At 38.6% G+C, this 144,179-nt stretch overlaps 1 pseudogene across 1 annotated transcript; it reads right to left on the bottom strand.

Moving 5' to 3' along the window:
• Positions 1 to 39,160: 39,160 nt before the first annotated feature.
• Positions 39,161 to 41,773, bottom strand: LOC311588143 (dolichyl-diphosphooligosaccharide--protein glycosyltransferase subunit TMEM258-like; annotated as a pseudogene). The gene is made up of 2 exons: positions 41,541 to 41,773; positions 39,161 to 39,267 (listed from the first exon to the last, which is right to left on the bottom strand). The product of its transcript is annotated as a dolichyl-diphosphooligosaccharide--protein glycosyltransferase subunit TMEM258-like (transcript).
• Positions 41,774 to 144,179: the final 102,406 nt, after the last annotated feature.

Below are 144,179 nucleotides of genomic sequence, written 5' to 3'. Positions count from 1 at the left end.
TCGAAAGTCTTAAAAACTGAAGAGTAAAGTATTGATATGGCCCAGAGATAAGTGGACCTTCCTCTCAGTAATGACTTGGACAGAGGATGAATGTTATCAATAATGCTATATGTTCGCTCTACTCTAGGCTCTTAGTTATGTGCTTTGCCCTTATTCAGTTCTTACAATCAAGGCAAGTGACATAGTCCAGAGTTTCAGTTATGTCACCCAGCTGATATAATATCGAAAAGCAAAACTGGACTCCTCCATTACAGATTTTCCCAGGATATCCAAACTAGTACCTAACTACTAAATCACTCTGCTGAGAATCCTCATCATCTTAATATGAGAACCTTTTGACTAGACAACTCTAAGACTATGCAGACATATCCCTGACTCCCTAGAGTAAAGATGATTAAACATCTATAATATACCTCCTAATATCACCCTAAAACCAATTTGGCAAAATAGTTCAGTTTCCAGCTGTACAAAAGGTTCTGAATATCAAGCAATTTTATTAGAATGCTTCAAATTGGATTAGGCAGAAAATACCCTTGAGAAACATCTTCCTGCAAAGCAGTAACATGTCTCTAGTTTGATTCTGTATTATTTTATTTTGCCCATCAATTTTCAATTACAGTAGGAATATCTGACAGTCATGGGGAAAAGAGGTGAACAATCCTAGGAGCTAATTAATCTAAGACTCCCAGAGGCTTGTGACAAATATTTCTTTCAGGTTTCCTTTGTAAGCTTAAAAATGAATCTAGACTTGGGTAGAAAAATGTTACTCAAAACTATTGAAAGAGGATGGATGAGATGAACACAAGAGCAACAAGGGCTTCAATTGCTGTCCTCACAATCCTGCAAAGGCTCGTGTGTTGCAGCTGTGGTCTGTAGATTGGAGCAATCAGAGATAGTGGTACCATTGGGATGTGGAGATTAACGAAGAGCTTCAGGCTTGACAGTTTGCCCTCAAGGAGGATAGTGACAATGGCTTCCTCTTTCTCCTTTCCACTTTGAGGCCAGGAAGTGAACAGCTTTTCTTTGACAAGATTTCAGGCATGAGGAATTGACCCTACCACAGGCACAAGGCCGGAGATGTAATGCTCACAAAAACAGTAAGGCAAATAAGCCCTTTATTAAATTAACCAACTCCTGTCTTTGTTGTATGATCCGGAGCTGGCTGACACAGAAGCTTTCTGAAAAGGTGAGATACATTTTTTTGAAGGAAACAAAGATATATAGATATGTTCAAGTGTGACGAGTCGAGGTTTGGTGGTTGCAGAGAGTAGAGAGAACATGTTTTTCTCAGTTGTCACTCAGAACCCTAGAAGTGCTGGTGAAGAGCAGACATGTGTCCACTTGTGTCCACTGGGGCAGTGGATTGCACTCACAAGAATATGACCCTAGTTTGACAAATAATTGTTTTGTTTCATAGTAATGTGGCCAGGACAGCTCAGCCTGTTATTCAGAGGTCAGAGAATGGAAATGCAAAGGTCTGTGTTATAGATAAGCAAGGACAGGCCATGTGTCTTGGTTCTTTTCTCCTGTGGAAATGTGTTGTTGTTTTTTTTTTTTCCAGTAAGTTGGTCCCTCTCCCAGTATATGAAGGGTCACATAGGAAGTGTGAATTTGAGTAAGTACTAATCTGTATTATTTACCAAATGTGGTCCCAAAGTCCCAAAGTCTTCAAGTCATCCATTTTATTTAATTCTACAATTCAGTAATATTGATGAATGGCACTCATCTCCTTTGGATAGTAACAGACACAAAAGAATAATTTCTATCTACTGAGTTGTTTGTGCACACCATCATCAATGCTTCTCATCTTTACTCTCTAATCTTCAGAGCCTCTTACAATTTCAGTTGCTGTAATCAGGACAACTTTCAGATACAAAAAACTTAAACCTAAAGAGGCTAAAGTTCTCACAGATGGTTTTGTAGCACAGACCCTTTGGTGTTAATAATACAGCACTGACTTACTTCTATTCTATGCACAGAAGGTGGGTAATCTTTATCTTATGATCTTCTTGTACTATAAAACTGCCTTTATTGGCTAGGGTTTCTACAACCTAGAATGCCACAGATTGGGTGGCTTAAACAAGAGAGATGTATTTCCTTTGTTTATGGAGTTTGGTTAGTCTGAGATAAAAGGACCTTATGATTAGTAGCTGTTGAGTTTAATGAGTTTTAGTAAACTCCCTTCTTTTTCAGATCCACACATATCAGAGGCAGGGTGAAAGCAAACATTCCCGACAATTTTGTGTATCTTTGGATTTTAGCAATAATTCTGCTTCATATCTATGCCTGGAACAGAGTTCTGTTTCTATGTGATGAGAGGTAATGGGGGATAAATATCCAGCATGCTCTGAAGCAACTGTGCTTTGCTTTCTCATTTCAAATAGTCTCGTATGGTGTGAGAGATACTAGTTAGCTGGGCATGGGGGCTCACACTTATAAGCCAAGCACTTATGATCCCAAGGCAAGATGATGGCATGGACTACAGTTTGAGACCCTGTTAAAAAAACAGAGAGACAGGAAGAGGAGGTGGGTAAGAAGGGAAGGATAAAGGGAAAGAAAGGTTATTCTAAGTGGAAAGTCAAGTTATGAAAAGTAAACTAGCAGATGAAATCCAAGCACTCGCAAATTAATTGTGGTACATGATCAAGCTGAGGAGCTAGATGGAAACCATATCTGCCTGCAGAAAGAAATGGAGATGGAAATAGTTGGCCAACTGGTTCCAAATTACAAAGGTAAAGAACAAAACTGATGGTCAAAGCAACTTCCAAACATTTAAGTTGAGAATGATAGGAAAAGAAAAATAAGACTTATTCCAGATAAAACAGGTGAAGCAATGAAAATATGAGCTGACTTTACACTTGTGAACCAGACAAGGAAGTCTCTCTCTGCCCTCTGCATGACTTCCATTTTCACATCATGGAAAGTTCAACAGGACCAGATGTCTCTTTGTTCTCATAATGAAGATCTGCTGCTTTCTCAGAAAAATGGGAATAGTGTTACCTCAAGACCCAGCTATTCCAATCCTTGGCATATACCCGAAAGATGCTCCATCATACAACAAGGATATTTGCTCTGCTATGTTCATAGCAGCTTTATTCGTAACAGCCAGAATATGGAAACAACCTAGATGTTCCTCAGTCGAAGACTGGATAAAGAAACTGTGGTAGATTTACAGTGTGGAATACTTACTATTCAGCTATTAAAAACAATTAAATCTTGAAATTTTCAGGCAAGTGGATGGAACTAGAAATGATCATCCTGAGTGAGATAACCCAGATCCAGAAAGACAAGCATGGTATATACTCACTTATAACTGGATTTTAGCCCAACATGGATGTCCTCTGAGAGTCTTACTCAGCTGGGGATCAGGACAGATGCTGGGACTCACTGTTGCACTCCAGGTTAGAGTGGTATAAAAGAATGGGGAGATAAAAGCACCCAGAAGATCCAGGAGCCCCACAAGGAGACCATCAAGGCTGGTGGATGTGGACTCAGGAGGGCCTGCACAAACTGCTGTACCTGCTAAAGACAATGCGTGCAGTAAACCTAGACCCACTATTCTGATCCAGCCAATGGATAGCTTATTTTTTACAGTTGTGGGGAGAGGAAGGACTTCCCCTCACAGGAATTCTGGTGCCTCCTATTTGATCACTTCCCCTTGGTGGGGAGGCCTGGTGGAACTCAGAGGAAGGGGAAGCAGGCTACTGGGATGAGACTTGATAGGCTATGGTCATATGGTAGGGGAGGAGGTTCCCATCTGTCAGATGTCTAGGGGAGGGGAATAGGGACAGAGAGGGAGGGAAGAATGGGAAGATACAAGTGAGGGGATAACAATCGGGATGTAATCTGCATAAATTATTTTTTTAAGATAACAAAATAAAAACTAATTGTTATATATGTCTATGACAGGAAATGGATTAATGTTGGCCATAATCAGATCTCCTTAGCCTATTCCTATTGACCATTTTGTTCTGCCTTCTCCTCACTGCAATTTGGTGAGTATACAGTTGTAGATGATCCCACACAAAGGTTGAAGTTTGCTTCTATTACCAAGGGAGCTGAATGCCTTCTCTTCTATGATATTTTATTTTATCCTGGTACTTAGGTAGGATCCAGAAGATTGGTCATTGCTCTAAATCTTGTGTCTATCATTACCCAAGTCCCTTTGGGCTCAGAAGTTTTTATGTAGCTAATAGTTTTTCCTGCCTCTTGAGATTTCACAGTTGTCTTCAGCTGCACAAAGCAACTGTAGTGAAGACTGCTTCTCGAGGCTCTCCACTCTATGCCAGATGTGTGTCCTTTAAAGGCCTTTCATCATTCAGAACCCACATCATTGGAGGCTTGTCCTGATGGATTAGATTTGGCAGCTATCAGCTGGAGAAAATGATGACCCTTACAAATGTACTTAACATGTCTCTCTATGCAGTTGAGCTAAGAATTTAATTTAATTTGAGGAGGGAAAGATGATGCAGTTAGAATCATGTGTTGTTCATTATTCCCTCCCTAAAACAAGCAATTATAAAATTCCACATTTATGCTAAGTCACGAGCAATGTTGTAACATAATATAATACAAGGTACATTACATTGAAGCAATGTGCACTTAAAGTAAGCTGACAAATATTACTGCAAATTTATTATTTGTAATATGTTGTGACAATAATGTAAGCAGGGCTAGATACTTAAGCCTTCCAACATGTAATAACTACAGACTTTTATAAGCAGTATGCTGTTTTCATAAAGTACTGTAAAACAAAGCTACAACAGCTTAGATATTGTCTTTGATCGTTTTCATATTTTCACACTAGCTGAAAGGAGATGTGAAAGAGAGTGTGAACAGCAAACTCTAAAATATTTACTGTCGAGCACTTTGCAGGAAAAGTTTTCTGACCTTAGTTCTGTATGATCAACCTCAATAAAACAGCATCAGCTTTTTGTGGTTCTGAAATCCTAAATGACTCCCAAGGGAAAATAAAAATTAGTCTACAGTGAAAGAAAAATGCTCACAGTGTTAAGCCACAATCATCTCCCTGATGGCAATTAAAGACACTGATTGCAGGGCAAATTGTAAATACGGAAGTTTATTCAAAACAACAAAACAATAAACCGACTGTGTCTGCAACTGCTAAGGGTGCGATATGGTAAATGTGAGGGAGAGTTCACTTGTGTGAAGCATTCTAACGTGTATCTGTGACTTGACCAGAGAGATAGAAGACTTTGCATCTGTGTCTGTGTCTGTGTCTGTGTGTGTGTGTGTGTACATGTGTGTGTGTCCACAAGCACACACATACCAATGTATATGTGGTGCTTCTATTTCTGTAATGAAAGGAATACAAGTTAATATTTAGCTTAGATAGCTTTTTCCATAAAGCCATTATGTTACATTTATCCTTAAAGATGAAAAATGTTTTCACAGTAATAAAATTTTTAAAACTGGTGTTAGTTAAGCTACATTATCGAGTGACTGTGTTAAGTGCTCTGTCCTTGGGCTAGGGAATCTTGAAAATAAAGTCGATTTTATTCTCTGTGCTCACCTTTTCTTGTTTGCAATGTGAGGCACGGGTTAGGGGTAGTCTTTTAAATGACAAGATGTCTTTGAGGATGCCATGGATGGGCGAAGGCCCATGTGTTAGTTCACTTCAGGGATGTACTCAGTGGAGAAAGCTGATTGAGGTATCATAGTTCTCCTGAGGACAGAATCAAAATGCTTCTTCCGAGATACTAAAGCAGGAGGTATATGATTCCTTTCTTCCTGGCTCCCAGATCTTTCACTCTGTCTCAAGACTTGTCTTTCCTCTGTGGTTTGAGGGAACAGAAAATAAAACTGAACAACCAGACGCCACTGTGTCCCTGTAGTCTGCCTTCCTTTTCATGATTTCTCTTTAAAGTATCTCTCTCTCTTTTTTCTTTTTCTTCTGTTCTGATGTTTGGAATTTCATTTTTATGAGTATTTAAGAACAAAAGTGACCTTACTTAAGTATACATATTTATATTCTTTTTGCACTTTTATTTTTATTACAAGCATGATGATGGCAGTTTGAATGGGTTCTGGAAGATTTGTGAGAGATTACACAATGATCTGGATAATAGGAGGGATTTTCCTGCCATATCCTTGTATAGTTCTTTCTAATCTTTTAGTGTTTGTGTGATGTATGTGTACGTGTGTGTGTGTGTGTGTGTGTGTGTGTGTGTGATCATTCCAATAGAGAACTTAAGACAACATGGCAGACAGCCTATAATAACCAAACCAAACCAAACAAACAAACAAAAAAACAAACAAAACAACAAAAAAACTCACTTCCTGCTGTATTGATGCCCTAGTATGCCTTCTTCTCTTGAGTATGGCCTAAAATTGGAGATTTGCAATAGTTTCTCAGAAAGAGAGAAGACCTCACTTCTGACATTAGATTATAGTGTCTGTGACTTCAATTTTGGGAGACTTTTCAAGTCCTCTTCAGATCATGCTGTTTGGTGAACCTAATGGCCCTGGTGATTAGGCCTTGAGGGAATGGGATCTGGAGGCCACCCCTGGCTAACTTCCAGCAAGTCATCAAAACTGTCAGATCAACAACATTCCAACAGGTAGGGTTGGCTAATATTATTCTGATCCCCCAAGTGAGTTCTTTCCCAAGTGAGCCATGAGATGGTATGGCATTTGGCTCAATCACCATAGTTTGTCATAGACCATGAAACATGGGTCTAAGAAAAACCATGTCTGTAGTTCTTATCCACAGAAACTTTGACTTATTACCTGGTTATTTAACATCATGATAAGGTAATAGTAACATACTGCTCAGCTTAAATAGCTAGGATAGCTAGGTTTTTCTTAAGGATGTACTAACATACACATCAGATAGCTAGACATGCTCACCTTGAAACCCCACTCTGAATTTGCTGCAAAACTAACGTATCTGTCAATTTTCATTCTTTATAATTTACTGCTTTATTATGGCAAAATTGCCAGCTGGGACTTCTATTTCTTCTCTCTTCCTTTCACACTTACGATATTGCTGAATATATGACTGCTCAGAAGAAAGTGTTGCTGTAATTTCTAGCTTCCTGCGTAGTTTGTCTTTGTTCTTCCTGTGCACTTTTAGGTAACAGGTTTAAGTGAACATTATATGTTTGACTTCTGAGACCCACCACACTCTATTTCCCATGTAATGAGGCTATAACAGGGGCAACAGCTCTATGTTGGTCTCTGCTGATGGGGCTTTCATGTGAGAGCAGTAGATCAGAGAATGGCATGTAACTGGGCTTCACGAATCTGAGTAAACAAACCATCTGTGAAGCAACTACCTAGAATCAGACAAAAAAAAAAAAAAAAAAGAAACTGTCTTAACACACTATGATTATGCATTTCTGGTGTGTGAATTCAAGCCTACATACATTTAACTAAGTTTATATTTACTAGAGTCCGCTTGCTTCCTATTCAGTTATTCCTTTTCCTGCTTTGATCACTCCAACAACGTAAGCACATAGTACTGAGCGCTTTATCCTCTCTAGTTTTACGAGTTCATCTCCTATAAATACAAGTCCTTGGCATATTATAGGTACCTCATAAATGCTTTAAAAATAAGTGTGTATATATTTTTTATTGATCCTGATATTTTTCTAATTCAAAGTCTATGAACATAAAATCTATTATATGCACCTGCTCATGCTGTGGTCCATGCATGCTCCAAGATGATAACCAGAGACAAATTTGTTGCATAGAATAATGCCTATAATAAAATCCTTTAAATTCCTTTCCAAAAATTTTCAGCAACTTTCATCAGCAGTTTGTCTAAGGGATCATTTGCACTAGGTATATGCTGAGTGGATATTTTAAATCATTTTAGGTTTCACTAATGTGCTATATGACAAGTCTCCTCAAGATTCCTGTTTCTACATAAAAAGGTGACCACATTTGGGCATAGGGACATGGTTTGAAATAACTTGCTACATGAGGATGAGGATCTGAATCCATATACCCCACACTCAATAAAAACTGCATGTGTCAGTCTGCACTGTCCTATCGGTCGCCAGGTCTAGGAGAACCAGCAAGCTTTAGGTTCAATGAAAGAGCCTAAGTGGCTGAGGAAGACAGTCAAAGTCAACCTCTGGTCTTCACAAGTACATACACAAATGAATACTTGTCATATATATATATATATATATATCTTTCATGTATATGTGGGCAACACAGGCATAAACTACCACACATATAAACAGTGATTAATCTCTGTAAGGAATACATAATATGAAGTGTGTTCAAAGCTAATTCCACTGCCCTCCACTCCTGTTCCTTATGAAAATTTCTCAAAACAAAATTTCAGGGTATTGCTGTATAGGAATTGTCAGCCTCGGCTAAGGTTTGATCAGGAAGACTTTAAGTTGCAGTGCTCTCCCAAGGAAGAATTGAAAAGACCAGAAGTGATCTATAAGAAGCTGATTCTGTTCTGTAGAAATGGATGTCACTGTCATCATCAAAGCTATCAGTCCTTTAACAGGGGGTTTCAGAAGTATGGCCTTGCCATGGGTATCAAATACTGTGTGTCACTCATATATGTTTGCCCATGACCAGGTACCTTAAAGGACAGCAGTAAATTATAGTTACTGTCACACACATGATATGATACTCAGTCAAGGTGTCTTCACACATAAACATCAGGTGCAATACTAGCTAGGTTTTAAGTATACACAAATGTGGATATATCTATGAAGAGGGAATCCCACTTGAGGAATTGCCTCCATCAGACTGGCCTGTAGACAAGTCTGTGGGAACATGCTGTTGATTGCTAATTGATATAGGAGGGTCTAGCCCACTGTGGGTAGTGCCATCCCAGGGCAGACAAGTCTGGGATGTATGAAAAATAGAAAGCAGAATAAGATAGTAAACAGTGTTCTTCATAGTCTCTGCTTCAGTTCCTGCATCTGGGTTCCTGCTGTGAGTTCTGGCACCTAATTTCCTAGATGATAGGAAGTAACCTTTAAGCCACATGTACCTTTTCTTTCCCAGGATACATTGACCAGGGTGCTCATCACAGCATCATCCTGCAAGCTGGAACCTTGGGTCAGAATGAGGAATATTCCTTTAGCATGCATGTAAAACCTTTTATGATGATGGCTTCTAGCTGTTATGGCTTCTGACCAACGCTTTCACAGATGTGGTGGGGGTGAGGTGGGGGACAGACTGTGTGCCATGTATGAGTCATAAGCTCCATGGATGTGTGTGGCTTTGTATTAAAAGTTATACAAAGTCACAGCCGAAATACTCCATAGGTCTTCATGTCTGTCCAAGTTAAAGAATGAGGTGTAGCCACCATTGTTGGGGAGAAGATAGTAAAGTGTTTGCAGTCATGCTTTGAAAAAGCCACAGTGGCCTATGTTCATTCATATTTCAGCCATCACATACTGAAATACAGTTTTACTGTATCTCAGAAGGAATTTATTTTAAACATTCAAGAGCCCATTCACTGAAATCAGGTGTGGTATTACCTTAAAGTAGTTGTCTATCACTTTGTTATAAACACCTAAATAAAATGAAAATAAAAATACCTAGCATACCAAGTTGTGTGAAAAGTAAAAGAGACGATCTGTGCAAAATCCCTGACATAGACTCATGCTCAGTGAGAGTTTGGTGCCACATAGGTGTATTTCCTTATTTATTCTGTAATGCTAATGTCCCATTTATGAGGTCAAATAAACTTGGGGTTTTCTTGCTGCTGGAAGACTGTGTGAATAGAATTTATTTGTTCTATCGCGGCTCCATAGGCTTTTGATACTGTTGAATACAAGAGTCAAGTGAACGCTTATTGAACCCTTACTGGGCAACTATTCCTGAATTTCATTAGTTGTTAATTATAACTCCAGATGATAAAAGAGGTAGTAAGTTACAATGATTTACATTTTGTTTTTTTATAACTTATAAGACTTGGCAAATGAAGCCCACATGTCTCTTCTCTTTTGCTGCCTCCTATTCAGTATCATGAACCTCTTGTCAGTAGTAGGCAAAGAGTGCTTAGTAGGCCCAGATGTGCCAGACTGTTTGACAGCGGAAACTCTGTGCATGTCTCTTGCTCAGGTTCCCCGTGGATGAGGGCCAGGAGCTTCACACACTCTGCTGATTGCAGCTGAGCACCTTAAATGGGTAGTTACGCCAGCTTTTACAGAGAAAGACCTGGCTAGGCCCTGATACCAGATGGCTGGCCATCGGCCCAGCTCCAGTTTTATCTATCCAATTTCTGTTCTGAATGCTATTGCTCCCAATGGCAACTGGGGACTGTAAATTTTGAAGCTCGTTGATGAGCTCTAAAGATGTGTTTTACGAGTGTAAATATATATTTTATAACATGTATCAAGCTTGAAACTTTCAGATATTGTACTGTGTTTTAATAGCATTATCTCATTTAGTTCTCACATTACATTTCTGAGTATGATACTGTTATAGTTACATAGGCAGAAGTTGAGGCTTGGAGGTATGAAAAGGAGTCATGTCATAACTCACAGTTTCTGGGAGCAACCTTATTTGTGAAACCAGATACCACCATTCAGACTATGTTTTTTAACAGTTAGTTTAATTGTTACTATTTTTTTATTATGAGCTGGATGATTTATGTCAATTTGACACAAGCTAAAGTCATCTGAGATCTTTAGTTCCTTAAGATCTGTCTGTAGGCTTGACTGTGGGCCATTTTCTTAATAAGTGATTAATGGAGCAAGAACCAGCCAATTGTGGGTTGTGCCATCTTTGGCCCTGTGGTCCTGGGTTCTATACGAAAGAATGCTGAACAAGGATGCTGAAAGGATGCAGCACCCATCCATAGCCTTTGCATCAGCTCCTATCTCCAAATTCCTACCCTGTGTAAGTTCCTGCCATTACCACTTTTAGTGATGAACCGTTATGTGAGAAAACTAAGCCCATTCCTCCCCAGTTTGCTTTGGTAATAACTTTTCATCATAGCACTAGCAACCCTACCTAAGGCAAATTATAGCGCAAAGCATGATTTAATTTTGAGTTTTTCATATACTGTTAGTTTTTCTTGCTGTTGTCCTTGACACTTCCTTCCCAATCTCCTTGCCTCCCTGACCTTAAACAGTTCATACCCAGTATTTACTTTTCTCCTTTCTTACCATATGAATTCTTCAAGGATTGGTTACCAACTGTAAGTTCTTGGTCAGTGAGACCCCAGTGCTCTCTGACCAGTAGAAGTAATTGCCAATGAAGTTTGTTAATTGCCCATCAGAACTAGTTGGTAAGAGCCTGTTGCCAAAGCTGCCACTTTCCACAGTTGACAATGAAAATCCAAGCTGGGACAGTGATGCAAACTTTCTTCCTCATGGCTAACCTTCATTGTACCAGAACGTAATCAGCCAGGCTGCTGGAGGAGAATGATTTTCAACAGACATACCCAGCTCTGTACCTTAGCAAAAATACTGGTCTTCTAGGTAATCTGAAATCACTGGTATATAATGGCAAGTCTGTTATAGTGGAAACCAACTGCTTTATGATTGAATTTGATGCCCACACTCCATGGGAGAGTGTTTACATTGGGCACCATAAATCAAGTCAAAATCCCATGGCTAACTAGTCCCTCATAGGAAACCTACTGCTGTGTTTTGCTAAATGGATATGATTCCCCTATCAAATTCCCTTTTAAGTAACTGTGTTAATGCCTATAGAATAGCAATGCTGCAATCTTTGCTCACAGATATTTCTTCTGTGGTTGTCACTAATAATGGCAGAGACTTTAGTGTTTAGAAATAACAGAAAAATACAGGTGTACAATAAACACTTTATTAAAAGTGTTCGACATCCTTACCCACCAGGGAAATAAAATTTCAAACTGATTTGTGATTCTATCTTAGTCAATCAGAAGGACGATCAAGAAGAAAACAAATCACAACAAATTCTGGTGAGGATGTGGGGAAAGAAAGACCTTTATTTATATTGTTGGAAATGTAAACTGTGAATCCATGTGGAAACTGCCCAAACAAAACAAAGGAAAAACCCTAACAACAGAGCCATCCAGTGACCCAGCTCTAGTACTCCAGGGCATATACACAAAGGTCTATGAATTCTGCCCCAGAGATACCGTGTTCAGCTTATATTTGTCCCCACTGGGAAATGTAATGAGGCTAAGTGCCCATCAGTTGATTGATAGATATTGAAAATATAGTATATATACACAATGGACTTTTATTTTGCCACAAAGAAAAATCAAATCATTAATGTATAATTTGTAGTCAAAGGAACAGAACTGGAAAATGCATTTTGTGAGATAACCAAGGCTCAAAAAGACAAAGAACACACATTCTCTCTCCACTTGTATCCCGTTTTTTAAAATTCTATTTGTTTATTGCTATTTGTTTATCTGAGACTTAAAGCTTATGTGCATCAAAGAAAGAATAAGCAGGCTACCAAGATGAGACTTGATAGCCTATGACCATATAGTTGGGAGAGGAGGTCCCCTCGGTCTTGACCTAGGGTAGGGGAATAGGGTGAAAGCGGGAGGGAGGAAGGAATGGGAGGATACAAGTGATGGGATAACAATCGAGTTGTAATCTGAATAAAAATTAAATTAAAAAAAAGAAGTTATATAAAAAAGGCTTATGTGCACATAAGTCACCAGGTGAAACAAAGGTCAAAAGGTCACTTACTGGCCACCAGTTTATAAAAGAGTGGGACTACATAATACCCCACCCTTTATCAGTTGTTTGTTTATTTTGTTTTTCTTGTTGTTGTTTAAGGTAGCGTCTTTTGTAGACTCCTGCTTGGCCTGCCACCCGTCATCTCATGCTGGCCTTAAAGGGACATCAGTCCTCCTGCATCAGCCTCCCGAGCACTGAGACCGGCATGCAGCTCCACACCCAGCAGCACACTATTTGTACTTAGAAGAATATTTCTTCCTATGAATTTCATCATGCTATTTCAAACTTTTCATCATTGATTTGTGCTACGGCATCCATTTGCTGTTAGTCCCACGCCCGAATGGCTTGCAGAAACAAATGAAGCCATTTCTACAATGAGAACAACGCAAATTTTCAAAAGGAAAATTACTAAACACCAAAGCATATGCCACACATGTGGCTTAATTTATTTATAAATATGGAACATGCTTTCTCTGTATTAAGGCCAGTCCTTAGAATACGTTTTAGTGACAGAAATGTTTACTATGGACCTTTTCTCCTTTTGTACATTTGTTCATTGATTATATGATCATTTTATCAACATATTCTATTACTACATTTCTCAAGCTACTTCTAGCTTTTGAACATTCTAGTACAACTAAGAAGCTGCATTTTAAATTAACTTCCAATTATATCTGAACTGAACATAAACATTTTCTACTCATTATTTCCCCAGTATTGTATTTTTGTATTCTCTGCCTGTATTAGAAACAATGAAAAGCTAGTTGAAGTATAGCGCAGTAGCCACATGAGGCTGCATTTATCATGGTGACACTGTGCCTGTCTTAGATTTGCTCCTCCTTTCTTAGCCACAAGGATCATCAAACACAGGGCTAACACATGTGACTTGTATTTGAGAGATTGTAAATCCCAGAAATGAATGGTAACCCTGGGAGATTTCCTCTTAATTCAATTAGAAGAGACATATGGATAAATGTATATATGTTCTCCACGTTTGTAGATGTAGCTTTCCTTTCAGCTTAGGTTAGTTTGAAACACATTTATGTTTGATAAAAATCAGAAAGCAAATGCTTCACAATCAGAATGTAAATGACTTTGTTTGCTAAATGTCACAAAAAAATCTATGAAAATACCCACATTCTTACCAATGCTTATAAAAATGAACTCAGGAAAAAACCTCACAAATATGCAAAGTAATACAAATATAAAATCAGATTGGCCAGTGACTCGGGTGATATGAAAAGGAAAGATCATGATAAATCTTTCAGGACTGAAGAAAGTCATCTATTCATAATTTATCATTTGACATGATCAGCTTTCCAACACTGGGGACCCTTTACCATCTTGTAAATTCTATCACCAAACTTTGCAGTTCATTAATTCTGTAGACCACTGCCTACCCCAATTGACATCATAATCTTCAGTTCCACATAGGTGTTATATGAAATTTATGTAATAGAAATAGTCAATTGACATTTGTAATATAGCAAAATTAGAATAGTACCAATCAACATGTAAACTGCATCACTTGAACCACTTTAATATAGGGTTTTAGTGTGTCAGTATGGCATTTAACATGTCTACTTCTAACAATACTATTTCACATATGCATTTCTTGGTGAATATTTTTCTTTTTCTTTTTTTTTCTTTTTTTTTCTTTTTTTTTTTTTTTTGGTTTTTCGAGACAGGGTTTCTCTGTGTAGCCTTGGCCATCCTGGACTCACTTTGTAGACCTGGCTGGCCTCGAACTCACAGCGATCTGCCTGCCTCTGCCTCCCGAGTGCTGGGATTAAAGGCGTGCGCCACCACGCCCGGCTAGGTGAATATTTTTCACAGTGTGAATTGGTCAACTTTCTCCTGAACATACAATACCATTCATTTACTGTCTTATCTCATTATAATTTAAAGAGGACTAGGGGAAGGAAATAGGGCAGAACATAGAGGGTGGATGGGAACAGGAAGATAAGAGTGAGAGGAGTGCTATGGCATGGTTGGATGCTTTTTATTTAATTGTTAATGATTTTGTTCCCCAAGGTCTCCTTGCTTTCTTTTATGAGCAGATTGTCACATACCTGAAAATCACATTTGTGAATTTTGCCTCCCAAATCATCCCTTATTGGCTAAGTAAACTTGCCTCCACACCTGGGTTAGGCAGACTGTGAGGTAGTCAGAGCTAAGGTTCATGGGCCTGGAGGACAGAGGATCTTTGAGGGTTAATAGAGGAAGGAGGAGGTGTGGGAGAGAAGAAAAAAGGAAGAGAGACCACTATGAGTTAGAAAAAAACCCAAACAGACAAAACAAAACAAAACAAAACAAAACAAAACAAAACAAAAACCATAGGGCCCAGAGGAGCTTGCCCTGAGTATCGTGATGGAAAGAACAGCTCAGTTGAAAAGTATGGGCAAGTACTTATGGGGACTATGGATGGGAATTAGCCCATTTATGAATAATTAAAGCACGTAGCATGGAATATTGGGCTGGGAGGTAGAAGGTAGATTAAGGGGCTAGTTTCTGCTCAGTTTCAGTGTGTAAGTATATTTTTTAAAAATCTAACAGGTGTCTGTTATTGATACGATAGTGGGTTAAGTAATAATGACAGTAATAATTATAAGCATTAATAGTAGATATTAATAGCCAGTCTCTACAACAAATAACAACATATGTGGTATTGGGGAGAGATGGGTGCAAGAAGATAAAGGGGACTGACAAGGACCCTTCTCTATGTAATTCTGCTGTTACTTCCCACATTAGTCATTTTCATGACTAATGATTCGCGTTAGTATTTAAAGCTATCGTATATTGGAAATTTTATAGTTCTGGTAAAATCCATCATGAAATATTGAGTATTGGAATTTTATAATCTCCTTTATCTGTTGACTATCTATTCAGTTCAGTTGATTTTACTCACTTATTATCTGCCAATTAATAAACCACTTATGTTCAGTATTCCCTCTTAGGGAATTTTCAAAGAACAAATATTCATCATCAAAGGGGCCAGTATTGGTAATCACAACATGAATGTGGCCCTGCGCTCTGCATCAAAGTGGAATGAAATTAAATGACTGACTAGATCGCACTATGTTCCATAAAACTGATGAAGATGGGGGAATTGGAAGTGTGATTTGATTTACAAATCAGTGGTTTTCATAAAAGAGGCTAGCAGAAGAGTGCACTTTCCTCAAGAGATATCCACAAACCTTTGGATGAAAGTCTCTTGTTACTAGTTGTCTGCATAGAATCAAAACATTTTGCTTTAATCTGGCAGCATTATCCTGGTCCTGCCTCTGAACTTCATGCTATTCTTGGCATACAAATAAGTGAACTTGATTTAGTTTTACAGTGTTTCTATCCACCCAACACTTAAAGTGTTTAATAAAAGTTTACATAATGGGCTGCATATTTTCAGTAGATATTACATTGGGATAAAATTTGTCTGTCTAGCTTGGTGAATTTATTGTTTTTTCAGTGCTATGTTGTGTAACTGTATGCATTCACAGTTCCAGATAAGCTGTATGTAGCATTTAATCCCAACATTTTGGAGGGAGAGTGAAGAAGGTCATAACTTCAAGGTCATTCTTCAATACGTTGAGGTTTGACACAAATGTGATACTCCCTCTCCAAAAGGACATTAAAGTCACTAAACAGAACAGCTTATATCCCAAGGAACTTAGTAGTAAGCTACAGTGTGAAATGATATTAAGATGAAAGCACGCTTTTGAGAAGGTGTTAGTCTTTTCCAGTCTCCTTGAGCCTCCTTTTGCCATAGCCTCTTCATATCTCTTACAAATACAAGTTTGTATTTCTTATAAACATTTTTATAAAATTCCATGGATCCTTTGGGTTCTTATTGTTAGTAAAATTGTTAAAGAGGGCCTTTAAAAGCCCAACTGATTACAGTAATAATTCTGACACAGTTCAGACCATCTCCTTGTTAAATCAAGGTTTTTCCTACTTTTCTCAGCTGCTTCCTTAGTTCTGCCATGCGCATATTTCTATTAATAAAATTCTTGACTGCGTATATATGTATGGTGATTATACTTTGCAAGATAAAGACATGCTGAAATGACTTCATAGTATGTGACCCCTACAACAACTTATATTAATTTTCTAGCAACATTTTGCTACCTAACTAGTTTTATATAGATCTAGAAAACTCTTTTGAATTGCTATGTGAGATTTAGAAGTCTGCCTTCCTCTCTTCCTTCCTTTCTTTGTATTCAATTAAGAATATCTACATAAGATTGGATACTAGCCCAACATGGATGCTCTTTGAGAGTCTTCACTCAGCAGGGGATTGGGACAGATGCTGGGACTTGCTATTGGGACTGCAGGTGAGAGAGGTATGGGAAAATGGGGAGCTAGAAGGATCCAGAGGGTCCTGGAACCCTACAAGAAAACCACCAAGAAGGATCTGCACCCAGGGGGACCTGGACAAACTACTGTACCAAACAAGGACAATGCATGCAGTAAACCTATTCAGGTCTAGTCAATGGATAGCACATTCTTCATAGTTGTGTGGAGAGTGGGGATTGACTCTGACATGAACTCTGGTGCTCCCCTTGGTGGGGAGGCCTGGTGACACTCAGAGGAAAGAGAAACAGGCAATCTGGATGAGACTTGATAGGCCGTGATCATATTGTGGGGGAGGAGGTCTCCCTCTGTCACAGGCCTAGGGGCGAGGAATAGCGTGAAAAAGAGAGAGATGGCGGGAATGAGAAGATACAAGTAAAGGGATAACAATCAAGATGTAATCTAACTAAATTATTTAAATAAATAAAAATTATTTTTAAAAAGATTATCTATATCATGCCTGATTTAGATTTAGATTTAAACCTTGAACTTATGACCTTTTCTGCTTCTATATCCAAACTGATGGAAATAAAAGATGCCCACAGTTTATTCAGGGCTGGGGATAGAGCTTTTGGCTTTGCATGCTAGTTACAAAGGATTCTACTGACTGAGCTAAATCTGGAACCCTAGGACTTAGTTTTATGACTGTATCATATATCATGTATTTGTTTATAGATGAATATTGAAATGATTTAAATGTAAACACAATATTTGTGTTGATGTGTGCTGAGGGGAATTGAATGTCATGGTGTGTTACGGAGATCTGAACACAACATTGGGTATTGAATTTCACCTTCATCTTGTTTCAGGCAGAGAGTCTCATGAGTTACTGTCTAGCAAGCTTCTGTCACTTCTCCTTTCCTTCTGTAGGAATGGTGAAATTACTTGCAAGTTTCACCAAGCCCAGCTTTTAACTGGGGGCTGGGCTATCAACTAATGTCTTCACGCTTGTGTTGCAAGCATTTTCCTAACTGAGCCATTGCCTTTGCATTTTTCTTTTCAATTCTATTATTTAAAAATACATATCGATGAACACATGTATACTTTTATTGTTTAATATGCAGAGATAATTCATTTATAAATCTGGATTTGGAATTGTTGCAATGGGGTATACACACGTTAACACTTTCCATGTACAAGCACATTTTTTAACATGGGAACATTGAAAATAACTGCCTGTGGAGTATGAGAACTAACCTTACCTATTCGTACTCCGCATTGTTAGACAGTTTAACTTTTAATTTATCAAATTGAGTGTTTGAGTATCCACTTTTATTGTGATAAGAACAAACATCTTTTCATATGTTAATTGGAATCTTTTCAGTTTCTCTGATGCTTCATGTACTGTATTATAAAGGAGGTTATTTTTAAAAATCAGAATTGATGGAGTTAATTGGGATCTGGTTCAGTCTGTTGCACAGAATGGAATCAATTTTTTTCATACTCACATGAGAACCATCATCCACCATCTACTTAAATACTTTCAATTAAGTAATTTCTGCTAGCGCCCCATGAATGTCCTTTAATACTGAAGAATTCTAAGCTATGAAGAAATAGCCCTGAAAATTGTGTCTCTCTATTTAGTAATTCCCCATGTTTAAAGCCCCTCTATTCATTTTCATAATTACACTCTAGTAAGCTTTTCCAAGCAATTTGTTTTCTTCATATAGTTTAATATATTTTTCAGTGTACTTTCAATTTGAACATTTAATACGCCGATTGTAACTAGGAAACCTCCAAAGACTCCTGTTTAGGAAGCAGCTCTTTGTTCACACGCTCCAGTCTAAAAAGAAAATCATTCTACCCTTCCTACCTGTTCTTCCCATTGACTCTTCTCATTTTTCTTCCTTTTGGTAGCCGGACATTCTATATTTAGAGTACAGTCTCAGTTCTCCTGCTAATACTCCAACTATATGGATAGTAACCAGATTGGTTTTTTGCTGTTGTTGTTGTTTTGTTTTGTTTCATCTTTCAGCTCCTAAGGAAGAGATGTCATGAGCTCATTTTGAGTCACCTGCCCACTCCAAGTGAAGACAGTGCACCTGATAGGGTAGAAATGAGTTGGATACACACAATTGCTTCAGCTGTACCAACACTGTGTAACGGAGACAGGTCACAGAGCACAATAGGGACTGTAAAGTGGAATTGTTAACCGGATAATAGATGTTTTCTGTAGCTGGTGGATATGAAGCACTATGTACTAAGCATAGGATGGTGTCACTTACATTTCAAATGGTTCTTCTTAGTTCAATAGCTACACTTCTCTGGAAACATCCTTGCAGACATGCCCAGAACTCTGTTGTGCAAGTGCTTCTCAATCCATCCAAGGTGACAGCGAACATTTATCACTGCAGATTGAAAGCCGATAATTTGTCTCATGTGCCAGGGTATACGCATGCTCATAACACATCAGGAAGTAAGTCAAAGGGTAGTTTTGTGTCTTTCACAGTGCTCGTGTTTCCTTGACACTGAATTATGCCATGCTAGCTGTTTCTTAAAGGATAAAAGCTGACGTATTTCCATTTTGTAGGTCGGAAACTGGTCTATAGAGAAACTAAATAACTTAACTTTCCCTAGGTTACTTTCATATTGCAAATAAATGGCAAATGCCTGATTGTGCATAGATTTTTTCTAACTTCAAGCCTATGGTTTTTTTATAGTACATCATGAATCCTTTTGATAGACATCAAGTTTTTATAAGAGTAGAATAACAAATTGAGTGTAGAGAGATTTAGAATAATGCATAAAACTTTAAATATTGCTCAAAAGTTATTATTCCTCAGATTTTTGCCATCATTGATAAATTATAAGAAATTCAGGAAGTAACTCAGCACCATGGTATCTAGTAAACCTGTGCACTGTTATAAACAGCACTAATTTCTTCTTCTCCCAACATTACGTATTTGCAGTATCACACTGCTTGGTTTTTTCATTGAGAAGCACAATTCAGGGTTGGGGAGAAAGCTCATTTGATGAAATATTTTGCATATAAATGTGAATATTTGAGTTTAGATATCCAATATTTACATAAAGCTGGACAACTTTGTATATACTTGTAATGTCAGAACTCCTAAAGTGAAAGGGAGGCAGAGACAGGAGACTTCCTGAAAGCTGGATGGTCAGCTTGTCCGGTACACACAGTGTGAACAACAGGGGAACTTCTCTCAATAGCAAGGCAGAAGGACAGAGCTGACATTTAAAGGTGTCTTCTGACGTACACACACACACACACACACACACACACACACACACACACACACACATAAACACACACACTGTGAGCACCCTCCTTGACTTATGCTTGTCTGCACTTACACACTCATACACATACACAGAGAGAGAGAGACAGACAAACAGACAGACAGACAGAGAGACAGAGACAGAGAGACAGAGAGAGAGACAGACAGATATAAAGAGAGAAATGGAAAACAACAAAGAGAGAAAGATCATACAAAGATTTTGAAAAATAAAGAAAATGAAGTCTGTCTTTTTACTTACTTAGTCATTTAACAAACATGATGGAAATAGAGCTGTAAAACTATTTTCATGTTAGAAATTAACTTCTTTAGCTCAAGAAACCATCCCATCACCTTGTTAGGCAGGTTCTACCAGCTTTCTTGGAGACAAAAAAAGAAAATAAACTAGAACAAAAATCATCTTTCTAGCCCAGGATCTCCTAAACCAATCAGTTCCCAACTTAGTGAAAATATTCCCGAAATACATGTGAAGATTGCCATGGCAAGCTAAAATTTTAATTCAGCTGAAATATCTGAATTCAGCTGAAATATCTGACTTAAAATGTCAAGAGCTAAACACACACTATTTTAATCCTCTATGTTTTCAAGTATGTAGTTATGCTGATAAAGTAAACTGCTTTACTAACTACTCTTATAGAAAACAATGTATGTTTCTCATCCTTATATGCCTAATTTTGGTATGTGTGGAATATATACATGTTTGTGTTGGTGTGTGCATATGTGTGTGAGTGCACATGCATATGAGTGTTCAAGTGTTTGGATACCAGAGGTCAACATCAGGAGCCTTCCCATTTCTCTCTAACTTATTTCTGAGATCTTTTTGTCTTCATTCCTTTCTCTGAGTATACTAGTGTCCCAGAAGTGTGATTTTTCTACCTGGCTTTTATGTAGGTGCTGGAGAGCTAAACTCAGGTCCTCATGTTTTCATAGAAGGTCATTATCAACTGTGATGATTTGAATAAAAATGGCTTCCCTAGGTCCATAGGAGTGCCAGTATTAGGAAGTGTGGCCTTGTAGGAGTAGGTATTAGAGGAAGAGTGAGGCTTTGAGGTCTCAGAAGCTCAAACCAGGCCTAGCAGCTCACAGTTCTTTTCTCGATGTCTGTGGATCCAGATGCAGAACTTCCAGCTACCTCTCCAGCATCGTGTCTGCCTGTGTGCCGCCATGCTTGTTTTGGTGATGACAATGGACTAAACCTCTGAACTGTGTGCCAGCCCCTTTATTTATGGGTTGGTATGCTTATGGTGTCTTTTCATAGCAATGGGAAACTTAACTAAGACACCAACTAAGACACCTCACACTCTATTGGTTGCCTATTTGATGACTATTCCTTTTCTCTTTCTTGTTATCAATATTTCACAATATTGTAATAGTTTTCAGAAAGGTACCTGTAGCTTTACAAAGTTCTCACTAGTATCTAAAGATATGCTAATTGTTTTAAGCCAACAACAGTGATATTATTATTTGTTACTATTATTATTATTACTTATTGGTAATAGCTAGATATCAGATATAATACTGACAAATAAGTCACCTGGGAATTATCATAGTAGAAATTAAATATTAACCTTATTCTTAAAGAAGGATGCAAGACAGAACCACCATGTCTCATCTTTCAATGTTGTGAGATGATGTGGTGCCTAGAGCTTTGGAAGGCATGAAGATGTTGTAAGGTAAAATCTGAATGAATTACAGAAACATTGACATAGATAACATCACTAAATGCTAGAATTAACTCTTCTTTACCTACTCAAGAACTTTGTATGTATAATAATTAATGTCTAACTACATGAGACACAGTTCATGTTTTTCTATGCTACAGTTAAAGTTGTCCTTTTTAGACATAATTAAGTTTAAGTTACTTCAACATTCAACAATAGTTTTAGAAAATAAACATGAATAGTGTGCTAGAGATTGATGTTCAACCATGAACCAACTTCAGCTTCCAATTTTCACATTTCATTTTCTCCTATTCCTAAAACTACACAAAGTTTTATACAGATGCTAAGCAAAGAAGTAGTTTAGCTTTGTCTCCCCATTATGCTTCCCATTTTTCCAATTAATTCTGTATCCTTCTCTTTTAGAAATGCAAACTATTCCTTCAACAGGAGTATCTTTGAGCTGGAGGCTGTAATACCATAAATACAGAGTATGGAAAGTGAAACTCATGTAAGCATGGCTTTGAGCTCAGAGAAAAGGAGCTGGTTTTAAAACTGTCCTTTGCAAAATATGCTGATTACCCAACTGAACATATACCAATAATGTGCATCCTTTTTAAATACCCAGGCAGAGTTCTACCCAGTAGAACTCATTATTTTCTAATAGGTTGCTGAGTTTGAGTGTGACATGTCCCACATCAGTTTATGTGTTTATATTCTTGGTCCTTAGTGGTTGGTACAGTTTCAGGATGCTGTGAGCCTTTTCAGAGGAAATGGGTCACTGGGGATGGACCCTGAGATTTGATAGGTGAGCCCCACTATCTGTTTTCTCTTTGCTCTTGAGTGTTGATGCTATGTTATCTTCCCTTTGAAGTTCCTGCCATCATGCCTTCTCTACCACTAAATCGCCTTGAACTCTGATCCCTACCAGGCACTTCCTTCAAGTTGTTCCTTCTCGGGTATTTGTCACAGGACCAAGGAGGGTAGGCAATAGAGATATCTCTAATAAAATCCCTGTTTACAAAGTTTCCACATGAATTCTTCCTGCTGGGTTAGGAATGGCTCAGCAGACTGTGTCCAAACAAGCATCTGTGCTGCTTTGTTATTTTATTTCACCACTCTATCTTAATATAACATAAAAACAGCTGACATGTGACATCTGTGATAGGCATCCTCACATTTGATGAGAGCAGTAAAGCAGTGCCCTGACAAACCATTTACAACCTTAAAGAGACATGATTTCCAAAATGGTATTCACCTTCCCAGGTGTCAGTGAGTTACAGAACTATTCCTATATTTGAAGCATATCTGTCTGTGCTTTATGAGATCTGTATCCTGTCAGACACTGACTTGAGGCATTTAGACATGTGAAGCTGCCTTCCAGGTGATGACTAGACCAATTATGGGCCCCTCGGGTAATCTCATTTGGCAGCAGAGATGAGTTGCAGTCCACGGGAGAGGATGCTGATTCAGAAGAGAGACAGCTCATGCGTGCCTCAGCAAGTGATCATACTGCACTCCCAGTGTGTCACCAAGGCAGAATCGGAATCTTTATCACCTCTGTCAGTGTGGATCAGGCAAAGGTTTTGATGGGGCTACATAAGGGGCTTCCTTTACACACCTACATATAACATAGTGTCACTTATTAATGTTAAAAAACATTAATGTAAGCTTGGGTGCCCCTCTTTAATTAAGTGAATTAAATTAAACCTAGTTGTTACTAATGATTCAGTGATGAAAACGCTGGCATAAAGTTATTCCTCAGGAAAATGAGAAAATTCTGAAGAAGATCTTCCTTTATGGTTATAGCACTGATCATGTAGGCCTGCTCTCTGTAATGTAATTATCTTCTATACCTTTTTCTCAGCCACATTTCCTAGGACTAGCTCTAGGACACATGATTTTGCTTTATGTAATACTCATGAAGCAAGTCCACACACATGCATGAGCAAGTGCACATACATACTCATATATTCATATATGCACATAAAAATAGCATACACACATGTAATTGTATCTTGCCATGTAAGCTTCTTTCTAAAACCTTATAATTTAATATTTTATGATGTTTGTCAGTTTGGAAAGAATGTCCCCATTCACCCAATCTACTTAAACTTTAAATTAAATTCCTCTTATGAAACAGGGTTCCCTTCACAAAAATCCTACTGATATTGAAATCATTTTTATTTTCTAGAGTTTCATATAATAAAACTGATGTACAGTTATTTTCTAGAAAAATGAATACTAATAAATACCATATTTTTGTTTTCTTTCATATTTTACAGTAGATTTTGTACATTTTCATCCTGTGCTCTATGGCAGTTTGTTTGGAGAGAGAGATGACAAGATTTCCTCTCATTCCTGAATGTCTGGCTATTCCTCTCTCAAGCTGTAAAGTCTGTTTTTCATTCCTTACATCTGTGCATGTACTTTGAACATCACAATGCTGCCGTAGTAGTGTTGTGTGGCCTGTAATCCAAGCATAGTTCTTTCCCTTTTATTTAAAATTGATTCTTTTCTCATCCAATATATCTTGATTACAATTTCTCCTCCTTCTATTCCTCCCAGTTACTCCCTACCTAATCTTCCCCTCTGAATCCACTCCCTTTCTGCCTCTTATTAGCAAAAGATGGAATTCTAAGAGATAACCCGACTTGACAAAATACATTATAAGATAGCACAAAAATTATCACATTAAGACTACACGAAGTAACCCAACAGAAGGAAAAGAGTCCAAAGAACAGGTAAAAGAATCAGAGACTCCTGGAATACTACTCAGCTATTAAAAACAAGGAATTTCCAAAATTTGTAGACAAATGGATTGAACTAGAAATGATCATAATGAGTGAGCTAATCCAGAAGCAGAGAGACTCAAATAGTACATACTCACTTATATCTGGACATTAGGCCAAGGGGTATGTCTCATGAAAGTCTTCACTTACCAGGAAAATGGGATAGTGGTAAGGACACTGTAAGGTGGGAGAAATATAGGAGATAGGGAAATAGATGGATCCAGAGGGTCCTAGAAACCTACAAGAAGAACACTATGAAGGGCAGATCTGGGCCCAGGGGTTCTGCTCAATCTCTGGCACCAATCAAGGACAATATGTGCAGTCATCATCAAACCCCTACCCAGACCTAGCTAAGGGACCAGACATTCTCCACAGTTAAGTGGAGACTGGGGACTGACTTTCACATGAACTCTGGTGCACCATATTTGGCCATGTCCCCTTCATGGGGAGGCCCAGTGGCATTCGGAGGATGGATAGCAGACTACCAAGAAGAAACTTGATACCCTAGCATCATAATCAAGGGGAGGAAGTCCCCCTCAATCACAGTCATAAGGAAGGGGAATGGGGTGAAAGCAGAGGGAGGAAGGAATGGAAGGATGCACGGGATGGGATAGCAATTGAGATGTAATATGAATGATTTTTCTCAATTAAAAAAAAAAGAATCAGAGACCCACTTGTTCACATACTCAGGAGTGCCATAAAATACTAAACTGAAAGCTATAATATGTATATAGAGGACATGGAGCAGACACTTGTAGGCCCTCTCTTTCTCTGTCTCTCCCCTGCCCCGCCCCCATAATGTCTGGCTGTTGGTCTCTGCATCTTTTCCTATCTACTGCATGAGGAAACTTCTCTGATGATGACTGCAAAAGTCACTTATCTATGAGTATAGGTGTGGTCTCCTCTTCTCTGAGGAGCTCATGGCTACCAGCTCACCAAGACAAGAAGAGCAGAAGACCAAATGCAGGGCCCTCAAGGCCAAAAGCATGACAGAGATCAAACACTCTGGACACCAGCTGAGGAGATAGTTCAACTTTCATCAGGGAGAACAAAGGCCATATAGTCCCTGGGGAGTGGGTAGAGGGACTTCCAAGATAGGCGTTTATAATTGGTTGAAATCAAGGATGTTTGTTTTGTATTTGGCAGCATGCTCCTATCATATGAATGGGAGCACATTACCTAATTATCCTATAGGCGCAGGGAGGGGAGCGCTAGCAGAGACTTGTATCAAATGTGGTTAGGAGCATCTATGTCTAAAGACACAGCTGATAGAGTCAGCAAGAGAGCCAAGGGCCCTGCTCAGAAGAGGGAGTCCTACACTTCATGCTGAACCTCAGAGTGCTTATCTAGAGCAGGAAGACAGCAACCACAAAGAGTGGGCTCTTCCAAAATATAGAAGAATATACTTAGAAGTCATTTTATTGATACTTTTCTTTCAGACAATTAGTGTAGTGATTGGTTTTGCCCTATGTCTCTGAGCTATTGAGTGTCTGGTTATTGGTCACCCAAGTAGTAGCTGGTTTTCATTCTGTGTTGTGGAGCGGGCTTTAAGTCAAATCAGAGATTGGTTGGCTACTCCCGCAAATTCTCTGCCACCATTGCCCTAGCACATGTTGTAGGCAGGACAGACTGTAGATCAAGGCTTTTGTGACTGGGTTGATGTTTACATTTCTCTTTCTGTGGCTTGCAGAGTGTTTCCTATGTGAAAGAAACTAAAATGTCCGGGTAAAGGCTCCATATAGGCACCAGATCAAATTCTCTATAAGTTGTGTGGGTCTTGTCCTCTGCAATGGGGTCTCTACTCTCAATTTTGGAAAGAAACTCATTGCCTAACTAACAGCCTGGGTTGTTTGGGACCCATGAATGCAGCCCAGTCCTGATACTAGAGGCCTTGTATGGTGACAAGAGATGGCCAGCTCAAACATAGGTTTTAAACAGCTATGGGGTTTTGATTTCTTGGGGGTCCAGCCACCATGAGATGTGCAGAGAATTATTTTAAACAGAGAGAGGGAGGGAAGAAGAAGAAGGACATGGAGGAAAGGAGAGAGAAAAGAGCAAAAATAAACATGAATCAAAGAGAGCCCAGAAGTCCAGAAGAGCCCCTCCCCCCAGTCACTTCAACTGAGGTGCCCAGGTATGTGCACACCGAGAACCATTTTATGAGGTCCAGCCTAAGTCATCACCCTTCCAGGTAAAAGACATCACCTAATTCAGATCCACGATTCACAGAGATGACCCCTCCCCTGCCAGCGTGACACAAATTCTGGAATTATAAACCAACATGGAGTAATGATGTTAAAGTCAACAAGTCCTGGGCTGCCTAGGTATGCAATAACAGGCAATCAAACATCCACAATTCATAACATGCAATCTCTTTGAGGAAATAGAGCCTGGGTTGTCCATTGCTCAGTCTGATAATGCCTAGACAAACATGATGACAGTTGATTTCAATAGTGTCCTGAGAATAGCATCTTAAAATGAGCTGGGTATGTTCACTGGCTTCATACAGTTTCTGATCACCACCTGCCACTGAGGTTTTCACTGTTTCTGTGTCTAATGTGTGTGTGTGTGTGTGTGTGTGTGTGTGTGTGTGTGTGTGTGTGTGTGTGTGTATGTGTGTGTGAGTGTGTGTGTGTGTGTGATTACTGGCTGTCTTTCTTAATTGCTCTTTGCCTTACTGAGTTGAGGTAGGATAGTCTCACTGAAACAGAGGTTGGATTTGTCAGTTAAGATAGTGGGTCAGTAAGTTCTAGACTTCTGCCTGTCTTTGGTCCAGCAACCCTAGGATATAGGCTCTCACAGCTTTTTGTGTTGGTGCTGAGGATTCAAATGCAAATCCTTATGATTGCAGAGCCAGCACCCATATTCACTGAGTTATCTTCCCAACCTATGGCTCATCACTTTAAATCAGAAGGATACATTTTGTGGTTCTGATAAGCAAGCACCACCCAATGTGTCTGCTGATGTTTGCTCTGTGAATCTCATGTGAAGCCAGGGGTTTGTTATTTGGTTCCATGGGTGTTCTGCTAGATACCAGCCTGATGGGCTCTAGTCTTTAACATTTGACTAATGCATCTCATCTATAGATCATCATCTATAGCTATGCACCCTCTCAATAACCACTAACAAAAGAGAGAGAGCTATCAATATATGCCTACTGCAGATGAGACACCTGCTAAAGAAACACTGCTTTCTCTTAGGATTCATGATTTCCTCCTGGCTTCTTTTGTCCCCCACAATGCTGTAAGTATTAGAATTTTGAGAAAAAATATTTCCATGGCTTGGTGTTACATTCTATACCACCTGTCCTCAGTGAATATCCCCATAGCCAACAGTTTGAGCCTGGCTTTAGACTTTATATTGAAATGCCAGTATCAGTAACATCCATTAGCTTCAATATGAGCTATGTATCTTATTTTTAAAAAGAATGTGATTTGATCAATTTTATAATCTAAGGGGTCATCTTCAAGCAATGTAATATAAATTACATTGCAATTTCATATCACTATAGTTTCCCCCAGAAGTTAATCTGAAAAGTTTGAGTTTGTAAAACTATTATATCTTCTTTAGCAAGTTTTACTTTTCCAAAAATGAGTTTACAGTTTGGAAGTGATGTACTTAAGCAGCTTGTTCAAATCTTTGGATTCAACTACTAACACTGAATAAAATGAAAGGTTTTCTTCTTCATTGTTTTTGGGATGGTGGTACCTAGAACAATTTTTCTAACTGTACATGTTAAATAAAATTCTTGGGTGTTTTTGTTTGTTTGTTATTGTTTTGTTTTGTTTTGTTGTCCTTTTTATCTTTTCAAGTATGGATCTTATTCTGCTACTAGGGTTGGCTTCAAATTAGGGAGCTCAGCCTCCCTAATGATGAGGATTCTTGCCTGTGTCCTCTTTCTCTTAACAGAAATAATGGGGCAACAGCCTATAGCCACTATGCTGTGAGTACCACAGCAGCCTCACACACATCCTGCTAGAACTCCCCCATTTATCTGTCCAGCAGGAGAAGCCCTTGTCTTCCTGAAAGAGGGATGCTTCCCTCCCTTTTCAAGTGAGTTTTACTTAAAACCAAAGATGTTTTTCACCTTGATCCATAAAGGAGACTAAAATATGAGTGCAGTTTCTAGTTGTTACCTCCTGAATATAGCATGAGCATTATGGAAATTTATATAATGTAGCCCCAGTGCCATAGTGATAGCATAACATCCCAGAGGAAGTGAGAGAGTATGGGAAGATGGTTTATGGAAAAGAAAACAAGGAGCTGTGGCTTTATTTGCACAATAAGGGTATTACTAAGAGTTTATGAGAAAATTGGAAGCTTGCAAATGGGTGAATGTATTCCTATGTTCATGCATGACTTTTCTGAGTACATAGAAGCCTGCTTTACATATTCTCTATTGGATTCCATTTATGGAAAAAAAAAAAGAGTATTTTCCTTAGGTTCCTTAAACAAGTCTGTGATTTTGAAAACCAAAATTATTAAATGGGCACTACATTTTTGTGAAGATGTATTTTATTATATATTTATATGTCTATGCCCGTGTTTGTGTGAGTGCATATACAGGTGTATATGTAACAATGGGGCTAGAATGGAGCATTGGATCCCCTGGAGCTGGAGTTACAGGTTGTTATAAGCTACTTTATGTGGGTGTGAGGAACTGAACTTGGATTCTCTGGAAGATCAGGAAGCACTCTTGGCTACGGAGCTATCTCTCCAGCTCCAATCAATCAATGTTTTGGAAAAAATATAAAGTATGAAAACACAGAAGAAAATTTCAGAAATTGAAAGGGAGATAGGTCCTCCTGGAGGTGATAAAACTGAATCTCAAATACTATAAATAATTAGGTAGAAAGGAATTTATTTGGAGGCTGAAGTAAACAGAACAGAGTAGAAGCAAAGTGTGGACAATAAGAAAGGCTGATGCCATGATTTGAAGCAATTTAGGATGGGGTGAAAATGTTCTAAAGAATGAGCTAAAAATGGGTATGCCTATGTGCATCTTTTCCTCTGACAGACTCTTCAATTATAACATTCTTTTACCTTCTTAAAAAAATAATTGAAAAAAAATGGTTTTTTGCAGCATATTTGGTATTAACCTTTCCTAATTAAAATCTGAACTGTTGTTTTATTTATAAGAGATACTTAAAATGTTATTGCTACAGTGTACACTATTTCCCCACTTTAATAATTTGCTAGTAACACAGTTCTGTAATGTTTTTTATGGAAAGGTCAGTGGGGCCACAAAACACATTTAGCTGACAATACTCCAGTTTCTGCCTCTGAAAACATGTTCAGCAGTTTATAAGTCCACCTATTTCTTGTTTGTTTAGAGCATTTGTGAACTGTGTGTGTTACTGTTTCTCTCAGCCTGCTTCTCCTCTACTTCATTATTTTAAATTCTCCTTTCTGCTCCCCCTTCTCCATCCTCCTACAGAACACCACCATCACCCCTCAGACACACACATGTCTACTTCTTTCTCTTCCTCCATGCACCCTTCCCCTCCCTCTTGTTCTTCCTCTGGTGATAGTGGGAATTCACTAAGACTTCCCCACCCTGAACCAAAGTTTGATAATGATTGTGTTTTTGCAACACTGTAGTTTCCACCAGAAGTTATTCTGGAATGTTTGAGTTTGTAAAAAATATTATATCCCCTTCAGCATTTTTTGTGTTTCCAAAAATGGGTTTTGGAGTTCAGAAGTGCTATACTTAAGAAGCTTGTTCAAATCTTTGGGTTCAACTACTAACACTGAATAAAATGAAAGTTTTTGTTTTCTTTATTGTTGAGACATAATATTTGACCATCTTTAATATGTAAATTGTGGTTCGTCAGTATCTATGGAATGTATGGTAGTCACATTGCAGTAATGTGCATTTCTAGTTCTCAAATAAGAATATTTTTAAGAACTGAGAAGTTCAAAGCCTTCCAATAATTTTGAAATACATTATAAAAACATAATACATAGTTGCTCATCTGTGTTATAGAAAACTAGGCTAGATTTCCCTCTATGACTGCATTGTGATGTTTCCTATATTGCTCAGGAGTACAGGTTCCTTTTGGGCATGGTATTTTCATTGCTCTCAGATTGACATGCCATCGTGGAACTGCCATAACACCTATGATGACTCAAATCAGTTTTTAGAATTTTCTGTGATTTCCCAGTATGTCTATGGCAGTTTTTATTGAAAACATTACTGTACCTGGGTTCCATCTTGGCCACATTTCATGCCAGCATCAAGGATTTTTGTCCCTTTGGTGACAGCAATTCTAACTGGAGTGAGGTGTTGTCTCATAGTGGTTCTCATTTGCATTTCCCTGCTTCCTAGTAACGCTGAACATGGCATCCTACTTGGCCATTTGTACTTCTTCTTTAAAGAAGTGTCTATTTAGTTTTTTTTATCCCCTTCATATCTGGATAATGTATTTATCTGGTATTTAACTTTTTGAGATCCTTATATATTCTGCTTATTAATCCCAAATTGTCCTACAAACTCTTTATTCTGTGCTGTTGAATTAAGATACACTAGTAGTTTATTGAGCGTATTATTATATGTGCTCAACATGGAGATTAGCCATTAGTTTCCTTTTCTTGTTGGATTGTCATCTGGTTTTGCTATCAGATTTACACTGCATTTATAGAATAAATTTTAGAGAATTTCCCAAATGACTGTTGTGACTAATGCCAGTATTGGGGCCCAGTAATCACAGTCCCAGGGCTACGTGTTTAGTAGAAAAGTGTTCTTTGTTGTGAACTGACTACTTGCAGAGCTGGGGGTTTAAGTCACTAAGAAGGATGTGTTTGGAATATCTGGTTCAATAAGTACCTTTTCTAGCTACAGATGTTCTCAAAAGGTGGAAGCTGACACTTTGTTCCAGCAACTGCAGTTTCAACAATATGAGCTGAGAAGGGGATGTCCTCCAGTTCCCGTTGAGGAAAGTGTGGATGGGACACAAGCTGCTGTCTGTGGCAGGTGCAGTTCCTAAGGTTGAAGTGGAGGGAGCTGCCCTTTGCCCTGTGATTCACATACTGCCTCAAGGCTCCTGGCAGTAGCAGGGACCAGCTGCTGGCCCTAGAGGCAATATCTATCATTGCAGCTAAGGTTTTGAAGGTAAGAGGATGCCCAATTGGAGTGCATTTTTTTGGAGTAGAACAGTCTCTATTCAATTAGCCACTTCCTTAAACTGATGTGTGTGTGGTCCATAGCTAGTGGTCAGCTACCTTGAAGGCAGTTGCTGGCATTTTCTTCCTTAGTTTTTTCTGGTAGTTTGAAATGCTTTCCTTACCCATGGCTGGAGAGCAGGAATTGAAGTAGAGTTTTTGGGTTTTGGGGGGGAGGGGAATTTATTGTTGTTGGTGGTTGTTTCCTTTATTATTTTTTGTTCTTTTAGAGTTCTGGTTAATTCCTTGGTTGTGTAGAGTCTTCCCTCAGTGATTTCTTTCAAAATCCAGCTTTTCCATTGTGATCTTGTTATTATTTGTGATAAGGTACTGCACAGAGTATCTTTGTTCAGCCTTCTTGCCTGGGAAACTTCTAGAATGTTGGCATTAGTATTAATCTTGCAAAAAAAAATCTCACTGTTTTCCCATGAGGCATGTTTAGGTGATCTGGAACAGAAGGTACTTCAAAATAAATCACCAACTGTAAATCTTCTGACCATAACACCAAGGTAGGCTAACTGCCACCAAGCATCGCAGGTGCCCTACTCAGTTTTTGTTGTTGTTGTTTTGTTGCTGTTTTTTGTTGCTGTTGTTGTTTTGTAATGTGGGAGCATATTGAGGCTTTTTAAAAGCAAACACACAAATGAACATGGCCCAGCTTTGTTTCCAACACTCACATAAAACTCAAAACCAACTTGCCTCAGCCTCCCAACTGCTGAGATTATAGGCACAAGCCACTGCTCAGTGCTACTACATTGTTTGTTGTATACCTAAATGTTGATTCCCTTTGCATGCCCCTGCTGTCCTTTCCTTCACTTCTCTCAGTTCAGGACAGGAAAGGCAGAGAAAGCCAGTCTGTTCTTTTTTTGTCTTTTCCTGTGACAGTCCTGGTCACCAAGCATAAGCTCTCCCATTGACTCTGTTTACCAATGTTTCTTCCACTCTAATGGAGATCTCTGGCATGGTTGGTGACCTATGACCCCCAGGTGTGCCTCAGAAAATGAGTTGTGTCTTTCTGGGTGGTTCTGAGTAATCCACTTAATACCTCTTGACACACACCATGTGCAGGTATATTCAGCAATGAAACTTTTATTATTTTCATTACAATTGCAGTAAACTCTTACAGAGCACTTTCTTTCCTCAAGGCACTGTAGAAGCTACCTTGACACTTAAGCCTCCATACACCCCACAGAAAGTTCTAGTAGTATCATTTGATTTTAGAGGCAAAGCAAAACTGAGACCAATAGGAGTTAAGTGTCTTTCCTGCTGTCTTACTTCTAAGTAGTGCATGTTGAACTAGAGACCTGGTTCCACAGCCCTTGTTCATACTTTCAGTCCCTACGCACAGCACCCTCCTGCACACAGCCATACCCACCACCACTACCACCACCACCACCACCACCACAGCCACCACCACCACCACCACCACCACCACAGCCACCACCACCACCACCACCACCACAGCCACCACCACAGCCACCACCACCATCACCACCACAGCCACCATCATGCTTCTTTGTGGCAGAGTAGATATATAAGCTCAAGAATCCTTTCTCTGTCCCCTCTCACTATATCAGCATGTGGGGTATGGCATAGTTGCTCATGCTATCAGAAAAGCTTCCAAATGATTTAGATCTACAGTCTTGTTTAGAGAAACTAGCTTTAATTGAAAGCTCCTGAGGCTGCCAAAGTGTGAGGTGCAACTGAGGAAACCGTGACAGAGAGGATTTTTCTAAATCCACCCTCTTTCTTCTTTCCTGTTTTGCCAGAGGCCAGCATGATATAGAATTATCTTTAATTCCAAAGGATCTTTCTGGGCTGCTGTAGTTCTTGCTATTATTCACTTTTACTCTGGAAAATAATCTGTCACTTCTTGCATTCTTGCCCTGTTTTTTTACTCAATATAGTTTATTTTCTTCCTTGGTATCTAGGTAGAAACTGCAATTTTTCTTGTTGAAATGTGTGTGTGTGTGTGTGTGTGTGTGTGTGTGTAAAATGCTTTAAAAACCATTTTCTATTTTATAGAATTTAATATAAGTATGTATTTTACAGAATAGGGTTTTTTTTTTGAAGAGGCATCTGGTGTTTATTTTATTTTATTTTTTACATTTTTTAATTAATTTATTCATATTACATCTCGATTGTTAGCCCTTCCCTGTTTCCTCCCATTCCTCTCCCCCTTCTCTCCTCCCCTATGTCTGTGATTGAGGGAGACCTCCTCCCCCTATATATGCTCTTAGAATATCGAGTCTCTTCTTGGTAACTTGCTATCCTTCCTCTGAGTGCCGCCAGGCCTCCCCATGCAGGGGATGTGTCAGAAAAGGGGCACCAGAGTTTGTGTGAGAGTCAGATCTCACTCTCCACTCAACGGTGGAGAATATCCTGTTCATCGGCTAGGTCTTGGTAGGGGTTCGAAGTTTACTGCCTATATTCTCCTTGGCTGGTGCCTTAGTTTGAGGAGGACCCCAGGACCCAGATCTGCCTGTCATAAAGTTCTTCTTGTAGGTTTCCAGGACCCTATGGATCCTACTATTTCCCCATTCTTCCATGCTACTCTTGCCATCTATCCGACTCCTTGGAATATACCCAGAAAATGCCCTACCACACAACAGGGACATATGCTCAACCATGTTCATAGCTGCTTTATACATAATAGCCAGAACATGGAAACAGCCTAAGTGTCCCTCAGTAGAAGAATGGATAGAGAAACTGTGGTACATTTACACTATGGAATATTACTCAGCTATTAAAAACAAGGAATTCCCGAAATTTGTGGACAAATGGATTGATCTAGAAATTATCATAATGAGTGAGTTCACCCAGAAGCAAAAAGAGACAAATGGTATATACTCACTTATATCAAAACACTAGTCCAAGGGATACGTCCCATGAAAAACTTTACTTACCAAGAAAGTGGGTTAGAGGAGAAGACATCCTACAGAATAGGTTTATAAATAGTTACCCCCATCTCTTCTCTCTTCTCTTTCTCCAGTATCTTATTTTTTGTAGCTGACAAAGTGTACTTGGTGCTCTTTGTGTGTACATGGAGGGTAATTCCACTTCAACTTTTATTTTATTGTGTGTGTGTGGGGGGGGAGGGACTACAAGTTAGTCCAGCCATTGGAGGTTTCTCCAGAAACTAAAAATAGAACCGCGTGTCCTATCTATTTTATTTTGGGGCATGTATCCTGCTATGGTGATACATAGCATGGGTGTCCATGTTCATGGCTTCCCTGTGAAATGGAATTCACCTAAGTACCCATCAATATAGAAATTGATAAGAAAAAAGTGGTATTCTTATACAATGGGATATTGCTCACTTATAAGAAAACAATAGAACTGGATGGAACTGTAAAACAATTATACTGACCAGGGTAGCTCAGGCCTAGAATTGCAAATATTGCACCATCTCTGTCTTATGAAGTTGTAGTTACTAATCATTTGTTTTGTGAAGAAACAGTTCTACTGTAGTACGGGAGAAGACATGTTAAGGAATGGATAATCCTAGATTATAGGTAAATAAGGTGAAATACTAGACATGGAAAGGCTTAAGCAGGGAGGGGTGTTGGAGTACAAGGATAATCAGAGGGCAAAAGTACAAGCTAACCTCAAAAGAAGGGGGTATGGCATGCTATATAGAAGCCTACTATCTTATATTATGGCTTTTGAAAATGTGTAGAGATAGTAAAGCAAATGTGAAATGAAAGACGATGATAGGAAGTATCGGGAGGGAAAAGATTAAGTAGGTATACGAGGTATGAGATGGGAGAGAAGAATGGGAGTGGGTGGGTTGAGTAAAATTAAGAACTATGAAAAAGCTTTACAGAAACCTATTAGTTAATAAGCTACTGATTAATAGTTCTATTATCAAAATAGAATTCTGCAAACACATATATATGCATACATATGTGTAAGTGCGTGTATGTTTTTAAAGAGAAACTTAGGTTAATTTAGGACTGATTAGCCTAGGCTATTAATGTTGACGCAATATCATTAGTATGGAGGAGGGAGGCATGAAGGATTTGTGGAATCTGTTATTTCTATAGTCCAATTAATGCAGAGTGGGTGCAGGAAAATAAAATATTCTTTTATGTATTCCTCAGATAGTAAGTGTTCTAGAAATAGAGAGTCAAAATATAGAAAACAAATGTAGGCAGAATTTTTACCCATATACTAAGGAAAACTTTTAACAAGGGAGTAAAACATGGTATTTGATTCTGGCCTTTCCATGCCTTTTAAGGACTCAGGTTCCTTTACCAAGTACATTGAGACTCAGAGTCTGTTATAATGAGAAGTCACATGTTATGATGAAAAAATAACACCAAAGTAAGATCATTTCAGAGAAGCAATAAACTTGATTACCCTTCCACTTTCCTCTCAATCAGGCAATTTCCTGCGCTCTAAACCTGGGGTCATAACAATGTCACTTGCATTGTTAGTAGTAATGAGTTCATAGATATGTAATAATCAGAGTTGTGCTAGCTTCCCAGATATTAGCTGTTAGAAGCAGTATTATGTTTTCAGTTCTAACGTATAATTTCTGACCTAAGACAGTTTTTTTTTAAATGGTGTGTGAATTGCATATTAAGTATGAATAGCTTAAGAGACTAACATAGCATGTTTTTATCTGTAAAGTTAGCTGCTGTGTCCTGTTCCCATTAAGATATAATGAGATGCTCAGATGCCATTATGGTAACAGTTTATATTTGAGAAATCCAAGTTAGACTCCTGCTTTGGGCACATAAGTATCAAAGTATGTCCAGAGCCCACACCTCAGACCTTCAGACAAAAAAGGGTAAAAGAGAAGAGCCTGTGACTGTGACGGCATCCTGGGAGAGAAGGGATGTTAGCTCTACAGAGATGTTCTACTTCAGATGAAGAGAGTCGTCACAGTAAAGCTGAGACAGGGAACACATCTGGAGAGAGCTCCTTCATCCCCAGTAGACATCCTGTAAGGTATGTCTCCAGACTCCTGTGTCGGAGCTTTACTGTGCTGAGGTCTTACATGATCACAAAGCCGTTGCCTCCTCATTCAGTTAGAATTAGCTTCACCCTCTCCCCTTACACGATAAATCAAGACCAGGCTCTTCGCTCTGTTTGGAAAAAGGTTGGACCTCGGTCCCAGCTCAGTACAAGACCATCTGCACCACATTCAGGCCATCCAACTGCAATAGGCTCTGCCCTGGCTGCCAGACTAATTATGGAAATATTTCAGAGTATAACTGATGGAGCTTAAAATCCACTTTCACCCCAGTTTTATTTTATTAGACTCTTATTGCCTTCTCTTTGGAACCAGGAGGCCTTATGTTGAAGGCAAAGTGATATGTGCGTGGCCATTTAAAGATTACTGTTTCTCTGAGTGTCTTCTGCCACATGCGAGCCTTGAACAGTTTAGGGAGAAAATAAAAATCAGTGACCAAGCTGGTTAGTAAAATGATGCAGGCTTGTTTATTTATAATGAATGTTACAGGAACAGGGCCAGAGTGAGGCAGGTAAGGCCCTTACCTCAGGCTCAAAATATAATGGCATTCTAAAAACTTCAGTAATTAAAACAAAATATTTAATAAAATAGTAATTAAAAATTTAGTGAAAAGTCTGTGGTGACTATCATATAAATTTTATCATTTTTTAAAATAAATTTTTACTGTAATGGACTCTGAAATAAAAAAATATAACATAGTTATATAAGAAAGCCACACAAACAAACATTTGCCAGTCACAACCTGTGTATACCTCAGTGACTGTCTATATGATCAGATGGGCTTTTTTGCAGACATGAAGCTTTGATTAAAATTTTACACTTTTACTAACAATTGAATTTTTATGGACTTATCCAAGATAAAAACTACAACACTGTTAAAACAAGAAAGAGAATTAACCTTACATCCTTTTTCACTGCTTGTGTTCCTTTTTCCTATATTCTAACCGTCTTCAAATAATTCTTTATAAATGTTGTATTATACTCACAGTTATAGTTGTTTCATATAAACACATATAATCTATAGGTTATTATCTGCCTATGAGGGTTAACATGTAGATTTACTTTCTGAGTCTGAGTGATCTTGCTTAATATTTTACATTCTCAGCAGGGCCATTTTCCTGCAAGGTTCATGATTTCATTTTTCTTTGCAGATGAATAATATTTCATTTTTCAAATGTACTTCATTTGCCATATTCATTTTTCTGTTGATAGACAGCTATATGTGTTCCATTTCCTTGCTGTAGGGAAAATAGCAGCAGTAAATACCAATGTGCAAATATCTCCATGGTAGGATATGGGGTCCTTTGCGTATGCTCCCAGGAATGGAATAGCTGTGCCATAGGACAGTTATGTTTTCCATTTTTTGAGGAATTTTCAAATCTATTCTCATAATGACTATATTAATTTTCACTCCCATCAAAAGTGAATGAATTCCTTTTCCATACCTCCTACCTCCTCTGCAACTTTTGTTGCCGTACTTCTGAGTGGCAGCTCTCTAATGAGTGGAGATGATGTCTCAAAGTAGTTTTTAATTTACATTTCCTTTAAGACTAGAGATGTTGAATCCTTAAAAAATAATTATTACATATTTGTGTTTCTCTTGAAGACTTTTCATTTCAATAGTCTGTTTCCTCGCCTTCACATTTAATTAATGTAAGTATTTGTAAGTTATGGATCTTAGCCCCTCTTGAAATATATAGAGCTGGTAAAGTTTTTCTTCCACTAATAGACCCTAGGTTTGACCAACTGGTAGTTTCTTTTTTTTTGTACAGAAGCTTTTAAATTGCATGCAGTCCCGTCTGTTGCTACCTGGGCTAGTCCTATTGCTATTGGTGTTCTATAGCCAATAGATAGCTCATTCTCCACAGTTGTGGGGAGGGTGGGGACAGCCTCTGACATGAACTCTGGTGCCCCCAATTTGATCATTTCCCCTTGGTGGGGAGGCCCAGCAGCACACAGGGGAAGGGAAAGTAGGTTATCCAGATGAGACCTGATAGGCTGTAGTCATATGGTGGGGGAGGTCGTCCCTTCTATCAGAGGTCTAGGGGAGGGGGATAGGGTGAAAGAGTGGGGGAGAGACAGGAAGATACAAATGAGGCAATAACAATCAGGATGTAATCTGAATAAATTATAATAAAAAATAAAGTTAAAAAAAGAATGTTCTTACCTACCCCATAATTTGAAGCATATTCCTATATTTTCTTCTAGTAGTTTCATCATTTCAAATTTTGAATTAAGGTTTTTGATACATTTTGAATTGGTTTTGTTCAAGAGAAACATTATGTCTCAATTTAAATCTTCTGTGGTTGAATGTACAGGTTTGCCAGCATTATTTATTGAGATGATCATCCTTAGAATGATACAGTAAGGAATCAAGTTGGTCTAGCAAAGCGGTGGTAGTAGATTCTTTTCTAAGGCTCATGACATCACATGCACCTGAAAGCAAATTAGATTTCTAGTACAGGTATAAGCTTAGATTTTTCAAAACCTACTTTATTTAGGATTCTTAAATACTTCAACCTCACTTCTAACCCACCAACCAGAGGAAGGGAAAAAAGAATATTAGTAGGAAAAAGGGGTCATGGACATGTTTAGATGTAGTTCCTTATGCTAGTTCCCCTCTGCACTGTCAGGATACCAGCAGTCCAGTCGAGTAGCCAATAACAAACAGCAACACAAATCTATAGCAGTGGCATGATCCGGCAGAAACCGCAAGGCTCTGCTTAATGGATCTGACTCAGTGGAAGTAGCCAGAATCATATAGAGTACCATGGAAAATTCTCTGGAATGTTGCTCTCTGTGAAGCCAAGACCAGTAAAGACCAGAGAAGGCCAGCAAAGTGTTCCAGGACATAGCAACACACACACAAAAAAAACCTCATTCTACTGCCTCTGGGTCCTTTAATACTCCTTTCACTATATGCCTTCTCCCATGTCTGTTCCTGGCAAAATACCACATTCCCTCTCACAAGACATCTTGCAGAAAAGCATTGAAGCATAAGATCGCTTTCAGCCAAACACCACTTGACACAACTGAGTCTTCAAAGAAACCAGAAATTTCCACTTCAACCAGGCATGAGTTCCTTCTTACTTATTGGGCATTAAGGCCAACTTGAAAGCTATTGGTTGCCATTGACATGTGAATTCCACTTTTCTTACTTTTATGTTTATCTTGCCATATGATTCATAGGTATTGCAGCTGGGTAGAACTATTTAAATGCTTTGCTTCCTTGGAAGCTTCATAGGCATAAACAAGAACATAAATAATTGCAATATCAACATACATGTTAATGTGCATGGGGGAAATTTTGTGGCCTCCACCCATAGACAAAGAGCTACAGGTAAATATTAACAGCTGAGAAGAGGAGCAATAGTTTCTCCCAGGGAATGAGCCACCCACTGGATGTCCTAGGCAGACTTGTTAGTCTTCAAATCGTATACACATAAACAACAAGAACAGACTTAATATATAAGTATGATAAATATGCATGTATATACATTATATACCTGCAACTTGATACACATATTTGCATACACACATATGCATATAATTAAAGAAAATGAGATTTTCACAGGGAATGTGAGGGAGAATGTTGGAAAGGTTCAAGTAGAGTTGCTGGGAAGTGTTGGAGGGAGGAAAGAAAGGGGGAAACTATCTAATGGTAAATTCGTTAAAAATATTAACAAATAAATAAAAATAAGATATTTGGATTGTGGTACTCTACATGGGTAGGCAATACATCTCTCAGAAGACATGGGTTATTAAATTAAAATCCAAGTGCCAGGTTGGAGATATTGCCATATGAATTATTCATCTCAGAGGCCTCTGAGGCTCTCAAAGTAACAAGTTAATGTCCTTGCTTTTGACTGTCTTACCATAGGCAGATGGTAAGACCCTATTATGAAGACAAGCTACATTTGGGTGGGAGGGCATAGAGAAAGTCAGCTAGACGTGCCTTGGAAATGCTAACTTTCATAGTATCTGAAGACCTTGCCAGCAATATTTCACCTGTGCCAGAGAAGATGTGTGACTTATGCAACAACTCTTATGGGATTAAATGCTTTCTGATTGGATTTAAGGCTTGGTCCACAGTAGGATATTCATGCCTGGGACTGTAAACATGGTCAAAAGCCTATGGCTGAACAAGTAATAGGCCCTTAGGGAAGGATTACAGTTGTTATTTTGCTTATTGGACCTGTTACCAAGCTGCCGTCTAAATATCTGTGTTTACATCATAGATCAATGCTTTCCTCATGGTTAGGGAAACTTGTGTCAATGGGAAGCAAAATTAAAACTCATGACTGGTCAAGCACTGAGAATAAGTTGACTATTGAGAGATCAGCCCCGAATGTGACATTTATATCAGATGCTGCTCACTCCTAAGGTACAGGAAACATGTTGAAAGAGCAATGGAAAGATTATAATATCTATATGGTAGGAAGCAGGGCTATAAAGTTCCTTCTGTGCATACAGGTTGAGGTAATTGATCTTAGTGGAGTGCTAACATAAAGTTCATTAACTTAGGAGTGGTAAACATTGGTGGAGTGGTAAGGAGGGTGGAAAAAGATTGCTGAGAGTGCCTATGAAGCAGATAAATTACAAATATGTATGGAATTACGAAAGAATGAATGCAAAATATTCTTTTTTCCCATATGTCTGCCTTCATTGGAAACAGCAGGCAGACAAATGTAGCAATGGTAAAAAATTACCGTTGGGGACTCCTACATAGATACTGACCCAGAGCAGGAGGAACAGGAATGCAAAGTCCATGAAGGGTGAGGCCACCAAGGAGTTGAGGAGCTCTTTGTAGATATTGCATATACACTTGGTGGAGGTGACCTCATAAATGAAGAACCAGGTGGTAAAAATCATACCAATGGTTAGAAGCATCATAATCAGGTGGGAAGACAGGCAGGTTCACCGGGCTAGTATACCTACTCATGGCCTCAAGCTCTATTTTGCCACGCACAGGATTGCAAAATATTCTTTAAAAGTAAAGAGATATTCTTTGTTGGAATTCGCTGGTTTTTTACTCCCTTGTTAAAAATTTGGTGGCCATTGCTTGGTCAACTTTATTTATAGGTCCTCAATTCTGCTTCACTGATTTTTGTTTTTATGTCAATACCATGTTGTCTTTATTGTTATATTTATATAGCAGAATAACAGGTTGGTTATTATAACACAGCTAGCTGCCTTCTTACTCCTTGGAATTGCTTTGGCTATTTGTAGTTCCTTATTCATTTGAGGATTTTTTTTTCTAGATCTGTGAAGTATCACATGGGCATTTCCCATAGATATTTCATTAAATCTGTAGATTAGTTTGAGTAGTAGAGTCACTTTTAAAGTATCGATTTTGCAAATCCAGGATATTAGAAGTCCTTTCTGTCACTCAGTATCTACTTTGATTTGCTCTTTCAACACTTGGAGATGTTCACTGTAGAAATATTTTATTTTTATGGTCAAGTGTATTCCTAAGCACTTAATTTGTGGGGAAAGCTTTTTCTTCCCTGAGAGAACATTGTTGAAATCTCTGAAAGATACTTTTTTGTATTGATTTTATTGGCTTTATTGTCTGCAACTTTACTGTATTTATTAGATCTAAGAGTTTTTCTAGTCAATTCTACAGGGCCTTTTAAGTACAGAATTGTGTCATCTACAAAGGGACAATTTGATTATTTTTTCTATTTTTATCCCTTTAATGTCTTTCTCTCATCTTATTGTCATACTAAAGACTTGTAGCACTTTATCAAATAAGATAGGGAAGTGTAGTCATTTTCATCTTTTGATTGGAATGCTTTCAGGTTTTTTTTCCATTTAATATGATGATATTGGCAATGTGTTTGTTGTATGGAGCCTTTGTTATTTTGAGATATGATTTATTCCTATTGTCATCAGGGCTTTTATTGTAAAGTTGAACTTAGCCAAATTTCTTTTTGGCATCAGTAGAGATGCTTATGTAGTATCCAACCTTAAATTTATTGATTTGCATATTTTGAACTAAACTTGCATTTCTAGGATGGAGCCCACTTAGTCATAATATATGAAATTTTAAATTTAATCTTGTATTTACTTTGCAACTGTTTGGGTAATTTTTTTGTTTGCATTTATGTTGGGCAAAGAAATTGTCTGCAGTTTTCTATTTTCTTGTGTCTTTTTCTTTTTCTATTAAATGAACAATTGCTGAGAGAATTAATTTCTAGAGTTAAATATAAATACAATCAGTTGGATACTCCTGGCTATCGCCAACAAAATTCTAAGAGGAAAGTTTATAGTGATGAACTCTCACATTATAAAGAAATTCTGAGAAACACCAAATAAACAACTCAATCATGTGCCTCAGTTCTCTCAAAGACAACAAGCAGCTAATTGCAAACTCAGAAGATGTAATGATGTAAAAAAATCAACCTAAGTGTTGGTTCTTTGAGCAAGTTAGTAAGAGTGACAGACTCCTAGTCAACATAACAAAAAGAAACAGAAGATTCAAATTAATAAAATTAGAAAAAATAAGGATGTTGTTACAATGGGCTTCAGAGAAATACAGAACATTATTAAAAAAATATTTTAAAAGTGCATACTCTAAACAGCTGAGAGCCTAGAAGTATGTAAGATTCTAAATGTATATAACCCAAGAGAATCAAAACCAGAACATAAAAGTAACTTGGATCTATTACAGGCAATGAGATTAAAGCTGTCAATAGTATCTCTTCGAAGAAAAGAACAGGATGGTATGAGTTCACGGATAAACTCTGTTGTATCTCCGAGGAAGATTTAATACCATTTCCATTTTTTTAAAACCTGTTCACAAAATAGAGTGGGAAAAAACACTATGAACAATTTTATCTGAAGAGAGGTTCCAGTAGTTCAAAGCCCATTATCTTGTCTCTCACCCTAATCCTGGCCCTAGTTCCAAGAAAACTCAGTTTATTGAAAAAAATGTAGCCACATATGTAGAAGATGTGCACCTTGTTATTCATGTGGATCCCCTAACAATTGGAGTCGGGTTCTCTCTTAGTCTGTTGCCTGCCTTTGGATCCCTTTCCCATAGCTGGGCTGTCTTATCTGGCCTCAGTGGGAGAGGATGCCTTGATGTGCCTGGGCAGGTTGATAGCCATGGGGGCCTCCTCTCTGAGGAGAAGGGGAGAGGGGGGAGGAAGGAAGGTTGAGACTAGGAGGAGAGGTAGGAGGTGACTGCAGTCAGGCTGTAAATGATTAAATAATTAATGAAAAAATAGATAGCCATTCAGGCTATGATTTGCCTGCTTAATTTTTATTTTCAAGATTGCATGATTACCCAGTTAGGGGTGTCTATTTAAGTAATGCTTCCAAGGAAAAATGCTTTGTTAGTTTTATCATAATATCAAATTATGAGTAGATGAACACTTGAGATTACTGATTTATGAATTGGGCTTAGCACATGCTCTACCACATTTGCTCACATTATACATGCTGCACAAGGTTGTGATGAGGAAGATTCGATGGAATAAGCTTAATGATGCTTATTCATTGCATGTCCCCTACAGTACCACCAAGGAGGTGCCTCTGTTGTTAACCAAAGTGAGAAACAAGGAAGCCGAGGAAGCTCCCACGTAACTTCCCTGGGAAAGATCAGCGATAGAGAAGATCTCAAACTCTGGTGGCTGACTCAACAGCTTTTAACTTTTGCCTCTTCACTAACACCATCCTGTTTAGAAGTGGTGGGAAATGAGAGCCATGGTACTGTGGAAGGGAAAGAAACGAGAGCCGGTGTTGGAGAAGAGCATTTTTGTGGGCTCCTTGTTCTGGCTCTTAGTTCAGGTGGTTCCCTGGATTTATGTTCTTTGTTTCCATGACATCTTTTGGTATCCTTCTAGAGACGATCATCAGTAAGGTGATTTCACAGAAATATATTACTGCTGAGCCCCAAATATCTTTGGTTTGCAAATTCTAATACTGCTTCCTTTTCTCCAAATTATTATCAGATATTACCCAAGTATTACATAAACTCAACCATTATTACATATCAGAAACAACATATAATTTTCTATATGGACTGTTATAAAGTTATTATTACTTAAAATATGAATCACATGTACATATATATTGTTTTAAAATATGGAATTGTATGTATATAGTGTGTTTTTCAATTGAATTCAAATTATGGTATACTGTATTTCTGTTTATATCTGGAATCTAGGTGAGTTGTGGCTAACTGTGAAATAATAAATGCTTAAAAATAAACTCTATCTAATGACATTTCTGTATATTTTAAAATATATATTTCATGCTTAAAACTTATACATACATATTTACATATGTATATGCAAATATGCATGCATATAAATATATATTTCACTTTTAAATATATATGTATATATACATATGTGTACATATACATGCATATATACATACATACATATATATGCTTCATAGGGCATGTGCACATGACGCATCAGCTCTCTTGGAACTGGAGTAGTAGAGGATTGTTAACAGTTAAGATGAGTTCAGAGAATTGAACTCAAGTTCCCTACAAAAGCCATGCAGCCTTTTTTTCTCACCCAAAATAAAACCAAATGCCATCTTCAACATTTTTAATATAGTTCTATATATTTCTAAACATAAAGTGCATTTACTTTCAGTGCTTTTAACCTTGGAACAAACAAATCTGAATTATACAAAGCTATAATTTTTCAGTGAGCTGCCAATGACAAGAACCACAAATGTGAGCTAAGTGTTTCTTTTATGCAAAGACTATTCAAATTATGACTCAAGATGGAAAACCAAGATGGTAGCTCCCAGGTTGCACTGTTTCTGAGTAGCAGGTCTTTAGTTACTCCAGAACAAATGAGAGGCTGGATTGAAAACTCTAAAATGTCAGAGCTTTTGGTTCCCAGGTGAGAAGAGAGCCCATGGGTGCCAGGATAGAATGGTTCCAGCCTCTGGCCACCAGGCTTTTCCTGCCATCCTAGAGAAAGCTCCTGGATTTCTAGGGCACAAGGTTCCAGCTTCTGGCTGCCCAACTCCCAAGATGCAGGGAAACAGTCATAGCATCTGGTCAACCATTTTACCTATCTCCCCAGTGGAGACTACCCAGAGCTCAGGGGCATACAGGATCTCACTTCACAATGGTGGCATACATTGTGCATGCTGCTTAAACACAGAGACTACTGAGTAAGGGAATAGCAAGACTGAAGACTGTGGAGGTTCATCCATGAGAAGAGGGCTCCTGGATTCCTGAAGAGACCTGCTATACCCCCAGTCCAATCCCCTGCCTGTGGGTCTAACTTGGACACAACCACCCGAGGAGAAAGGTTGGCTATTCCTAAAGTTCCAACAGTCCACAAGCATCCACATTATCCTGAGAATTCTGTTTCAGGAACATCTAGCCTCCTGCCTAGGATGCTTCCAGTACCCTCTAGAGCTCCAGAAAATACCAAAAACAATGAGCAAATGCCAGAGGCATTCCAATGACTAAAGGCTAGTATGAGAACACAATCAACAAAAGCTAGGACAATATGGCATCTCCAGAACTCATTTATCCCATGGCATGTAGCCTTCGATACCCTAAGACAAATGAAACACAAGAAAATGACCTTAAAGCTATGGTTTTGAAGATTAGGGAGGCTTTTAAAGAGGAAACAAGTAAACCTCTTAATGAAATATAAGAAACTATAATCAGATAGAGACCTTGAGAGAGGAAATGAATAAATCACTTGAGAAAATACTGAAAAATATAAACAAGCAGGTGAAGAAAATTAATAAATCAGTTCAAGACCTGAAAATGGAAAGAGAAATGATAAAGAAAATACAAACTGGGCAAATCTTAGAGATGGAAAACTTAGGGAAGAAGATAGGAACTGCAGAAGTAAACATCACCAACAGAATACAAGAGATGGAGAAAAGAATCTCAGATGTAGAAGACATAATCAAAGAAATGGATATATCTGTCAAAGAAAATATTAAATATAAAAAATTATTGACATAAAACACCCAAGAAATCAAGGATACTAGGAGAAGATGAAATCTAAGAATAATAGGAATAGAAGAAAGAAAAGATTCCCATCTTCAAGGTGAGAAAATATTTCAACAAAATCATAGAAGAAAACCTCCCCAACCTAAAGAAAGAGATGCCTATAAACATAGAAAAGGCCTACAGAACACCAAACAGATTAGACCAGAAGAGAAAATCATCCCTCCACATAATAAGCAAAACACTAAATGTACAGAACAAAGGAAGAATATTAAAAGCTGCAAAGGAAAAGGGCCAAGTCACATATAATGGCAAACCTATAATAATTATACCTGAATTCTCAACAGAGAATATGAAACCCAGAAGGACCTGGGCAGATGTCACACAGGCACTAAGACACCACAGATATCAGCCCAGTGTACTATACCCAGCAAAACTCTCAATTATCATAGGTGGAGAAAACAAGATATCTCAAGACAAAATGAAATTTAAACAATATCTATGTACAAACCCAGGCCTATAGAAGATACTAGAATGAAAACTCTAGCCAAAGAAAGTAAACTACACACAAGAAAACACAGGGAATAAAAAACTCTACTGTACCACAACCAAAATAAGAAAAACAAAAACAAACAAACAAAAAAACACACTATAACCACAAACATCAAAATAAGAGGAATGGACAATCCTTGGTGATTAATATCTCTCAAAATCAATGGGCTTAAAAGTCAACTGGAAAACAGAATGGATGCATGAACAGGAACCCATCATTCTGGTACATAAAAGAAACACACCTTGGCAACAAAGATAAACATCAACTCAGAGTGAAGGGCTGAAAAAATGTTTTACAAACAAATGGAAAAAGGAAGCAAACTGAAATAGCTATTTTAATAACTAATAAAATATACTTTCAGCCAAAATTAATTAAAAGATATGAGAAAGGATACAAAATACTAGTAAAGGAAAAATCCACTAAGATAACATCTCAAATCTGAACATCTATGCCCCAAATACAAGGTTGCTAACATTTTTAAGAGAAATATTACTAAAGCTTAAATTGCACATCAGTCCCACACATTAATAGTAGGAGACTTCAACACCCCACTAGCACTAAAGGACATGTCACTGAGACAGAAACTAAACAGAGAAATAATTAAAAATTTAAAATGCCATGAATCAAATGGACCTAACAGATAACTACAGAAAAATTCATCCAAATACAAAGGAATATATATTCTTCTCAGCACTTCACAGAACATTCTCCAAATTGAATTTGGTTGCAGAACAAACCTCAATAGATACAAGAAAATTGAAGTAACCTCTTTCATCTTATCAGAGCACCATGGACTGAAGCTAGATTTCAACAACAAAAACAAGAGAAAACTTATAAACTCATAGAAAGTGAAGAACTCTCTATTTAATGACAACTAGGTCAGGGAAGAAAGAAAGAAAGAAAGAAAGAAAGAAAGAATTAAAGGCTTTCTAGAATTCAATGAAAATGAAGGAAAAACATACCCAATTTATGGGATACAATGAAAACCGTGCTAAAGGGAATATTCACAGCACTAAGTGCCTTCATAAATAAATTAGAGAGTTCTCAGGTAAGCAATTTAAAAGCACACCTAAAAGCTTTAGAAAAAAGGGAAGCACAGACACCCAAAAGAAAAAGACTGCAGGAAATAAACTGTGGACTAAAACCAGTAACTTAGAAACAAAGAGAACAATACAAAGACTCAATGAATTCAAAAGCTGGTCCTTTGGCTGAGAAGCTTCTGTAAGGCAGGAGACACTATCAACAGAACAAAGCGACAGCCTACAGACTAGGAAAAGATCTTCACCACCCTACATCTGACAAAGGTCTAATATCCAAAATATATAAAAAAACTCAAGAAATTAAACACCACCAAACCAAATAATCCAATTGAGAAATGGGGCTCAGAACTAAATAGAGAATTCTCAACAGTAGAGTATCAAATGGCTGAGAAACACTTAAAGAGATGCTCAACCTCCTTAGTCATCAGGGAAATGCAAATCAAAATGACTCTGAGATTCCATCTTCCACCCATCAGAATGGCTAAGATCAAAAACTTAAGTGACACCACATGCTGATGAGGATGTGGAGAAAGAGGAACACTCCTCCATCGCTGATGGGAATGCAAACTAGTACAGCCACTTTAGAAATCTATCTGGCACTATCTCAGAAAACTGGGAATAGGGCTTCCTCAAGACCCAGCTATTCCACTCCTTGGAATATACCCAGAAGATGCTCCAGCACACAACAAGAACATTTGCTCAACCATGTTCATAGTGACCTTATTCATAATAGCCAGAACATAGAAACAGAGGCATGACACAGCTGATGCAAACATGGTATCACAACAGAAGCAGGAACCGGTTGCTTGCACTGGCCTGAGAGATTGGGCCTATCAACAGCCAATTATTGATCAGAGTAGGCTCATAGGGCCCTAGCTAATCATACTGAACTATTGGTAACTGATAGTTTAGAGGCAGGGCAAGGACAGTCATTGTCTTCTTACGTGTATCAAATGGTGGGCTACAAGGCTCTCAGGGATAATTCCAATCCTCTGGCCAACTGGACAGTCCTACATAAGTTCAGTGGACCTTGAAATAAAACAAAAAGGCATGGATGTGGGAAGTAATTTATGGACCTAATTTTCTCATTTATTCATTGTCAATGACATTAACTATATCAAAAATTACTGAGAATTTAATCAATAAATGTATTAAGTATTTATTGGCTGTTATAAATATGCAAATTTGTTGTTTTTATTATTTGTTCAGATTTTATTTTTAGAATCTCTCTTCCTGCCATTGATTTAACTAATTTTTATTTGGTACTATAAAAGTACAATTTACCCCTCCTAACATTTTTTAGGTTAGCCAAAATATCCTTGATATTTTCACTGATTTAGTAATATGTGTTCAGTTCCAAAATGAGAGTTTCAGTTTTTAGATGTACATTTTACTTACTGGAAACTCCGATTTATCAAAATATCAACACTCTTCAGATTCTCTAAAGGAAAACTTCAGGATTGTGGCATAATTGCATGTCTCTGTCTCTGGTAATCCTTTTATTAGTGTGAGTTCTTCAGAGTGTGTGTGTGTGTGTGTGTGTATGTGTGTGTGTGTGCTTGTTGATGTATATGATACGTAGAGCAAGCGTGTGAATGCTGGTGCACAAGCATGATGAGACCAGAGGGCGATGTCCAGTGTTTCCTCTCTTGAGCTCTGCCTTGTTGCCCGAGCCACAGAACCAGAAGATGGCCATTTTGGATGGACTGACTGTCCAGTGCTTTCCCAGTATTCACCTGTATTAACCTGTCTGCAACCCCCAGTGCTGGAGTTGCAGATTCACAGCTCTTTATGCATGTGCTGGAGTCTCAGATCCCCACATCAAGCACGTACTGCTTTCTACTGAACTATCTCCACAATAATCCTTTTTATTTTATTCTTTTATATTTTTTTTATTTTTTATTTTAGTTGACAGTGACTTCTCTTTCCATATTGAACCTAAGTGTCACCATTTTGGAGAGTTATCAGAGAACTTCTCATGCTCAGCAACATATTTGTATATCTGTCATTCTGGTACTATTGTTTCTTTGCATTCATCTGATCTTCCCAGTAGATTCTGAATCTCTAGGCCATTGTAGCTTCTTTTTTTGTTTGTTTGTTTTGTTTTGTTTTGTTTTGTTTTGTTTTGTCTTCAGACATCCACATCAGTTCTAAGGAAATTCTGGGAATTTCCATTGATAGGTTTCTAGTTTGTCCCAGAGATGCCCTCCCCCTTATTTCCAGTTGTTTTTCCTAGTACTCTCTTCCTCCATCTTTACCACACCTGATTCCTCCTATTCTCATCCCCACCTCACCCCACCCCACCCATCCCCACTTCAGTTATCTATTCTATTTCCCCTTCTCAGTGAGATTCAAGCATTCTTCATTTGGTTTCTCCTTGTTAGTTAGCTTATTTGGGTCTGTGGATTGTAGCATGTTTATCCTGTGCTAATATTGACTTGTTAGAGAGTACACACTATGTTTGTCTTTCTGGGCCTGAGTTACCTTGCTCAGGATGATCTTTTCTAGTTCCATCCACTTGGGTGCAAATTTTATGATGTAATTGTTTTTAATAGGTGAGTAACATTCCATTGCTTTGGTGTACTTCTTTCATGCACACACTTATCACTTAGTGGTCCTAGGTAGTGGATGAAATTTTGATTGCATACAAGGGTAACCGTTAAGCCCTGCTTTGTAGAGAGAAGTCTTCTCTTGGGACTATTGGAGCTGAGCTTAACTGAAATTAATAACAGCAACAATGAGAAAGGGAATGAAATATGATTTATTGTCAATTACTAAATACTGTTAGAACAGATGATAAAAATCCTTTTGGGTATTCATTGATTCTGTTTTTGTTGTAAAGTGTTTGAATATGTTTCAAGTAGAGCTGTTCAACAATTTAGTGTATTGGCTAACTGTTGTAATGACAAATAATGTGTGAATGGGTTTGACATACATTCTTATTTCAACTTGTAGCTATTCATTTTATGTAAAATTACAGGTATATTTCATTGTGATAGAGAACTCCATCAGAGTAACACTTTTAAAAACTCAGTTTGTAATACATGCATGTTTTGGAATCTCTATAAACTTTTGTTAGGCATAGACTATATTGTATAAGACAGATTAAAACCACAAAGGACATATTCATGAGATATTCTGGTTTTATGTCCACTGAAAATGTATTATTTCATTAAGAATCTGCCAAGGGCAGTGCTGTATTTATTCTAAGCTTATTTGTATAAATCCAAACTGCAAAAACTATGTCATTAAGATAATAAAGTTAACCTGACTGCATTTGGTTTCAATGTTATTTAAGGACATACTTCCTAATTAAATGTGAAAGTTTTAAAAATATTTTTAAAAGCCAATGGTATCTTTGTGACATAATTTGGGCATGCATTTGCCATATGCATCATGCAATCTATCACAAGATCTAATATTTAATAAACTACTGTGCTAAACTGTGCAAAAAAAAAAACCACCAAAATTTCCAGTGAATTGATGAGAAATTTTGTTTGAGATATATGCTTTCTGTACATTTAACTCATATTTTACTAATTTTTATATTTGATATTGTTTTGCTGATACTCAGAATTTTTTTTTGCTCAGGTATTTTCAGTTTTCTGGTATTTGCAACACACTTAAAGAGAAGTGGAATTACTTCAGGATTGTTTTACATCTTCTCAGTTACCTGGAAGAATGTCATTTTTTTCTGCTTATATTATTCATTATTTTACTGACTTCAAATAAATGTAGCACTTTTTTTTTTAACAAAATAGATACTTGAAATTAGAAGTGGTCAAGCCCTTATTATTTGACTTTATTGCTATTTAACATTCTCAAAATATTGTGGAACAGGGATATTCAAGAAAATATCCCCAAACAGAGAATTTGGCTGATTTAGGGTTTCTATTGCTGTGAAGAGACACCATGGTCTCAGCAACTCTTATAAAGTAAAATACTTATTGAGGGATGGCTTACAATTTCAGAGTCTTTGTCCTTTATCATCATGGCAGGAAACATGAGAGCTCACAAGCAGGCAAGGTGCTGGAGGAGGAGTCAACAGTTCTACGTCTGAATCAGTCTCGAACTAGTATGCTGTATTTATCCATTAAACATATCCAGATCAACTTATTAGCCTAGAGGTCAATAAATTATTTAATTCTCAAAGACTGCCAAATGATGAAGTAATCACTAAATACCTTAAAATACTCCCACAAAAATAGACTGGTAGACTGGAAATATTCATTTTTCTACGCTTTGACTCATTTTTTTTTTAACTTTTAATGTTTATTTCTATTTTCTGGCATGTGTGTGCCTGTGTGCTGTGAGTATAAATATTGTGTTTGCATCATCATCATCATCATCGTCATCATCATCATCATCGTCATTCATGTGTGGCCAGGGATTGATGTCTCATGTCTTTATCACTGTCCACAACTAATTTTTTTTGAGACAATCTGTCCAGTTGAATCTGTAGTTCATCCATTCAGATGGGCTTGGCTGCCAGTGATCTTTGTATATCTGCTTGTGCCTACCCTGCCCATACAGAAGTGGAGACACAGGTAGACAGTGCCATACTCAGATTTTCTCATGTGGTCAGAGCATCCGTGAACTCCGATTGTCATGCTTGTGCATTTAAATGGCAGAATCATTTCCCTAGCTTTTTGTTTTGTTTTGTTTTAAAGAAACACACCCAGCAGCCATTCAGAACATCAAACACCCTTTGCAGGGAACAGGTATACATTTTGTTTGGCTTTATTCTGCCACCATTTGTACTTTCCATCTTTCCGTTGGCCACTGTCATTGCCCATTGAGCATACTCATTCTACCATTGCTGACTGGCTTGGTGGTGGAATATTCTTAAAGGCCAGGCAAGATTTTGCACATTCTACAGTTCCCTATAGCAGAGCATTGTGGTGTCTCTCCAAAGATGAAGCACACAGTCTTTAGAGGCATTTTGGAAAGAACAGGGGTCCCAAACTCACATGCTCGTTTCATTACTTTAAGGCTAAAGTTTCTTCTATTATCAGAGTTGAGACAACAACTGACAAACACTCATATTGTGCTTTCCTGAATGAAAAGACTTCTTGCCACCGAATCCCTAATTGAGACTGAATTAGAATAAACGCCATTAAGCTCTCCAGCCTAATTGTGAATGGTGTGTATTTGACATTCTCTAAGACATAAATTAAAATAAAAAGAACATTTCCAAGGCATAGAGTAGCTTTGCATTAATGATGGCCTCCCTTGGTCTGCTGGCTGTCTGCATTATTCATAGTGGCATTATCAGGACTCTTCAGTGCTGAGCAATCTGTGTGCCCTGGAATTGTACGGCCTGACCAGATAAGCAACATCTATGGTTTGTATTTATTCTTCTAACTGCTCACTCCGGATGGCTTCTTTTATCACTGTTGTGAGCTTACTTACTGCTTCTCAGCAAGATGTGCCATCAGTGACATACTCTTTATTCATTTACAGATCCACAGTACTGCTGCATCAAAGTATTAAATCCCGCAAATGTGGGGAAGACTCAAAGGCTTTAATCCTTGGACTGGCAATCATCACTGTACCATTGCTGTATGTCATAGCTGAAGTTAGTTTTTTTGTCTGAGGTTTAAGAAAGGCGCAGGGCCAAGTGCAGCCTCCTTGTTTGTTTAAATAGTGTCTTCTCACCATAACAATAACATTGCCTTTCAAACCCCTTTCATCTCCACAGAATTGAAAGAACCAGTACTTACAAAGAAATGCCAGCCTGTCCTTTCAGAACTGATTGGCTTATTTGTAACTCCTTTCTTATTTTAATTATGCCAGCAGAGGAGAGGCCAGTTGTTTAGCCTTCTGGGCTTCCGCAGGATGACAAGGAATATCTGGAGAGAACCAGAGCACTTAGAAAGAAAACAGCAGCATTTAAAGGTCTAGAGCATTTCCCCACCTAGCATAGAGATCATTTTTTGAAATCTTTCCATCCGCCCTTCTATACATACCAATTTCAGTCTCCTAACAGCCCCTGCTGTGCATCTCTTGGCAGGAAACTTCCCCATCTTACAGAGCCTTGCATGAATAATTCATTTAAGTGTCACACTGGCTCTCAAAAGCCTGGATTACTACTTCGGAAGAAATGTTTAATAAGATTCTTCTAAACAACCTAAAATATAGCTCCAAGTTCTGTGGACAGCATCTCTCAGAAGACTGGCGTACATTCAAAGAGTCAGTGTGCGACATGTACAAACACTCTGGAGGTTCTTCAACTGGTGTTCTGCCAGCCTGTAACCTGATAATGAACATTGGTATTTAAAATTAGTGTCTGTGTTAGAGACACACTTCTTAAACTGGGGGGAGGGGTTGAGGTTACTTTTTGTCAGATTTTGGGAGTTTGATGCCTTCCTTAGATACAATCAAAAGGCCTTGACGAACCATGCAGGCAAGATGCATAGGGTTTGGTGTAAGCAAACACATGCTAGACAGAGCAGGCTGAGCGGCCTCCTAGTGCTCCCCAATGACATCCTTCTTCAAGCAGCCTTCACTCCCTCAACAACACAGGAATATTCACACATCTGTAAACTCAGAAACGCGTAACTTTCAGACCCCACCTCAGTGATGGTTTGTACCTTTTCACCTCTACCTCCCCTTTCATTATCCACAAAAGCGCTTTCTTTTCACTCCCATCAAAGCCTTCCTTTCATGAAGTCTTTAAAAGGTATTTATATTACCTGGTAAAAGACTCACTCCTAGGACAGTTAAGCCAAGAAGAAATGTTTGTATTTAAAAGTCTGTATGGAGTTGACTGACTCTTCATTTCTGTAACAATTCTGAAAATGTCCACATTCATACCCATTTCTTACAAAAACAATTGGATAAAATAAAGAAAAGGAAACATAAAATACCAATAATACCCTGACAGGGTGTTATATTTTTCCATATCTACATTTCTCACCTGTGTATTTATCTATTACTATGTATTGATCCATCCATCCATGTAGATGACATTTGAAAGACACAGGGGAATCTATAGCAGAATTTAAAAAGCAGTTAAAATTAAAAGAGTATCTTTTTCATGGGAGTGTCCTATGTAGGTCAACGTGTCTTAGATTGTATTTCAGAGAACCCTGAAGATTAGTTGAAAGAGTATAGGCCGAGTTTCTTCTTTGTCGCATTTTGTGCACTGTTCTTTGCCTCATAGGGAGAACTTGCCTGGATGAGATCAGTAGACTTTCTTACCCTCTGGCTCCCCCATTGGGTTCAGCTATGAGAGAACCAGTGGGAGTCCATCAGGAAGGAAGCTGGTAAGATTAGCTCATTTGTTCCCCCATTTTACTCTTCTGAAGGAGACAGTTAATAATACGCAACCCTTTCTTCCTTTGGGGGATTTACTAACCAATGCATCCTTCTGTCCTTCAGGCACAAAGGGAGCCAATTCTCATTTATTAATGTGGCAAACTACCTCCAAACCTAGAAAGTTAAAAATATAACCATTCATTTTTAAAGCTAAGGACACCAGCTTTGCCACATGTGATGAAATAGCTAAAGTGGAGCTCAGTGGATCTATTTCCAAGAAAGCTTTCTCCCATAGTGGACAAGAAAGTGCTGAAATATGCAATGGGTCTCAGGGTCTACATTCCTCTGCACACATACTCCTTAATAGCAAAGACCTAAGAGAGCATGCAAACTGCATTGCTTCTTATAATTCAACCAGAAGAGTCACGTAGCATCTTTTGGTATCGTAGTCAAACTAATTCTAGATCCAAAGGAAGGGAACAGAGATACTACTCTTCCATGAGAAGAGTAGCAAATGACAGTGGGAAAGAGCATTGGGGCATGAAGTAGATGAAAAATAATGTTGTTTTATGCTTCAGACTTTAGCAATATCAATGTACTACCTATTATCATTAAAAGTTTTGTGTATACTGTCTGCAGTTTTGAAAAATACTGTCTATATTAAATTATGCTCAAATTTCTTGAGGGTCTCATGCGTTCCTGTTGGGATGATACCTGCCATAGAATTGAGATTAGGTGAAGGCAGGTAGATGTCAGGATCCAGGCTCAATGGCTACTGCAACACCATCAATATTTTCAATACACACATCTTGACAGCCTGCAAGGCTTCTGTTAGGTCCTGTTACAGGGTGTGGCTGGCATGGCCAGCCCTCTATGTGAGGCCTGAGGCTTCCTCTCTCACAGAGATTCACTACATAACCAGATATTTCGAGTCTAGGGCCCTCTTTTTTTTCACCCACCTCTTCTTCCCTCCCCATCCCAGGCAATGTTCCCCCTTCCCTTCCCTTTCCAATAATCCTACATTTATAGTATAGCTTTGTCACAATTTAGCTCATTCTGTTTATTTACTCAGAAATCTGGTCTTTTGATTGCTTCAGGCTGACAGTAGGGTGGCAACAGGGGGTCAAAAGGCTGAAGTGTTGGCCAAGTCCAGGAAGAGCAGGCTATTGTATTTGCTGTTCAGGATCCTGTGAGACCATCTGTGGCTAAGAAACTGCAGGTCTGGCTGATGCAGTCTGTGAGGTTGAGGCTGGAGCACTTGAGTTCTGGTTGTAGTGCCTGTCAGGATGCTAGAACACAGATATGTTAGGAGCAGAAGAAAAAATTAAGGAGCTTACATTTGAAACTTTTAGGCCCATGGTCTTAGTAGTTGAAGGAGGGGAGTCCCAAAACCAGGGGATGAGGGAAGCATCCCACTCTCTGAAATAGGAAACACGTATTTGGAGTGTGACCTGTGGATTCGAGTGGATCTCCTAAAGCTTACAAGAATCTTTTTAAGTTAGACAATTTAAAATCTGATTAGTGTTAAAGATCTGAACAGTCTAAATACAACAGTAGAATAGTGGGGGAAGAGTTTGTATGTACCTTTCCTAAGTTTACAACACCTTCTCACCTTCAAACACTTCTTAGATCCTCAGACAGTATATAAACTATACACTTTTTTGAGAAGGCAGCTGAAGCCTTGTTTTTTTGTTGTTAAACTGATCTTCAAACCAATCAGAGTCCTAAGAAAGATAAACTACTGCAGGGAGCATAATTCAAGCGATGTAAGTATTGATTAATATTGTTAATCAGGGTCCTGGGGGTCTCGGGGATCCCAATGAAGCCCCAAATGTTATGCCGAGATTACCCAGATCGCAAGACCCCCCCCCCAAAAGACCACCAAGACTCTATACCGATGCACTATACACAGGGGCCTGTATTATGGGCTCAGAGATTCGGGTCACAATCCTTCCTGATATAGCAGGATAGGAGAATGATACTAGAGCTTCAAGGGTAATGGGTATATAAGGAAAAATGGTAATTAGGGGTTTGGGTCACAGGGAAGTAAGGAAAAAAACGTAAGTGGAGGGGGGGTAGGGGAGGGGGGCGCGGAGAGCGGGGGCATCGTGAGTCTCAGGAATGTAGTCCTTCAGTCGTGTGGTGTGGAGGCTGGATCTCAAGGGAAAGTTGTGAGTCTCAGGAATGTCGACCTTCAGGCAGGTTGGGTCCAGGAAGCTGAATCTCCAGGGAAGTTCTTTTATCTCAGAGGATCATTGGGCATTAATTGTACCAAATTGTTTCGGTGGAGTTGCTGGAAAGTGGTGGCAAGCCCAGTTTATGGCAGTGCATGATCATTCCCGAAATGCAAGAAGGAATGGATCACCTGGAGGACAACTTCTCACAGACCATGGCATTAACTGTAGAATATACATTACATATAAAATGTGGCATTAATCTTGCCCTTACAATATGATAGAGGCCTACCCATTATCCAGAGGCTTTCCCAGTAAGCTCCTGTTGGCTTCATTCTGGGCACAGGTCTTTGGGCAGCTTTGCAGCAAAAGTCCTGGTGCAGTAAATCTGAGAGATCTTTCTGTGGAAGAGGACTTTGGGAGGGTGACCGACCTTATTTTGTCTAGGCAAAATGGAGCAATCAACTCTCCCATTGTGCACAGTTCAGGCAGGGCTTTTGTAGTGGGCCAATTGGGGCAGATTTGCTTAATATCACATCTGTGGTTGCATCTAAGTATTCTTGGAGGCCTTGGGGTCACTACTAGAAGCTCGGGTCGCCATCACATTAAGCTCTTTTATTAAGCATTTAAATGTTCTTATTCTACAGATTCTTTGACAGGTTTGAGGACCATCATCTAGAAAGTATAGCTGATCTAAACAAATGGTTGCTCCAGGTGAGGGGGTTGAGGCAGTCCTCAGGAATGCCAGGAATGTGGAGGCTTTCCTTGGAGAAAGGGAATAGGATTTGACAAATGGTGTCAGGGAGGAGGACTGAAAGCTTGCTTAAAAAAATAATCTGGACAGATGCATTTTGGAAAAAAATTATGCAGATACCCAATGGCAATCCTGTCTCCCAGCCTTTGCCAAAGCACACGAATATAGAAGTGGCATCCCAATTTGCTATCCTGTGATTGCTTAATTGAGTGAGGTAAATCCATGAACAGACATCTCTAAAACATGCGATTACCTTGGAACAAAAGCCTGGCTTTGTTCTGGAGGACTCATTCTCACAGGGCTGTGTGTTCATGAAACTGAGTACAGGCGAGTCTTGAACTCCCCTAAGAGCCACTTGGTGCCTCTCAGCAGCAGCAGCAGGGATACAGGATAACTTAGAGAGTGAAAAGTTGCAGCAGGTTGAGAGGGAGGTGGGAAAGAAGCCCCGAGTCGCCAGGCTGGGTACTCAACTTCTCACAGGTTTAAAGATGATGGAATTAGAACAGGCAGAGAAGGAGGAGGTATAGGAAATGGCCCTACAAGTCCAGCCTGCCGGGCTGAGTGGGTTCAACTTCCCTGAGTCACAGGCACCAGATGATTGGTTAAATAAACAGAGTGAACTAATTGGCCACAAAGCTACAATATATAAATGCAGGTTTATTGAAAGTGTCACAGGAGGGGGAAGGGTTGGGGGAGTGTGTGCTGGGAGTGGGGGAAAGGGAAGAAGAGAGGATAGGGGCATGGAGGAATAAAGGAGGCCATGGAACCAAAATATCTGAATCCCCACCCCTAGTAATAGGACAGGCCATGCCAACCACACCCTACAGCAGGACCTAAAAGCTTCCTTTGAACCAAGTGTCTGTGGTCCTCCCTGACGTCTTGTAAGAACCCCACTAATGCCATGTTCTGTCTGTCCTGTAACTAATGCCGTGGTCGGTATTTTCTGTGAAAACTTGTCCTCTAGGTGATTTTTCTCCTTGCATTCTGGGAATGAACACATACTTCTATAAACTGTACCTGCCATCAGTCCCTAGAGATTCCTGAAGGTCAACATTCCTGTGACCTACAACTTCCCTGGAGATCCAGCCTCCCTGCAACCTGCCTGGAGTTCAACATCTCTGTGACCCACAACCCCGCCCGGCCCCGTTTATGGTTTTTTTCCCCCTTTATTAAACCCATTGCCCTTGAAGCTCAACGCCACTCTTCTATCCTGTTGCATCAGGAAGGATTGTGACCCGAGCTCGAGTCTCTATTACAGGACCCTGTGTATGTTGCATCTGTATCGAGTCCTGGTGGTCTTTTTTGAGGTTCTCGTGATCTGGGCGATCTGGGTATTACACTCCCCCCTCTCCCCAGGAATCATTGACCACTGGTTTCCTCCGAAGAACAAAGGGAACAGAGGCAGGGGAGCAGGGGAAAGGCAGGGTTAGGATGGCACTGAGTACGAGGGAAGTCAAGTTACAAGACAAGCTTCAGCTAGACCGCTTAACTTAAATTGGAGTGAAAAAAGGCTAGGTAGCCCTTGGGGAGTGGGTCGAGGGGTCCCAGGGTAGAAGCACACTGTTACCTGGGGCTTTATTTTTTATTTATTTATTTATTTATTATTATTATTATTATTATTATTATTATTATTATTTTTTTTTTTGGTTTTTTAAGACAGGGTCTCTCTGTGTAGCCTTGGCCGTCCTGGACTCACTTTGTAGACCACCAGACTGGTCTCGAACTCACAGCGATCCGCCTACCTCTGCCTCCCGAGTGCTGGGATTAAAGGCGTGCGCCACCACGCCCGGCCTACCTGGGGCTTTAAGTACCAGAAATACTTGATTTGTTTGATTTGCATTTGGCATCATGGGCCTATCATATGACGGGGACACACAGTATATAATGACCCTATAGGAAGAAGGGGGAGAGTGCTAGCAGGGAACTATGTTAATGGTCATAATGCAGATGTGGTTAGGGGAAACTGTGCCTAGAGACATTCTCCAGATGGAGTCAGGCAAAGAGTGGGAGGCACTGCTGACAAAAGGAGTCCTCCATTTAGCACCAATCTCAGAGCTTTCTGGTCATGATGGACTGCAACCTTAGCAGCAGGCTTTCCCAACAAGGCATCCTGCCACTAAAGCTTTATGTGTTCATAATACTGTTTAGGTTCTGGAGCATCTTGTTAGTGATCTCATATACTCTAATAATTTGAAACTACAACTCCTACAAAGCTGGCCTTTCTTCAGAGAAAATCACGTGTTCTTACTGGTTAAATACTAGGCGTATCAAGTGTGCCTATTTAGTGGATTCCCAGAGGTTTAAGGAAACATTATCACCAGATCCCTGATTCTTTTGTAGTTACAGTGTCCTGTATTTCAAACTGGAATGTCTTATTCAGAAAATAGTATCCTATCAAGTATTTTGCTTTAAATATTGCAGAAGGCTTCTTACTTTCTCTTTCTACAGCATCCCTTCTGCCACATGAAGCCTTTCCGAACATGGTGATGTTCCATAAGGAAACAACATGTGCAGAGTTAGGAAAACATTCCCTAGTCAGAACAAATGAGACAGGATGAGGCTGACACTTGCTCAGTAAGAGGGAGTGAGTTCCCTTGAAAAAGCAAAATAAAATAATTCATTAATTTGCTTAATTGAGGAATATATATTGAAGGGTGTACTTTTAAAATTTTTCCTCTCTAGCCTATGGGAGACTTCTTTTCTGTATAAAACTGGAGGCTTTAGAACTGGTAATTTTTTGTTGCTTTTGTTGTTGTTGTTTTCCTTTTGTCTTGCTTTGTTTTTTTGAGACAGGGTTTCTCTGTGTAGCCTTGGCTGTCCTGGACTTGCTTTGTAGACCAGGCTGGCCTTGAATTCACAGAAATCTGCCTCTTCCTGCCTCCCTGAGTGCTGGGATTACAGGTGGCATACACCGCTCCTGGCTTAGAATTGGTAAAATTAACAAGGCAGAAATAATAGATGAGTAAAATGAATAAGTCAATAAAAATTTCAAGTCTCCAACAATTACAAGCCTTTACTCATCACTTTAAATTCTATCGTTGAGTAACAGTTGCAGTAAAGTATGATATAAGAAGACAGTCTGCACAACTGTCTCAGATAAAATAAATAAATATTTTAACTCAACTGTAGATATTCAGGTTTTGGGGAATCTCTGCTGTCTCCATTTTCTTTCATGTTAGGTTTGTGTTTCAGTCAGTATCGTTTAGGATTGAGGCACATGGCTGGGATTGTACATAGTGTTTTACTATAAAGGATATGATAAAAAGAACTGGTAAATATGTGTGAACTTGTTAACTTGGAGAATGAAGACATAAACACAAAAATCAAGCCACTATAGAGAAGGCAGTTTTAAGACGCTGCTGCCCCTATACTCCACCAGCCTAGCATTCCCTGCCCCACTCACTCCTAAAAAGGCCTTTATAGGACAGTTGCTTTGCTAATTCTGGTAATCATCTCTACTTGTGTTCATTAAAATCCTAAATCATAAACCGGAACATAATTGTATTATTTCTTCACTACCTTGTTCTAAATATGAGATTTAATTTCTGCCAGTATTAAAGTTTAATAACAATGAGCTAATTTTATTTATCTTGGAGAATATTCTCATTTACTATAGGTTGTTTTGAGTCTCTCGGAATACATCCAATATTAGCACAGGAATTTTTAATTAAGAGTATTCAATTATTGGCAAACCTTACAAGTTTTCTTGAGACTTCATTTTCAAAGAGGAAATACAGAGGTTAAGATAATTGTGTTTTTATTTACTGGAACCATTACAAGGATCATCTGCTATGTCCAAAGCACCATTTCGACTCTTCTCACATGTATTCTCTCTCTCTCTGTTTCTTTTCATCTGCTGATATTTCTCTGTCATCTTTCTCATTCCTCACAGGCAAAGAGTTCAGCTCTGCTGACAAGAGTCTATTCTAATGACTGGTGTAATAGGGGACATTAAGAGCTTTAACTCATTTGGCAAGCTTGCAGCTTCTCCTATAAACAAGCCTTTCACTCTGACCGAATTCACCCAGACACAAAGGAAATAGGAGCACCACCTCTACCCGGAACCCTCCCACTGAGCTTGGTGATTTTTCAAAAACATTGTCAGATGATTCTTGCATATTTACTGTTGTAGTATTAGTAGGAAGAAAGTTGAAATTACAAAGACGCACATTAAATAAGCAGAACTGGTAGGATGTGAAAGTAGACCATCACCTACTTTGGAAACTGCATGAGCCTGCATGGTTTCTTTGTGCTGGTTATGAACAAAATGCCTTATGACACAGACCTCTTAGGGTAGGTACCTTGGCATGAAAATTCAACATTTAAGTGAGTTAGAGGGAGGCTAGCTGTACTTCAGAGCAGATCATAGCTTTGTTTTAACACTCCTTGCAGCCTACCAAGGCTGATACTTTACTATATAGTATTGTTTGACAACTGAATGTGATATTCTCTTTTGAATATGACATCTGCAAAAAGAAAGCAGAAGATCTTCTCAAAAACTTCCGTTTGCTCAGACTTCAGCATTGAGAAATAGCACACGCTGTTCTGCCCTAAAATATTTTCTTCTTTTTTAATGTAATGGCTCAAAACATTTAGTGAATTACTTAAATATTACAGAATAACACTTATGCAAAAGCAAGACAAGCTGGAATAATAAAGATTTAAGAAGCGATGTGGCAATGTTGTAATCCTAGCCCTCAGAAGACTGGATAAGAAGATTCTGAGTCTGAGCTAGGCAGGGGTACAATGCTAGTTACAGTTTGACCTAGGATATGTGGTGTGAGTCCAACAAAATAAAAGAAGTAAGAGAGAGCCTAAATGTTTCGTATCTCATAATGATGATGCATGGAAGGAATGTAAGGATTAGTGAGTAGTCTAGCTGAGAGCCTCTCAAAATGCTATAATCATGCTGCCTGATCAGTACCAGTTACCCAAAGCTCTACTTGGGCCTGGCTGCTGTGCCTCTGAACTAATTGTCACTGATCCTGGCAGGAGTTTAATTTCCCAACCATATCAGCCTTTTCATGGGCTTTCTTTTTCCAAAGTGAGTGCACAAATGTTGGTGGGGGTTGGTAGTGGGGAACACAGAAGTCCTTGTGTTCCCAGAGAACTAGGGAAAACAGGAATGTCAAATATGTTGAATAGGTGTCTCCTCAATGGTGGAAATAAAATATCTGCATTCCATCTAGAAAACTGGAAGGGGATATTCTTAATGACCTAGTGATCTTTTGCTATTTGTAGAGCCCAAACTTGACCCAATGCTCCCAGAATGATTATCCTTGACTCTATCCTTAGACTTTATCTTTAGATCTCAGGTTATACAACCCATCCTTAAGGATGATAGCACACATACTTTATAACCTGCTCACCTCTATGATATCTTTGGCAGAGACCACAACAGATCTTAGGCCCAAATCTAAATATCCCATCTTCAGGGTCGAGCATTATTCTGTGTCTAGAATTGGAATGATTGTTGCCTGGAAACTTTTTTCCAAATTCCACTATGTTTAAATATGCCTTCAACAAATGGTCTAGCATCAGACTTTCAAAGTTTTATCCAGTCTGACTAAGAAAACTGGATTGAGTTTTCATTCTTGCCTCTTTGTGGTTTGTTTCCACGTCTGTAGATACTTGCAGAGACACCCCATGGCCCACCCCACCTCGAAATCACACAGCCAAAGTGAGGTGAAATAGCAACAATGCTGTAAGATATAGTGACCTATTGCATAGTCTTTTAAATGGTATTCCACCAGTATACATTCTGTATTTTTTTGGTCACACAAATGAATTATGTTGGTGGTACATGAGTTGACAGACCCTTATTTGCATCCAATCCATGTCTGTTTGGTTTTTTTTTTTTTCTGATTATGCCAGAGTATTCTTCCATATTTTTATTCCCATTCCTGGACACATGTAGTGTCTTAGATAGGGTTTTATTTCTGTGAAGAGACACCATGACCATGACAACTCTTATAAAGGAAAAGATTTAATTGGGGCTGGCTTACAGTTCAGAGGTGCAGTCTGTTGTCATGGGAGGAAGCATGGTGACATGCAGGCAGATATTTTGCTGGAGAAAGTTCTACAACGTGATCTCCAGGAAGCAAGAAGTGCATGAGACACACTTTCTCTAACAAGGCCACAACAACTCCAACAAGGCCATCTTCCTATGGACTTATGGTGGCCATTTTATTCAAACTACCTAGGTAACATAGCTAATTGCCTTTATAGAGGTGAATGTGTGGTTTCTGGACATAATTATCAAGTAAATGCCTAAACTGACTGAGCTTAGAATCATAAAACTCTTAATTATCACACTATTGCTTTCTTTCTTTTTCTTTTTCTTTTTTTTCCATTTTTTTATTGAAAATTAAATCTTTCATATTATATCTCAATTGCTATCCCATCCTATGCATCCTCCCATTCCTCCTGCCCCCCATCCCCCGCTTTCACCCCATTCCCCTTCCCTATAACTGTGACTAAGGGGGACCTCCTCCCCCTGAATATAATGTTAGAATATCAAATCTCTTCTTGGTAGTCTGCTATCCTTCCTCTGAGTGCCATCAGGCCTCCCCATCAAGAAGACATGGCCAAAGATGGGGCACCAGAGTTCGTGTGAAAGTCAGTCCCCAGTCTCCACTTAACTGCGGAGAACGTCCTGACCCTTGGCTAGATCTGGATAGGGATTTGATGATGACTGCACGTATTGTCTATTGCTTCCTTTTTATTGATTCATTTTTAACATGATTTCATTACTCTGAAAGCAGGACCATGGCACCACACTGCTTCCAGACGTCTACAGGTGTCAGGGATATTTTCAACACAAAAGCTTCAGCCAAAGCAAGCTTGGTATAAAAAATCATAGGAGGAGCCTGCACTTTTGTGCAGTGAGCAACCTTTGGGTAGAGTTTAGCTTTCTTTGAAGAGTATATCCTATGCTATCATGTTATCTCTGTCTTTTCTAGAATTCGGATATAAGTTTCCATGAGATCACATTCCTTCACAATCCATAGCCTTTGAATATCAATTCTATAGGTGTGTATTAGGGAGATGGGGCAGGAGGTTCTCTTTTTGTATATGCTCTTATATGGTTCAAATGTAAATTGTATATTTTAAAATGAGCTGAATTTAAAGGTTTGTTTCTCAGAGGGGCAATGTTGAGATGTGGGGTCTGACATAAGGCATCTGGATCACAGGAACTGATCTCTTCTGAATAAGGCCTTGCTAATTTCAAGAACAAGTTACCAGAAAGTGAGCTTGGTTTCTTTGGCTTCTCCTTGTTTGTCATTTACCACGTGTCTTTATCTGCATTTGTCCTTTGCCTTTCCAACTTCCTGTCATGAAGGCCAATTGTGTCCCAGGAAGCACAGTGGATATGGTCTTCAGGTCTCATACTTCCAGTCTCCAAAACTATGAGCTAAACTTATTTTCTTTATGGATGACCCACTCACTGGCATTCTATTATAGCAACAGAAAGTGAACTTAAAAGACTCTTTAAAAAAAAAACCACTCAATTCTGCTTGACAAAGATTGTGAGTTAAACTGATATAAAAATAATGGTGGTCTGGACAGACTTTTCTGTTTTCAAACAGATACTGGGCATGTTACATAAGTGTCTAGGACCCTGGTTTGGTCTGTTATCAAAAAGAGGCAAACCCTCCCCCCAAAAAAAACCAGACATATGTTTCCAGGAAACAATGAATTTATGTGGAAGCCACACATAAAATTAATTAATAGCAACAAATTTAGCTCCTATCTGGTCTCTATTTTTGGCAACATTTATAAAACCCAATGGAAATAGAAGTTAATGCAATAATTATCTAGTTTATAATCTCAGACCCAAATCTCAGTTTTATGCTATTGTGTGTTCCTGCTAACCAGGCACAGGTCCCAATCTCAGTGCATAAAGTCAACTGAGACAAAACTCACTTGATTCGCATGAGATCTAGATAAAGTGTTGACCAGGCAGCTTCCCTGAAGTATAGAGATCAAGCTACATCCGTGATTACACTGAAGAAAAACAGGGCAGCACACAATTTCAATAAGCCCAGTTTCCAGTGTCACCCAAAATCTACCGCCTCCACCATTTTCAGCCAATTTACTCCTTTCCCCTGACAAGCTGGGAAATGAAACATGCATTTGTAGGCTTTGGGACAAACCTTACCTTACACAATCAGGGCACAAGTAAGCAGCAAGATGCCTGAGGTAGCTCAACGTCTCAATCAAATTCCCATCTTACCTTCCCATCTGATCCTTTCTTAAAGCTTCCTTTCTTGCATTCATATTCTAGAGGCTGACTGTGTGGCAGAAGTATGCCGATTCAATTTTCTATGGAGGCAAATATCAAAGGAAAGGTATCCACGAAGTCTGGCCTCTTGAAATTGTGCTGCCTTCAGGAGTTGATGTCAGAAGTGTCAGAGCTGAGGTTTTCTGTCTGAATCCAATTTCAATTATATTTCAATATCAGTCCTCCCTCTGATTATTAATATTACACCATACAATTTCAAAAAGTTTAATTTGCCTGCCAGGACCCTTGCTGGTTCTATTTCCATCCCTCTCCTTACATCACATTGTCTGAGAGGACCAGTTGGCAATCAAATACTTAATCCACTCTTGAAAGTATAACACTTCCAAGCTCAGTTTCTAAGAGTGGGATTTTCCTCACTTAAGCTTTGTAAGTTAGAATCTCTGTACCACCAATGGTTCTGGTTAACATTTTACCAAAGTAAAGAAAACATAGGACACTTGCACGCTTGAATGAGTTATAGTTTACTGATTCTAACAATGATGTAAAACTACAGGTTTCCTGATAGGGCATTTAGTAACTTCTCAAGGTGACCTCTATGCAGTATGTTCTAGATATATATAAAATACTCCTATTTAGGGGCGGCAAAGATAAGTCTGCACTAAATTCACACAAGTGAAATTACAAACCACAGTCTGAATAACCATGATGCAGACTATGGCTACTTCAAAAGATTTTACTATCTTTACAATAAAGACTAGAGATATCTTCCTTGAGTTTGAAAGGAAAACAGGTAGCAGATTTTTTCTTTTTAAAAATTAATATATATTATTAATTTATTCACATTACATTTCAACTCCCATTCCTCCCTCCCTCCCATTTTCCTCTTAATTTCCTCCCCTATGACTGTGACTGAGGGGGACCTCCTCCCCCTGTATGCTCATAGGGTATCAAGCCTCTTCTTGGTAGCCTGCTGTCCTTCCTCTGAGTGCAACCAGGTCTCCCCATCCAGGGGACGTGGTCAAATATGGGGCACCAGAGTTTGTGTAAAAGTCAGTCCCAACTCTCCACTCAACTGTGGAGAGTGTCCTGTCCATTGGCTAGATCTGGGTACGGGTTTGAAGTATACTGCACGGAATGTCCTTGGCTAGTGCCATAGGTTGAGCAGGACACCTAGGCCCAGGTCCGCCTGTCATAATGTTCTTCTTGTAGGTTTCTAGGACACTCTGGATCCTTCTATTTCCCCATTCTCCCATGCTTCTCTCACCCAAAGTCCCAATAGAATGTCTTCCCCTCTGTCTCACTTTCCTGGTAAGTAAAGACTTTCTTGGGACATGTCCCTTGGGCTAGAGTACAGGTATAAGTGAGTATATACCATTTGACTCTTTCTGCTTCTGGATTAACTCACTCATAATGATCATTTCTAGTTTAATCCATTTGTCCACAAATTTCAGGAATTCCTTGTTTTTAATACTGAGTAGTATTCAATAGTATAAATGTGCCACAGTTTTTTTTATCAATTCTTTTACTGAGGGACACTTAGGCTGTTTCCATGTTCTGCCTATTATGAATAAGGGTGATATGAGCATGGCTGAGCATAAGTCTTTGTGTGTGCTGGAGCATCTTCTGGGTATATTCCAAGGAGTGGAATGGCTGGGTCTGGAGGAAGCCTTATTCCCGGTTTTCAGAGATAGTGCCAGATAGATTTCCAAAGTGGCTGTATTAGTTTGCATTCCCACCAGGAATGAAGGAGTGTTCCTCTCTCTCTCTGCATCCTTGCCAGAATGTGGTGTCAGTTGAGTTTTTTATCTTAGCCATTCTGATGGGTGTAAGATGGAATCTCAGAGTCATTTTTATTTGCATTTCCCTGATGACTAAAGAGGTTGAGCATTTCTCTAAGTGTTTCTCAGCCATTTGATATTCCTCTGTTGAGAATTCTCTGTTTAGTTCCAAGCCCCATTTCTTAATTGGGTTATTTGGTTTGGTGGTGTTTAATTTCTTGAGTTCTTTATATATTTTGGATATTAGACCTTTGTCAGATGTGGGGTTGGTGAAGATCTTTTCCTAGTCTGTAGGCTATCACTTTGTTCTATTGACGGTGTTTCCTGCATTAGAGAAGCTTCTCAGCCTCATGAGGTCCCATTTATTAATTGTTGACCTTAAGGCCTGGGCAGTTGGTGTTCTGTTCAGGAAGTTGTCTCCCATGCCAATGTGTTCCAGGATCTTCCCCACTTTTTCTTCTAACCAATTTAGTGTCACTGGTTTTATGTTGAGGTCTTTGATCCACGTGCTGGATAAAGTAGTTTGGCCTGGCATCTGTGGTCTCTAAGGGTTTGCAGGACCTCTGTTGAGGACCTTCTGGCTTTTATGGGTTCTGCTGAGAAGTCGGGTATAATTCTGATAGGTTTGCCATTAAATGTTATTTGGCCCTTTTCCCTTGCAACTTTTAATATTTTTCTTTGTTCTGTACATTTTGTGTTTTGATTATTACATGAAGGGAAGTTTTTCTTTTCTGGTCCATTCTATTTGATGTTCTGTAGGTCTCTTGTATGTTTATAGGCATCTCTTTCTTTAGATTGGGGAAGTTTTTTTCTATGATTTTGTTGAGAATATTTTCTGGGCCTTGAACTGTGGCATCTTCTCTCCTCAGATATCTTCTTTTCATGGTGTCCTTGATTTCTTGGATGTTTTGTTTCAGGATTTTCCCAGATTTAGCGTTTTCTTTAATGGTTGCTTCAAGATCTATGAGTGTATCTTCTAGACCTGAGATTCATTCCTCCATCTCTTGAATTCTGTTAGAAAGGCTTGCCTCTGTGTTGCTCGCCTTCCTCTCTGAGCTCTAACATTCCTCTTTTTCTTCTGTCTGTGTGTTTATCATTGTACCCATTTTTATCTTCAGATTTTGAACTGTTTTATTGATTTCTTTCATCTGATTGTTTGTATATTCCTGAGTTTCTTCCATTGTCTCTTTATAGGCCTTCAGAGCTTGAACAGTTTTATTGATTTCCTTCATCTGGTTGTTTGTATTTTCCTGAAAATTTTCCACTGCCTCTCTATAGGCCTCTTTTATGTCTTCCACCTGTTTGGCTGCGTTTTCCTGCATTTGATTATGAATTTTATTTGTTTCTTGCATTATCATCCTCATTACTAAGGATCTGAGGTCATTTTCTTGTATTTCTGTTGTGTTTGAGTTCTCTGGGTTGTTTTTTCTGGGATAGCTGGGATCTGGAGATGCCATATTGGTTTTTTTGTTTGTTTGTTTTTAGTTTTTTGTATAATTTTATGCTGTCCTTAAATCATCTTGCCATCTCTGTTTTTGGGAGGTAGCTTCTGGAGTTGGGTTGAGGGAGTCTGGGGATAGATTCCCCTGTTTTCTCAAGATTTCCCTGTTTTCTCAAGATTTCCCTAGGCCAGATGTGCTGATGCTTCACTGGTCTGGGTAGCAGGAGGCCAGCCCTGCAGTTGAGGACTCTCACAGGTAGTGATCCCCAGCTCCCCTTACTGTGGGTCCCGGAATTGTCCTGGTTCTCAGAATGCACCCTGGATCAGACCAAAATGTCCATAGCCTTCTGGGTCCCCTCGTGGCACTGGAGCTATCCAAAGACTGACGCAGATTGGGTAGACGGGGTCTGATAGTCAATCTACTTCCTGTCTCCCTGAGATTTCCCTAGTCCCAGAGCTCTGATGATCTGCTGGTCTGTGGTTCCAGGTAGTGTTGGGACCCAGACTGCTCGCAGAGTCCAAGTTAATGTCACAGGGCCCAAACTGCACACACACTGAGTCCATGTGTCTATGGACCCTACTTGAGCATGAGTCCAGTTTGTGCCTTTGGACCCAAACAGGTCTTGGGGCCCAATCCACACACTTAGTCCAGTTAGCACTGAGCTCAGTCAGGGTCTCAGTACCTAAACTACACGCCAAGTCCAGTTTGGGTCTCAGAGCCTGAAATGTATGCCAAGCTCAATTAGAGTCTCAGGACCTAAAATTTATGCCGAGTTCAGCTAAAGTCTCAGGGCCGGAATGGCACAGAGTCCAGTTTGGGCCTTAGGGCCCGAACCACAACACACACCGAGTTGAGTTAAGGTCATGGGGCCAAAACCTCACGCCGAGTTCAGTCAGGGTCTCGGGGCCCAAACTGATCGCCGAGTTCAGCTAGGGTCTCAAGGGCCAAACCACACACTGAGTCCAGTTTGGGCCTCAGGGCCCAAACCACACCTAGCTCAATCAGGGTCTCAGGGCCCAAACCCCACACCAAGTTGAGCTAGGGACTCTGAGCCCAAACTGCCCACCAAGTTCAGATAGGATCTCTGGGCCCAAACTGCTGAGTCCCCACTCCTGCAGCAATTTCGACCAGTCACCATGCCAATCGCCTCTGCTGGAGGGTTCTTAGCTGCAAACCTCAGCTGCTGCTGCTGCCACTATGATCTGAGAGTATCTGCTCTCCTCCCATGTTCAGGGGTATGCAGATTTTCTGTATTTCGTTCCTTTTGAACTGTCAAGATAGCAGATTTATTTAGCGTATTTGGAACCCATGGTGTGTAAGATGCCAAAGAGCAAAGCAGGCAACTTTTCTACTTGAACTATTGTTCTGCAGTAACTGCCTCTCACATATGTGGACCTAAGTAGGACAGTTGGTTGTGGAAAGGCTAGCTTTCTAATGGTTCCAAAGCCATTCTAAAGAGGAGCCAAATCAACCTTAGAATAGGTGGTTGCATCTAGTAAGCGTGTGTCTATGGGAGGGGCATAGGAGGAAAATAATAAACTTCTTTCATGATAGATAGAGGAAAGAGAAATTTCAGTTCCATTTTAGTTAAAACAAGTTTTGGTTTTGTTTTTTGTTTTTTGTTTGTTTGTTTTAGGAGGGGTTTCACTATGTAGTCCTGGCTAGCCTGGACTTCTCTATGTTGACCAGGATGACCTTGTACCTGCTTCTGTCTCCTGAGTGCTGAGACTAAAGGCAGATGCCACCATATCATGCCTAAAATTTTATTTATGTGTAATCTACTTAATTTTATTTTGGAGATTAATTACATTAAAAAGGAGAAAGATAGCAGAATATAGCCTACACATAAGGGTGTGGATGTTTATATTAGCCCTTCATCTTTCTTTGAGAGTTTGGGGGGTTCTCTTGCCTTAGATACATGTCAGAAAGCTCCCAGGAAGCAGAGAGGATCATAAGGATTATTTGAAAATTCACTGTGGTACTTGATAATTGTTTCATATTTTCATTTTATTCATACTATGGAGACACAATAAGAATTTATTTATTGGTTGAGTGAGCATATCAGTTTGTACACTGCACTCTCTTAATACCCTATAACTTTATCATAGATTATAATGTCATACATATAAGGAACTATACAAAACAATCCCTAAAATGTGTACAAACTCGTCCTTATAAAGAATTCTCTCCTCTTTCCTTCTACTTTCCATTCCCTTTTTTCTTTCTCAGTCTTTCTGTGTGACACTGCCTCAGTTATACAACACACACACACACACAGAGAGAGAGAGAGAGAGAGAGAGAGAGAGAGAGAGAGACTACACATCATGTAGCTGTTTATACAGAAGTACTCAAAACCAGAAAAGCTTTATAAAAAGTACACACAAATTAAGGTTGCTCAAGACACATCACGATCTAAGGATTAAAAATAACAATGTTTTGTAACATAAAAAATCACAACATATTGCCAAAGTTAATTGAAATTCCTGCATATGTCTAAGATATTAATATTTTCCCTGCTATTTTTTGTAATTAGATTGATGCGGGTATTTAAAAATCTGCTGCCCACATGTGCTTAAGGATGCCAGATTTTTCCTGAGTCATTTTGCCAACTCAGACACCAGGTCTGAACGTGCTTGCTATTCCAGTGGGATATGCACATGAGCTACTGTTATGCTGGAAATACAAGCACAGATGTAGATGTACACAATTATTCTGAGAAAGTCAGTAACTGGGTAAGAACAGCTTTCTGTTGACAATAGCCACGATGGCCTAACCTGATTCACATCTGCAGCTTGACCTCTAAAAACTGAGCGGCTTCTGGAACAAGAAAGTGTTTTGTAGATCAGGTATTTCATATATCTGATTCTCTAGACACAGAAACCAAGATAGAGATTTGGATGCACTTGATATTTTGAAAGACTGTGCTCAGGAGCAAAGAGGTGAGGAAATGAGAGGGAGGAAAGGAGCTCAGCAAGTTGGTTCCCAGTAAAGGAAGACAGTCCACATTTTGTTATCTTAATGTACTAGTTTGCCATGGTTGCCACAGCCAAGTGCCACAGGCTGAGTGGATTTTTTTTCTTTTTTTCTTTTTTTACATCTCGATTGTTAGCCCTTCCCCTGTTTCCTCCCATTCTTCCCTCCCTCTCACTTCCCCTCTTCTCCCCTCCCCTATGTCTGTGATTGAGGGAGACCTCCTCCCCCTATATATGCTCTTAGGATATCGAGTCTCTTCTTCGTAACTTGCTATCCCTCCTCTGAGTGCCATCAGGCCTCCCCATCAAGGGGACATGGTCAGAAAAAGGGCACCAGAGTTTGTGTGAGAGTCAGACATCACTCTCCACTCAACGGTGGAGAATATCATGTTCATCGGCTAGGTCTTGGTAGGGGTTTGAAGTTTACTGCCTATATTCTCCTTGGCTGATGCCTTAGTTTGAGGAGGACCCCAGAACCCAGATCTGCCTGTCATAAATTTCTTCTTGTAGGTTTCCAGGACCCTGTAGATCCTACTATTTCCCCATTCTTCCATGCTACTCTTGCCTAAAGTCTCAATAAGATGTCTCTCCTCTGACCCACTTTCCTGGTAAGTAAAGTTTTTCATGGTACGTATCCCTTGGACTAGTATTTTGATATAAGTGAGTATATACCATTTGTCTATTTTTGCTTCTGGGTGAACTCACTCATTATGATAATTTCTAGATCAATCCATTTGTCCACAAATTTTGGGAATTCCTTGTTTTTAATAGCTGAGTAATATTCCATAGTGTAAATGTACCACAGTTTCTTAGTCCATTCTTCTACTGAGGAACACTTAGGCTGTTTCCATGTTCTGGCTATTATGTATAAAGCAGCTATGAACATGGTTGAGCATATGTCCCTGTTGTGTGTTAGGGCATTTTCTGGGTATATTCCCAGGAGTGGGATAGCTGGGTCTTGAGGAAGCTCTATTCCCATTTTTCTGAGAAAGCGCCAGATAACAGGCTGGATGGATTAAACGACGGATCCTTCTTACATCACAGAAGCTGACATTAAGATCAATGAGTTCTTGTTATGGGGTGAGGGACGGTCACTTAGGGATACTGCCGAGTTTGTTCCATTGGCCGGACAAAGAATTGTACATCCTGAATAGAAGACTCACATGGCCAGGAAAATGAAGTGACAGTTGGAAGCTAAGAGGCCAGTGACAGATGTGACAGCTAGAGATGTGACATAGGGATGCTAAAATGCCCCAGAGTAAAAACAGAATCTTGTGGGGCCCAGAGAAAAAGTTACACATTAAATGGGACAAACAAACACCATCCACAGGGAGAAAAAGAACAAAACTGCTAAAGTAACAAAACAGACAGACAGCACCTGTTAGGAGGTGGACAGGGTCCTGAGCTGGGAGTCAGCCCACAGCCTTTGAGACTAACTTTCTGTCTTGCTTCCTCAGGTACCCTCTCCTCCTTGGTTAGTCCTGCCTAGTGAGACAAGCTCTTTTACCCCTGCCTTGAAAATCTGTAAAATAATATTACAGTCTCCTAGAAGAACTCCTAGCTGCTAGGAGCTAGGAGCAACCTTTACTAAAGGAGCCATTTCTTGTGTTCCAGATTATTCCATGTCACCCAACTTTCCGTCACTGGCAGGTCTGCTTACTCTGAGGACTACCATGGAAGTCTGCATTCCTCAGCTAGCAGGTCCTCATTCTCATCCTGCTTCTTCATATGGAATTCCACACTAGTTCTGTGGCCATGATGTTTCCCTTTTGAGAGTTCTTTTCATAGAAAAGCCAGATACCTTAGTTTAAGGTTATGCTAATAGCCTTATTGAGACTCAATCAAATCTTTCACGCTCTCCCTGCAGCAACTATAATACTCTAAGATCTCTGGGCAAGGGTTTTAACACTGGAATTGACGGTAGACATACATTTTGCCTATAGCTGGTTGTTGGAAGAAGTAGAGGGAGTCTCAGAGACATCCTGAGGTATCCCAGGATGCTGGGGAAGGCAACTGAGAAGGCTGCTCCATAAAGTCCACTGTGCACATCCCTACAGGCAGGGACAATAATACTTCTTGAACAATTAGTAATATACCAAATTTGGAAGCCTATCAATTATAAAATGCATGGAAGAAAAGAATGTCCAGTAAGCAATGAATTAGGAAACAGCTACAGAAAGTAGGCTAGGACAAAATTCTATCCTCCACATTAGGGCAAACAAGCAACAAAGCTATCACACAGAAAGGGAACCAAGAAACTCCTGTTTTCCCCTAGCATAGGATAGGAGGAAGTATAAAGGATTTGTATCATTAGCGCTTACTAGTGTTAAGTAGCCAATTCAGTGTTAGGTGCCCTCAGATACACACACCCAACAAATGCAAACATATCTCCAAGCGGTGAAAATAGCCATAGCTATGGAAGTTTTTCTCTCTGAATAGAGTAATAACCATGACAGGGTAGATGATACTCACATGTCCTGGTCCTATGTCTCTTGGGTTTAGCTAACTGCAATCTTTAGCCCAAATCTGGGGCTACATCTTGCTCTAAATTTCTATGGAAGCTCAGCTGTAGTCTGTCAGTCATATGTAATCATCCAACTTGTCAGAGAAATCCTTATCATTTTCTATGACAAAACCAGTGAATTGCAGTGAGTAGGCTACTCACAAGTAGATCTGTCCCAGGAGTTGAGCTATTTGAACTCCACTTTGATAGTATTTTAATTAGCTAACAGTGTGGTCCTGATTAGGTTAGGAGAAAGGTCATTTGCTGTAACGGACAGGAACTGCCTGTGAATTAATACTTATCCCAAAGGTAGAAAACATTTTTCATTAGAAAAATACCATATATTTATTTTCTATATATTTGATTTTGCTAGAAAAAATAAATTAATTAAAAACTCTTAGGCATTTGAGTTTAGTACTTAGTATACATTTTTAAAAATTGTTAAAATGACCTATTATAACTTTACTCATAAGCATATCCTTTAATATTCTGATGAAAATTATTTTCAAGAAAAGGAAAATAGCAGTAGTAAAAAAAACACCAAGGAAATAAGAAAAATTAAATTCTTTATTATTATTATTATTTATTTTTCTCTCATACAGTATGTCCCTGCAGTTTTAAATTATTTTGATTAAAATATTTAAGCAGAAGAGTGGCAGTCTGCTGGTGATAATAGCAAAAAGACAGATGGTACATTTTCCAAAAGAATCTGCTTACTGCGAGAGCCCACAGGAAGATAGGCAAGCCTGATCTCTAAGCTCCTGCTTTCCTCCAGGTGAACACCCTTCTGATCCAGACAAAACCATTTCAGACACATATATACAAAATCCCTTAGGCACTATGCAACGGAATAAAGAATGCTCTAAGGGGATCATAGATTAGGAGACTTTGGAATTGAACTTTAATGGCCAGGTAGCTGAGTAAATGCAAGGAAGGGGGGGGGGGGGAAGAGGGAAAGTCACACCAAAGGAAAACATGAGAAATAACAGGCATGAAACCTCATCCAAGGGCAGAGATTTTTAAATATCTCAGAGATCATTAGGAGGTTCAGTGCATCCTGAGACGTGAAGATAAAAGGTGAAAGGAACACGTGTAAGCCCTGATGTAGGGAAACCTAAACATGACCAGGGAAAGCTAAACAAGAAAAGTAGAGAGTCGTTGAAGAAAATAAGCTGTGGTCGTTACAGAACAATATCCTTCCCACAGTGGCATATGGCATTACTCGGAATGGACATCCCCGTGGCTCCCTGGTCAGGGTTTCTGCTGATCTCTTCTGCCTTGCCTGTGTTGTGTTGCTGCTATAACATAAGGACAAAGCCTTTGCATCCTCTTCTCACTCTGTAGATTCCTCTCAATTGCACAACTTGTATACTATAAACCTCTAAGAAGCTGGATCTCTTTCCGAAGAAGTAGCACAATGAGGGACATTCGTGACATGGTAGGGGCACAGGACTCTGAAGTTCAATTTACCCAAAGGAACAGACAGATCACAATGCCAGGCCTCACATTGGCAATTGAGTTTTACCATATAGGAAGCTTGCAGTGTATTCATCCCTAAGCTCCTGTTTGCTTTTTCATCCTTTCTATATTTTTCCTTGCATTTCAAATGGATATCTGTCCTGTTAGCGTACTGTACGGTTTTGCGTTCTTCAATGGGATGTTCTGATGAACCTTGCGGCTATGCGTTTCCATCACCATGGAAACTAGAGTATAGTACCACTAACCCAGATCCTTCAGCCTGCACCCCTAGGCTATTAGTGGGCTGAAGTCTTATACACCATGTTACTACCAGGGATACTGAAGGCAACAGGACAGCTGCATTCAGACAAGTTCCTGAGATGATGGTATGTTTAAGCCTGCCTGGTTTCCCTTGCATTTTGCTTAGGGTCTGGCTTGGCTACTCCCCTCCTACACTCTCTATCTGGCCTTTCCTATCTCACATAGAACTGACTGACCACTGCCTTCTTTTGGCCTCATTCTGTCAAGTTCTTCCCCATAATTTAGAATACCTGCCACTCATTTAAAATTGTTCTGTACCTGTTTCTACCTCCCCAGCCCCGCCACCCCCCACTAGAACCATCTTGCCAGACTTAGGCATCAGATCTCATTTAATTCCTGGCTCTCTGAGAAACTTGACATCTGGAACGGTCTCTCGCTTTTGCACCGTTGCTATTTGGGGCTAGATATTCTTGTGTTGTGGATGACTGTTTTGTGTACTTCAGGAAGTTTACTAGCATCCTAAATTCAAGAACCGTTCCCATCCACTTGTGACAATCAAAATCTATTGTGGACACTTGTGCCATTTGTGCCATTTGGGGTAGCAGCAAATCTGCCGTGATTGAGGGCAGCTGAGAGACAAACACTGACTGAAGGTGAGAGGCCGTGGAGAAAGCGCGAGGAACTGCTATGCTGATGGTCTGCGAGAATCAAGGCTTTTCATGTTCACACAGTGTACTGTCTACACTTCTTTAGATGTAGGACAATCACAGGACTTGGCTACCCAACAGATTCTCAATAAGCCCAATGTGGAGAACAGCTTAAAAGGGGCTTGTTGTATCGACTTGTGACCACAATTACCTCATATAAAGCCAAGGGAAAAAAATGTTGATAATACTGTGACCACATGGGGCAAAAACAAGCAAACAAACAAACAAGCAAACAAACAAAAATAGTCTTCAAAAATGAAGGCTTGGCTGGGCAAAGTCTAGGGAAGCCAAGGCTATACAGAGAAACCCTGTCTCAAAAAATCAAAACCCCAAAGAAAAACAAAACAAAAAATAAGGCCATGTCTCGTAGCATTTCAGTCTAACTCTGCACATACCTACAGGAAGCCAGTAGAAGACTCTCTCTGCTCATCCACAAGGATAACAAACCACTACTTTGAGTATCAACTTTTTGCATATCCTATCATTGGACAGGACAGAAGATGGGGGTCATTTTAATGGTTCAGTGGAAAGAACTGACAGTCTATCTGGCTAAGTAGGCTTTGGTGATGGAGAAAAAGTACAGTTTTACGTGTTTGTTGCTCAGAACCATTGAGGATTCATTTTTATCAATAATTAGTGATTTATGATCCTATACCTGGCTAAAGATCTGGAAACCCTTCTACATCTTGGAAATTCTCAAGTGTCAGGTATTACATGAGGCTGTCTATAACCATCAGGAGATCTGAGATTCATAACAGTGCTGTGAGTGGAGCGTGCTATAATCTCATGTTACATGCAAGAGAACCAGGCCTCATAAATTAGGTCTTTAGCATTATCACATAGATAGCATGTGGTAGAAGTGGGGTTTGACTGACCTCTGTCTCCTGGCACATTGCTTTTTAAGTACCTTTCTACATTTTTTCAAAAAAAATATATCCTTTTGGTCTGTTCCGTGTTTGAGGACAGACCACTCTAATATCTTGGGAGTGTTTACTTAGGTAATAAACTTCTTCTTAAACTATGCCACTTGATTGAATTCTGTATTCTAGCCTCACTGACTATCGCGTTGTCTTCTGAAGCCACATACCCCAAGACCATCAATTTCCTTGAGAAGACATGAGTAAACTTCTCTTCAAACTTGGCAAAAACCCATGAGTAGATGTTCTTATCACAGCCACAGCTGTGAAAATGGTACTGAGACACTTTCCTCCCATCTCCAGAAACAGCAGCAGGAAATTCCACCTGGGAAGCTATTGGGTTTCAGCCATCATTTGCAATGTGGCTTTTGAGATTCTAAATTAAACCAACAGTACCAACAGTAGCCTGCTGTCATGACTGTTCCACAAGAAAGCAATGTACAAAACCCCAAGTATCCTTTGTTCTATTTTTTAAAGTGTGTGTGTGTGTGTGTGTGTGTAATATGAGTGTGGGAGTAGGAGTACATATCCCGGTGTACATGTGGAGGACAGCGGATAGGATTTATATGATCAATTCTCTCCAGCCACTTTTATGTCAGTTTCAGAGATCGGAGTCCAGTTGTCCTGCCTGCAGGACAACCAGCTTCACCTACTGAGCTATCTTCTGGCTGACCTTTTGTTTTTAAAAGTTCCTGCCTTTGTTTTCAGCTTTCAAGCCGACCTAGGGGGACATGTCTGTTTGATTTGTTGACTGTGTTGTGAATCCATTTGTTTCCCTCCAAATTTTTGTTTTGTCCCTAGCTTAAAGTAGCAGAATGTTTCACCCCAAATAAGGTGGGCCTGAGGCTCTCCCGCAGCCCGGCTTGTTAAATGCTTGCTGTTCTACTGCATGTACCTGACTTGCTTGAAGTTGAAATAAGTACGATTTGGTGCTTCAATCTAGGCCAGTCTTAACTGCATCTACGTCTTTACTGTTTAATTCCACCTTTGAACGGCAGAGGGAGCCAATCAAACACGGTGTTGCGCTTAGAGGTTTTGCTTTCTGCCGCTGTGCAGGGAGGGTTACAAGGAGGACTTTTGTCTCTTCAAGGCATTTTTAAAACTAGAAGCTGACTATGGAAAACGATGTATACCTTGGCCTCAGTAAATGGTTTATAGGTTTAAAATAAATTTTTAACGTATCTGCGGAACTGGTTCTGTATTTGTTCATTTCTCTATAGAGTAGCGATTTCCCACTAGCAACTGTTAAGCTTGGGAGACCCGGCTTCTTCACAATGAGTGGGGTGTCTTGTTAAAGCGGACAAAACACACACAGGATTGCTTCGTTTGCTTGTTTTTCTGAGCGAGCTCTTATGTAGCCTTCGGTGGCCTCAGATTCCTCATGTAGCTGAGGATGACCTTGGAGTCTTGACCCTTCTGCCTCTACCTCCGCAGCACCATGATGATGGGCGCGCCTCAGCACACCCACCTTACATGCTGTGTTTTAAAGTCTAGCGTCCTAAAATGTCATACAAAATGTCTCAATAATTTTTTACAATAATTTTAACTTGAAATTATAGTTTGAGTGTGCGGCACTAAATAACATTTTTCAATGAGGTAGAGCTGTTTGTTTTAACTATATAAGTGTGAGTACTTATGTAGTTATATATTCTATGTTCATCCAGAATCCTCATTAGAAATCTTACGGTAGCATTGTGGAAGTGACTCCAAACCTAATTTTCGGAAGCCCAAGAGCTCAGAGCTCTTGTCCTCACTCACCCTGGGAGAGTCTTGAACTCTGAGGAGGCATCACCTGATTTCTCCAGAGTGTATGACAACCCACAGGAGAGGTTTGCCGAAAGCACCGTTGATGTCCTGGTTTCATTGCTGAGGTTTGTGAAATCACAGCTTTCTGGTGAAAAAACACTCTCGGAGTCCCCAGTTTGTGCCACAGCTGTTTCGGCAACCATCTCCTTTAATTTCCACAAAGCCCAGCAGGTGTCATAATTCTCTCCATCCTGCAGACGAAAAATCGAGGCCAACAGAGGTGAAACAACCTGGTGGAGACCACACAGCTGGTCATAAGCAGAGGGGACCTTAGAAGCCAGCTTTGTTCTGTTTGCTTCATGTGCTTTCTCAATGTGGCTGCCAGATCAAGAACACGGTAGGGTTGGGATGGTGACAGGCAAGCAGGCAGCTAGGGGCTCTACACACTATCAGGTGGCCATTAGCTACATCAGTGAACTGAGGCAGGGGGCCTAGCAGCTTGCAATTAGAACTTCAGCTTTGACAGGCATTCGCTGCAGAATAAATCACAGCCATTCCGTGAGAAAAAGAACAAGGCTGGCAAACACACAAAAGGGTCTCTTTTGCAGGCGGATGTTGAAGAGATAAATGTTCCGTTGTTCTCACCTATGGTTTTAGCCTCTTTTCAGCCACAAAAGAAGTGTGTTAGAACAGTAACTATTCTGCTGATTAGACGAAGTGGGTTCATTAGAAAAATAAGGCAGACAAGAGTTGGAGACAGAATTTATCAGCATAGTTTAGACTCCAAGGCTCACCACAGTGTCATTTTCTCCACCAGTGGATTCCAGAAAAAGCAAAAACATCTTTTCTGTCATCACCCCCACTGCTCTCTAGTGAAGAAACCAGGAAAGTGTTGAGGTAATTGTGTTCCTGGTGTCTTTGTAATTTCCCAGGTTTTAAATGAGCCAACTCCAAAGCAATGCAGATAAAACTAGTTCAGGCAGCTTGAAACTCAAGCCTGCACCGAAAATATGCAACAAAGGCTGAGTTGACAACTGTAGCTAGTAATTACTATTTGTTTGGTGCTTACATCCATCCCTTAGTTTAATCACAATTCATTTTTTAAAGAAAGATACTATAATTGTTCCTACTATTGTTACCAAAAAGAAAACTGAGGCTGGGAAAGTTAGTTTAGTTTTGTTGCTGTTGTTTTGGTGGTGGTGGTGGTGGTGGTGGTGGTGGTGGTGGTGGTGGTGGTGTGTGTGTGTGTGTGTGTGTGTGTGTGTGTGTGTGTGTGTGATTTATTGAAATTCATAGAACTCACGAGAGAATTTAACTTTGGACCTCTGCCTCTGCCTCAAGGGCTTTGACTCTTAAACATTACAATGTCCTGTCTTTCTTAGAGAATATCTTATTGTGATTAGAAAGGTTATTTTCCTTCTCTGGCCATTTCTTGAAGGAAAAAATAAAATAAAAAAGCAAACGTCTACACAGAAGCTACCTATAATACATTGGAAGCTTTTATCCATTTTCATTCTTTCACTAACAAAAAACTGATACCAAATGGAAGTCTGTGTATTTATGAAGGGAGTTGCTTCCTGCTAGCCTCATTTTGCAGTTTGCTTTCTCTTGAAGAAACGAATAACTGCGAGCAACCTTTACTGCTATAATTGGATTTTCGCCATCAGGTATGGTTTGCTAAGATTGTATCCTAGGAGAAATAATACACGTTTAGAGTTCAGCTTTATGGAATCTATTTTCTGTAACCTTAGAGGTCTTAAATTTTATCTAGGAATGCATTGTCGTCAGTGCTTTCAACTTTCCTGTAACCTGCTAAAGGGGGAGAAAAGTTAATTTAGGTAGTGCTCTCTAACCTTGCTCACCCTACACCAAGAACATACCTGTCCACCTTGCATTCACATTTTTAGTCCGCGTGAACTTTGCATAAAACTTCCGAAAATGTTCTTATCTACAAACTGCAGGAAGTCTGGGGATAATTTGGTCTCCAAAATCATTACCAAAGTACTTCAGTGTCCTTTGGTGTTGCTCAAGATTTCTTTCATTTCTTTTAGCATATATGGCTCTTAAAATTATTTGTTTGAAGCCCTTAATATTCTGCATAAAATAACAATGAAAAGGAAGGTCTTGGTAAAATGCTTATTATTATTATTATTTTATTAAGAGACTGTATCTTAGGGAATTCTGCTGACTTGACCACAGTCCTGAGACTGAATTTTCAGTTTGCATTGGGGAATTAACAAGTCTCTCGAGAGGTGAACCAACTGTTTTCTTTCTGCTTTTGTGTTAAGACAGTCTGACCAGAAGCAGCTTCCTGAGGGGGGAGGGAGGGGGAAGGATTTAAATGCAGTGTATCCTTCAGCACATCATTAAAGAGAAGTGAGTGCATGAACTCTAGGCAGGAACCTTCAGCAGAGAACATGGAGGGACAGTGCTGGCTGCCTCACTCACGGACTCATGTAAATAGCTTTTTCTACCACCCAGGGCATCTGCCTACTGATAGCGTCACCCTCACTAAATCAGACCCCTGTGTCAATTTATAATCTGAAGATTCCCCCCAAATCTGGTCTAGGCAATACCTCAGCCAAGGCGTTCCGTTCTGGTGACTCTAGGCTGTGTCAAGTTGACATTAAAGCCAGGAAGCACAACTTACCTGATGGCCTACTTGATTGTAGTAAAAATGGAATTGGAAACCCCTAAATTGCTATAAAATGGAATGGGGGTCCTGCGTATATATTATGGGAAGTTTTCCTAGAAACATAGAATTGTATTTTTATTATAGGACATCATACAGTTATTGCATGAATTCATATCATTATTACATGACTGATCAAAAGTTCATCCTATTTCATGATTTTTTGTTGGTTTGCTTTACGTGCTCTGTACTATCCAGACTTCTCAAGGACCATCTTGTGTTTGCTGTTGTGGTCATGGTGCATGTGTGTTGTGTGTTAGCGTGTGCTTTCAGAGGCCAAGGGTTGACGTAGGGTGGCATTGCCCTACTGTTCTCTACCTTTACAACAAGAGACAAGGTCGCCCTACTAAACATAAAGCTGAAGCGACTGGCACCTGTCTGTCTCTGCTGTCACCCAGAAAGGCTGAGGGGACAGGTATGCCCTACCATTCCCAGATCCTTTTTTCCTCATTTAATTAATTAATTAATTAATTTTACAGCCTGATCCCAGCCCTCTTCTTCACCTCCTCCCAGTCTTACCCTCACACCTCTCTCATTCTGGTTCCCTTCTTCTTCTCAGAGAAAGGGAGGCCCCCAAGGAGTACCAAATCACCCTGGCACCTCAAATTGTAGCAGGACTAAGCACATCCTCGTGGGAAGGACTGTAAGCTTTGTCACAGGTGAAAGCAGTCTTGGCAGGCTTTGGCCTTGGACACACCAGGGATACTCCCTGAGATTAACCTTGAGATAGACTGGGCGGAGCCATCCTGGGCCTGGAATTCAGGAAGCCGACCAGGGGGACTCCATCCAGATTATTGTGTTTCTTTTTTTTTTTTTTTCAAGAGATAATACTCGGCTTTATTTGTTTATGTGGTCATATTTGGTTTTTGAGACACATTCTTGCCGTGGCTTGACTTGAACGCATGACCCTCCTGCCTCAGCTCCTGAGTACTGGCATCACCGGACTGCGCCGGCACACTCCGCTGGTTCCCCTTTGTTTGAAATGGCCGTGCAGTATGCCAAGAGAGGACACAGCCTTAGACCTGCACTCAGCCTTCAGTCTTATCTCTAAGGAACTGAAAACTTAGTGCTCAATGGTGGTTCTTCTACAGTCAATATCCACGGAGCTGTCTCGAGGGCATGTGATGCTCATTTTCTAGGTGTCTCCAAAAGGGTTCATGGGAATGGCGCTCTCTGAGCGGTCTGTGCCCACTGCACGTGAGGTTATGCTAGGGACAAACTCCACTTCACACTTGTTTCCCTGGAGATCTTAAATACATTACTCCATAGTTTACTCTCATGAGGCCTTCATGACCAGAGAGATAATGAGGTTGGGGGTATAGATCAGTACTGGAACATTTGTTGAGGATGCATGAGTCAGCACTGTGGGGAACAGAGGAATCACCAAGTGGGTGAAGTCCTGCGTTAAGAAACAGAGACACCACATCCTCTCCTACTGAAGCCAGAAAAAGCATCCCAGCTAGGGGAAATGGATTCAAAGGCAGGCAACAGAGTCAGAGACAGCCCCTACTCCCTTTGCTAGGGAACTCACATGATGAGTTAGCTGCACATTTGCTACATATATGTAGAGGATCTTGTTGCAGCCCGTGCAACCTCTTTCATACCCAGCTTTCTCTGTTGGTTGAGGGACCTGAACTTCACAGTTCATGTGCTTTCACAGAAGGCACTTTTCTGATAGAGCCAAGGGTATCATCACAAGATCAGTCTTAAAGAGGCAAGTTCTCACTTGAAACATTTTGGTGTTTGAAATAATGATTCTTAATTTAGTCTGTGCACAGGTCACCAGAGCATAGTGTTAAAACAGAGATGATGATTGAAGGTGACTGGGGAGAGCTAAGCGTTCACTGTATCTTTCAGCCACACTGTTATTTCATGTTTCAGCCTGCTGGCTCAGACTCACTTCATTTCTTCATTTTCTTTCAGTTTAATCGCACACCAGAGATAACAGTCCAAACCTTACAGGACACGTGTCCAACGAAGGCTAAGACATCTTGTCATTTGTCGTCATTGCTCTTGCTTCTGTGATGCTTTCTCTTGCAGCATTTCCTTTCCCTAAACAATGGAGTGCTAACTATTTCAAGTACCTACGACACCACTTCCAGTCTTTCGCCTTACTGGGAACTTTGTGCTTTACACCTATAAGTGATTCCTTAATGTATTTCCTTCAAACTTCTTTTGCAGTTCTTGCTTTTCACATATAGGCCTCTCCCAAGAGAGCAAATTGACCCATATTCTAGTTGCTATGGCTTTGTAACAAACCACTGAAAAAAGCAGTTAGTTAATACAGAAATGTTTATTTTGCTCTTGCATCTGAAATCTGGGGATAACCCCTACAAACAAGCAGCTCTTTGCTATTGGATTTGAGTTTGAGTGAAGGAGCTGGCCGACAGGCTGGGGATTAGGATGATCTGAAGGCCTCCCTCCTTTCCCTTGTGCATGCCACCTGCATAGGGAAGACTCAACAGCTGGGTCTCCTTGGACATCTGTTCCCCTCTCTATGTGGTGTCACCACATGGTCTTTTTTATCACAGCTGCTTCAAGTTAGCTAGACTCCAAAAACACAGGTGGAGGAATGAGAAAGGTGAAACTTGAACAGAAGCATAGGGGCCAGTTTGGAAGCCATCTGGCCATTTGTGACCTAGCTTTGGAAGTTACTCAAGTGGCAACACTTTGTTTTTCTTCTGTCGGCCAAGTTCCCATTTTGGGAGCAAGTCATTGGGGATGCTTCATATTTGAGCATAGGAGAAAATTTTTCTCTAAGAGGGATGATGCCAAAGAGTTTGCAGAATGTTTATTAAAAAATTACATTGTCCAACTGTTAAATCTGACTGTTGTCTTATTTTCCCCACTTACTTATATTACTTATGTTATTATTATATTACTTATTTTATATTTCCCATTTGCTGTACATAATAAATTTTCCTCATACCAGAGTGCACTTATGAATTGCACTTGGTCATACTCACTGCTCTATCACCATGGACTCCAAAATAATTGGGCAAAGAATAGGCATGAACTAATCCTTGGTGACTCAGTGTTAGATGAGTTAAGCTTGCTTCTCTGCAGAACTCAGTTCACTTGCCATTTACTGCTGTTACTGATGAATTAGATAATATGTGAAAGCGTCTTAGTGCAGTACAGTCTACACATCACTAAGACCCGGCAGTTCTGGACATTGTCCCTAATAACAGATAACATTGATGGGGTCTTTAACACACACCTTAGGCTTCAAGTACATTACTTTCTGTATCTTGCTAAGAAATCTCTGAGGTAGAACTAATATTGCATCCTTATTTCAGATAATAATGTGGAGACATCCCTGGAATTCTGTCTGATTTCACAGTGGATGCGCTTCATGTTCTTTGATGGTGTATGTGATCACTCGTATTAGCAAGGTGGCAAAAAGGTGATTCGGGATTAAAACATTCACCCTTATCCTGGCTTCTATTTCAGTTCTCTCTGTGTTAATTTCCCCCATGCATAAACTCAGAATGCTAAACATATCAGAGAAGGTTAAGAATAAGAATAATCTACTTGTGAGAATATAATAGTGATGCTACCTACTAACCAATCTCCAGAATTAAAATAAAGTTCCTCTCCATTTTAACCAATACAATATTTGATTTCTTTGTGTTCATATTCACCCTGTATAAACCACATTTCCCGTGGCCAAGCTCCAAAGTGCTCTCATTAAGGAGCTGCCTAATTTGTGAATTACCATTTGTCTTTTAAGAGTAATATAATCATCAGTATTTCGTGTGGACTCCCTAAGTAAAATTAAATACATTGTGTGCATATTGTATTCTAAATTGTATGGCCCTGTTTGTCAGGAAAGGACTAATTATGCATGCCCATGCCAAAGTGGCATGCTCTGGTAAGCAGTTGAGAAATGATTGAATGAGCCCAATAATAATAGTGAAAAGTGCTCTTATAATTAAAATATGTATAGTCTCCATATTTGTTTGGTGCTTGGATGCCTCAAATTGTATTAGATACAGTGCAATTATTATTAAAGAAAATACACTGGGTTTTTTTCCATGTGAAATTGTTAAGCTGGAAAACAGAAAGGATAGAGATTTGATTCTAATTCTTCATATATTTCAAGATGAAATAGTCTCATTCCTTAATTCATCTGTAAGCTTCCATCCTTTCATCTGTAAAATAAGAGGATAGTTCAACCTTACAGTTGTGACTAAATGGTAAAATATTCACAGTAACACTTTGAAGGAGTCACAAAACATAATCATTGAGGCCATATATGTAAAATAATTCCTATTTGTGTTAAGGAATTAGTCTTATCTTGATGCTTATTAAAAGAAGTCATTTATAAAAAGGTCTTGAAAATATACAATTTAATGTAAGAAAACTGAACTGGGGCATACCCCAGTTGTTGTGGTACATGTAGTAGTGGGCTGCGTGCTTAGCATCTTTAAGACCCAAGAATCAGTACTTAGTGGGGAAGGGGAAAGGAATTGTAAAAACAAAATCAAGGGGCTTATTATAAAATATAGGTTAGATTTTCACATTTTGAGAATAAATACATTCTGGCCTGAGGATAGTGCATGTTAGGTACCGTGATGGCCTTACTGACTGTGCTAACTCTTGCCTTACTCATGTTATTAAGTAGACATACGGTGTGTCCTGAGATGAGACTTTTACGCTATTATCCCACTATCACTTTCTAGCTGATTCTTTACTAAATGAGGTTTGGTGGTGTTTTAAGGCAGTGACTTAATTTATACCAGCAAAGGAAAATTCCATGGAGTTAGTGATTTAAAAAAACAAGTATTAATTTTTCTAGGACTGGAGGCTCTGGAGGTCATGATCAAGACATTAGTAGATTCTGTCTACAACAGCTAGCTCTTGGACATTGAATAGTCATGTTATTTTCCTATTGTATCTTCCTGTGGTACCCTGGTGACTGTGGGAGAAGGAGAGAGATAGATGAGACAGAGGTCAGAGACACCCAGAGAAAGATATGTGTGTGTGTGTGTGTGTGTGTGTGTGTGTGTGTGTGTGTGTGTGTACACATGTACAATAGTTTCTACTTGTTTTAAGGAATGAGTCCTATCTTGATGCTTATCACAAGAAGTCAGTTATGAAAAGGTCCTTTTTATAAATTCTTGAAAATATATATATATATAGGAAGAGAGAGAGAGAGAGAAAGCTATTGTATATTTCCTCATAAGAAAACCTTCCTCATGAGGCTCCATCCTCATAGTTCTCAAATATTTTCTCTCAATGGCATCAAGTTAAGGGTCAGGAGATCATTATAAATCTGAAAGAGACAGACATTTAGAGTCTAGTATGATTGGCCCCAATGGTCAATTCATGATCATTTTCAGGCCATAGCTTCAATTCTTCCTTGCTTTGTCAAATAGACACTTTCCAGCCATGCACAAGGAGAATTGAGCATATGGTAAATGATAGGCCCTGTCTGGTAGGAAAAGCAGTACCATAACCACAAAAGACAGGGGAAGGAGTAGCCTCTCTCCTTGAAACAGTAGTGACTAGGATATTTTGGTAACAAGTGAGCTAAGGATATAGAGCCACTCTGCTGTGCAAAGGGTGATTTTTCTTTATTTTAGACTCACTTTGTGATATGGGCAATATAGGAAAAAATGGTTTAAAATTAGTGGTATTTTAATGCCGGATACAGCAGTGTCCTCCAGTAACTAGCAAGGGCAGGGACCATTAGGAACTGAAAACAACAGTTAAAACTTCTGGGATTATATTGCTACCAGGCTGTCAACCTAAGCTACTGTTTCCAAGAGTTGGGGCTTATCTGGGTGTTTTGTCTGAGGTCCAGGGGTCCTACAGATGTAGATGACCTTGCCACTCTGCAGCCTTCTTTCACCAGAGGCCTCCTCTGTTTGTTACATTTTCTCTTGTTGAGGATGCATGCATTCTTGCTAACCTGCCGCATAAATGTGTATGATCTCTGGAAAATGTGCTGTATTTGTGACAGTGGCAACACTAAGTGTTTACAAAAGACTGCTTTTTTTGTATGTGCTTTGCTAAACTGCCCTCCTCCTTTCTGGCCTTTCTCAAAGTGAAAAGAAGTCATGCACATGGTAGGCTGAAGTGCCAGGTTCCACTTTCTGTCCTCAAGGGCTGTCACATCCTCTTCCCACTGTCAGTGGCAGGAATGATAGTAACTTCTGGGGCAAATTCAGGAGCCTCTTGAAAACTGCAGAACCACAGGATAGAAAGAGTTCAAATCTCTTATTCTCTACTTGAAGGAGAGCCATCTGAGAAGCAATATTTTTTTTTTATCAACAAAATAACTTTCTAGTGTAAGAGTATAAGTGTCCATTCACAGTAGTAGCATTTGTTGTACAGTAACTTACTAAATGCCAAGTCCTGCGTGAGTTGTATACTCTTTGTAGCATTTGGTCATAAAGTAGAAAACGACCACCCCGACTTCATGGATGAGTTAACTAGTATAGGTTACACAGTGGTTAGCAACAGTCTGACCCCCTGAACTTCTTAAGGGCTATTTAAGGTCTCTTAGATGTGCATAAACAGTTGCAGGTGTGTTTGTGTATATTCCTGTGAGTACACATGTATGAATATACATGTACAGGACAGAGGTCAACCTAGATGTTCTCAATCACTCTCCACTTAATGACTTGAGACAGTGCCAGAAGTTTACTGATTCAGCAAAACAAGCTGCCCCCAAAACCCTAGGATCCTCTTTTTTTCCACCACTCTAGCACTTGGGTTACAGGCACACATTGATATCCTGGCTTTTTGATATTTTGAAAGCGTATGTTATGGGGAATGTAGTCAGTCTTCAGGCATATGTAAAAATTTAATGACCATGAAACAATCAGGGATTATATGAATGCTATATTCATGGTGTTTTTGGCTAATGATATTTGAAAACCTTGTAGAAAACATCCTTTCTCTCTTGATTGTTTTGTGATTCTTCTTGCTGTATGTAATTTTTTAATTTACATGTAATAATATAAATGTATATGCCAAAAATTAAAATAAAACCTTTTGGGAAAAAAAAGAAAAAAGAAAAATGAAAGAAAGAAAAACATTTAATGACCAAGCTATGTCTTCATCCCCATGGTGTGTTTATGTAGAAGCTGGAATTGAACTCTAGTCTTCGGTCCTCAGGCTTTTACAACAAACACTTGACTTTCCACAACTGAGCCATCTCTCCAGTCCAGCTCTGAGACCCTTCAGCTAAAATTCACTGAGAAAGACAGCCCATATAAGCTGTGCTTTCTTTTTTAGCATCAGAGGAAAAGGTTAGTTTCTTACTCATTTCATATCTGTTTGTATAAAACATTTCAAAATGGTGCCGTCAATAGATACTAATTTTCAATTCTGTAATTCTTTCTAGCATTTTAATTACCTGGAAAATTGGTATACTCTAACATGCAAATGTAAGATCATGTACTCAGATGTCTTCTAAAACAATAAAAAGAGGATTTTATTTCTCATTGAAATAAGCCTAAGACACAGAAGTCTGTTTCTAGACATACCTTTTACTTGGTATAGCCCACTTAAAAATGAACAGTTCAAAACCAGCCTTGCTTGACCTAAGTATATATGTTCACACACAGCACGTCTGAAATTTTCACATTATGGTTCATTGAAAAGGCAATGGACTTTGCAACAGGATTGATAACAAAAGGAAAAATGATGAGGAAAATTGCCTTACTTATCTGCTGCAGTACTCTTGATTGCTAAGTGTAATTTTCCAGTTCATTATAAAGGGGGTGGGTGGGGGTTTGACCGTTAACTTGACTACTTATGGATTTCACTGATACAAAGAACAAGTTGTTTGAAACACGCTTTACTTTTTAACGATGTCAAGGTAATTGTGTGTTTTTAAAGCATCATCTGTTTTCATCAGTTCCCCCCCTGGTATAGTTATACGCAGGGAAAATACTTAAAGGTCCTCAGACACTGTGGAGTGTGAGCCAGCCATAGAAAAGAGAAGATGTTAAAATTATGCGGAGTGACACAAGCCATTTTCTGAGTAACCGCTTGACATAGCATGAGATTTGACTGGGTAATTGAGGCAAATAGCCCTGCCATTATAGATGTCATGATAGATAAGACAGGGGTCAGAAAACACAACAACTTTAATCAACCTTTAAAATAAAGGGCCCCTGCTCTAGCACACTATAGACAATGTGACTATTTAAAATTGTACTACTATCAGTCCCAAACTTTAGTCCCCAAGGTACACTCTTCTGCCCCAAGGCACTTGTATTTCTTTCTATTATCTTGAACTTATGGCATTTTTTTCTTTTTATTCAAGACCAAAAACTACTAGCCACATGTGACAGTTTAAATTTAAATGAGCTAAAAGTGAAACATCCCTTTCTCAGTATCAATACCCACATTTAAAGTTCAAAGTGTTCAGTGGCTTTGGGGCCAGTGGGTACTATGGTAGACAGTGAGAAACTGCAGTGTCTCCAGCAGCTTATAAATATGGTGAAGCACTAGACTATTATACACGACAGCCATGCTATTGGAAATATGGATATTGATCACCTGATGGGTGGCCAGTCCAACCTGAAATTAGAAGATACTTATTTGATTTGAAGGACAAATAATTTTTGTAGTCTGATTTGATGTTGGAACAATGTGTGTTTGTGTATGTGTCTGTGTGTTTGTGTCTGTGTTTGTGTATAAATAAAATATACTATCCAAGGGGCTGGAGAGATAGCTCAGTGGTTAAGAGCCCTGTCTACTCTTCCAAAGGTCCTGAGTTCAATTCCCAGCAACCACATGGTGGCTCACAACCACCTATACTGAGATCTGGTGTCCTCTACTGGCATGCAAGCTAATATCCAGGCAGAACACTGTATAAATTATAAATAAATAAATCTTTAAGAAATATATATTATCCAAATTATTTTCCTATAATTTTTTCAAGTACAACTTAAAAGCCTAAAAAAATTGATGTGAGTTCAAGAAATTTTAACATCTGTGGCTTGTTTTATAAATCATTTGGGCACTGTTGATCTATAGTGACAAAACCTATTTTATAAAACCAATTCATACCTATGATCCAACACGGATGAGCTTGCATATGAGAGTGGGAAGTGTTGGGAGGTAGATAGCTCTTCCAATAGGGGAAAGGTCACTGTTATGATAAACATCTGCAGCAGAGTGAAAGTTAAGTAAAATACAAATTATAAAATGGTTTGCACAGGAAGGCTGCTTGCAAAGACTAAGTTTGTGCTGAACAGTACATATTTGCTGCAGCTTAAGAAACTATCATGTCCAGGTGAATTTGGAATTAATTATTTATATTCCTTAACTGAACTTCTGCAATGAGGTTAGGGTCTGAGGCTGCATTTTTTCATGTCAAGGTGATGTAAAGGCTGCAGCCAAAAGTGGAATACTCTGATCTTCCAAACACAATTCCTCACAACAGCCTTTCTTTATCAAAGGGTTTAATGAGATCATCATGAAATAAAATTATATTTCTAGCACTCACATTAAAATCCAGCCTTTGTCTTCAGTACATGTCTTACTATACTGTCCTGATATCCATGCTGTTATGCTTTTATATACTGATTTGTTCAGAGTAATTTCCCAGTCTAGAATGCTCTTCTCACTCCTGTTGAAGTCTTCGAAGGCTCAGTTCAAATGTTATAGCTTCTTTCAAAGGTTTGATTCCCTACTGCTAAGCAATCATCAAACAAATATCAACATTTAATCTTGACCTGGCCTACCCAAGTGATGGACACATTATTACCTTAGGTCAAACTTACATGGGTCTGTGAACACTGTTCTTCCATTCACATGGCTAACTCTTAAAGGGAGAGGATGCTCTGTATTTATAACCTCAGTCCTTTTTCCTTAAAAAAGTAGTTCATTGTATGAGCTAAGTTTCAAAATCCCTGGTGAATGTTATTCTTCTTCCAAAAAGAGAAAATGCAATCTTCTTAGTTAATAGAAGAACACTTCACAAGTTAGGACTGAATAGTTGCTGACTATCTAAATCATGGTCAGGACACAAACACAGCTCTAAGTACTCCACTGCTCCTTTAGGCACTGATGAAATGATGCCTTCAAGCCCTGTTTGCCCTGCCTTGAATGCATTTGGTTGTTGAAGGCTTCACACCTGTATTTAAGTTTGTTTATGTAGAACACACAGACGAATAAGCTAACTATATACTTGGTGCCAGAAAGAAGAGGAAAAGAAGTATAAACATAGCTTTGGGGAATTAGTTTGCAATCGAGATACCATACTTGTTATGTTACTAGGTCCGACGTTTTACTCTATGACAATTTTCAGTCTCCACACTAACATCCGACTAATGCCGACTTCTTCTTCTTTATCGCTCTAGTCACCAATCATTTACTGCACATTCAATTCTTACCAGAGGTTGCTAGTCAGTTCAGTTATATGATACCAAATCATTGCACATACACACTTTGCAAGCCATATATAATCTATAGATGGTGTAAGCAGAGAGAAATGTGTAGACATTTTGTAGGAGCTGTTGATATAGTTATATTAGTCATAGTGTCACATGCCCATATTTGTTTTGCAAGTATTAGATGTTTCTTAAGTTATGGAATTCTGACCTTATCCTGCAAAGAACAGTGATTTACAAAACAAAATCATGATGTCCCATTTGACTGACTAGCTATATAACTTGGTAACTATCCCTTTCTATGTATATTCTAAAATATACAGGCAGGCAAGTGGAAGCATAAGACACTTGCCCATTTCTTCTGTAGTAGTTAACAACAAAATTTAAGAAGGAGAAAAGAGCTGTTGCCCAGTGTTTCTTAAATATCTCTAAACAAATCCTCCAGGTGCTGGAGGATTATGACATAGTAAGTGTAGAGAGAGGCTGAGGAGGCCCCCATGTTTTGTTTTCATTTATCAACTGTCCTGCTTATTAGAAGGGAAGTGTGAAACTCTGGCCTGACCAGGCTTTGTACTTTGAAGCATATAAGAGTCACCACCAGGACTGCTAAAAATTACTTCTGTGCAGTTTCACATCCCATGTTTCTTATTCAGCATATTTGAACTGGTGAAAGTCCCTGGAATCTGAAATCTTAATGAAAATTTCCTAGCAATTTCAATACAAGGCTACAGATCACAGTTTGAGAAATACAGGTTTGACGCATCAATATCGGGGAGTTCTAGATTGAATATTTCGTGGCCCATCAGGCACTATGAGCAAACAGTGAAATTCCCTACGACAATTATTTGAAATGATAAAAATTATCTTCTAGTAAACAACATTTATTAGTTTATTTCTATTTGTCCTCTATTTTATCTTTCCTTCATAGTAATATGATCCCAACTCATTTATCCATTCATCAACTACATTAGAATTTCTGTTGAAGGTAGCATTGAACAAATAGATATGGTGGTTGGTGGTTCCTAATCCCCTACAACTCATGATAGAAGTGGGCCTTACGTATTAAATAAAAGAATATATTGGTTCAAAGCTGCAATGTTTATGTATTTTACTAAAAAGTTTGCATGTTGAAGCTCTATTCCTTTATTCCCGATTCTTGTAATATCAGATTCAGTAATTAACTACTGCCTGGAAGAACCTGTCTCTATTAAACTTGGTGTTTGATTCTTATCTGAAAACTGATTCAAGGTGTTATCATCTTTCATGTGTCTCTTCTAGGAACTTAAGAGAGATATCTTTGAGTTTCTCAATACTTGTTCGGGTGATCATTTGCTCAAGTCTAGTTCCCAGAAGAACAAAGACAAGGGCTCCAATGCTGCTTCCGAACAAAACCTCTCTAGACAAGAATACTACTTGCATTGAATTCTATCAGTCAATCAAATGACTAAGGCTGTCTACACTCCCAGGGTAAAAACTATTCCTTAATTAGTACTGGGAGAAGCAACAAATTTGTAGAAATCTTCCCATGAACCATAAACAAGACAAATGAATGGAAATAGAAATGATCATTCTGAGTGAGATAATCCAGACTCAGAAAGACATGCATGGTATACACTCGCTTGTAAGTGTATATTAGACCAACATAGATGCTCTCTGAGAGACTCCACCCAATGGGGAATCCAGACAGAGGTTGGAACTTACTTCTGGACTTCAAGTGGAGCACTGAGAATGGTATATAAGAAAGTAAAGAAGAAAGTACTCAGAGGATATAGGAGCCTCACAAGGAGACCTTCACGGCAGGCAGATCTGGACCCAGGGGGGCCTGCACAAACTGTTGCACCAACTAAGGACAATGCATGCATTAACCCATACCCCCTCCTTAGCTATAGCCAATGGACAGCTCATTTTCCCACAGTTGTGGGGAGAGTGGGGATTGCTTCTGACATGATGTCTGGTGCCCCCAATTTGATCACTTACCTTGGTGGGGAGGCAGGGCAGGCACACAGAGGAAGAGGAAGCAGCCCATCTGGATGAGACCTGATAGGCTGTGGTCATATGGTGAAGGAGGCGGGTCCCCTTCTGTCAGAGGTCTAGGGGATGGGAATGGCAGAAGAGTGTGGGATCGGGAAGGTGCAAGTGAGGGGACAACAATTGGAATGTAATCTGAATAAATTATAATAAATTAAAACTTATTAATGGTAAAAACCCTGAACTCTGTTGCCCCATATTTGGTAACCTCCCCTTGGTGGGGAGGCCTGGTGGCACTCAAGAAATGAATAGGCTGGCTACCAAGATGAGACTTGATAGCCTGTGACCATAAAGTGGGGGAGGAGATCCCCTTGGTCATGGACCTAGGGGAGAGGAGCAGGGTGGGAGGGAGGGAGGAGTGGGAGGATACAAGGGATGGGATAACAATTGAGTTGTAATTGGAATAAATTAATTAAAAAGTTAATTCACTAAATAGACTCATAATAATTACTCATAGAGAAGAGTCTAGTACTGTGAAAGTGAAAACAGAGGAAGTTAGGAAAAGAGTCCCTAAGGAAGCAATATTGAAACTGAGACAGGCCCCAAATCATAGTATTACCATAAAATGTAAAGATGCAATAATTAAGAATCAGGTAGGATGATTCAGAAAATGAAATTATGGCAAAATGCCATAAACTAGTCTTCATTTCTTTCTTCTTCTGCTAGGCAGTATGTCATGTCTTTGTATTCATTATCTCATTTAACCTGCATAAAAATCTGAGGTGACTCATATTTCCACTTTACCTGAACTAAGAAATAAGAATGTCCCAGGATCACAAAGATGATTAGTGACACAGTCACTGTTTTTAGTGTCTTCATTTGCCCATGGCATTTTAGAGGACATGCATTTTTATACGAAAGTCAGTCACAGTGAGAGACCAAGAGTGGCTCAGAAATTCCAATGAGGGGCAGGCGCCTGAGGAGAAAGTTATGTACAAAGTAAGGACAGAACAAACACGGAAGATGAACTCCATCTCCTGCGCCCCTGGCTCTGGTAGAGAGTTGTAATTTCTCTCACAGCAGAGTTTTAAAAGGAGATTGAAAAATAACAGCTGGACTCCCATTTTTAAGTGGGAAAGGGCAGTTCGTCAGTTTCATTTGATTCTATTTTTTTCAATCATAGATACATTTACTAAAAGCTCAGATAGATTCTGTTTCCTAGGCATGGCGGGCATAATCCTTGTGCCTTACAACTGGACAGGATTTACTAAATAAATAATACTCTTGTAAATAAGCCTGAAAAGGTCCCTGTCACTTGTGTAGGTTTCCACAGCTCTGGTGACAGTGCAGTAAATGTATTGGCTAGGTGATGTGGGTCTTTTGATCTATAGGATCTACAGATGTAATACTTCATCTGGGCCACATGATATACCATCAAGTCAGTGCTGCTTGAAGATGGATTACTTGATAAAATAAGGTTAGCTGTCAAAAACTCATTCCAGGGACTCAAAGTTTGGCTCGGGGGGAAAAATCATTTCGGACCTTAAAGAATACATTTTTCATTCAAGTGGAGGGAAAGACAACTCAGGAGAGGTAAGAGGCTAGGAGGCCCCGTGAACTCTGATAAAAATGATGCTTTTTTGTACTCAGGGAAAAGAAAGACAGAGGCCAAATCAAAGAATCCTTGGCTATTGCAGTTTGAGGTTTCTTGGAGGAGTTTATAGGACGGGCCAACAAGAGAGTCTTTCGGTAACTTGTCAGTGACATGCCATTGCAATAGCACAGGCTGAAAAATTTGAGTAGGTGTTTCACAAGACTAAGTTTTAAGAAACATCTGGAGTTAAGAGTTTGTATAAGAGTGAGAAAATTTCTTATTATTATTTTGCATATCCCTATTTATGGATGCTTTAACAACTGCCATTTTATAGCGGGTGATAATATATTCTAAAATGATCTTTAATACTGATATTTTGAAATCTGTTCTTAAATATGTGCATGCCATCTGAAAATTAAAAAAATAACTGTCTTCTAATGTTTTGTCTTAGATGTGCTGACTAATGTTGAAATTTTATTTATATTTATATTTATCTATAAATTCAGACTTCAGATACACTTATTTTTAGCTTCTACCTGGCATATTTTTGTGATAATGTCCAATAATAGATGTTCAGGTGAGATAATTGCCTAAAACAAACCCCAAACAGGAAACAGAAATGAAATGAAAGCCTGGAGGAATCCATGGGACAGAGGGATTGTTTTTATTTTAGAACAGTAGTAAGTCCTTAGAGAGTCCACAGATTGTAGAGCTGAGATTTGAATCTGAAAAGGTAGAAAATACTCGGTCAGAAAAGACATTGTACATCTCAGCTCAGGATCCTAAGAAAGAGAGAGTCCACGAAAGATTCAGTGCTTTGATACTCTCAAGTAGTGATTTAGAAACCAAAGCTTTACTATTTAGTTACACCATTCTCCAAGGGAAGAGGCTGCCCTCTTCTTCAGACCAGCTGTGTATGCTTTCAAAAGGCCTGCGGACTGCTTCCACTCTTTCAAGAGGGTGGAGAGGTTCAATCCCTTTCAGAGTCTAAGGAGTCTCTAGAGTGTGAATTCTGTGGAAGACTGAAGACGAGGGATTTATCTACTACTGTGGCCAAGCCACCATCCGTGGTTGGTGAAGCCCTCTGTGGTGGTCCACATAGACTCAGGGAGTTGCATTACTGGAGGTGTGGCTTTGTTTGAGTAGGTGTGGCCTCATTCAAGTGGGTGTGGCTTGGTTGGAGGAGGCCTGTCAGTAGAGGGTGGTCTTTGAGGTTTCAGAAGCTAAGGCCAGACCAAGTGGCCACCTGTCTCTTCCTATTGTTCTCGGATCAGATGTAGAACTCTCGGCTACCTCTCCAGCACCATGTCGGCCTGCCATACTTCCTTGCAGAACGATAACGAACTAAAGCTCTAACTGCAAGCCAGCCCCAATAGAATATTCTCCTTTATAAGAACAAAATTCAGCAAAATAGAGATATAGCTTATAACATTTCATTTTCCACATGTTGGCAAAGTTCCAAAGTGGGTTCAAGTTTATCAGCCACATTAATTTTCTAATTCCTTTAATTATATCACCTTGGGACAGATGGATCTCTGAACAGGAGCAGTTTCTACTGGGTTCAGATTAGGTAAGGGAACTCTATTGACATTCTCTGGTGGTGAATATAACCCATAATCATATAATCTTAATGCAGTTTTAAAATATATTTATGTTTGAAACTAATATGTATTTAAGATAACAAGACATCAAAGATACTTTTTCTTTTTGCTTTTATAGTGGAAAGATTTATTATTATTTTTAAAATAAATTTGAAACTATAATTACAACATTTCTCCATTTCCTTTCATTAGCATACAACACCATATGTATGGCCCAAGCAGAGTCTTTGGGGGACTCTCAAACATCACTCTGAAACACAATCTTCACAATCAAGACCTCCATTGTCTGCCTCTGTGTCTGCAGCTTTTCAGTTCCTACAACAGCATCTCATTAAGTCTGAGCACTCAGGGGCTTCTCTAGCCAAAGGTCTAAAAGCCACTACACTCATCCCCAGAACCCATGGTTATGTTTATCACATCCATAATTCACACTCTGGTACCAATTTCATCTTAGAGTTATTTCTGCTGTGCAAAAACACCATGACCAAAAGCAACTCGGGAAGAAAAGTTTACCTCATCTTGTATTTCCAGAGAAGTCAGGACAGGAACGCTTTGCAGTAGCTGGAGGCAGTAGCTGAAGTAGAGGCCATGGAGGAGTGCTGCTTCATGGTTTGCTCCTCTTGACTTGTTTAGCCTACTTTTTTTTTTTAATAGCATCCCAAACTACTAGCCAAGTTTTGGCACCACCCACCGTGGAATGAGGCCTCCAACACCAGTCACTAAGGAAATGCCTGTAGCCTGATCTCATGGAGGCATTTTCTCAATTGAAATTTTCTTCTCTCAGATGACTCAAGCTTGTATCAAGTTGACATAAAACTAGCAAGCACTCGTATAAATGACTGCTTTACATACTGCTTTCAATATTCACTTAAACTCCAGTCTCAACATAGATTTCAGACTGATTTTTTTGTGCAGAATGAAATGACAGTTTTATTCAATAATCCTAAAGTGCTAATCACAGACTTTAAGTAAATGCTTTAAAAAATCACCTGTCTATACTGTTAAAAAAAAACTTATTTGTGGTTTCTGATTTCGGTAGGTTAGACCAGGCGTGAATCAGTTTTCTGTAACGTTTTCTCACAATGATGGGAATGCATTAGTATTCAACTAATAGTGTCCATATACTTATCATACGACAAGTGGAGTTGAAAACATATTTTCTTAGTACTATATTTGATCTAGTTTGAGGATTTATTAGCTCTGATGCCAACAGTTATTTTAAAAGCGTCTATTCTTGTTATTGCTATTTCTCTAATCTCTGGAGTTTGAAATGCAGGTTACAGACAACACATCACAGTTCAGTGAGCTGTGGGCAGTAGAGTTATGCACTGTGTTTGATTACATTGTAGTTGCACATATTATTACATGTTCTCAAGAAAGTCATGACATTTAAAATCATCAAAGGAGATCATATTGTCATTGGGAAATCCTGAGTAATGTGGTATGACAATTTAATAAGTCTTTGAATTAGATGGAATAAAGTAAACCAGCTTCTGATTGTGCAGTATCCTGTAGAAAGGCATTGGAAGAGGATATGAAACTATTGGTGGGGAAAAAAGGGAAGAATTCAGGGGTTCCTCACATGGATTGTGATTGTTAGTCTTGGCTATAAACTTGACCACGTCTGGATTATCTAAAACCCCAGCATCTGAGTATACTTGAGTGTTTTTATTTAATTAATTGAATCATTTGAAGTAGTAAGATCCACTTTTTTCTCATTAATTAATTTATTTAATCACTGTATAGCCTGATCATAGCTCTCTCCCTCCCCTCCTTCCAGTCTCACTCTCACAGCAGCCTCCCCCCACTTCCCCCTCCCTTTCTCAGAGAAACGGAGGCATCACTTAGGTACCAACCCACCCTAGCAGACCAAGTGGCCTCCCACTGAAGCCATGAAAGGCAGCCCAGCTAGGGGAAAGCAAACCAAAGGTACCAGAGTCAGAGAAAACCCCTACTCCAATTGTTAGGGGATCCACATGATGACCAAGCTGCACATTGATTACATATCTGTTAGTGGCCTAGGTCCAGCCCATGTGTGCTTGTTGGTTGGTGGTTCAGTCTCTCTGAGGCCCCATGGGCCCAGGTTAGTTTATTCTTCAGGTCTTCTTGTGGTGTCCTTGACTCCGCTGGGTCCCTCAGTCTTTTCCCCAATCTTCCACAAGACTCCCCAAGCTTCGCCTATGGTTTGGCTGCTGGACTCTGCATCTGTTTCTATGAGCTGCTGGATGAAGCCTCTCAGAAAACAGTTATGCTAGGCTCCTGTCTACAATCATTAACGATGTCAGGGATTGGCTCTCTCCCAAGGCATGGGCCTCACGTTAGGCCAGTCATTGGTTGGGCATCCCGTCAATCTCTACGCCATCTTTACCCCCACACATCTCATTGGCAGGACAAATTTTGAGTCACAGGTTTTGAGGGTGGACTGGTGACCCTCTCCCTTCATTGGAAGTCCAACCTGGCTATATGAGGTGGTGACTTCAGGCTCCACGACCCATGCTGCCAGAACTCTCAGCTAGGGTCACTCCCATAGACTCCCTTGTGCGCCCCACAACCCCGATCCCATAGAGAAAGACCTGTTTTTAATCTGCATCATCTGAGGTGGGAAAATATACCTCTAATCTGGACCACACCCTTTGCTCTCAAGGCCTATAAAGGACATGGAAGAAGGAAGCTTGCTTTCTTTGCCTGTTTCTCTCTTGCTATCTCTGGCAAATTTCTTTCTTCCCTGCCATTTGTGCCGACTTCAGGCTTCTGGCATTTGCTGAAGACTAGATGAGACATCCAGCCTTTGGAGTAAATAATTACTGGATTTTTGGGCTTTCTGTTGGTAGCCATTCTTGCACTAGCTGGACCAAATCTTGTAAGCCATTCTAACAAATATATATATTCTATTCCTTAGAGAACCCTGACTAATGCATTTGTTTTCTGCACTCCTTTTTGAAACAGTAAAATGAAACTACTCTAGTGAGCATGAGAATACATTTTCCTTTAAGTGGAAATAAGAATAAGCAGGAACTACTAATAATGTGGGAGGGTCATTCTTTTTTTTTTTTTTTCTACATTTCTGTTTTCACATTCCTCTGCTGTGATCATCAAATATTAGAAAGCTGATACTAATGATGGATACATTTGTTTCCTTTGCATTTCCTTTTCAGGGGTTCTGCCGGACTCATCACTTCCCCAAATCTGATGCTTATATAACTCAGGCAAATATGTGCACTTGTAGCTGTTAGCACAGAAAACTACAGCATTAAAAAGCAGAGCCTTGCTGTCAGAGTCCCTTATCTGTATGACGTCCTGCTCTAGATTAAGCTGGGAGTCTCCATCAGTAAGTCAATGTGGTTAACTCTATTCTGTTATACATGTGGTATAGTATTTTTCTGATGGAATTGTGAATAGTAATGAATTATGCAAGAGAAATGTTTCCATAAGACTTTGTAGATCATATTGGTTAAAGATATTAGGGTTTTCACAAGGAATATTTTGTGAATCGATAGAAGACATTTGCTAGGAAAGAAAAGTAATCCTTTACTCACCGTGATTGTCAAAGATCTTAGTGTTTTGTTCTGAAATCTGTTATTTCTTTTATATTTAGTTTTCCCTTCTTTCACTGTATAGCTCAGTCTTGAGTTCTTTTTTGTTTTTAATCCAAGTATTTAAATATAGACTTATGCTTTTTTCTATTGCTCCATTTATAGAAGGTATGTTTGGGGTGATTCTTTCATTCTCTAGGAGAATGTCTAATGTGCTGGGGTTATGTTTTTATTTATTTATTTTTTGCAGATTTAAAAAATTATTTTCTTTTATTTTTGAGACTATAAAAATAATTACATCATTTTACACTGCTTTATTCCCTTCAAGCCTCCCATATAAGACTCTTTGTTTTCTCTCAAATGCACGGCCTATTTTTACTTAATTGTTGGTGCACATATAAAAATATGTATATACACATATTCCTAAATATAGTAATACAACCCCAAAAGCATGTGAAATATGAGACACACTACTAGAAAACATAAATAAAGTAAATAATTTCTACTGGTGGATAACGCAGAAATATCCAGTTATGATGAGTTCGTATTTTTTGCCCCTTCCCTTAGTTTTCATAACTTTCCCTCCTCCCACCTCCTTCACCCTTTTTGTTCTGATTTAAGAATATAAGCCACATTCAATAATTTTATAAACTATAAAGTAGAAATTTTAAACATATAAATTGACAGAGAATTGTGTAAGAAGAAATATACTTTGGGTCTTTGGAAACATCATATTTTTTTCTGTTTTTGCTTTGTGACTAAAATAAATTAAACTTTGACAGCGTGTAAGAGCTATGTGTGTCCATATCCAAACAGAAACTAGTGCTAGCAAAATACATGGGGTTCTTAACCACAACTATATTCCAATGCGTATCTATTTTTGTTTGTTATACATTGATATTTTAAACTTCTTACCTGTGAGGCTTCCTGTATGTCTGTTCATGTCAGCTGCTCCTTTTCCTTTTCATTATTTGGACATGTTTCAACTGAAATGATTTCTAAGCCAGGTTCATTTCTTTGTGGCTGCTATATTTATTGTATTCACTTCCTCCAGAATATTATACTTTACTGTTGTAACATGCAAATCTTTATTTTGTAAAATAAAGTCCCTCACATTTTTTGTACATCCCTCTATGTACATTCAAGATGACTTCCTTAGACAACACTTTCTTTTGGTGTCTGTTTAATGGTATGCATTATTAAATGGTTTGTTTGGCCTCACCATAATGTAAATAGATGTGCATAGGATTTTTAAAAATAATTATCTGTCTAAAGAATTTGGATTTTTCGGAGACCACAGGCACACATTTAACAGATGTAAGATATACAAATTTAGAAATTTGTTGGATGCATGCCAATAACTGTGGAGAGCCACAGATAGCAGCGCCCCTTGCTGCTTCAGCGGCGCAATGCGTCCCCCCTTTGCGCATGCGCAGTGCGTCCCCTTTTTTGCGCATGCGCAGTGAGCAAGCCCCTTATGCGCATGCCTGAAGGCATGGCGTGAGGTGGCGTGATTCAAACAAGCCATAGCATCAGGTGGTGTGATCTGACAAGGCATAGCGTGAGGTGGTGTGATCCGAATGCACCAACCAGGAGTGGTGACGTAGCAGTTTCTGATAGGACAGGCACACTATAAAAGGTTCTGTAGGAGCTTTTCCTGGGGTCACTCCAAGATCCTGAATAAAACTGCTGCAAGAAGAATTCCCGGTGTTGGTGTCTTTCCTGCTGGACGGGAGCAGCATCGGAATTTTGGTGGCCTGTACGGGGAATCTCAGAACTTGCAGCAGCCAGGGCAGCTAGCTGGTAAGTTCCCAGTCAATGGGACATCATTGTTAAGTTCTCAGGCTTTGAGACAATAAAGTTCCGGGGCTCGGACAAAATGGGGAATTATATTTTGGGGAAAGTGAAAGAGGAACAGTTTGAAGAGGACGAAGAATTAGAGGAGTTGGCTGAACAGCTAGATAGCATTATTATACCAAAAAAGAAGGAGACTAAGATTATGCAGCCGTCAGCTCCTGAACTAGAACCACCTAAATCTCCAGGCAGAATAAGACCCCCGCCCCAAATACCAGGGGGAGGTAGGTCTGCCTGTCCTGAGGTATGGAGGCAATTTCATTTGCAAAATGCCCCTCATTGTTACCCAGTTTTTCAGAATGCACAAGGGAATCGTTATGACGAACCCTTGGATTTTAAAATTGTCCAAAGACTGGCTGAGTCTGTTCATGCTTATGGCACGACCGCAGCCTTTGTTATGGCACAGTTGGAATCCGTAGGGAGGTATTGCATGATACCCTCAGATTGGCAAAATTTAGCACGAGCCTGCCTTTCACCTGGCACCTATTTAGATTGGAAAGCTTATTACATTGAGTTCTCAGCTGAGCAGGCAACTGCCAATGTAGCTAACGGACAACCGGCATGGGACCAGGATATGCTTATGGGGCAGGGACGTTTCGCTAACCAACAGACAGGATATCCGGCGCAAGTTTTTGAGCAAATTAATTTTATTGGCACAAGGGCATGGAAAGCCCTTCCTAAACGAGGGGAAGTATCTGGAAATCTCACTAAAATTATTCAAGGAGGCAATGAAATATTTGCCGATTTTGTGGCCAGATTAGTTGATGCTGCTGGAAATATCTTCGGCAACCCAGATACTGCAATGCCTTCAAAAACAAAAAAGGGGAATAGGGTATCAAAGAACACCTAGAGAGTGCCTTGTTTTGGCTATGTTAACTATAAATTTTTTTTCAATTAGATAAGTCCGGCATGACGGCCGCCGAGCGTCATCAGAGCCGAGACTCTACTTATAAAGGCACAGTCATGTGGAAGGATGTCCTTACAGGGCAGTGGAAGAGTCCAGACCCAGTATTGGTCTGGGCGAGAGGATCTGTTTGTGTGTTTCCACAGGATGCAGACCAACCAGTGTGGGTGCCTGAAAGATTAACTCGACTTACAAAAAGAAAAAATGATGATGTTCCAAAGCCTCTGGCAGAGCCTGACCCCATAGATGGGAATCTGGATGATAATGGTGGGAAACATTCCAGGCTCCATGACACAGCCTGAGTACAGGTGGAGAATCTTGTCGGGTTTTCCAAAACATGCAACCGCAATTTTCCCAAGAATCTTCACCACCAATGTTTCGTTAACAAAAGAGATTTCACCTGATACAGAAAATATAGGCTTTCCCCTTAAAGGAAGCTTATGTTTTCAGATTATTAACTTGTCTAGCAGTCTCTCCCAGTATTTTGCAGGTAACTGGAGCAGAAGCCTGGATAGTCCCCTGCAGGAACTGCGTCTCTCCATGGTGCACATCAATTCTACACGAACTGACGTCTCCATGGTCTCTGGGCTGTTGCAGTGGTTCCAGAACGCCTTCTCTCATCGGCAGGAATAAGAGCTTTGACAGTGTGTCTGGTCCTTGTCAGTTGCCTAGCACTCTGGTGCATATGCAGGATGTATGCTCGCCAACATCGCACGCAGGCCTCTATGATGCAAACATTTGCTGCACTGGAGGCTGGGCAATCTCCTCAAATGTGGCTTGGCATGATAGAAAAGTAGTCAATGATGGGTATAGATCCCCCATGCACTTGGCAGACCAAGTCCATGACACTAATGTGCTTCCGTTTCCCCTTCCTTGGCATGGTGAGAATGGCATATACTTAGATATTGCCTGCCGTAAGGCATGGGCACCTGCAAGGGGTGTAGGACGAGGTACCACAGGGGGAGGACCCGATTGTCCGACTCTGAATCCCCCGAGAGGTAAACCTGATTGCATAGAGGTTGATGTCAGAAACTGTCTTGTTCGATGTATGTTGGGGATGCCCACAGACAGCAGATCAGGACCCCCCTCTCTTCCTCAAAAAGACATCTTGACAGGCCAATGTGGCCCCAGGAGGATCAGGTCAATGCTTCTCCCCTCTGGTTAATGCCCACTCCCTTCGGGGACCCAAGCTCACCTATATATGATGGATCCTTCTACCTCCTTTTCTAATAAAGCGAGGGAGGAGAAGAAGAAGTTAGGGATGGGCTATATGGCCAATGGTCAACTATCTTGTCAGCCTATTTCTCCAGTGCTGGGGGGACAACCTACCAGGCATTCTCTGTGCCACTTGCTCAAAATTTAATAAATAAGGGGGAACTGTGGAGAGCCACAGATAGCAGCGCCCCTTGCTGCTTCAGCAGCGCAATGCGCCCCCTTTTGCGCATGCGCAGTGAGCAAGCCCCTTATGCGCATGCCTGAAGGCATGGCGTGAGGTGGCGTGATTCAAACAAGTCATAGCATCAGGTGGTGTGATCTGACAAGGCATGGCATGAGGTGGTGTGATCCGAATGCACCAACCAGGAGTGACAATGTGGCAGTTTCTGATAGGACAGGCACACTATAAAAGGTTCTGTGGGAGCTTTTCCCGGGGTCACTCCAGGATCCTGAATAAAACTGCTGCAAGAAGAATTCCCAGTGTTGGTGTCTTTCCTGCTGGACGGGAGCGGCATCGGCAAATAACTAAGACAGTTAACTCTTAAGGAAGTCATGTATGTAAGTGATCTTAAAAAATTATAAAAAGAGATTTCAACAACATAAGGCACATGGCATACCCATCATATGCCCAGTGAGAAGCATGGGATGGGTATGAAGAAAAGCCCTGAAATCTGCCTCTAGCTCAGTGAGAGGTACTAACTCAGTTGTATTCAATTTGCTACAACAACAATCAATTATTTAAAGATATTACATATATTTATGAAAAAACAAGCAATTCATTATTTTTATCATTATATAGATATTGTAGGCCACATAATCGTATCTAATCTTTGCTTGCTTTGCTGTTTCTGATGAGTGTGTGAGGAATTGCCTCTGATTATCAGTAAACAGACTTTAAGTTGTATTAGTTTTCTTTAACTTCTTTAATTGTGTTTGAAAGCTTGCAAAAGGTGTCAGTGTTGTGTACTCAGCTTCCTTTTCCTCTCTCTTCCACCTTGGCTTATTTTTCTTTTGTATAGTTTTTAAAATGCTAAGCAGATCATGGTAAAAATTTGCGTTACATGATTTTCCATTTTATTTTAAAACACTTTGAGGCAAATAAAAATGTTATCCTATCAGATATCATGCCTTTTAAATTGTGAGTTAAAATAGATTTATCTCATAGCTATATATTTAGTTTTATTTCTCTCTTCATTTTTCCTTCCCTACTTTTTTTTCTTTCTATTCCTATCTCTTGTTGATTTCATATGAAGTTACCGCACATTTCTTTTCTTCAGTGGTTTGTTGCCAATAGCCCACATTTTGTGCTTTTCCTTAAATAACACACATGATTAATTCCAATCATGGAATTTAGCATTTTTGTCTTTTCTCCAAATACTACAAAAGTGTTGGGTGTTTCATGAGTACCCTCCAGATGGTTTTTATTATTGTACCAGCTCTAGACCAGTGAGCCTTTATAGGGATGTCTTTTTTACTCTTCCCTGATGACAGGTCATGTCTCTGAGAAGCTGTGTCTCTTTTTGTAAACCATGTTAGTACTTCCTATATAAATATATTAAAATATTTATCTTCTTAAGAAAAAAAGAATTCTGTCTATTACTAGACCAAAGTGTCATGCTTAGGAATATATGACAAACTTATCTTCTTACTGAATATTATATATTTTAAATTTTTGTGATTGTGTAAGGTTTTAAATTTACGTTATTTTTAAATGTATCAAATTTTTCATCAGGCTTACTTTTTATACTGAATAAAATTTATTATTTAGCTCAATATATAGCATTATGCTTCTTCCTAAAAAAGTGTCCAGGTGTCATCTTCAACCTTCTGGCCCAATATTCCTTCTCAAGTCTCTAACAGGCTTGAAGAACAGATAGTTTAGTTTTACAGGTAAGCTTAGTTGTGTAGGGGTTAAGATGATTTTAGGTCTAGATGTTTTAAGTTGATAAAGATGAGATATGCTAGATATTGCTTTACATTCAGAATTTTAGATGCACCAAGATAAGAAAGATGTTTTCTTCAAGGTTGCCGAATACAAATAGCCAAAACACTATGAATATAACATTTATTTAATTACTGATTGTGTCACAGTTTTTTCTCACTGTAGGGAGTTTATTGTATACATGTGCAATAATAAATGAATATGTTAAAAGGAAAAATAATTAAAAAAAGAAAAAATACTAATTAAAAAAAAGTATCCAGGTAATATATTTTAAAAACTCAAAGAGCAGACATCCTCGGACACATTCATTTTACTTCTTTGAGCACATTTTGTGTATAAATGGCAAGTATAAATGTTTCTTGCCACATCATCTACAGATAAAAATCCCTAAAACATCATGATTATTTGTGCTTTGGAACATTATGCAGCTAGTATGCTTAAACCACTGATTTTAGGGTGGTGTGAGTAACTTGGGGGCTGTTTGGCAATGTCTGGAGACATTTTCGGTTTTCATAATGGAGAAACATGGGATAGATGTGCAATGGTCAGCTGGTGAGTGCGGGACAGAGATGCTACAAAGCATTCCTCCAAAATCGTAGGAAACCTGACTCTGTTTTGCCCTAAAGATAGTTCTTCACCCTAAAATGTCAATATTGTTGTTATGGTTCTGCTTTATATTCCCAAAGGCTTATGCATTAAAGGACTAGTCCCCAGCTGGTGTGTGTGTGTGTGTGTGTGTGTGTGTGTGTGTGTGTGTGTGTGTGAAGAGTAATTAGATAATGAGTATTCTAACATTTGTAGGCAGTGGATACACTATAGAGGAAGTAGGTCATGGCAGGACATGCCTTGGAAGGGTGTATCTTTTCTTGTTCTCTTTATCCCCTTTTTTTTCACTGTTGGGTGCCATGATGTAAGGTAGCCTCGTTGGCTCCATGTTGCCGAAACTATAGTACTCTGCTCCATCTCAGGACACAAACTAATGAAGATTACAAATTCTGACTGAATGAGCTAAAGTAATACTTCCTTAGTGAAGCTGCTTTTCTTTTCCCTTTCTTTCTTTTTCCTCTGCAATGAAAACTGAGTAATATAATCTCTAAGGTTGGGAAACCCAATCTTAGAATAATAAGGAGGGAATTAGGTAGAATTACAAAATGACATACAGGAACCAGTAAAATGACTCTTAAGAATGTGTAAATTTATGTAAGATCATGAGCATAGTTTATGTTACAGGATTACTTAGACATAGGAAATGGGAAAAGATAATACTAGAGGCTTTCAAGATTGGCAACATTCCTTGGGGAAGAAAGGAACCAAAAAGTGCATCAAAAGTACAAAGGAAAAGCAAAAGTATGCACATGTGTGTATCTGTGCTTGATTTTCTGTGTATTTAGACATAAATAATTTTCTAAAATCATAAACTGCTTTTAGAATATAATTATTTACTTACCTGGTGAGGGAAATACTGTAATTATGACGATGGTGTGATGAGGTTTATATATCTCCCTCTAGATATGCTGAGCCTTGTATTTTTCCCAAATAAGAGAAATTAAAGTAAATAATTTGTGAGAAGTCGTGAACAGTGTTTGTGTTCTTCCTCTTTAATGTGGGTATAAATCTATATTTATATAATATATATATTTATACCCATTATATATTTGTGTGTATATTTATGTGGTTCTTCTTTACTTTCTGAGTTTAATATAATTTTTCTGCTCTATGGCTGTCTATCTATACAATATTTCTGAAAAGTTTTTTGAATTTTTTAAACATTTATTTATTTATTTATTTATTTATTTATTTATTTATTATGTATATAGTGTCCTGGCTCCATGTACATCTGCAGGCCAGAGAAGGCCATCGGATCACATTCTGGATGGTTGTGGACCACTATGTGGTGGCCAGGAATTGAGCTCAGGACCTCTGGAAGAGCAGTCAGTGCTCTCATCTGCTGAGCTGTCTCTCCAGTCCAAGGTTTTAGAATTTTTAAAAATGTATTTACTTATTCACTTTACACCCTGGTTGTAGCCTCATCCCTCATCACCTCCCAGCCCCACCCTCCACCCCTCTCCCACATTCTCCTACCCTATTCCTCAGAAGAGGGGAGTGCCCCATTCCAGTCCCCACCTCATCAAGTCAGTCCCAGGAAGACACACACGATATGTTCTATCTTAGAAGTGGATTTTGGCCAACAATACAAGATAAGCATACAATGCACAGGCCCAAAGAAGATGAGTAACAAGGATGGTACAAGGGAGGATGCTTATACCTCACTCAGAAGGGGAAATAGAATAGACAGAGCTAGTGGTTGAAGAGAGGGAACAAAGTAGGGAAGGAAAAACAGAGAGATATGAGGGTAGAGTAGACCTGGTGAGGGTGGGCACAGGAGAACAAAAGGCCTGTAGAGAAAAGAGCAAGTCATGGTAGGCTACCAGTGGGATATAAGAGTAACTCTAGCAGAGACTCCTAGTAGCAGGGGAATGTATAGACTGAGGAGGACACCCTTTAACAAGACAAGTCTCCTAGTAGAGGGTGGGGAACACCAACCAACACACAAAAATTTTGACCCAAAATTCACCCTGACTTTGAGATGTGCAGGGATAAATATAGACTAGATATAGCTGAGACTGAGGGAAGGTCCAAACAATGCCTGGCCCAACCCAATAGCCACCCTATGGGAGAGAAACAACCTCTGACATTATTAATGATACTCTGCTATGATTGCAGACAGAAATCAAGCACTGGTGTCCTCTGAGAGGCTCCACACAGCAGTGCCTCAAAACAGATGCTGAAACTCACAGATGCCAAACATTGGGTGATATAGGGAACCTTGCAGAAAAGTGGGAGTGGGGGGAAGAAGAAAAGGAGCCGAAGGTGACAGGAGCCTCACAAGAAAACCGGCACAACCAACTAATCAGAGCCCAGAGGGGCCTGCTGAGACTGAAGCACCAACCAAGGACTTGGCATGGACTGGACTTAGGCCCCCTACAATGATATAGCTGAGGGCCAGCTCAGGATTCATGTGGGTCCCCTAGTAAGGGGAGTGGGAGCTTTCTCTGACTTAGACTCTTGACAGCTTTTTAATCATTTCCCCCTAGCAGGATTGCCTTGCTAGAGCACAAGTGAAGAGGACACACAGTATGTTTTTTTAAAATTATTTTTAAATTATTTTTTTTAATTACTAAAGGCTACTTCACAGTAACCCCTTTTAGTACCTGTTTGTTTGATGCTATCTTCCATTTTGCTGATCTCTCAATACATAATAGAATTCTAGATTGACCAATGCTTTGTATTTCAGCTCTTTAAATACATTGCTCTTTTGTCTTCTGATGACCACTGTCACCAACATGAAATCTTCTTTATATTCTGTCCAGTCTAGCCTTAATGACACTGACTAGAATCTATCATATGGTAGTGCCTGTTACCTGGAACTGCAAGCCAAATAATCTCTATCCTCTCTTAAGTTGCTTTGGTCAGAGTGTTTTATCATGACATACAGAAAGAAAACCGGAAGATAAACCATGTGTCATTTTTTAAGAAGTTAATCCAAGTTCTTTCCTAGTTTTTGTCGTTTGTTGTTTCATTTTGCTTCGGTTTTGATATGAGACATTTGGACTGGAGGCTTACCCAAGTTTGTTTATTTGCTTGTTTTTTTCTAAGGCATGGTCTCTCCAAGTAGCCTTGTTTCCTGGAACTAGCTATGTAGACCAAACTGGCCTTTAGTTACAGAGACTCATATTCTTCTCCCTCTCAAGTGCTAGAATTAAAAGTGTGCTGCACCATGCCTGGATTATGGGGCTTACAAATCGAGGTAGGACCTCTAACCTCTGAACTATGTTGCTGGCTGGCTGGCCCCTCTGCAGTTTAAGCTTGCCTTGTCTGGGATACTGGTGCTTCATGGTCACATGGTTTCATTTCCATGCCTTTGTGTTCGTTCTGCTCCACAGCAGGTGCACTTGTAGTCCGAGAAGTGGTGAGATTTGCTCCCATGAGTGTAATGGAGGCATGTCTTAGGCCAGAAAGCCTTAAGCTGTGATACAGTATTGAGTTCATTTGATTTAGCTCATCTGGAAACACTCAGTTGCTTCTGGATGCAGCTCCAGTCAGTTCACACAGACTGTAGTTACACAAAGATACCACCAATGTCGAATTAACAAATAGGAAATCACTATTCTTGGGGAAAATTTCGGCCTGGTTATTGTGACTATTTTGTAAAGGCATTCTCATCCATTGTCCAATTTATCATTGCTGTAATATGTATTTATGTATAAATTTGTTTCAATTTACATATGTTGCAGATTCATTACTTTTATACTAAACTCCATTCCATGTTCATGCCTGAACGAGCTCTCTGAGGCATTTCTATGTTCTTCAATGGATATGTGACAACCTTCTAGTGTTCAGAAAACAGACGACATTTTAGTACCATTTACTTGGACGGCATTTTCAAAAGTAAAAGAATAATAAATATTTTTAAATAGTAAAATATACCACACTAAATAATTCACTATATAATCCAAAAGGAACACTTGTTTACATTATGAAAACAGAACTTAAGTTATTTATTTATTTATTCATTCATTCATTTATCTAGTCACTTTGCAGCTTGATCCCAGCCCTTGTCCCTCTTCTCCTCCCAGTTCCACCCTCAGGATCCCCTTCCTCCATTCCCTCTTTCCCTTCTTCTCAGAGAAGGGGAGGCCCCCAAGAGGTACTAACCCCATGCTTCCACCCTACGTTTCAACAAGACTAAGTGCATCTTCTCTCACTGAGGCCAGACAAGGCAGCCCAGCCAAGGGAAAGGCATACAAGAGCAGGCAACAGTCAGAGACAACCTTTAGTCATTAGAGATCAATTACCCACCGTCCTGGAAGTTGCAAGACCCAGAGATTGGATATGTTGCTGAAAACAGGGCTAAAATTACTTTTGACTGAGGAATATAAACTTATTGTCAAATGTGTAGACAAGTTTTTAAGAGATGAGGTTTAGGATTTAAGGAGGTGGTCCTGTAGTAATGTGCCTGCCTTTTAAGAGTAAGGACCTATTTTCAAGTTTATGTTCCTTTTAAAGATTGTTAACTTGCTCTCTGGCATTCTGAAGTGCGGGCAGGTTGTGGTATACCCTACTGAGAATATGTATGTGCTACAGAAACACTTGATAAGCCAGAGGCGGGAGGGGAAGGGGGCTTCTCTCTTCTGAGGAACAGGGGAGGGAGATGTGGGAGAGGTGAGGAGAGATGGGGTGATGATCAGGATGCAAAGTGCATATATAAATAAACTGAAAGAAAAAGAACACCTGCTGGCTTGTGCATGCCTGTACTGCCAGTATTGTGAAGAAAGAGACATGAAGATCCCTGGCCCACTAGTTATCCTAGAATATTTTTTGTTGTCCAGGCCAATGATATACCTGTATCAAAAAAAAAAAAAAAAAGCAGATGATATCTAATTGTCCTGTAGTACACACACACACACACACACACACACACACTTGCAAAGATAAACATATTCTCCTATTAATGTATACACAATTGCAAATATACAAATGAGATATTTATTAATCAACTTCTGGAGAAGCTAAATTGGAAATTTATTATGCTTAGAACCTTAGGAGCTGGTTTACTTTAAGCCTGAACCAAATAGACATATGTAGATGCTCATTGATGGAAAGAACTATTTTTTTTAAGATAGAAAAAAAAAATATATATATATATATATAAACTTTCAAACACACACACACACACACACACACACACACACATGTGCACATGAGCACTTTGATTTCAGCAGAAACATTTGGTCATAAGCCCAGTAGAGACTATATTAAAATATTAAATGGGTAGCATACTTGTGTCAATCTTTTACATCATTGCTTTGGTCATTCCAACTTTATAAGTGTTATTATTATAATTTTCAGAAAACTTAGATGGAAGATGCTAAATAACTCAATTAAGTTCACAAAGGTAGTATGCTTTCCAGTGAAATTTCACTTATGAACATTCTGTCTGAAACCATTTGCATTTTTAATGCTTACTTAACTATCTGCACTAGTATTTCAGAGCTGAAGGGCTGAAAGAAAATATATTCATGTTTCTGTTTATGAAAATGTCATCCGAGAAATGAAGATAAAAAAGCTATTTTAGGAAATCTAATAACAGAGACCAAGTCAAAGGAGCTACAGTGGAGAATATTACATCAACAATTCTTCTCTATTTCTGTAATTGAAAAATCACATTATTAGCTTAAGGATGGAGGACTCTGAAGGAACTATATATAACCGTTCTGGGTCCCCACCACCACCACATTCCAGGTAAAATTTCATGTCACACAAGCATGTAACAAAATTATTGTACACAAATTTGCCTTTCCTGGAAGGAGAGAGGAAACAGAAAGAAGCGAGTATGTCTAAAACTTGTCTGTCTGCCTTAGGGAGTAATTTGTTGGCACAGCCTTCTAATATTGTACACAGCAAGGTTTAAAGCTTTGTCGCTCCAATATGCTGAATGTGGGAGTCCTGAAAGTTACAGCATAAGAATTAATTTACAATGGATGTATTTCCATTTAATCCCCAACCTCCCATTTGTTTAGATAGATTAAAATAGTGTTATGTAGAAAAATAACTCAGAATCTAGCATATAGTAAAGATAAAACTTTGCATGTTTCGGTGGTAATCACCATGATAAAAATATTTTATCTACATACTATATCAAACCTGCCTCTTAGTCATTGCAATACAAAACTAAAGATCTTATTTTTAAGCTTTTCACTTTTAAATTTAAATACTTAAAAATGTAAAATGCTATCAAAATATCTTGAGTTTTAGAAGGGAAATTGTAATAAAAACAACACTTTTAGATACTAAGGCAAATTGTCAGAAAGAGCACCGACCATGTTAAGTCTTGCCATGCTCCACTTATTCCAAAACTACTGTAACCAGTATCTGTTGAAGTAAAAGACATACAAATTTCCTTTATATTTATTAACAAAATAGGAAGTGTTTTTTAGAGTCCCCAAACCAGTCTCTGCCTGCTCCAAAAGAAATATAGTTGAACATGAAGCCAAAATTTCTTTCCTAAAACAACACTGAGTTGGCTTGAGAAATACCTTTCCCTAGCGGGTTACATATTGGAAAGTTTGCTCTTCTTTTGTCTTCTTGGATTAAATGGACCTAATTATTCCTGTGTGTAAACTAATCAGTGGAGTCCCTGAGACTAACTTCTGCTCCTGCAAAACTGTTGGCATACTAGGATGTATTTCAATAGTAGAGCACATACAGGGTTCTTGATTCAATGCCTGGAAACAACAGCAGCAGCAGCAGCAACAACAACAACAACAACAACAACAACAACAACAACACACACACACACACACACACACACATACACACACACACAGAAACCACTTACCTGGTCAATGAGAAACTTTGCCTTGGACTAGCTAACAGGTGCTATTATGGGTATCTATGAACTGTTATGAATTATTGCCTAGCTGTCAAAGGATAGGTATATAGCTATATGAAAATATAATAAATATGGCTAAGTTTAAATTACCAAGTCAGAAAGAAAAATTACATATGATGTATGCTCAGTATTGGTAATGGCAATTTAAGTAAAAAGTTCTTTTTGATTACTCGTTTGGATATGAAGTTTTTGTTTTTTAAAGTTTGAATCACTTCAGAAAACTCCCAGCATACCACTTCTACTTACTTAATATTTTTCAGAACTTCCCTTGTGATAACTGGATTAAATCTATCAGTGTTCTTACGAAACTGCACTCAGTGCCTCCCACCCCCAATAGACAGCTATCGTGAATTGTGAACAATATTTTAAGATTTTCTCTTTTTCTTATTTTGCATATGTAACCTGTAATTATCTGTGAATCATGGTAGAAAAAGCTACCTAGCTGTACAGTAGGAAAAATGCAAAGCCAGATATTCAGAGAAATAAAACAATGCACAAATACTATTAATCTTTACAGTAAACTGATTGATACTTACTCTAGTACAGTCTCCAGACTTTGAAAACATCTTCGTATTTTAATTCTAAATCTCCCTTTGTAGCTGGAATGTAAAAATTCTGCTCTAGGCTCACGTGTTTGCAGACTTGATGCCCAGCTCTTGGAGTTGTTTAGAAAAGTTGAAGAACCTCATTGGAGGGGGTAATTGTCGGGTAAGGGTGAGAGTGCCTTGAAGATTTACAGTTTTGCCCTACTTCCTCTTGCTTCCTGACTGTGGATATAGTATTATCAACAGCTTCCTGCTTCTGTCGTAATAATTCTTTGTATTTATTGAAGTTATCCTTTTCAGTAATATTTTTGTTAACCCAGCCCATGGTATCTATAGGCAATATTGAGGTCATTGTTTGAATGAGTTATTAACCAAGTCAAGTTGACATGTGCTGTCAAGATTGGTTCAAACAATGCTGAGATCAAAATGTTGTTTCTTATGCTTTAGTATGAACCCTATCATTATGCTTATTACCCATGGAAAAAATTTAAAAAATCTTTATTTGTTTATTATTATGCATAGAGTGTTCTGCCTGCATGTACACCTGCAGGCCGGAAAAGGGTATTGGATCACATTATAGATGGTTGTGAGCCACCATGTGGTTGCTGGGAATTGAACTCAGGACTCTGGAAGAGCAGACAATGCTCTTAACCTCTGAGTCATCTCTCCAGGCCCCATAGTCATATTTTTATACTTGGATTTCTCTAGAATGTTTTAGATTTTTGTACCTTGAAATATTGTACATTGAAGTACACAGAAGCCCAGGTCAAAGATCCACTAGCTAATAATAGCTTGTGATTATGAAAATAATGCCAAGTATCAAAATACATAATATGGTGTGCTGACTTACTGCTGTTTTGAAATTAGGAGGTAGACTAAATCAAACATGGATATAACAAGAATACGTATTTCTCACTGATTCCACTGTTTATTTTTGTCACAGATATATAACTCATTTTATATGCTAAATACAAAGGATTGACAGTCAAATGAGGTTGGCTTTAAACCTAAACATAGATGACAGTGGTGTTTTAAACATGTAATAAAGCTTACTTACAAGAATACTTTACATTGGTGGCCTTTAGTTAGTTTTAGGTTTTATATGTTGTTATAATTAGGATTTATTTGCAGGACCAGCATAGCACAGAACATATGGAAGTGGCCGATCAATGACCGGTCCAACTTGGGGAACATGCCTAACACTGCCTGGATGGCCAGAAGCCAGAGGCTGTATAGCCCACAGATCTAGGATAGAACCAAGCATGATTGGCAAAACAAGCAAAAAACAACAAAAACAAACAAAAACCAACCAAGCAAGCAAGTAAACAAACAAAACCCCGCAAACCAATTAAACAAAAATAATGAAAGTCAGTGAAATGACTCCTAATGAAATTCTGTTATACTTATGGATCAATGTTTAGTCCAGTTGTCCTCAGAGAGACTTCAACCAGCAACTGAAGGGAGCAGGGACCACAGCCAAACATTAGACAGAACCCTGCAGAAGAAGGGAATGAAGCCAGAGGGTTCAAGGACACCATGCAAATATAGCCCACATAGTCAACTAAGCAAGGTTCAGATAGAAATTAAGAAAACCAACTTTCTAGAATTGAATAAATACACAATATACCCTACCTTGTGGAATGCATACAGAAAATCAGTTCTAAAAGTGAAATCATAGCGCTAATTGCTTACATTAAAATAATGGAAAGATCTCTCTAGTAACTTGAGAGCACATCTGGAATCTAGAATAAAAAGAAAGAATCAATGAAGCCAATGAAACAAAGAGATGGATCTTTGAGAAAATCAGTAAGATTGGCAAACCCTTCCAAATAAACTAAACCTTGGGAGGAGGAAGAGGGGGTATCTAAATAAACAAAATTAGAAATGAAATGAAGACACAACAAACAACAGATACCATGGAAATCCAGAGAATCATAAGGATATACTTTAAATAACTATAGTGCACCAAATTGGAAAACCTAAAAGAAGTAGAAAATTTTCACCATACATACCACTTACTAAGTTTAAGATCAGATAAGCAATTTAAATTGACCTAGTTAAATAGAAGCAGTGATTCTCTTTCCTGTCCTAAACAAATCAATCAATCAATCAATCAATCAATCAATCAAAGCAAGGTGGTTTTAGCACAGAATTTTACCAAACATTCAAAGAAGAGTTAATGTCAATCTTCTTAAATTATATCATAAAATAGAAAGGGAAAGGACATCGTACATTTTGCTTTATAAGGCCACACTTATCCTGATGCCCAAACCAAATAAAGACCCAACAAAGGTAGTGAATCACAGAATAACTTTTCTTATGAACATACATGAAAAGGTCTCAATATGATACTTGCAAATCCAATCCAAGAACACATTAAAAAGATCATCAACCAATCAGAGATAGTTTAACAGCGAGAAATGGAAACTGAAGAAAAAAATATGATAATCTCATTAGATACAGAAAAAAAAACCTTTGCCAAAATCCATCACCCCTTCATGATTAAAGTCCTGGAGAGATTAGGGATACAAGGGATATTCCTCAACATGATAAGACAGTTTACAGCAAACTCATAGGCAACATCAACTGAAATGGAGAGAGACTCAAAAGCAATTCCACTAAAATCAGAAATGAGACATGGTTGTCTACTCTCTTCATACCTATTCAATATTATACTCGAAGTCTTAGCTAGAAAAAGAAGATCTATGGGCTATAAGTTGGAAAAGAAAATGTCAACATATCTTTGTTTGCAGATGATGTGATAATATAAAAAAGTGGACCAGAAATTTCACCAGGAAACTCCCAGATGTGATGAACATTTTCAGCAACTAGTTGGGTACAAAATTAGCTCACTATAATCAGTAGCACTCCTATATAAAAATGGCAAAAGGCCAAAACACAAATCAGGGGTACAAAACATTTCCCAATAACCTTAAATAATATAAAATATCTTTTGGTAAGTGAAACACTTACATGACAAAAGAACTTTAAGACACTGAAGAAAGAAATTGAAGAAGATATCAGAAGATGGAAAGATCTCCTATACTCATGGATCAATAGAATTAGCAGTTAAAATAGCCATCCTATCAAAAGCAATCTAGGTTCAATGCAATTTCCATCTAAATCCCAACATAATTCTTCACAGATATTGAAAGGACAGTCTTTACCTTCACATGGAAATGAAAAATTCAGGATAGCTAAAACAATCCTGAAAAATAGAAGAGCGAGTGGAGGTATCATCATCTGCTATATCAAGTTGGACTACAAAGCTATAGTAATAAAAACAGCATACTACTGGCAGCCAAAGACATTTCAACCAATGTAATAGAATTAAGACTGAGAAACGAATCCACACATGTATGTTTACCTGAGTTCTTATAAACAGCAAGAAATACATAATAGAAAAAAACATATCATCAACAAAATTGTGTTGGCTAGCTAGAAAGCTGGATGTAGAAGAATACCAATAGATTCATACTTTTCACCCTTCACATAACTCAAATACACATTGATTATGGATCCCAACAAAATAAACAAAACAACAATACCAACAACAAACAGATACAACAAACCTGACAGAAGAGAATGTGGGGAATAACCTTCAACTTATTGGCATGGGAAAAGACTGTCTGAAAAGAACACCATTAGCACAGTCAGTAAGATCAACAGTTAATGAGTGGGACCACATGAACTGGAAAGCTTCTGGATGGTAAAGGATACTGTCATTTGGGCAGAGAAGCACCCTACAGAGTGAAAAAAACATTTTAAAAGAACCACACATTCATTAGAAGATGATTATTCAAATATAAACAAAGAACTCAAAGACAGATATAAAGAAAACAACCCAACTAATAATGGTGGCCATGTTCATTGCTGCTCTATTCACAATAGGCAGAAATTGGAAACAACCTAGATGACCCTCAACAGAGGAACTGGTAAAGAAAATGTTGCACATTTATACAATAGAGTATTGCTTAGCAGTTTAAAAAATGAAATCATTGGAAGAAACAGCTAAAATTAAGGGAAACTTGAAGGTAGTTTAGAAGCCAAATTCAGAGAAGCTTCCTAAAATATAGACATACATGAAGGTGATTGTACACGGTACAATTGTATGAAGCACATTGTCACACTGGTATGGTTGCATCCATAAGTTTCAGGTTCACTGAGAAGCCCCCCCCCCCCGTTTTTTTTTTTTTTTTACAAATGTGAAGTATTAGCAAGGAAACACACCTGCAGCCATTGTCTGTCTTCCATGCACATGTACACACACATGCATGCTCATATGCATGTATATAGCATTAGCAAGAACACACATACCACACACACACACACACACACACACACACACACACACACACACACACAAATAGAGGCAGAGAGAAAAAGAGAAAGAAGACACAGAGAAGGAAAAAAGAAATGTACTGTTTAATTAGAGTTACTTGTTGTTTACAGATTTTTTTTAAAGAGCTAATTTTTATGATCACTGAATCCAATGAATTAACCTGTATACATAACTTCATTGAATGGAGTTTGGACACATTTCCAAACCTTCGAAGTGAAGTAGTCTGTAGTCTTAGTACCATGCAAACTAGATTCTTATTATGCAGAATTTCTTAATTCATCCAAAATCTACTCCCTAGGCTGAGCCCCATGTGGGCGAGGAAGCAAAACTTCTTCTATTAATTAAGCCCAAGGAGACTTTCCCCACAATTTTTATTTAAAAAGTAAAATAATACATTCCTTTAACGTTAATAAGCTATTTCAACAAATACTTATTGAGCTCTTAGTGAAGAATAGAATTCTGAATGCCTTGTTGGGAAGCTTATCATGAGTCTGTAGATCACAAACTGTGTGTATGTCTGTGGATATCACTGAAAAGAAAGGGTAATTATTGCATCCTGCTATGTTCCATATACCTCAAACACCAAATCCAGTTATGTATTGGATGTGCTAGTGTTCCTAAGCCTAACTAAACTTTCATATTAGCCATGAAAACAGCTAAATATTTCTATTTGACTGCCTCCTGGGACTTATGAAAGATTCCTTTGGGTAGACAATATGTACCTTTCCCATTTTTCCACAGTACAAAACAGAGGCTCAGCTTTTTCTATTTCTTTTAAGACTCTAACGTTAATCCACAGTAAATTTTAAAACCCTAGGTGTGTGTGTGTGTGTGTGTGTGTGTGTGTGTGTGTGTTTATGTAAGTAAGAGAGAGAGAGGGAGGGGGAGGGAGAAAGAAAGAGAGAGACACACAGAGACACAGAGAGAGAGACACACACACAGAAACACAGACAGAGACAGGATATGTTCATTGTCAGATTTTTAATAGTGATGAGCAAACACCAAATGAAGAGCAAAAAACAATAGGGCTGGAGTGCTTGCTTGGAAAGTATTCTTAGACACAATAATCCTCAAATGCCTTCAGAAAAGCCAGCAATTTAGATTGAGTTTAAGTGGTTCTCAACAAGCCCAAGGTCTCCAATTTCATCTCTTTTAGAAATAGGATGAGTTTTTGCACAAGAAGCCAGCTTATTAGCACAGGCGACTGTGCTGCAGTAGTATAAAGACAAACTTCTCCCCATGGATAGACAATGAAAAGAAGGCTGGCTTTTGTTTAAAGGATCTGTCAGAGTGAGGTCACTGCCATTTTTCCCTCTCTGTCACTGCACCTGTTTTCCAGAAAATGCCTTCGTATTATTACTTTTTACCTGATGATTTTTCACAGACAAACAATAATATTCTGTCAGGACAAAGATAGAGAGGCTTCAGTGTTGCCAGACCCTCACTTCTTTTTCATTATGCCATGTTGAAGATACAGAGGAGACAGTGGAAGGCTGTGCGATGTGTTGGCTCCCTGAAGGCCTTTAAAATGCCAAAGGTGTACTTTGTTTCTCAATCACAAGGGTCCTGTTAAAACAGAGGGGTGGCTATTTTTGTCTAATTGGATTAGAGTTGGACTCCCTGTAGGTCCATAAAGAGTGGGAATTCAGACTATCACTTGGAAGTAGGTTCAAATTAAAGAATAAAAATGCTGGAAGTTTGAAGGGAAGTTGAGCTTCCCAAAGGAATTAGACTCCTCTGTGGAATATACCCTCTTACGAGCTGCACATCACCACTTACCTTTTCTTTTTGTTAATAAATGCAGGGAATGCTGAATTTTTGCCTTTTTTAAATTTTAAATTAAATTAAATTAAATTTTTTGATAGCTTGAGATTAGTATTATCCAAAGTTTCAAACTTGTAGGCACATGTTACAACTTTGCAAAGTTTGGATGTTGTATAGTTAAACTCAAACATCAGTCTCTGCATCTTGCCTTTAACATATTTTTAAGTAGGAGTTGGGGTGGGAAACTACTTCATTTAAACCAAATTACTGATAATCATAATTTGTCTGAATTAGTACTTGTTTACATGGATTAAACTGATGGCTACTTGCAGTCTCACTTGTCAGCTCTCCCCCTTTCCCCTGCTGCCAAGGCACAATAGTAAGTCCTTGTAAAAACGAAGCAGAAAGGAAAACTAACTGAGACCCAGGATTCTTTGTGGTCATGCTGACGTACTGATTGTTTTATAGGTCAAATGAAAATTATCTTAAACTGAATTTATAAGTGGAAACAATTGCTTCGAGTTTGAGTTTTGAGAAAACGGTCATTTAATATTGCAAGTTCTGAAGTATAAAGCTGAAGAATTATCAAGATCTGTATAAACCAAGGCTCATTGTTTTATAAATGACTAACACGGAGGTCAGTCAGTGGTTTATGTGTTGTTGTTGTTGTTGTTGTTGTTGTTGTTGTTGTGTTTTGTTTTGATTTGTGTTGCTTTTGTAGTTTTCATCTGGTGCTGCTCCAGCTAGGTAGTGCATCACTGGTATTGGTTTTAAACTCTGTGTAATTGATTCCACTCCATGGAGTACGATAGACACCATGGTCACAGGCAACAATTACAAATCAGGGTGTTGCTCATGCCAGCTTCCTCCAGGAAGCTTCCTCCTGACCATCCAGTAATTCCCTCTTTGTGTTGCTCTGTCACATCTTGGCCTGCGTCAACATCAGTTGCTCCTTTACAAATGCATTATATCAGCCATGTGACTAGACACCCAACTACGCAAGACAGTTGCATGTTAGATAGGAAGTGAATATGTCCAAGGTCACATTTGAATTATATATTTCAGTGAATATTTGTTGAGTGAAAATAAATCACCAAATGAAATAAAATAGAAGAATTAACTATTTGCATACATGAAGTTCTCTTCATACACAGGTGCATTTGTTGATGACTAATCACAAATGGCAATGTGCTGTTTTATAATAACTAAAGGGAAGTAGCTCATGATGAAAGAAGACATTGTGAGAGACAGCACTGAAGTGACATTCCAGCTAAGCTACTGTAAAATTTGAGACTTTCGTGGAGCAGATTCATATTCCTCAAACTTTAGTTTCTCTCTGATGATAATTTCTTCTGGGGATCTATTATGTAGATTTGAGTAAATATCTGGTCCACTGTTGATATTTTTGAAAACACTTGCTAATGAATAGCAAGTCTAACCTTCAATTGCTGTTTTAATTGTCTGAGGCAAACAGAAGTTTCTAAATACGAAATGAGAAATGGTGGTCAGGAGGAGCAAATTTCATTTTCTTCAGTGGTGTAAGTATGGATAAGCTGACCATTCTCAGTAAACAGCCTCTCAACAATGACTGGGCAAGAGACTCTAATTAAACGCAGTCAGTCACAACACAGAAGGGTGGCTTGAAAGTAGAAGGGTATGGAGTAAAGCAGTAAGGAGATGGTACAGGGGAATGGGAGATTAAAAAATGAAAATTTAATTACCTAAATGTATGAGACAGTCATTAATAATGTATATTGTGGAACTATATATAGGCTATTTCAGCCATTACTTATTACATTATTACTTTTTTCTCTTAATGTTTTATTAATATTACATTTCTATATATATGAAAACAGTTTTCTGATTTTGTAAGACTTTTCACATATTCATATTAGTTGCTGAGTAATTTCAAAAGCAAACCCTGATGAAAAGTCTATTTGAGTGCTGGAGAGCTTGATCAGTGGTTAAGGTCATTGATCGTTCTTCCAGAGGACCATGTTTGTTTCCCATCACTTGCATGGTGGTTCACAAATCTGTAACTTCAGTTTCAATGGATCCAATGGCCCATGGCCTCTTCAAGTAACTGGCGTGTACATGGCACATATACATAAATGAAGGCAGTAAACACCCATACACATAAAATGAATAAATTAAAAATACATTCATACAAAATTATATTTAATGATGAATAAGGTTGTCTTTGTTTGTTTCTTTCTTTCTTTTAATTTTTTGAGACAGGGTTTCTCTGTGTAGCCTTGGCTTTCTTGGACTTGCTTTGTAGACTCACAGCAATCCACCTGCCTCTGCCTTCCGATTGCTGGGATTAAAGGTGTGCGCCACCACACCTGGCCATGGTTTTCTTTTTTTTACATCATGTTTTCACTTTATTGGAAAATAAGAGTAATTTGAATTAGTCAAGATCATACTTAATATTTTGACTTTTTCCTTGGCATGTAACTTTCAGTACACATTTTAAGGCTGCACTGCAGAAGGCAGCCACAACTTTCAATGAATGCAAGTGTTGGGGAAAACCAGCGACATTAAGTGTCTTGTATCATTCAGCAAAGTTGGTTATATTCAGGATGTTTTGGTTAATTGTATTTGGCAACCTCGTAGAAAACATCTTTCCTATCTTGGTGCATCTATATTTCTGAATGTAAATAAATAACTGTCATATCTTATCTTTATCAATTTAAAACATCTATCTAGACCTAAAACAACATAGCTTAATTGTAAACTAAACTATGTGATCTTCAACCCCATTAGAGACTTGAGAAGGAATAAAATAAACTATCTGAGTAGATAGGAAGTACAGGTTAACAGCTTCCCAAATGAGAAGATGACAGTGACAGTTTGCTGCCTGAACAGTCACCCAAAACTCTCTATAATGTTGAAGCATCATCTTCAGCCTTCTGACTTAATATATCTGACAGATATATTTATGAGGTAGGGACTATTTAGGACTTGCTTACCCTATCTTGGCAGAGTTTGGCTGCATCCAAACTTTCCTATTTTCAGGCAGAATTCTGTCTGTGGTAAAAATGAGGATATTTTGACCAGTGGCTTGTTTGCCACAGTTGAATCCATCTCTATAAGGAGGTTCTTCGATGCTTATCATCCCTTTTGAGGTATGCTGGATGTTGCCTGGAGTTAATCTGTCTTACTGTCAAAGAATATTTAAAATCATAAAAACATCTTTAAATGCCATATTCTGTAGGACTCTGAGGTTTTTGTATACCCTATCTAACTATTTTACCATATTTATCTATAGAATCATATCTATTTGTTATACCTAGAATGTATGTCCTTGTGATAAAATAGATTAGTAATTGACATGACTATGATTCAATTAACTAACAATTAACTTGTATAATTTACTATCCTATACATCCTGTAATAACATTTTAAAAGTATTGGAAGTAAAACTTGTATTAAAATTGAGGTGTATGGGTACAATACCTCATAATAAAATAGAAATATATATAATGTGTGTGAAGAATAATCTTAAATTTGACTTCTATACCAATGTATCAAAATTAAACTAATTTCACATCAATACACAAAATTCTATACCAGTGAATTAAAATAATCTTGTGAGTAACAGTTAAGGCCTTAAGTTGAGGAGTAGATTCAACAGTCTGCTTTTTATCCTATCATCCTTCCATATTTCTATATTCTCCCTTCTTTCTTTTCATTCCCTATCTCAAAACCTAAGAAAGATAAAGGAAAAGTGAGAAAAACCTGAATCCAACCTTGTTTTCTCTCTGAATAAGACCAATTACTTATAACCAACTCCCAGTGAAAAATAAACATCTATAGAACAAAAGAGCAACCAAAAAACTACCCGGCACTCCTTAAGGAAAATGGGGCATTGTTCTCTTGAGGTTTCTTCTGGCTGATTCAGGACTAATAATACCTTTGTAGGGACCCAAATAAAATTAGTGAATATGGCTAAATAAGCTAGGAACAGCATTTGTGGTCCAGTTTCTAAATGTTGACAAATTCCAGGCCTAATTAAATTCCTTTGTGGGACAGTCTGATTTTCTGGACCAATTGGGATCAGAAGCTTTCTTTGAAGCTATCTAGAGAGTTGTCCTATTCTGATGAGGAGCTGCAACTGAAGCACTTGGTGATGGAACATGAAGGATGCAGATAGGAGTGAATGCTCTCAGATCTGATCTAGCATCAGTGTCTGGTTCCTTTGTTTTGAAAATGGATAATTTCTCACAAGCATTATAGCCCTAAAATTATAAATATATGAGGTGAGTGTGATGCACAGAACAATTAAGGCTGGTTCTTTGTTCTTTGTATGATCAGAAGAAAGACATCTGTAAATCTTCATTCGTGCCATATGAAAAATGGCATCTAATAATAAATTACATGGAGTCTGTAACCATCAAGGATCATCGTCTATGCGTAGATATTCATGTCTCAGCCAGTTTTAGAGCTACTTCCATAAGGTGGGATTAGCAATATAAGTTACCTGCTCCTTCTGCCGTTTGAATTCTTCACATCCTGATTGTATCCTCCTCCTTCATCATCTCCCAATGCCCCCCTCCCTGCCTCATGACCTTTCCCTCCCTCCCCTAGTACTCAGAAAGGGGATCCATCCTCCCTTAACACCTGACCTCAGGCTATCGAGTCCCATCTGTACTACCTGTACCCTCATCCTCTGTGGCCTAACAAGGCTGCCCTGCCAGGGGGAAGTGATCAAGGTTAGAGGTCCAGAGTTGATGTCAGAAGTAGTCTCTACTCCCCATATCATGGGACACACAAGGAGACTGTGCTGACTATCTACTACATCAGATTAGAGGGTCTAGATCCACATCATACATGGTCTTTGGTTGGTGCATCAGTCTCTGTATTGTAGGGTGGTTATCCTATATTATGTGGTAAATATCCACTTATGAGTGAGTATATACCATATGTATCTTTCTGGGTTTTGGTTACCTCACTCAGGGTGGTCTTTTCTAGTTCCATCCATTTGCCTGCAAATTTCAAGATTTCTTTGTTTTAATAGCTAAGTAGTATTTCATTGTGTAAACATACTACAGTTTCTTTATCCATTCATTCTTGAGTTGAGGGGCATCTAAGTTGTTTCAAGATTCTGGATATTATGAATAAAGTTTCTATGAAAACAGTTGAGCAAATGTCCTTGTTGTGTGGTGGAACATCTTTTGAGTATATGCTGAGGAGTGGGTACAGCTGGGTCTTGAGGTAGAATTATTCCCAATTTCACGAGAAAGCGCCAGATTGATTTCCAAAGTGGTTGGACAAGTTTGAACTCTGACCAGCAATGGAGAAGTATTCCTCCTTCTCTACATCCTCTACAGTATGTGCTGTCACTTGAGTTTTTGATCTTAGACATTCAGATAGGTACAAGATGGAATCACTGTCTATTATTATATTTCCCCTTTCATTTCTGATTTTGTTGATTTGAATACTCTCCCTTTGCCTTTCAGTTAGTTTGGCTTCAGTTGGTTTCTCTATCTTGTTGATTTTCTCAAAGAACCAGCTCTTGGTGATGTTGATCCTTTGCATTATTCTCTTTGTTTCTCATTTATTGATTTCAGCCCCAAGTTTGAAGATTTCCAGCTGTGTACTCCTTTTTGGTGAGTCTGCTTCTTTTTGTTCTTGAGATTTAGATGTGTTGTTAAGTTGGTAGTATGGGATCTCTCCAATTTCTTTATAAAGGCACTTAGTGCTATGAACTTTCATCCTAGCACTGCTTTCATTGTGTCCCATAAATCTGGGTATGTTGTGCCTCCAGTTTCACTGAATTTCATTTTATTTTGTTCCTTCCCCAGATATCATTGAGTAGGAAGTTGTTCATAAGCTTTCTGTTTTGTGTGTGTGTGTGTGTGTGTGTGTGTGTGTGTGTGTGTGTGTGTATGTTGAGTTCCAGCTATAATCCATGGTGGCCAGATAAAATGCAAGGAATTATTTTAATTTTCTTGTATCTGTTAAGGTTTGCTGTGTGGCTAAGTATATGGTCAATTTTGGAGAAGTTCCATGAGGTGCTGAGAAGAAGGTGTATTCTTTAGTGTTTCGGTGAAATGTTCTGTAGATATCAGTTAGATCTGGTTGCTTCATGGTGTCTATTAGTGTGTGATTGGCCCTGCCATCTTGGATTCCAATAGTTATTCAGTTTAATTAAAATTAATTAATTAATTAATTATTCAGCAGGATTTTGCTATGTAGCTCCACCTGGTCTGGAATTCTGTGTAGACAAATTTGTCCCTGAAATCACAGACAGCCACCTGTCTCTGCCTCTGCCTGATGAGTACAGATATTAAAGATGTGCACTATCATGCTTAGCATAAAAAAATAAATGTTTAAAATTTATTTTTAATTTATATATTCACTTTACATACTGATCATAACCTGCTCCCTCCACTTTTCCAAGTGCCTCCTCCCTCTTCTTTTGCCTGTCAACCCTTCTCACCCTTCCTCAAATCCTTTCTGCCCTTTTCCTCAGAAAAGGGGAAATTCTCCCGACTAACCCATTTTAGCACATCAAGTCACATCAGGACTGAGCTCATCCTCATCCACTGAGGCCAGGCAAGGCAGCCCCAACAGAGGGGAATGATCAAAAGTAGATAAAAAGTAGTCAGAAGATTCCATGCTATAAACAGCACTTGCTCAATCTACTAGGGGACCCACATGAAGATCAAATTGCCCATCGGCTATACATATGTAGTGAGCCCAGGACTACTCCATACATGCTCCTTGGGTGGTGCTTCCATCTTTGCAAGCCCCCATGGGTCAAAGTTAGTTGACTCTGTTGGTCCTGGGGATATATAAATATATATTTTTTAGAATTTATATTTTTATTTTATACCTAGCATCTACGCGTCCTGTACCTTGGATTGCCACAGATCATTTGAAAGTACATTAATTAATTTGTATAAGTCCCAAAGTCTTAAATCTCTGATTTTTTGTGTATGAAAATTGGGGCTTTGGAATGAGCCCAAAGGGTGACTTAGGCAAGAAAAGTACCCTCTACTTCCTACTGAGCTATGCTGAGAGAATAGCTTGTGTATTATATGGATGCAGGACCTGTCAATAAAAATCTAATGGCTGTATTGGAGAGATAGCACAGAGCTTAAGAGCACTGATGCTCTCCCAGAGGTTCTGTATTTAATTCCCAGCAACATCATGGTGGCTTACAACCATCTAAATATGATCTGATGACCTCTTTTGGCCTACAGATGTACATGCAGCCAGAGCATTGTACATACAATAAATAAAAAAATATTAAAAATCTGATGGCCTATATCTGAGGCAGGAAATAGAAGGTGGGTCATCTAGTAGGTAGAAAGGATTCTGGGATAGAGCCAGGAGTGTGAGATTCAGTAGGCAATATGTGAAGAGAATGGACATATGGTACCTGAGCTGAGGTAACCACCCACATGGCAGAATGTAGATTAGAACAAATGGGTTATTTTTAAGTTATGAGCTAGTCAGAGAAGAGCCTAGATATATGGCCTAGGTATTTGTAAATAATATTTTGAGTTTCAGGAGTCATTATTTATAGGGAGCTATGGCCCTGGGAGGAAAATCTCTTCCTATGACAGAGCTGTAATCCCAGCACTGTCTCAATTCATTAGGAACATTTTATTTTGCTTTCTTAAATATGAATGGTGGTGATGTCTTTAGTTCCTTCTCTAAAGGAGGATGAGACAGGAGGATACTCAGTTCCAGGAGAGCCAGAACAGCGGAGGGAGAATGTAATGAAAAGAAATGGGCAAAGTTCTTTCCTTTCTTAAAAGCCCATATTAAGAAATTACTAATGTTAACATATAGTATGACTAAACTGTATGTCAATATTTTGAAGTTGTTTTGCTGCATGACTACAAAATAATCCAACTGATGTTACAGAAACAAACACACCAGAAACATGTGTTAGTCAGGACACCGTCCTAATATAGTGAACATTGTAAACCTACAATGCAAATAAACATAGACATTTGATAAAGAAGACAACACAAACACTTTCAAAGTGAGAAAGAGACCAGAAATAACACAGATTCTATTGTTTTCTTTTGTATAGTACTAACCAAACTATCTGGAAATGACTTAATGGAAAGAAGTGTTTATTTCAACTCACAATTTCAGAGGATTTAGTTTATGATCGTGTGGCTCCATGTGCTGGGGTAGAACATCATGATAGCAAGAACATGTGGCACAAGCTATAACGACATATCATATGAGCATCACGGCAAACAAGAGGAGGGGTGTAGGGAAGCAAGAGACAGGAGGGAGGGATAGGCAGACCATGGATAAGTTTCCCTTCAGTACCTGTCTCCAGTGACTCTCTCCAGCTAGGGCTTAATTTCTGAAGTTTCCATAACCTCCCCAGGTACTGCCAACACTAGGGAACAAGGAGACAAAACCTGAGCATATGGAAGACATTTGAGCCTCAACTATAAAATATTAGTAGTAACAGACTCAGCTACCTGACCTAGTCCCAGCGGGAGCTGCAACAATTCTGGAGTTCAACCATTGCTTCTCCGTAGTCCCAAGGCAGATTGCTGGGGGTTGTGGGGATGGGGTGGAGAGGGGGAGACTCTAGATCCTGTATTCTGCCTCATAAAATAATAAAAAAAAATGCTTCTGAGAATTACATATTCAGAGAAAGTCTCAGTGCATATAGATATACATGTGATGATTTGTTTATTTTTAAAACATAGCTGTCCTTGGAGCCAACAGACAGCTCTGGATGAAAGCCCCTCTTTCATATTCTCCTGTTCTCCACACATGTGCATGGTGTGGCATGTCGGCACCCACAAAGATGCATACAGATGTACAAACAAAATAAATAGATGCAATAACAAGTTTAATGTTTTCCTTTTGGGAAAGTCTGCATTCATTCAAATGGTGATGCCATTACTTAGCATGCCTTTATGTCGTCTCTACTTTCACCGTTTTACTACCCAAATAAGAAAACTCATTCCCTGAGACCATGAATAACATGAGTTCATTCATGTTCTGGTTTACTGTCATAATTACTGCACACAAGATCATGATTTAATTGTCTATGCTATGAAATGTGAATCACCAGATGTTGACTGCCAGAAGATGATCTTTCTATGCTAGGAAGTTTCAAGACCCTTCCCATTAGGGGAGTGAAGGATGATGTAGTTTGGAGTGTATGCATCATCAGAAACTTCAGAGTCTATAACAAGCAAACACACATGCAAGACACACTCTTCAGCTGTTACCCTTTACTGGGTCTTCTTAAAGGGCCGGTATATGTAATATGGGATGAGCCTTGCTATTTTTTGATCGCTCACTATGAACAGGGTATTATGTGGGTATGTTGTATGTGTTTGCTAAGAGTTTATAAGGTAGATACTTTTAACATGATTTAATGTACATTTTCTCTTTCTTAAAAGTGACTATCCTAGGCATTTTCAAAGAAAATTATTCACGGGCTTATTTTTTCGCATCAATACCCTTTATCTTTCTCACTTATAGCTAGTCTTTTGTGTGTATTTTTGTGAGAAAATTTAAAAATTTTAAAATTTAAATTTAGAATCTAATGAACAAAATTTGACCCAGAATAGAACTGGGGTTTGCATGTGAGATGCTGAACACGTTTTGAACATTAAGTATTTCATTAACCTTATTTTTCTGATTTCAAGTGCCAGTTAGAAGGGACCCTTAGGATATGTTTGTGTGGGCATGCATACACATGCAAGTGTGAAAGTTTCATTTCAGTTAAGCTCATGGAATATGTGTGCTTACATGTCATTAAGATATTTGTATTTAAAAAAAAGATATTTGTATTTTGACCCATTGCTTTTCTTCCTCTGAATAATTTATAATTATTTCCAGTAAGCGAGTATACCTATTCAAAAATGTTTACTTCACACTTGCTCTATTCAACTGCATATTATATTTTTTCACAGTAAAGTATTTATATTAAAATATTATTTTTAGTGATTAGAAAGTGTATACACATTTGCATTTGTCTTTGCACTTTACACTGATGTATTTTCTGTATTTGTATTGCGTGCTTCCTCTTATAACAGAATGGATAGAAGTTGCGAGATAAAGCAGCCATGTTTTGTAATTGTAGAAGCTTGACCGTTCTGAAAGTCCAGCCTCAGTATTTTTTTTTTAAATGAACTGTTTTCTCTAATTTCAAAGTAATCTTTCTTTCTTTTACAGTAACATTGTGGGGAAGAATCCGCATAGTTTCTCAAAAATTCTTGTCAGTGGAAAATAAGTTTGTGGGTTGTTGGTGGCAATGTAAAATCCTCACTAGGGAACACGCGTAACGACAGGCTTTGTGGCCTGGGAGTCTTGATTGTTTGGTATAACAGAGCTTGCTACGTGCTATGGAAGAAACAACTTCTGATACCTGAGGGAGGTGTGGTTTGTGATTTTTTTTTTATAGCTGTTATTACAGGGAGAGCGATGCATTCTGATAGCATGTGAAAAATAAAGCTGATGCCTTGAGGTGATTCTCCATTGCAAACTCAAAAGGTATTTGGCAATCTACTGCTAATGTGTCTGCATTAGTGATAATATATTCTTGTCTTGATTGCTGTAGTTTTTGTTTTCTGCTAACATAGTCCTTCCAGCACTTAGGTGTCTATCTATCACTCAATTATACATGCGTGATTTCATGTTTTCACATTGTGTGTTTTATTCACACCCTCCTCTGCACTTGGTGAAACACTTAACCCAACAGTGTATTATTTAACTCTGCTGAGCACTGTGTTCATATAGGTACGACCTTCACCCAGAACTTTCTGAGCACAACATAATTATAGGTCAGCTTACCTTCTAGTACTGAATGCACTTGACAAAATAGCCATTCATTTGAAGGGAAATCTTATCCAGTAGCTTTTTGTTTAATTAAGTATGTGATTGGTTTGTTTGAGACTGGTCAAAGCAGCACTCTAAGTAGGAGAAAGAGGCTTTGTGGAAAAAATACCTTAATATATTCTGCTAGTGGAGTTGATGGGTTAGCACTGCAACTGATGGCAAAATCTGAGATTGTCTATTTCAGAGGATGAAAGGCTTATTTTTGTCCATGGGGTCAGTGATTGCAATCCATGGTTGTTTAACCCTGTATTGGTTGGCCTGTGATAGCCTTGTATATTACTGGGGTAATTTATGGTAGAGGAGGCCCAGTTACCTTATGGTGGCCAGAAATTGAGTAGAAATAGAAGAAAGGACTGGGTTCTAAATATTCCTTTCTGGGGCATATCACAATGATCAAACTTCTTCCATCAAGTGCCCATATTTTAACATTTTGCGTCTTCCCAATATTATAATGTGTTAAGAATCAAACCTTTAACAAGTGGTCCTCAGGGAGACAGCTGAAGTCCAAATTATAGCAGAACTATGGTTTGCAAACAATTAGCTGTTGAGGGTCTTCTTCTCAGGAAACAAGGTTCATGTCTAGTGTATTAAGCGACATAGATCGTGTTCTTTCACTTGTGAACTCTGCCTCTTCCCAAACCCATGGAGAGTTATCAGAATAGTGTCTGGGTGGAAATTTATAGAGTTCTGGGACTTTGTTCTATTTGCTTTGTCTTTTTGCTAGCATGCAATCTATGACACTATAGCTTCAAATGGCTGCTATGACACATGACGTCACTCACTTGCTCTCCTTTACAACACCAACTCTAAATTCTTTGAGTCCTTTGATCAAAGATATTTTAAACATCTTAAATCCTAGATTTGTAGAAGAATACCTTATCTTTATCATCACTAAAATGAGAGACACACACACACACACACACACACACACACACACACACACACACAGAGAGAGAGAGAGAGAGAGAGAGAGAGAGAGAGAGAGAGAGAGAGAGAGAGAGGAAGCAGGTAACCTCTTTGTGTAATTCAGTAGTATTCGTTTTCTTTTTAGTGGGGGATTAAATCTTTTGTAACCTTCTTAAACTTTTGTTACCTTAGTAATTTAACGGGACAAGTTAAATGCTAATGCAATTGATAGGGGTGAGCAAGTGGTCAATGACTAGCCTGATCTGACTACATAATGTGGTAGAAATTGCTAAAATATGCAGGCCTGGTGGAATTTTGACAGAAAACAGTTTTCTACTGGGCTTTATATCTCCCTGGGTGATATTAAAAGGCAGGGATGTTGTAAGCACCACATTTCTTTGAAAGAAAGTTGAAAAACCTCAACAACCTGGATGCACTCAAAGACATAAAAATTGGAGCATCTGGAAATTTTGCCTACTTCTGCTCTCAATGAAAAAGTTGGTGGTGAAATCTAATATTGAATGTAGATGCTAGTCCACTCCATCCTCATAATCACAGAACAACTTGCAGTAGACAGGCACCTGATTTTTCTGTTCAGTCCAGTATCCACTAATGCAAGACAATTTGTAAATGTTAACAGTTATTGACTGATGTTATGTTATAAGGGCAGAGAATGAGCCTATGCATAGTTACTTTCGCTCTTTAAGACTTCAAGTTTGCCTTTGTTTCAATAGTTTTGGTGGAGCCTATGCTCTGTTGTCTGTCATGCCTTTTATGTTTTATAAACTGCCCCTAAGTTTTTGAATGACACAGATGCATACAAGTCCTTGGTGAACCATGACATACTTTTCTTATAAACAAAACAAAACAAAACAAAACATCTTGGCCTCTGAGTACATTCAGTACAGCACGTCAGGGCTCATGGCAGATCTGGTTGTGCAATTTGTACAAGGCAGTACAAAATAGACATTTAAGGATTCTTGGTGAAAAACATTAGTTTCTATTTTATTCTCTCTCTCTCTCTCTCTCTCTCTCTCTCTCTCTCTCTCTCTCTCTCTCTCTCTCTCTCTGTGTGTGTGTGTGTGTGTGTGAGAGTATTTACTGAGTAAAATGGAATTGGAGGACTCATAGGGTCCTAACACTAGATAAAGAGCTACAGGGAACTAATAGCTAATGGCTACTAAAAGAAGGAGAATCAGTCTTCTGTTGAGATGAGCTTCCTGATAGGTTACCCAACGTCAAGTGGTCATCCCTAATCACATGTACATCTAAACCATATTAAATGTACTCAGCAGGTTATATATATGAAGGCTTCATTGACATAAACTGTATTTAAGATAAAGCAGAAATTCTCTTATAAGGAGCCACTAAATATAACAAGTATATCTTTTTATATAACTTACCATCAGGGCATTTCGCCTAACAACCAAGAGTTGTATTAATTATTATTAGTTGTTGCTAGAGTTCTAACTGGTATCTATAATTGATGATAAAAATCTCTAAAGAAAATGGGTCAAGATCCTCTCTCAGGAGAGAAGGGCAAATTAAATAAGAACTAAATACAGCAGAATCATATTTTTTAATGGAAACTTATGTTAGTACTCCAGCCATTCTCTCTGTGTATCTCTGTGTCACTCTATGTCTGTCTCTCTCACCCTCATTCTATGTGTGTGTGTGTGTGTGTGTGTGTGTGTGTGTGTGTGTGTGTGTGCACATGCATGTCTCTCTGTGTGTGGATGTGCAGTGGTAGTATTAATAGTAGTAGTAGTATAATTTTTCTATTATAACTGTATTCTCATTTAGGAGGCCAATTATTTAAATAAACACCATGAAGGAAATTAAGATATTTACCATGGATGAACAGTGAAAAAAAGTAAATAAGTAGTACTCTATAGAGAAAAGGAAATGAATTTAATCTAGAAAAACTTGAGCCTAAGCCAGTTAACATATTTGCTTTGTGCAAAACGATTTTCATAGCAATGGGAATTTGGAAGTCTCTGAGCAATTTAATTCTAACATTTTTCTTATTTCCTAATATATTTCATCTTGATAAGAGGCCAGACTTTCTTGTGATATCCAAAGATATAAATATCAATAGATAAAATTTTGCCAGAAAAATGTATTTTAAGTATAGAAAAATGGTATATTGGATATAGCATGTGATTTTGAGCCAAACAGACTGTTGAAATTCTAGCTACCATTTACTAATACCATTATAATTTGGCAAATCATTTAGCCTCTGTAACTAAGACGTTTCAGTTTTAAACTTAGGGTAAAAATGCTCGTTTACAAGAATGGAATTACAAACAGAGTATAATGTTGTGCTTTTAGCTTTCAGTGACCACTCATTCTTACTAAGGATAAGAGATAACCTTGGTCTTGTAGTCATAGTAATGAAATTAACATATCAGTACAATGAAGCTATGCCCATGGTTATGAGGGTGGAACTATTAATGTTTCCTAGTTGAATAACAAAGAGATTCCCTTAATGAGATTCTACTCACTTGTCTTTCTCTTGCTTCTCAGATGCACTAGGGTAGTCTGGGGAGGTGCTACAGTACATCAGAAGTCTAGAGTTAACTGAATGTAACATAATAACATCTAGAAATTAATCACCCATGATGAGTGAAACTTTTCAGTGGAGCATCTGTTTCTGAGTCACCTATACTCTACAAGCAATCTTTTATTCATGTAAAGAAGCTCCATAAACTCAGTGGTCCAAGTTGCTGGTCTTACATTTTGTAATTTCTTCTGTGTGTCCTAGGTCCCTTCTTTGGCACAGATGGCAATTTGTTCATGTCTTCTTTGGATGAATCACTCACAAACTGTATATATGTATACTGCAACATAGTTATGTCTCGGTATATTTCAGTTCTTAGTATTATTTAGCAGAAACAATGTTTTGAAAATAGTCCTTTTTGTATTTTTATTTTTGAATAGATTCTTTGCACCTATAAAGTAATGTTTCACGAAAACTTCTTTTGTTTTCTCTAAAATACTCAGCACAGCTCTAAAAGGGAGCTAGGGGATTAGTTACCCCATAAAAGGTATCTGAGAAAATATATGACCTTCTTTAACAAGAAAGAATTTTCTATTAGGGCATTTCTAAAAATGCAAGTGCCTGCAACTTGAGAGAAAATGGCTTAAAATGATTCCCTATGGAATGTTTACTCTTCCTCTATCATTCATCTATATCTATCTGTCTATCTGTCCACCTATCTATCTCTCATCTATCTATCTATCTATCTATCTATCTATCTATCTATCATCTTCTATCTATCGCTATCATCTTTCTAATAATTTTTCTATCGAATTATTTTCTTCCTTTTCCCTTTCTTTCCTTTTTCCTTTCTCCCTTTCCTTGTCCATTCTCTATCCTTCCCTTCTTTCCTTGATTCCTTCCTTCCTTTCTTCTTTTATTCATTATGTACATATGTGTGTGACTGTGTCAGAAGTGAGGGACATGTTTATATGTTTAGATGTCAGAGGACAACGATCTCTGTAGGTTGGTTCTCTCTTCCCTCTATGAGGTTCTGGGGATCAAACTAAGGATGACAGGCTTGGAGGCACATGCACTTTCCTTCTGAGACATCTCATCAATGCTAGAGCCTTTAGTTTTCTTTTTAAACATCCACATATGCTGTTTTCACACAAGTATCACACCAATATTCCTGACAACACCAGTGTTTGCTCATTCCCAAACTTCAGAGTTATCCCAATCTCAATTTATTTTCCTCTTGGTTTGATAAATAAATAAATGATTAAGTATAATAACAAATAGTTACTTTACAATAGGGCATGGTATAATTGTGGAAAATGGGACCACTTGTGTTCCAGATAATAATTCTGGAAATAAGTTCTAATAATAGTGTTGAAAGTGTTTTCCTAATTAGCACAGGTGACTGGGTTCCTATGAATGATTCAAATTATTCAAAATATTTTCAAAAATTTGTGGCTTAATGTCTTCTTTAATCCATTTCAGAACACAATGAAAAAATTAGTATTGCTCAATACTTTCAAATGTCTTCAAAGCATATTTGAGAAGGTATCACGTATTTACTTCAGGAGCAGTGAAAAAAGGCTGTTGAGCAAAAGATAATTCTCCCTTCCTCAGAAAGAAAGGTACCTATAAAGTAGCCATTCAGATCTCCCCGATTGCAGCATGGAGAGATCCAAAGAGTCCTGCTCCGTTCTTCTCTGCACATGCTTGTTTGCCATTGTTTAGTTTCTCCGTACCCTGCTTTGTACTTCAGAATTCCTACTTTATCTTTACTTTATACTAATTCGTGGTTTCAACCTGTCATATGACTTGTAGTGCTTGATGTGCAGGTCAGTCTCCTCCATAGGAAAACCTTACTCTAATTCATGGTCATCATCCAGTGTATTTGCTATTCTTTTTAGAAAATTTTATCATCTGCAAATCGCAGATCTACAAATACATCCTCTGCCTCCCACATGTAGGATTCACCAATGTGATCAAGTTATGTGGATTTATAGCACTTTAAGCTCACGGAACCAGTCACAAAGATCCCCATGGGGGCGGAGAAAGCTTCTAATGGAACTCAGATATCCCAGAAGAAAATATTCTAGCTCATGGCATCTCTTATGGAAGTAGATCTGCTGATGCTGTCCATTCCCTTGGCATGCCGATTCATTTCCAATAGCTCTGAATGCTTCACACACTTTCAGCAGAGCAACACACACACACAAAAAGGATTTGGGTTTTGTTCACTAGCTCTGCACTTAAATCCTTCTCAGTGTCTTTTCTACACTGATATGATTTATGCCATGGATAGGAAATTCTATTTAAAGAGGGGATGACATTTTAAAGTAGAATTGGAAATTTCCATATTGCTCTACACAGAGCCTGTGCGCATAAAAGTTCTGTGGTGATGTAAAGTAGAGCTGCTGAGTAGCTTAATTCAGAGAAGCAGGAGAGCAAAATACCAAATCAATTATTGGGAGGGATTTATATGAAGTGCCATTTCTAGGAAGTGACTGAAGCAGCTTTCTTGAATGCTTGATTTCTAATTAGCAATGAAGCTCTAGCATGAGTGAGTTATGCACAGGTTCAGATACAAAGAGGTCTTTCATTAAGAAACTTTTGAATGGGCAATGTCTCCTTGTACTCACTTCTCTGTATTGATCTGTGTCTTCACTTTCCTCTTCCTATCAAAGTGAAGTGGACTTCAGATTTTTGAAAAAAATTAATATTTAATTTTGAATTTTTATAACTATAAAACCATTGCTGAGGTGCTTGAGAAAGCCAAGTGGAAATATGTTATTTTATTAGCTTCCTAAACATACTTTCTCTCTCTCCATCTCCATCTCTCTCTCTCTCTCTCTCTCTCTCTCTCTCTCTCTCTCTCTCTCTCTCACACACACACACACACACACACACACACAGAGTTTATTTGGAGCTATATTAACATTCATAGGGAAAACTGCTCCATCCTCAAACCATAGGTTGCCAGTAAGTAAAAGTCAAGTGCCTCCCAGGGGGTAGTTGTTTAATTTATTGGTCAGTGGTGTCCTCAAGACTCCACAAAGCAACAGTGGTTATTGTCATTTTTTATTGTCCACCACAGCTTGATATAAAATCCTGTTGGACATGGGTACAATTTTTTTTTTTTTTTTTTACTGAACAAGAAGTGTCTTAGCTTGATGGCTTTCATAGTACTGGAAGGTGTTTTGTAGGCTGCTGGTGGAGTGTCATCAACAGTCTAACCCAGATCTAAATCTGGTACCTATAATGATGACTGGCATGGTAAGATATGCTATAGATGTGATAATATCACAGATGTTATGGGTGAGTCACCAACCACTTAGCTTTAATGTGCGCTCTACTGGAGAAAATGTGTGCCTGGTAATAAAATCTGGCCCAGAAGAAAAGGGTGATGAGCTTATTGGCCACAGGATAAACCCATTGCTATTATTAATGCTAAACAAAAATGATGCCAAACTTTCCTCTAAAGTTTATTTCTTTATCCATAGATTAGTACAGCTCTTAGGCTTCTTTAGAGAAGTTTTTTTGTGCAATGGATGTTTGCTAATGAAGAAACTTACAACTGCTTAATGTTCAGAGAGTAGATTCAGTAGAGTGTTGAGCTATAAATGGAACATTGTATCATCCTCACTCCAAGACTCAGAGTCCATGGCCTAAGGCATTACAGGAAGATTGTAAGAGCCAGATATCAAGGAGAACTGGACTAAAATAGTGTCTTCTGGACCCAGCAGGACCATTACACTCATGAACTCACATCATCTTCAGTTGCCTGGATAGGACCTGCTCAAGATCAAGACAACCAAAACTCTAGCACATAGGGGAAAGGTCTTGTGAGCCCATGCTGCTACTTGAGGAGCCACTGACAGGACTTACTGGTTTTTGGAAGAGAGTTAGTTTTCATCAAGGATGTGACCCCTGGTGGGTGAATCAAGTTTCAGTCGATGACATTACACAAACAAGTGTGAGAGCAGCACAAATTAGGCTCAGTGGGCCATTAGAGTGAAAGAGAGAGCAAGGAGAGAGGGAGAGAGAGAGAGAGAGAGAGAGAGAGAGAGAGAGAGAGAGAGAGAGAGAGAGAGAGAGAGAGAGAACACTAAGATGAGAGGTGAGAGGGGAGGAGTGTATCTGTGAGGAATGAGGGAGAAGTTTTGGGGATGAATTTGATAAAAACATATTGTAAGACATTTTTATAGAATTAATAATGTATTTCATTAAAAATAAAGATAGAGTACTCTGTTAGCAATGGGATGCTCCTTTTCTTTCAGAAATGTAATTTCTTTCTCACACATTTATTCAATATATATACTGATGCATGCAGAGAAGGAGAGAATACAGGTATTCTAATTATGTATGAATAAATATTTCTTGAAATGATTGTTTTCTACTGAAGTTTTACTTTAGTAATGTTCTCTCCTGGGATGTTAAGAAAACTACTTAGAAATATGTAATGAACAAAATAACTATCAATGGAGATTTCTATGTGGTGTATGAATCTAAATGACTGTGGAAAGATTTTTGTCCTTCATATCCTTTTCTCAAGTTTTGTTTTCAAGTCATCTTCAACATGGAACAAGAAAATGATCTACTTAAAAATATCCAGTCCACTAATCAATTTTTTTGTCATAAAGAAAAATACTTGTGCCCCACCTTAGGTTGCTGAGTACAAGAATTGCAGAAGTGTGCTATCAGAACCAACAGAGAATATACAGTGTGTGTCTGTGTCTGTGTATATGTGCATGTGTATGATATATATTTATTGTCAATCCTATTTATTATGGCACACATATAATATATAGTAAATATTAGATATAGTTAATACTAAAAATAGTATTATAGATATAGCAGTATTTTTACTTGAAGGATTGAAACTTTATGCTCTTTGAACAGCACAGTGACTGCACTAATATTCTTACTAGTGTTATTAATATTAGCTGTTAGTAATATAAAAAGTAATTCTTAAGAATGGAGAAAATATTTTAAAGTCACATATTTGCTAAGTGATTAATTTCCAAGAATAAAAGCTTCAAAAGACCTGTCTTTTTCATTAAAAAAGCTCAGTAACATAATAAAAAAGAAAGTAATATACAATATATATTATATATATAAAGTTCAATAACTTACTCAAAAATGGGGAAGAGAATTGAACAGACATTTCTCCAAGAGGTCCAATCAACACATAAAAATATATCTTATATTTCTAATCATTTGGAACATGTGAATACAAATTACAATAAGATATTATCTCACACACTGTAGAAAGTACATTAAAACAATTAATTAATTTAAAGCATTAGTGAAAATTTGATCAAATTACATCCTTTTGGGACTTTGATGGTAAAATGAAAGTAAGGCCACTCTAAAAATAGTATAATAATTACTCAAACATTTAATAAAACAATTATTAAGATCAACAGTTGTATATATCTATATCCATTCAAAGTAATGAAAACCAAGGTTTTCTAAAGATTCTTGATAGCTATATTTATAGCAATGCACTAGCATTATATACAATGTTGAAACAATTCAAGTGCCTATTGACAACTAGCTAGTAACTATTGACAAATAAATGAATAATAATATTACCGGTTTGCAAGTACACGATGCTTCAGCCTCCAAAAGCAAAGGCTGTGTGAGTCCACATACACAGAATATAGGGGCAGCAGAATCATGGATATTCATAGTTGGAGAGTGTATAGAGTGGAATTTATTGTCTCATGGGTATAGAATTTTCAGTTTGCAAGATGGCATGTCTTGGAGGTAGATAACAGTAATGGTCACACAAAAGCATAGATGTATTTCTGACCACAAAACGGGCAAAATTTGTTATGTGTATTTTAACAAACTTTTAAAAACTTCAAAACATCATATTACTGTTTCTCTTTGGACATTTCATATTTGAAACCTTTTATGTTCTTGTATATTATATACATTTCCTTTTCCATCAACTACCCATGAGTGTAACTTTCTTATTAAAGTTAACATTGAATGGTTTTCTATATCATTTGATTATTCCTTTAATATATAAAAATTTAATTTGTATGAAATATATGCTTGGTAATTTAAAGCAGATTTTCACCTTAACTTGTCTATCAGGAAAAGATAGAGTTTGTCTGAAAGTAAAAGTTCTGAGGAAAATCTTAAGCACTAACTTCTATAACACTGACACCAAGTTTTGATTTCAAACAACCTTTCAAAATCAAATACTCTGTGTCTTTGAAAATTACAGTCCCATCTACAGCCACACAATACTGAATGTACCTGGTCTCCTCTGAAAAATTATAGTCCTAATAGGGTTCTAAAGATTTTGTTGGTCTATAAATCACATTTGTTATGATATATTTGGTTTGCAATGGACCCTTATGATTCCTAAAAGGTGTTATAAAAACAAATTATTTGATTTATAAAAAGCTAGAGTGTGTTATGTTTGCTTTAATGTTTATTTTGCCTTGGTTCCTACATAAATAATATTTTTCATTGTTTCTTTACCTTTACCTTTATTGTTGTTTGTGTTCTATAAGGGCACCTATATATGTGGCTATGTGCACCTGTACTATACCGGTAGAGTCCTGAAAGAGGATTGTGGGTTCTCTGCTCTGTTACTCTTTGTATTACTCCCTTGAAATAGAGTCACCCACTTAGCCTAAAGCTAGTCTGGCTTTCTATCTCTGCCCTCCACTTTATTGGAATCAATGATGGACCTGGCCTGTGAGAGCTAGAAGTTTGAACTCAGGTCTCCATGTTTTCACAGCTAGTGTTATTATTCCCCAAGCCATCTTACAGTATCTAAATCTACCATTTTGATGTTAGCATGCTGTCCCGCATTATCCATAAATAATTAAACTAATAATTGCATGACAGGGAGCTGAATCTGAAATCTATCTAGCCTGTGACATGGTTTGGGTTTATCATCTAGAATATCTGATCCTCCACCCTTTCTTTGATGGTATCTGTACACAGTAATAAATATTTTAGATAATATTAATCCTATCTCACTAAACACATTTAAAAACACATTTAAGTCCCTAACCCCAAATTTAATGAACTTTTAGTAGCTGTTAATTAAAGTAGGAAGAGCCAATGTGATGGTGTTGCATGACACTGTCATTTGAGACTTCACAAATTTCAAGAAACTTATTTGTTTGTTTTCTGTGTTCAAGACAGAGTCTTTCTATGAAGCATTGGCTGTCTGAAACTCATTATGGAGACCAGATTGGCTTCGAACTCCATGTTCTGCCTGGGATTAAAGGTTTGTGCCACTATGCTTGGTTCCAAGAAACTTCAATATAGGTCAAAAGTTGTTTTTTTTTTCACCTATTTTTTTAAAGTCAGCTCATATTTAATATCCAGTCTTAGGAGATAGCTCCTTTAAAAAGTTTCCTCTGTATTTTAAAGGAAACCCTGTAAGATTTGAAAAACAATTCCATGTGACAATTTAAGAAATAAATCAAGTGTATAATACTAATTATCAAGTATATAATTATGTTAGACTGTAACGTGAGACATCTGGAGAGCCCAGGTCATTCCCCATCCTACCTCTGACTCAAAGTGTGACCGTATGTATCCACACGAAGAATTA

The sequence above is a fragment of the Acomys minous genome, assembly GCF_964271855.1.
Source record: "Acomys minous genome assembly, chromosome: 17".
NCBI lineage: Eukaryota > Metazoa > Chordata > Mammalia > Rodentia > Muridae > Acomys > Acomys minous.
This window is presented reverse-complemented; position numbering and strand designations above follow the sequence as displayed.